Source organism: Hyla sarda, chromosome 1 (genome assembly GCF_029499605.1).
Source record: "Hyla sarda isolate aHylSar1 chromosome 1, aHylSar1.hap1, whole genome shotgun sequence".
In the NCBI taxonomy this organism is placed as follows: Eukaryota; Metazoa; Chordata; class Amphibia; order Anura; family Hylidae; genus Hyla; species Hyla sarda.
The window spans coordinates 292,467,413-292,611,591 of record NC_079189.1 but is presented as its reverse complement, the minus strand read 5'-3'; the positions used below and the strand labels follow the sequence as shown (position 1 = coordinate 292,611,591).

Sequence of the window (144,179 nt, the reverse complement as noted above, 5' to 3'; positions counted from 1 at the left end):
AAACTACAACTCCCAGAATGACAGACCATACATGCTAGGAGTTGTAACTTTGCAACAGCTGGAGACACATGGGTTGAAATCACTGAGCTAGAGTCTGTTTCCTAACTCAGTGGTCCCCCACCAATGTGCCTACAGCTGTTGCAAAACTACAACTCCCAGCATGTACGATCTGTCAGGGCATGCTGGGAGTTGTAGTTTTGCAACAGCTGAAGGTTTCCGCCGCAGCTCAATCTCCCAGCAGAAAACTCATTGTGAACCCCTGCCTGTGTGAATGTACTACACTACACTAACACATTGTTACGCCGAGCGCTCCGGGTCCCCGCTCCTCCCCGGAGCGCTCGCTTCACTCCCTCCGCTGCAGCGCTCCGGTCACGTCCTCTGACCCGGGGCGCTGCGATCCCGCTGCCAGCCGGGATGCGATTCGCGATGCGGGTAGCGCCCGCTCGCGATGCGCACCCCGGCTCCCCTACCTGACTCGCTCCCCGTCTGTTCTGTCCCGGCGCGCGCGGCCCCGCTCCCTAGGGCGCGCGCGCGCCGGGTCTCTGCGATTTAAAGGGCCACTGCGCCGCTGATTGGCGCAGTGGTTCCAATTAGGGTTTTCACCTGTGCACTTCCCTATATTACCTCACTTCCCTTGCACTCCCTTGCCGGATCTTGTTGCCTTAGTGCCAGTGAAAGCGTTCCTTGTGTGTTCCTTGCCTGTGTTTCCAGACCTTCTGCCGTTGCCCCTGACTACGATCCTTGCTGCCTGCCCCGACCTTCTGCTACGTCCGACCTTGCTTCTGCCTACTCCCTTGTACCGCGCCTATCTTCAGCAGCCAGAGAGGTGAGCCGTTGCTAGTGGATACGACCTGGTCACTACCGCCGCAGCAAGACCATCCCGCTTTGCGGCGGGCTCTGGTGAAAACCAGTAGTGGCTTAGAACCGGTCCACTAGCACGGTCCACGCCAATCCCTCTCTGGCACAGAGGGTCCACTACCTGCCAGCCGGCATCGTGACAGTAGATCCGGCCATGGATCCCGCTGAAGTTCCTCTGCCAGTTGTCGCTGACCTCACCACGGTGGTCGCCCAGCAGTCACAACAGATAGCGCAACAAGGCCAACAGCTGTCTCAACTGACCGTTATGCTACAACAGTTGCTACCACAGCTTCAGCAGTCATCTCCTCCGCCAGCTCCTGCACCTCCTCCGCAGCGAGTGGCCGCTCCTGGGATACGCTTATCCTTGCCGGATAAATTTGATGGGGACTCTAAGTTTTGCCGTGGCTTTCTTTCCCAATGTTCCCTGCATCTGGAGATGATGTCGGACCTGTTTCCCACTGAAAGGTCTAAGGTGGCTTTCGTAGTCAGTCTTCTGTCCGGAAAAGCCCTGTCATGGGCCACACCGCTCTGGGACCGCAATGACCCCGTCACTGCCTCTGTACACTCCTTCTTCTCGGAAATCCGAAGTGTCTTTGAGGAACCTGCCCGAGCCTCTTCTGCTGAGACTGCCCTGTTGAACCTGGTCCAGGGTAATTCTTACGTTGGCGAGTATGCCGTACAATTCCGTACACTTGCTTCAGAATTGTCCTGGAATAATGAGGCCCTCTGCGCGACCTTCAAAAAAGGCCTATCCAGCAACATTAAAGATGTTCTGGCCGCACGAGAAATTCCTGCTAATCTACATGAACTTATTCACCTAGCCACTCGCATTGACATGCGTTTTTCTGAAAGGCGTCAGGAACTCCGCCAGGATATGGACTCTGTTCGCACGAGGCGTTTCGTCTCCTCGGCTCCTCTCTCCTCTGGTCCCCTGCAATCTGTTCCTGTGCCTCCCGCCGTGGAGGCTATGCAGGTCGACCGGTCTCGCCTGACACCTCAAGAGAGGACACGACGCCGTATGGAGAACCTCTGCCTGTACTGTGCTAGTACCGAACACTTCCTGAGGGATTGTCCTATCCGTCCTCCCCGCCTGGAAAGACGTACGCTGACTCCGCACAAAGGTGAGACAGTCCTTGATGTCTACTCTGCTTCTCCACGTCTTACTGTGCCTGTGCGGATGTCTGCCTCTGCCTTCTCCTTCTCTACAGTGGCCTTCTTGGACTCTGGATCTGCAGGAAATTTTATTTTGGCCTCTCTCGTCAACAGGTTCAACATCCCGGTGACCAGTCTCGCCAGACCCCTCTACATCAATTGTGTAAATAATGAAAGATTGGACTGTACCATACGTTTCCGCACGGAGCCCCTTCTTATGAGCATCGGATCTCATCATGAGAGGATTGAACTTTTGGTCCTCCCTAATTGCACCTCGGAGATTCTCCTTGGACTTCCCTGGCTTCAACTTCATTCCCCAACCCTGGATTGGTCCACTGGGGAGATCAAGAGTTGGGGGTCCTCTTGTTCCAAGAACTGTCTAAAACCGGTTCCCAGTAACCCTTGCCGTAACTCTGTGGTTCCTCCAGTAACCGGTCTCCCTAAGGCCTATATGGACTTCGCGGATGTTTTCTGCAAAAAACAAGCTGAGACTCTACCTCCTCACAGGCCTTATGATTGCCCTATCGACCTCCTCCCGGGTACTACTCCACCCCGGGGCAGAATTTATCCTCTCTCTGCCCCAGAGACTCTTGCCATGTCCGAATACGTCCAGGAGAATCTAAAAAAGGGCTTTATCCGTAAATCCTCCTCTCCTGCCGGAGCCGGATTTTTCTTTGTGTCCAAAAAAGATGGCTCCCTACGTCCTTGCATTGACTACCGCGGTCTTAATAAAATCACGGTTAAGAACCGCTACCCCTTACCCCTCATCTCTGAACTCTTTGATCGCCTCCAAGGTGCCCACATCTTCACTAAATTGGACTTAAGAGGCGCCTATAACCTCATCCGCATCAGAGAGGGGGACGAGTGGAAAACGGCATTTAACACCAGAGATGGACACTTTGAGTATCTGGTCATGCCCTTTGGACTGTGCAATGCCCCTGCCGTCTTCCAAGACTTTGTCAATGAAATTTTTCGTGATCTGTTATACTCCTGTGTTGTTGTATATCTGGACGATATCCTAATTTTTTCTGCCAATCTAGAAGAACACCGCCAGCATGTCCGTATGGTTCTTCAGAGACTTCGTGACAACCAACTCTATGCCAAAATTGAGAAATGTCTGTTTGAATGCCAATCTCTTCCTTTTCTAGGATATTTGGTCTCTGGCCAGGGACTACAGATGGATCCAGACAAACTCTCTGCCGTCTTAGATTGGCCACGCCCCTCCGGACTCCGTGCTATCCAACGCTTTTTGGGGTTCGCCAATTATTACAGGCAATTTATTCCACATTTTTCTACCATTGTGGCTCCTATCGTGGCTTTAACCAAAAAAAATGCTGATCCCAAGTCCTGGCCTCCTCAAGCAGAAGACTCCTTTAAACGACTCAAGTCTGCCTTTTCTTCGGCTCCCGTGCTCTCCAGACCTGACCCTTCCAAACCCTTCCTATTGGAGGTTGATGCCTCCTCAGTGGGAGCTGGAGCTGTTCTTCTACAAAAAAATTCTTCCGGGCATGCTGTCACTTGTGGTTTTTTCTCTAGGACCTTCTCTCCAGCGGAGAGGAACTACTCCATCGGGGATCGAGAGCTTCTAGCCATTAAATTAGCACTTGAGGAATGGAGGCATCTGCTGGAGGGATCAAGATTTCCTGTTATTATCTACACCGACCACAAGAACCTCTCCTACCTCCAGTCTGCCCAACGGCTGAATCCTCGCCAGGCCCGGTGGTCTCTGTTCTTTGCCCGATTTAATTTTGAGATTCACTTTCGTCCTGCCGATAAGAACATTAGGGCCGATGCTCTCTCTCGTTCCTCGGATGCCTCAGAAGTTGATCTCCCTCCGCAACACATCATTCCACCTGACTGCCTGATCTCCACTTCTCCTGCCTCCATCAGGCAGACTCCTCCAGGAAAGACCTTTGTTTCTCCACGCCAACGCCTCGGAATCCTCAAATGGGGTCACTCCTCCCATCTTGCAGGTCATGCGGGCATCAAGAAATCTGTGCAACTCATCTCCCGCTTCTATTGGTGGCCGACTCTGGAGACGGATGTTGGGGACTTTGTGCGAGCCTGCACTATCTGTGCCCGGGATAAGACTCCTCGCCAGAAGCCCGCTGGTTTTCTTCATCCTCTGCCTGTCCCCGAACAGCCTTGGTCTCTGATTGGTATGGATTTTATTACTGATTTACCCCCTTCCCGTGGCAACACCGTTATTTGGGTGGTCGTTGATCGATTCTCCAAAATGGCACACTTCATCCCTCTTCCTGGTCTTCCTTCTGCGCCTCAGTTGGCTAAACAATTTTTTGTACACATTTTTCGTCTTCACGGGTTGCCTACGCAGATTGTCTCGGATAGAGGGGTCCAATTCGTGTCTAAATTCTGGAGGGCTCTCTGTAAACAACTCAAGATTAAATTAAATTTTTCCTCTGCATATCATCCCCAGTCCAATGGACAAGTAGAAAGAATTAACCAGATCCTGGGTGATTATTTGCGACATTTTGTTTCCTCCCGCCAAGATGACTGGGCAGATCTCCTTCCATGGGCCGAATTCTCGTATAACTTCAGGGTCTCTGAATCTTCCTCCAAATCCCCATTTTTCGTGGTGTACGGCCGTCACCCTCTTCCCCCCCTCCCTACCCCCTTGCCCTCTGGTCTGCCCGCTGTGGATGAAATTTCTCGTGACCTTTCCATTATATGGAGAGAGACCCAAAATTCTCTCTTACAGGCTTCTTCACGCATGAAGAGGTTCGCGGATAAGAAAAGAAGAGCTCCCCCCGTTTTTTCCCCTGGAGACAAGGTATGGCTCTCCGCTAAATATGTCCGCTTCCGTGTCCCTAGCTACAAGTTGGGACCACGCTATCTTGGTCCTTTCAAAATTTTGTGTCAAATTAATCCTGTCTCTTATAAACTTCTTCTTCCTCCTTCTCTTCGTATCCCTAATGCCTTTCACGTCTCTCTTCTCAAACCACTCATCCTCAACCGTTTTTCTCCCAAATCTGTTCCTCCCACTCCTGTTTCCGGCTCCTCGGACGTCTTCTCGGTCAAGGAAATTTTGGCTGCCAAAAAGGTCAGAGGGAAAAATTTTTTTTTAGTAGACTGGGAGGGTTGTGGTCCTGAAGAGAGATCCTGGGAACCTGAGGACAACATCCTTGACAAAAGTCTGCTCCTCAGGTTCTCAGGCTCCAAGAAGAGGGGGAGACCCAAGGGGGGGGGGTACTGTTACGCCGAGCGCTCCGGGTCCCCGCTCCTCCCCGGAGCGCTCGCTTCACTCCCTCCGCTGCAGCGCTCCGGTCACGTCCTCTGACCCGGGGCGCTGCGATCCCGCTGCCAGCCGGGATGCGATTCGCGATGCGGGTAGCGCCCGCTCGCGATGCGCACCCCGGCTCCCCTACCTGACTCGCTCCCCGTCTGTTCTGTCCCGGCGCGCGCGGCCCCGCTCCCTAGGGCGCGCGCGCGCCGGGTCTCTGCGATTTAAAGGGCCACTGCGCCGCTGATTGGCGCAGTGGTTCCAATTAGGGTTTTCACCTGTGCACTTCCCTATATTACCTCACTTCCCTTGCACTCCCTTGCCGGATCTTGTTGCCTTAGTGCCAGTGAAAGCGTTCCTTGTGTGTTCCTTGCCTGTGTTTCCAGACCTTCTGCCGTTGCCCCTGACTACGATCCTTGCTGCCTGCCCCGACCTTCTGCTACGTCCGACCTTGCTTCTGCCTACTCCCTTGTACCGCGCCTATCTTCAGCAGCCAGAGAGGTGAGCCGTTGCTAGTGGATACGACCTGGTCACTACCGCCGCAGCAAGACCATCCCGCTTTGCGGCGGGCTCTGGTGAAAACCAGTAGTGGCTTAGAACCGGTCCACTAGCACGGTCCACGCCAATCCCTCTCTGGCACAGAGGGTCCACTACCTGCCAGCCGGCATCGTGACACACATAATAAAAAGTAAAACACTACATTAACACACCCTTACACGTCCCCCCCCCCAATAAAAATGAAAAACACTACACTATACTAACACATAATAAAAAGTAAAACACTACATACACACACCCTTACACGTCCCCCCCCCCCAATAAAAATGAAAAACACTACACTACACTAACACATAATAAAAAGTAAAACACTACATACACACACCCTTACATGTTTCCACCCCCCCCCCCCCTTAATAAAGATGAAAAATGTCTCATATGGCAGTATTTCCTAAACGGAGCCTCCAGCTGTTGCAGAACAACAACTGCCAGTATTGCCGGACAGCCATTGACTGTCCTGGCAGGCTGGGAGTTTTGCAACAGCTGTAGGCACCCTGTTTGGGATACACTGCCGTAGGGTTTTGGTGGAGACAAGCTCCATCCTTGTATCCGGGTCCGCCTCTATTGCAAATTCCTAATTTAGTCCTCAATTTAGTCCGCATAGCGCTTTCTCACTTCAGAGCCGTGTCGTATTTCAAGGCAACAGTTTAAGGCCACATATGGGGTATTTCCCTACTCAGGAGAAATTGCATAAAAAATTTTGGGGGGGATTTTTCTCCTTTTACCCCTTATGAAAAGGAAAAGTTAGGGGCTACACCAGCATGTTAGTGTAAAAAAAAAAATCAAAAAATTTTACACTAACATGCTGGTGTTGCCCCATAATTTTCATTTTCACAAGAGGTAAAAGGAGAAACGCAATTTCTCCTGAGTACGGAAATACCTGATATGTGGAGGTAAAATGCTTTGCAGATGCACAATAGGGCTCAGGAATGAGAGAGCGTCATGTACATTTGAAGCCTAAATTGGATATTTGCACAGGGGTGGCTGATCGTTACAGCGGTTCTGACACATGTGAAAAAATGTGTTATAAAAAAAAAAACACCCACATGTGACCCCATTTTGGAAACTATACCCCTCAAGGAACGAAAGAAGGGGTATAGAAATTCTGAACACCACACAGGTCTTTGATGAATTTTCATTAAAGTTGGACATGAAAATAAAATAAAAAAAATTTCCCCTGAAATGCTGGTGTTACCCCAAATTTTTCACTTTCACATTTTGTTCTGTTCCTTGAGGGGTGTAATTTCCAAAATAGTGTGCCATGTGTTTCTTTTTTTTACTGTTCTGGTATCATGGGGGCTTCTTCATGCCCCCCAAAAACCATTTCAGCAAAATTCGCTCTCCAAAAGCCCAATGTTGCTCCTTCCCTTCTGAGCCCTCTAGTGCACCCACAGAGCACTTTACATACACATATGAGGAATTTCCTTACATGAGAGAAATGGGGTTACAAATTTTGGGGGGCATTTTCTCCTATTACTCCTTGTGAAAATGAAAAGTTTGGGGTAACACCAGCATTTTAGTGTTAAAAATCTAATTTTTCATTATCACATCCCATTTTAACAAAAGTACGTCAATCACCTGTGGGGTATAAAGACTCAATTTACCCCTTGTTACGTTCCTTGAGGGGTGTAGTTTCCAAAATAGTGTGCCATGTGTTTTTTTTTTTTTTTTTACTGTTCTGGCATCGTGGGGGCTTCCTAAATGCGACATGCCCCCCCAAAAACCATTTCAGCAAAATTCGCTCTCCTAAATTACATAGTCGCTCCTTCCCTTCTGAGCCCTCTAGTGCACCCACAGAGCACTTTCCATCCACTTATGAGGTATTTCCTTACTCGAGAGGAAATTAATTACAAGTTTTGTGGGGCCTTTTTACCTTTTACCCCTTGTAAAAATGAAAATGTGGGGCAACAATAACATGCTAGTGTAAAAACTGGAGATTTTGATTTTTCTCCTCCATTTTGCTGCTATTCCTGTGAAACACCTAAAGGGTTAACAAACTTTTTGAATGTCATTTTGAATACTTTGAGGGGTGCAGTTTTTATAATGGGGTCATTCTAGGGGATTACTAACAAAAAGACCCTCATATTCACTTCATAACTTAAAGGACATATGCAGCATTACAAACACTTATCCCCTATTCTCAAGAAAGGGGATAAGTGTTTGATCGCGGGGGGTCCGAACGCTGGGGCCCCCGGCGATCTCCTGTACGGGGCCGCGGCTCTCCCGTGCAGGGGGCATGCCAGCCGCAGCATGACGTTGCGGCCGGCACGCCTCCTCCATACGTCTCTATGGGAGAGGCGGGGAGGCAGCATATGTGCCTCCCCGCATCCCCAGTAGAACTGTATGGGGACAGGAAGGAGACGCCTTAGCGCTCACCATGAGCGCTTATGGCGGCGCCCCGTAAGGGAGATCGGGGGGGGGGGGGGGGTCCCAGCGGTCGGACCCCCAGCGATCAAACACTTATCCCCTATCCTGTGGATAGGGGATAAGTGTAATGCCGCTGCAGTTGTCCTTTAACTGGTCCCTGAAAAAGTATGATTTTGACAGTTTTGTGGAAAATTGCTGTTATACTTTGAAGCCCTCTGATGTCTTCAAAAAGTAAATACATGTCAACTTTATGATGCCAACATAAAGTTAACATATTGTATATGTGAATCAATATGTAATTTATTTGACATGTCCCTTGTCCTTACAAACAGAGTGCTTTAAAGTTCGAAACATGCAAAAGAAATTATGCAAGTATCGATGAAAATTAATTTGCCACTATTATAAAGTAGAATATGTCACGAAAAAACAATCTCGGAATCAAATTTATAAGTAAAAGCATCCCAGAGTTATTAATGCATATAGTGATAGAGGTCAGATTTGAAAAAAAATGCTCCTGTCCTTAGGGTCATTATAGGCTCCATCCCCAAGGGGTTAAACCACTCAAGTGTTGCTTTAGCAGTGTGTTTGGGGTCATTGAACCTCCGTCCTAGCCTCAAATCATGCACAGAGTGGTACAGTTTTTGCTCAAGAATATCCCTGTTTAGCACTATCCATCCATCTTTCCCTCAACTCTGACCAGTTTCCCAGTCCCGGCTGCTAAGAAAACATCCCCACAGCATGATGCTGCCACCACCATGTTTCACTGTGGGGATGGTGTTCTTTGGGGGATGTGTTGGGTTTGTGCCAGACATAGCGTTTTCTTTGATGGACAAAAAAGTAAAATTTTAGTCTCATTAGACCAGAACACCTTCCTCCATACATTTTGGGAGTCTCCCACATGCCTTTTCGCAAACTCACAACGTGCCTTTTTGTTTTTAGCTTAAAGTAATGGCTTTTTTCTGGCCACTCTGCCATAAAGCCCAACTCTATAGGGCGTACGGCTTATTGTCGTCCTATGTACAGATACTCCAGTCTCTGCTGTGGAACTCTGCAGCTCCTCCAGGGTTACCTTAGGTCCAGGAGCGTAGCTAGAAACCACAGGGCCCTGATGCTAAAAATTGTCCTGGGCCCCCCTACCCCTACCCCCCCCCCCCACAGCCCCCCCCCCCCTCCGACGACCTGCTTTCCCAATCCCTGACGACCCCCTTACTCGGCCTAGGCCGCACAAAGATACCAATTAATATGGAAAAAAAACAATAGGAGGTGCGCCCCTAGTGAAGACCGTTTACCAGTTGTGACAAAGTGAAATCAAAGATGGGTTCTTACTAGGGATCGACCGATTATCGGCACGGCCTATATTATCGGCCGATATTCACGTTTTTTTTCGTTATTGGTATCGGCTTCTAACCTGCCGATAATGCCGATAATGTGCAAAACAAGGCGTGCGCACGAATTGGGGGACTACAGTCCCGGCCCTGAACTTCAGGCCGGGACTGAAGTCCCGCAATTCGTGCGCACACCTTGTTTTGCCGTGCGGTGCAATTGCCTGACAGCTGACAGCATGGTGGAGAGGGAGCTGTCAGCTGTCCCGCTCCTCCACTCCCTCACCTTTCTCACGCTGCTTCATTCTTGCAGTGGGATTGAGAGCCGCGGGGACACCATCCACTGCAGGCCGGCGTGATGACATCACATCATCGCGCCGGCGCCCGGAGATCATGTCCCTGCAGCTCTCACTCACATTACAAGAACATTGCAGCATGAGAAAGGTGAGCACTGCTCGGGCGCTGTATGGATGGACGGGCAAATTATAAGTGAGGGGGGCAAATATAAGTGAGGGGCACATATTAGGGGGGTATTATATGTGAGGAACTCAGGACAGGGGGGGATTATATGTGGGGGCACATGACAGCCCCCCCTGTCATGTGCCCATATAATGCCCCCTGACTTATAATACCCTCTGTCCTGTGCCCCTCACATATAATGCCCCATGTCCTGTGCCCCTCACATATAATGTCCCCTGAGGGGGCAGGACATGGGGCATTATATGTGAGGGGCACTGGACAGGGGGCAATATATGTGAGGGGCACAGGACAGGGGGTATTATAAGTCAGGGGGCATTATATGGGCGCATGACAGGGGTGGGCTGTCATGTGCCCCCACATATAATCCCCCGTCATGTGCCCCTCATACATAATACCCCCTGTCCTGTGACCCCCACATATAATGCCCCATGTCCTGTGTTCCTCACATACAATGCCCCCATCATGTGCCCCCACATATAATGCCCCCTGACATGTGCCCCTCACATATAATGCCCCATGTCCTGTGCCCCTCACATATAATGCCCCCTGTTCTGCACCCTCAGGGGGCATTATATGTGAGGTGCACAGGACATGGGGCATTATATATGAGGGGCACAGGACAGGGGGTATTATAAGTCAGGGGGGCATTATACAGGCAGGGGGAGAGAAGCAAGTGGCGGCGGCGGTCTCTGGCACCGCAAAAGCCGTTACAGTTCATTGATTTAAAGCGCCCGCTTTAAATCAATGATCTGCAGCAGATTCAGAGGGGGGAGGAGGAGAGAAATAGACGATAATTTATACTGGAATATCGGTATAAATTATCGGCTATCGGCCTTAACCTCCACAGATTATCGGTATCGCCCCTAAAAAATCGATATCGGTCGATCCCTAGTTCTGACCCCTAGGTGTTGCGCTCAGGGCACAACACCTACAGTAGCATCTGGAGAGAAACAGGCAGACCGCTGCCACGAGGAACTTCCCGGTGTGACGTCAGTCGAACCGGTGGAAGGGAAGTTGCAGGATATTGGGAAATGGATTCCTCTCAAAGAAGTTGCTGTTCCCCAAATATTGTAACAGATGTTTGCAACGCGTTTCGATCCCGGACAGGGATCTTCGTCATCTCTGCCTGACGAAGATCCCTGTCCAGGATCAAAACGTGTTGCAAACAAATAAACATCTGTTACAATATTTGGGGACCAGTCAGGAGAAAACACAATGATATCAGTGACCTGAGTGACGTCTTCTCTGTTGTCTTTCCTTTGCTTCCTCATCTGGTCCAGACGCCAGGACTTCTTCCCGCTCCATCTTCTTTGCAGAGTCTGGTTCCTAAATTTGTCAGCAGATCCTTATCCTCTGTATGAAGACAATAATCATTAGATTTCTGCCAAATACTGTACCCACTGAATATAATACTGCCAAATACTGTACCCCCTTGTTACGCCTAGCGCTCCGGGTCCCCGCTCCTCCCCGGAGCGCTCACGGCGTCTTTCTCCCTGCAGCGCCCCGGTCAGTCCCGCTGACCGGGAGCGCTGCACTGTCTTGGCCGTTGGGGATGCGATTCGCACAGCGGGACGCGCCCGCTCGCGAGTCGCATCCCAGGTCACTTACCCGTCCCGGTCCCCTGCTGTCATGTGCTGGCGCGCGCGGCTCCGCTCTCTAGGGCGCGCGCGCGCCAGCTCTCTGAGACTTAAAGGGCCAGTGCACCAATGATTGGTGCCTGGCCCAATTAGCTTAATTGGCTCCCACCTGCTCCCTGCCTTTATCTGACCTCCTCCCATGCACTCCCTGGCCGGATCTTGTTGCCTTGTGCCAGTGAAAGCGTTTAGTGTGTCCAAAGCCTGTGTACCTGAACTTCTGCTACCCATCCTGACTACGAACCTTGCCGCCTGCCCCCGACCTTCTGCTACGTCTGACCTTGCCTCTGCCTAGTCCTTCTGTCCCACGCCTTCTCAGCAGTCAGCGAGGTAGAGCCGTTGCTAGTGGATACGACCTGGTTGCTACTGCCGCAGCAAGACCATCCCGCTTTGCGGCGGGCTCTGGTAAAAACCAGTAGCCTCTTAGAACCGGTCCACTAGCACGGTCCACGCCAATCCCTCGCTGACACAGAGGATCCACTACCTGGAAGCCGAATCGTGACAGTAGATCCGGCCATGGATCCCGCTGAGGTGCCGCTGCCAAGTCTCGCTGATCTTCCCACGGTGGTCGCTCAGCAATCGCAGCAGATTGCCCAACAAGGACAGCAGCTGTCGCAGTTGACCGCCATGTTACAGCAACTTCTGCCTCTGCTACAGCAGCAACCATCTCCTCCGCCAGCTCCTGCACCTCCTCCGCAGCGAGTGGCCGCTCCTAACCTCCGCTTGTCCCTGCCGGACAAATTTGATGGGGACTCTAAACTCTGCCGTGGATTTTTGTCTCAGTGTTCCCTGCATATGGAGATGTTGTCGGACTTGTTTCCTTCAGAACGGTCTAAGGTGGCGTTCGTAGTAAGCCTTCTTTCAGGAAAGGCCTTGTCTTGGGCCACACCGCTCTGGGACCGCAATGATCCTGCCACAGCCACAGTCCAGGCCTTCTTCGCTGAACTCCGGAGTGTCTTCGAGGAGCCAGCCCGAGCTTCTTCTGCCGAGACTGCCCTGTTGAACCTGGTCCAGGGTAATTCTTCAGTGGGCGAGTACGCCATCCAATTTCGTACTCTTGCCTCCGAGTTATCATGGAATAACGAGGCTCTCTGCGCGACCTTTAAAAAAGGCCTATCCAGTCGCATCAAGGATGTGCTGGCCGCACGAGAGATTCCTGCCAATCTGCAAGAACTCATCCATCTAGCTACCCGCATTGACATGCGTTTTTCTGAGCGACACCAAGAGCTCCGCCAGGAAAAAGACTTAGATCTCTGGGCACCTCTCCCACAGTATCCGTTGCAATCTACGCCTGGGCCTCCCGCCGAGGAGGCCATGCAAGTGGATAAGTCTCGCCTGACCCAGGAAGAGAGGAATCGCCGTAGGGAAGAAAATCTCTGTCTTTACTGTGCCAGTACCGAGCATTTCTTGGTGGATTGCCCTATCCGTCCTCCACGCCTGGGAAACGCACGCACGCACCCAGCTCACGTGGGTGTGGCGTCTCTTGGTTCCAAGTCTGCTCCTCCACGTCTCACGGTGCCCGTGCGGATTTCTTCTTCAGCCAACTCCTCCCTCTCAGCCGTGGCCTGCTTGGACTCCGGTGCCTCTGGAAATTTTATTTTGGAGTCGTTTGTTAATAAATTCAGCATCCCGGTGACCCGTCTCGTCAAGCCGCTCTTCATTTCCGCGGTCAACGGAGCCAGATTGGACTGCACCGTGCGTTACCACACAGAGCCCCTCCTCATGTCTATTGGACCCCACCTTGAGAGGATTGAGTTCTTCATTCTCCCCAACTGTACCTCTGAGGTCCTCCTCGGTCTGCCTTGGCTCCGGCTTCATTCCCCCACCATTGATTGGACCACCGGGGAGATCAGGAACTGGGACTCTGCCTGCCACAGGAAGTGCCTCTCCCCCCCTCCCAGTCCCGTCAGGCAAGCCTCTGTGCCTCCCCATGGCCCCCGTCCTGGTGTCACACTGCCCCGTGCCAGGCCTCGCCCTCTGCCCTCCCTCCCCATTCCCACTCCTGCTGTACTGCCTGCCGTTGAGGAAACCCTCCATTCTTTCCCGGTGTCCTCATCCCAGGGGAGGCAGTTACCGGACAAAGAGAAGGGGAGACCTAAGGGGGGGGTACTGTTACGCCTAGCGCTCCGGGTCCCCGCTCCTCCCCGGAGCGCTCACGGCGTCTTTCTCCCTGCAGCGCCCCGGTCAGTCCCGCTGACCGGGAGCGCTGCACTGTCTTGGCCGTTGGGGATGCGATTCGCACAGCGGGACGCGCCCGCTCGCGAGTCGCATCCCAGGTCACTTACCCGTCCCGGTCCCCTGCTGTCATGTGCTGGCGCGCGCGGCTCCGCTCTCTAGGGCGCGCGCGCGCCAGCTCTCTGAGACTTAAAGGGCCAGTGCACCAATGATTGGTGCCTGGCCCAATTAGCTTAATTGGCTCCCACCTGCTCCCTGCCTTTATCTGACCTCCTCCCATGCACTCCCTGGCCGGATCTTGTTGCCTTGTGCCAGTGAAAGCGTTTAGTGTGTCCAAAGCCTGTGTACCTGAACTTCTGCTACCCATCCTGACTACGAACCTTGCCGCCTGCCCCCGACCTTCTGCTACGTCTGACCTTGCCTCTGCCTAGTCCTTCTGTCCCACGCCTTCTCAGCAGTCAGCGAGGTAGAGCCGTTGCTAGTGGATACGACCTGGTTGCTACTGCCGCAGCAAGACCATCCCGCTTTGCGGCGGGCTCTGGTAAAAACCAGTAGCCTCTTAGAACCGGTCCACTAGCACGGTCCACGCCAATCCCTCGCTGACACAGAGGATCCACTACCTGGAAGCCGAATCGTGACACCCCTGAATATAATACTGCACCCTCTGAATATACTACAAACCACTACCTCCTGAATATAACCCTGCCATGCACTGCACCCTCTAAATATATTATTGTCACACACCGTACCACCTGAATATAATACTGCCACACACTGTACCCCCTGAATATAATACTGCCACACACTGTACCCCATGAATATAATACTGCCAACCACTGTACCCCCTGAATATAATACTGCCACATACTGTACCCTGAATATAATACTGACACACACTGTACCCCCTGAATAAAGTCCTGCCAACCACTGTACCTCTAAATATAATACTGCCATATACTGTATCCCTGAATATAATACTGCCACACACTGTACCCTCTAAATATATTATTGCCACACACTGTACCCCCTGAATACAGGTACACATTTTACCACCTGAGTAAAATACTGCCACACACTGTAGCCTCTAAATATAACCCTGCTATATGCTGTACATTGAATATAATATAAATCTTCCTCCCGATTCCTTTGTTTCCCCCTCTTTCCCCCTAGACTTCTAAGTCCTCTTCATGCTCCCCTGAACTCCCCCCTACATTCCTAAGTCCTTTCCCATGTAAATAACATGACTCCCCTACCACCAACATACAGTCCCATGTAAATAACATGACTCCCCTATCGCCACCATACAGTCCCGTGTAAATAACATCACTATTATATCCCCAACATGCAGTCCCATGTAAATAACATCACTATTATACCCCCAACATGCAGTCCCATGTAAACAGCATCACTCCCCTACCACCAACATACAGTCCTATTGTTACGCCGAGCGCTCCGGGTCCCCGTTCCTCCCCGGAGCGCTCGCCTCATCTTCGTTGTTGCAGCGCCCCGGTCAGATCCACTGACCGGGTGCGCTGCGGTCCCGCCTTCAGCCGGGATGCGATTCGCGATGCGGATAGCGCCCGCTCGCGATGCGCACCCCGGCCCCCGTACCTGACTCGCTCTCCCTCGGTCCTGTCCCGGCGCGCGCGGCCCCGCTCCCTAGGGCGCGCGCGCGCCGGGTCTCTGCGATTTAAAGGGCCAGTGCACCAATGATGGTGCCTGGCCCAATCTTCCCAATTAGCTAATTGGCTCCCACCTGTGCACTTCCCTATATCTAGTCTCCTCCCTTGCACTCCCTTGCCGGATCTTGTTGCACTTGTGCCTAGTGAAAGCGTTCCCTTGTCTGTTCCTAGTCCGTGTTCCTGACCTCCTGCCGTTGCCCCTGACTACGATCCTTGCCGCCTGCCCTCGACCTTCTGCTACGTCCGACCTTGCTTCTGCCTACTCCCTTGTACCGCGCCTATCTTCAGCATCTTCAGCAGCCAGAGAGGTGAGCCGTTGCTAGTGGATACGACCTGGTCACTACCGCCGCAGCAAGACCATCCCGCTTTGCGGCGGGCTCTGGTGAAAACCTGTAGTGGCTTAGAACCGGTCCACTAGCGCGGTCCTCGCCATCCCTCTCTGGCACAGAGGATCCACTACCTGCCAGCCGGCATCGTGACAGTAGATCCGGCCATGGATCCCGCTGAAGTTCCTCTGCCAGTTGTCGCTGACCTCACCACGGTGGCCGCCCAGCAAGCCCGACAGATCGCCCTTCTAACCCGTCAGCTGTCGGAAATGTCCACCATTTCGCACCAACTTCAGTCGCAACTTCTCCAGCAATCTTCTCCTCCGCCAGCTCCTGCACCTCCTCCGCAGCGAGTGGCCACTCCTAGCCTCCGCCTGTCCTTGCCGGACAAATTTAATGGGGACTCTAAGTATTGCCGTGGCTTTCTTTCGCAATGTTCCCAGCACTTGGAGATGATGTCGGACCAGTTTCCTACTGAAAGGTCTAAGGTGGCTTTCGTGTTCTGCCTTCTGTCTGGAAAAGCCCTGTCATGGGCCGCACCGCTCTGGGACCGCAATGACCCCGTCACTGCCTCTGTACACTCCTTCTTCTCGGAAATTCGAAGTGTCTTTGAGGAACCTGCCCGAGCTTCTTCAGCCGAGATTGCCCTGCTGAACCTGGCCCAGGGTGTTTCTTCCGTTGGCGAGTACGCCATTCAGTTCCGTGCTCTTGCTTGCGAGTTGTCCTGGAATAGTGAGATTCTCTGCGCGACCTTTAAAAAAGGCCTATCCAGCAACATTAAAGATGTTCTGGCCGCACGAGAGACTCCTGCTGACCTACATGAACTCATTCATCTAGCCACTCGCATTGACATGCGTTCTTCCGGATGGCGTCTGGAGCTCCGCCTGGATATGGACTTTGTTCGCACGAAGCGTTTTTTCTCTCCGGCTCCTCTCTCCTCTGGTCCTCTGCAATCTGTTCCTGTGCTTCCCGCCGCGGAGGCTATGCAAGTTGACCGGTCTTGCTTGACACCTCAAGAGAGGACACGACGCCGCATGGAGAATCTTTGCCTGCACTATGCCGGTACCGAACACTTCCTGAAGGATTGTCCTATCCGTCCTCCCCGCCTGGAAAGACGTACGCTGACTCCGCACGAAGGTGACACAGTTCTTGATGTCAACTCTGCTTCTCCACGCCTTACTGTGCCTGTGCGGATATCTGCCTCTACCTTCTCCTTCTCTACTATGCTCTTCTTGGATTCCGGATCTGCAGGAAAATTTTTTTTGGCCTCTCTCATCAACAGGTTCTACGTTCCTGTGACCAGTCTCGCCAGACCCCTCTACATCTATTGTTTTTACAATAAAAGATTGGACTGTCTCGTACGTTTCCACACAGAACCCCTCCTAATTTGCATCGGACCTCATCACGGAAAAATTGAGTCTTTTTTCCTCAGGTTCTTTGGCCCCAAGAAGAGGGGGAGACCCAAGGGGGGGGGTACTGTTACGCCGAGCGCTCCGGGTCCCCGTTCCTCCCCGGAGCGCTCGCCTCATCTTCGTTGTTGCAGCGCCCCGGTCAGATCCACTGACCGGGTGCGCTGCGGTCCCGCCTTCAGCCGGGATGCGATTCGCGATGCGGATAGCGCCCGCTCGCGATGCGCACCCCGGCCCCCGTACCTGACTCGCTCTCCCTCGGTCCTGTCCCGGCGCGCGCGGCCCCGCTCCCTAGGGCGCGCGCGCGCCGGGTCTCTGCGATTTAAAGGGCCAGTGCACCAATGATGGTGCCTGGCCCAATCTTCCCAATTAGCTAATTGGCTCCCACCTGTGCACTTCCCTATATCTAGTCTCCTCCCTTGCACTCCCTTGCCGGATCTTGTTGCACTTGTGCCTAGTGAAAGCGTTCCCTTGTCTGTTCCTAGTCCGTGTTCCTGACCTCCTGCCGTTGCCCCTGACTACGATCCTTGCCGCCTGCCCTCGACCTTCTGCTACGTCCGACCTTGCTTCTGCCTACTCCCTTGTACCGCGCCTATCTTCAGCATCTTCAGCAGCCAGAGAGGTGAGCCGTTGCTAGTGGATACGACCTGGTCACTACCGCCGCAGCAAGACCATCCCGCTTTGCGGCGGGCTCTGGTGAAAACCTGTAGTGGCTTAGAACCGGTCCACTAGCGCGGTCCTCGCCATCCCTCTCTGGCACAGAGGATCCACTACCTGCCAGCCGGCATCGTGACACCTATGTAAATAACATCACTATTATACCCCCAACATACAGTCCCATGTAAATAACATCACTCCCCTACCACCAACATACAGTCCCATGTAAATAACATCACTCCCCTACCACCAACATACAGTCCCATGTAAATTACATCACTCCTATACCACCAATATACAGTTCCATGTAAATAAAATCACTCCCCTATACCACCAATATACAGTCCCATGTAAATAACATCACTCTTATACCACCAATATACAGTTCCATGTAAATAACATCACTCCTATACCACCAATATACAGTCCCATGTAAATGACATCACTCCTATACCACCAATATACAGTCCCATGTAAATAACATCACTCCCCTACACCAATATAAAGTCCCATGTAAATAACATCACACCAATGCTTGTCTCCATTCCTGTTGCTTTTTCATGGCAAGAATAATGGAGGAGATGTATCCAACCTTGTGCAGAGGAACAATAGAGCAGTCGCCCATAGCAACCAATCACATTTCAGCTTTCATTTTTCAGAGGCCTTTTTTTTTTTTTTAAATGAAAGTTGGAATCTGATTAGTTGCTATGGGCGACTGCTCCAGTGTTCCTCCAGCATGTCTGGACAGCCCTTCAGCTGTTGCAAACTACAACTCTCAGCATGCCCAAGCAGCCATTGGCTGTCTGGGCTTGCTGGGAGTTGTAGTTTTACAACATCTGGATATCTGGTGTACTAGTTTGCCTCAGTATTAGAGGAAGGCATTTTGTATAGTAAAAGCCCCCCACACACTCCATCCTCAGTCTCCTCATTATCACCGGTCCCCATACCCCCCCCCCCCCCCCTCATCGTTACACACACACACACCCTATCCTCGGTCTCCTACTCCTAATCAACATTACTCCACATCTCAACCCCCCACCCCGTCCTTCTCATCAACATTACACCCCCCCTCACCAATCCCGGCTCGGCTCTACTGCTTCTCCTGTCACTGCCGGCTGCCTGGGATAGATCTCGCGGGGTCAGAGGCTGTGACAGGTCACGTGCATGCCTGCGCTGCTCTCCCACCAGCCCTCTGCCTGTCTGTTGACCCTGCTGCAGCAACAGGGCCCGGGCAGTTTAAAAAAAAAAGTCCTGGCAGCGGCAGACCCGGGACCTGTTGCTGCAATATATAGTTTAGTAAAGTGGCAGCCTGCGGGCCCCCCAGGCTATTGGGCCCGGTCGTGATTGCGACCCTTGTGACCTCTATAGCTCCGCCACTGCTTAGGTCTCTGTGCTGCCTCTCTGATCAATGCTCTCCTTGCCCGGTCCGTGAGTTTTGGTGGGCGGCCGTATCTTGGCAGGTTTGCTGTTGTGCCATGTTCTTTCCATTTGGTTGAGATAGATTTGATGGTGCTCCTAGGGATCATCAAATATTTAGATATTTTTTTATAACCTAACCCTGTACTTTTCAACAACATTGTCACTTACTTGTTTGGAGAGTTCCTTGGTCTTCATGGCAGTGTTTGGTTACTGATGACTTAGGTGTTGCAGCCTTTGGGGCCTTTCAAAAAAGGTTTGTATATGTAATGACTAATCATGTGTCCCTTAGATTGCACACAGGTGGCCATCATTTCACTAATTACGTGACTTCTGAAGGTAATTGGTTGCACCAGAGCTTTTTATGGGCTTCCTAACAAACGGGGTGGATACAATCGCACATGCTAATTTTATATTTTCTATTTTTAAACAATAGTTTTATTTATATATTTTTCTTATTTCACTTCACCAACTTGTACTATTGTCTTCTGATCCATCACATAAAATTCAGATTAACAAAACATTGAACTTAAGGCTGTAGTGTACCAAAAGACGAAAAAAGTTACTTTTGCAAGGCGAAGTAGCATGAATGGGGTTAAAAAGTGAAACTAAGATAAAACTCATATGTTAAAGACTTCCACAAATCAGAAAATATCTGATTCAGACACACCTTTTACATACAATATCTCACTTCCGTAAACCTCTGGGTTTCCCCAAATTTTCCAACAGTTAAATTCCTCATTTTAATAGTAGCATATATCTTTGTGAAATCAGTTAGAGAATCTAAACCCTTGTGCCCCTTACTAAACATAAGGGGTGCACCTAGCCTTTCTGCTGCATGAAGTAAAAAGGGAAATGGCAGCCCCCCTCCCCATACCATGGGCAAAACCAATATACTGTAGGATAAACTTTAGGATAACTACAGAACTAAGAGCAAATACTGACGTAGAACAGACTGCCTAAACAAATAGATACCATTATAACAATAGACCTCAGACAAGACCCTAGAATAAATGCAGACCAAAAATAATGCACCTGGACAGAAATGTCAAGTAGTTGCAAAACTAGAGATGTAAAATTTCCAGAAATATTGAAGCCATGGTAAAACAAACTTGTTTACAGGTTTTTTTTACAGAATTTTTTTTTGCATTTTCCAAAAGATTAAGTTGAATAGTTTTACAAACTGAAAATTATTTAAACGCTGGATGTTAGTCTCACTATTTTACTAAGAAAGCAAAAAGTAAAACCAATTTACTAGTAAGCCAGACTCAGAAAAATAGGAAAACGTTATTTGTAATATAGGAGACCATTAAAGGGGTATTCCAGGATTTTTTTTTATTTGACTATGCTACACGGGCTGTAAAGCTAGTGTAGTCCATAATATAGTGTCTGTACCTGTGTATGACGGTTTTCTCACAATTCTTCTGTGATTTTCACCCCACTATTGATTTTTAACAGCATACAAAATGACTGTCTTCTCAGATTTTTCCCAGTTTGCAATGCAGCCGAGACCTGACTCACTAGTCAGCTGATGACAGGGAGCCTGTCTGCTTCAATGGGTGGAGGGATCAATCTGCAACTAATGCAACAGCTGTAGGCACCCTGATTGAAAACCACAGGTCTTTTGATGGATGCAGCTCATTTATGTTTCAATGGGTGGTGTGGCTGATGTGTGGGAGGGAGCAAAATGGAATCATGGGATTTGTAGGCAAAAAAGAAAACTCAAACAGGAAATACCAGTTCACAAAAAGCTAGCCACAGTGTTATGGTAATCTCACAACATTTATCCCCATGACAAGTGAAGATCCTTCCTAAGCAGGCCCATTACTGTCTGCCAGGTACGTACTAAAATCACCTTATGGTGGATAGCCCCTTTAATAGGAATTAGATAGATAAATGTCTATTAACCCCTTAAGGATGCAGGAATTTTTCATTTTTGCCCTTTTGTTCTTTACTCCTTGCCTTCTAATAGCCATACACTTAAAATTTTCCCCTTACAGACCAATATGAGGGCTTTTTTTGGGCCACCAAAATGCATTATTGTACTGAGAGAAGCAGGACAGTTGTTTTGACAAATTGTCCACCATCTAGGCCATTCTGACCGAGCTGATGTTTGTGGGAGCAATGTTTATGTGGGGGCACACAGACATGGCAAACAGGCTTCGGACAGCCCAGACAGACCACTGTAGAAAGGATCATTTAATCTGTCAAAAAGCATTAGCAGCTCCCACAGTTTCTTTGTCCACCATCCAGGCACAGATGGCAACTTCTTTGCACACCCCAGTCTCCATCTGCACCATTTCCAGGTGCTTAGCAAAATTACATTTGTTGTCCCGGCACCCATTATGTCTCCTGCCATTGACAGCCAGTTACTGTCTCCTTTGTTTAGAGTGATGTCATAAACATGAAGCCCAGACTGCTACAGAGTAGAATTGTATCACCTTTAGCGACAAATCCGGGTTCTGTTTGGGATTGGACTACGATCAAGGTCTTGTGGTGAGCACTTCAATCCTACCTTTGCTGTGAATCAACTCCCTGCCCCAATTGCTGGTGTTATGATCACATATGACAGTTGGCAACCCCTTATTGTGATATGAGGGGCACTAACAACTCATCCACATGAGCAGGACATTCTGCATCCACATGTGTTGTCTTTCACAGCAGGGCTTCCTACTGGCATTTTTTAGCAAAATAATGGTTGCCCAAACTCAGAAAGTGTTTCCTGGGAATGTCTCCATCAGATTGCAACATTTCATTGGAGTGCCTGTTCGCTAGATTTATCTCTAATCCAGCATTTATGGGACCAGATGGATGCCAAGTGTGCAGGATCCACAGGTCCAGCTGCAATATCTGTTGACATATGTGCCGCATGATGCCATATGAAATCTTGTAGGAAAATTTTCAATGGGGTCTTCTTGAACATATTTCACTGTAACTTCATATGCAATGTGTTCAGAGAGTCTTCAGACCCTTTCACATTTTTTAAACTTATTGTTATGTTGTGCTTAAATGAAAAAACTCAACTTTTCTCCCATCAATTTGCACTTAATACCCCATAAGGACAAAGTGGAACAGATTGTTAGAAATCTTTGGTAATTTATTAAAAAGGAAAAACTAAAATATTGCATTGACACTGACATTGTGTTCAGACCTTTACTCAGTTCTTAGTTTAAGCACCTTTAGCAGTGATTACAGCCTCCAGTCTTCTTGGGCATGACACTACAAGGTTCACACAGCTGTGTTTGGGGGTTTTCTGCCATTCTTCTCTGCAGATCCTCTTGTGCTCTGTCAATTCAATGGAGGTTGTCAGTGGACAGCAATTTTCAGGTCTCTTCAGATTGGGTTTAAGTGAGAGCTCTGGCTGGGCCAATCAATGACATTCACAGTTACCCCCTAAGCATTCCTTTGTTGTCTTTACTGTGTGCTTAGGGTCATAGTCTTGTTGAAAGGTGAACCCAGTCTGAGGTCCAGAGCAGTCTGAGGTCCAGAGCACTCTGGATCAGATTTTTAAGAATGTCTCTGTATGCTCCATTCATCTTTCCCTCATTCCTGACCTTTCCCTCATTGTGAAACTTTTTATAAATAATGTATTTTAATAATGTGTTGAATGAAGTGTGTGTTTTTCACTTTTTTTTTTTTTTTTTTTTTTTTTTTCTTAGGTACTACTACTACTCCCAGCATGGAACACACTGTTCCATGATGGGAGTAGTAGTACATGTACTAATTGACAGATCGCCTCGGGTGTCACCCGTGTCACACCTTCTGACACCCGTTGCGATCCTCCTGTATAATGTATAGATGTGGGCAGCCGCTCTTCTATGGTCCCATGCACTGCCGTATATACACACACTTATTCATATTTCCCTCCCGCAGAGAGCTGTGATTGGCCAGATGGTTCCAGCCAATCACAACTCTCTGTGGAAAATATGAACAGGTGTATATATACGTCAGTGCAGGGGACCATAGAAGAGCGGCCGGCCATCCGCATCTATGCATTATAGAGGAGGATCGCAGCGGGTGTCAGAAGTGACACCCGCTGTGATCTTTCCTTAACTGCAGGTACTACAGCTCCCAACATGGAGCACACTCTGCTCCATGCTGGGAGCTGTACTATCTGCATTAATAGACAGATCTCAACAGGGGTCAGAAGTGACACCCGGTGCGATCTGTCTATTAATGCAGGTACTACAGCTCCCAGCACTGGAGTACCTGCAGTTAAGGACAGATCAAAGTGGGTGTCACTCCTGACACCCGCTGCGATCATCCTTCATCCCTGAGATGTGGAGCGGCTTTTTCCTGTGCTCCGCAAATCTGCTCTGTACTCCGGATGGCCAGTGATGTGAATATGAATTCACATCACTTATTCATATTTCCCGCTGAGAGCGTGGATGTGCTGCCACCATCTGGCCAAGCACCAATCTGGGCGGAAAATATGAATTCTATTCACATCATTGGCCGGCCCGGAGTTCAGAGCAGAGATGCGAGCGCTGTATAGAGCCGCTCCGCATCTCTGCAATAGATAGGACGATTGCATCGGGTGTCAGGAGTGACTCCCAAGGCACTCTGTCTATTAGTACATGAACTACTACTCCCATCATGGAACAGTGTGTTCCATGCTGGGAGTAGTAGTACTACCTAGAAAATTTAAAAAAGAAAAAAGTTAAAAACACACACACTTTATTAAACACATTAGTCAAATGCATTACTAATAAAAAAAAATTACAAAATGAATTATTAAAAAAACATATTATTTTTACATTTAAATGGCCCCTTTCTACATTTTTATTATTGTCACTACATTTTTACGGTCCCTCTGTCGGGTCAGTGGCGGATCCAGGGCCCCCCCCCCCCCCGAGATTGCTGCCCCCCCGCCCCCTAGCATGCGGAGCCGAAGCTGTAAGCTCCAGCTCCACCATTCACTAACCTTTCACACACGCTGTGAGTAGTACACAGCGTGTGAGCTGCGGGGACGAGATCCACGTCACATCATCGCGCCGGCGCCTGGAGGGCCCGTCCCCGCGGCCTGCATACTGTGAGTAAGGGTATGCTCAGGGTCCGGGGATTAGGGAAACAGGACATGCACCACTGTTAGGAGGAGGGGGGTCAGAGAAAAGGGAATATTTAATGAGGGTCTGCAGGGCAAAGCACTGTCCGGTGCCCTTCACATATAATGTCCCCTGTGCTGTGCCCCTCACATAATGCCCCCTTTTCTGTGCCACACATATAAATTATATGTGTTGGGCACAGCACAGGGGGCATTATATGTGTGGGGCACAGCACAGGGGGCATTATATGTGTGGGGCACAGAACAGGGGGCATTATATGATATAATGCCCCCTGTCCTGTGCCCCTCACATAATGCCCCCTGTGCTGTGCCACACATGTAAATTATATGTGTTGGGCACAGCACAGGGGGCATTATATGTGTGGGGCACAGAACAGGGGGCATTATATCATATAATGCCCCCCTGTCCTGTGCCCCTCACATATAATGCCCCCTGTGCTGTGCCCCTCACATATAATGCCCCCTGTGCTGTGCCACACATATAAATTATATGTGTTGGGCACAGCACAGGGGGCATTATATGTGTGGGGCACAGCACAGGGGGGCATTATATGATATAATGCCCCCTGTGCTGTGTCCCACACATATAATGCCCCCTGTGCTGTGCCCCTCACATATAATTCCCCATCATGCGCCCCTCATATATAATGCCCCCATCATGCGCCCCTCACATATAATGCCGTCTGTGCTGTGCCCCTCACATATAATGCTCCTGTCATGTGCCCCTCACATATAATGCCCCCATCATGCGCCCCTCATATATAATGCCCCCTGTGCTGTGCCCTTCACATATGCCCCCATCATGCGCCCCTCACATATAATGCCCCCTGTGCTGTGCCCCTCACATATAATGTTCCTGTCATGTGCTCCAAACATATAATGCCCCCTGTGCTGTGCCCCTCACATATAATGCCCCCTGAGGGGACAGGACAGGGGGCTTTATATGTGAAGGGCACAGCACAGTGGGCATTATATGTGAGGGGCGCATGATGGGGGCATTATATGTGAGGGGCGCATAATGGGGGCATTATATGTGAGGGGCACAGCACAGGGGGCATTATATGTGCGGGACGCATGATGGGGGCATTATATGTGTGGGACGCATGATGGGGGCTTTATATATGAGGGGCGCATGATGGAGGCATTATATGTTAGGGGCAAAGAATGGGGGCATTATATGTGAAGGGCACAACATAGGGGGCATTACATGTGTGGGGCACATGACAGGAGCATTATATGTGAGGGGCACAGCACAGAGGGTATTATTATGTGGGGGAACAGGACGGGTCATAATTATTATATATATAGGGGCACAAGATGGGGCATTATTACTATATGTGAAGGCACAGAGTGTTTTGCCTTTCAGAAGTATAGTGTATATTATGAGGAATTTCTGGGATGGTACGTTTTTTAGGGGCCACAATACATTACGGTATTTTACTCAGAGGGTGCACTGCACAGCAAGTTATATTCAGAGAATGCACTGTGTGGTAGTATTAGAGTTAGAGGGCACAGTGTGTGGTAGTATTATATTCAGTGGGTACAGTGTGTGATAGTATTATATTCAGTGGGTACAGTGTGTGATAGTATTATATTTAGAGGGTGCAGTGTGTGATAGTATTATATTTAGAGGGTGCAGTGTGTGATAGTAATATATTCAGAGGGTGCAGTGTTTGGTAGTATTAAATTTAGAGGGCACAGTGTGTGATAGTATTATATTCAGAGGGTGCAGTGTGTGGCAGTATTATATTTAGGGGGTACAGTGTGTGGTAGTATATTCAGAGGGTGCAGTGTGTGGTAGTATTATATTCAGAGAGTGCAGTTTGTGGTAGTATTATATTTAGAGGGCACAGTGTGTGATAGTATTATATTCAGAGGGTGCAGTGTGTGATAGTATTATATTCAGAGTGTACAGTGTATGGCGGTATTATATTCAGAGGGTACAGTGTGTTGTATATTCAGGGGGTGTCAGAATTATATTCAGAGGGTGTGTGCCAGTATTATATTCAAGTTTGGAACTGCAAGATTTGCAGAGGAAAAAGTTTTTTCCTCTGCAAATCTTGCAGTTCCAAACGTGATTTCCCCGACCCCTACTGTGTCACACAGAGACGGGCAGGATCCAGGCTGCTTCCCGACTTCTTACCCTATGATTGGGTTACAAGCTTCATTAGATGTTGTGCTCTGAGCATAACGCCCTCAGGTGAGCGGTTATCTTTACTGCTGCTTCCATTTATCTCTGTACCATCGGAGTAACGGCACGTCTTTTGCGCTTTTGTCTGTTTTATATCTTTTTCATATTGTACAAGTATTATATTCAAAGAATACAGTGTTTGGCAGTATTATAATAATTATCGTTTTCATATAGAGGATCAGAATGTGCTGACATAGTGAGGAGACGTCTGGGCATCAAGTTCTGCAGAGAGAAGATTTAGCTGGAACAAATCCTGGCGGTATGTACCAGCTGAGTTAGAAGGAAAGACTATAGAGAAGACGTCACCTGTAATCACTGATATCATTGTGTATTCTCCTCAGTATAGAGAAGACGTCACCTGTAGTCACTGATATCACTGTGTATTCTCCTCACTATAGAGAAGAAATCACCTGTAGTTACTGATATCATTGTGTATTATCCTCACTATAGAGAAGACGTCACCTGTAGTCACTGATATCATTGTGTATTCTCCTCACTATAGAGAAGACGTCACCTGTAATCACTGATATCATTGTGTACTCTCCTCACTATAGAGAAGAAATCACCTGTAGTTACTGATATCGTTGTGTATTATCCTCACTATAGAGAAGACGTCACCTGTAGTCACTGATATTATTGTGTATTCTCCTCACTATAGAGAAGACGTCACCTGTAATCACTGATATCATTGTGTATTCTCCTCACTATAGAGAAGACGTCACCTGTAGTCACTGATATCATTGTGTATTCTCCTCACTATAGAGAAGACGTCACCTGTAGTCACTGATATTATTGTGTATTCTCCTCACTATAGAGAAGACGTCACCTGTAGTCACTGATATCATTGTGTATTCTCCTCACTATAGAGAAGACGTCACCTGTAATCACTGATATCATTCTGTATTCTCCTCACTATAGAGAAGACGTCACCTATACTCACTGATATCATTGTGTATTCTCCTCACTATAGAGAAGAGGTCATCTGTAATCACTGATATCATTCTGTATTCTCCTCACTATGTCCCATCAGAGCTGGAGTTACTTGTAAGTTCTGCAGTTATGATAGGTGAAACAACAACTCCCAGCATCCCCTTACCACTGCTTAGGTCATACTGGGAGCTGTAGTTTTAAATGGTAAAAATTTCTTTAGCACTTTCCCATTCTGTGGCAATTGGTATATTTGATTATTATTCTAACATATGAGCACGTCCTAAGAGTCTTAAACAAGGTTAGGACTGTATGATACATTTAATAATATTGTAAGTTCCGTAATCTTATTTTCTGTCCGCCAACACAAATTACTCTAATAGTGCCCCTCCCGAGACTCGACTCTGGATCCGCCCCGGTGTCGGGTACATCTTTTTCAAGTGGAAACCTAGCCTTACAGATGAGTCTTTTTTTCTGTCATTCAGACAGCCCAGATACTGGAGGTCAGCTCATTAGTGGGGGCATCATTGGCACACATATCAACATTACATTCACACATGTCAAGTTTATAAAGTGTCTTTCAATTCCAACAACTGTGTCCCCTGTGTCACTACCTGTCAGAGGGACAGACTCAACTAACAGACCAGTTTCTCACGTAGCAATGAGCTTATGCTAAGATATTTTTAACAATAGTCATCCATCTGCTTACAATGCCACAGGCACTGCCACATGTAAAACACCTGTGAATCAACACATCAAAGCCAGTTGGCAAATGCTGGATTACTAAAATGTGTGTCAGAGTCACTCCCTATAACTCATGTCCTTACCATATGAAGTTATGTACGGCAGCTATTTCAGGTTTTTTTGGGGGTTTATTTTTTATCTTTAGTTTTGGGTGCTTCACACCTAGTTTCTAGTTATTTCTTTGACAAAGCAATATTGTAATTTGAGGAACAGCTCTATAATGTAGACAACTCATAATTACCACATATACATATACAAATACTACACGATTGGCATCTAGCACCATATTGTGGACAATGCTGGAACTACATTATTGTTGTGAAATAATCAACAATAGTGGCGATTCCTAAACAGGCTTGTGTGTGGTTTTATCAGATTAAACATTTAAAACAAAATGTGTTTCACCTTTTAAAACTTCACTGGCAATAACTGTATTGTAAAACCACTGCAATTCACTGTAAAGATATGTGCAATGCATTTTGCTAGGGATCGACCGATATCGTTTTTTTAGGGCCGATACCGATAATCGGTGCAGGTTAGGGCCGATAGCCGATAACTTATACCGATATTCCGGTATAAATTATCGGCTATTTAACCCCCTGCGACACCGCTGCAGATCATTGATTTAAAGCGGGCACTTTAAATCAATGATCTGCAGTGGCTTTTGCGGGGCCATAGGCCGCCGCCGCCACCCGCTTCTCTCCCCCTACCTGTCAGGGTGGTCCAGGCCATCCATCCATCGTTCCTGTAGGGTCCGGGGGCGTTCCGGGTGGAGGGTGAACCGGTCCGGGCTGTCCTTCTTCTCCGGCGGTCATCTTCTCCACGCCGGGCAGGCTCCGGCCTAGTACGCTGCATAGACGCAGCGACGCACCTGACGTCACGGCGTAGCGACGTCTATGCAGTGTACTAGGCCGGAGCCTGCCCGGAGTGGAGAAGATGACCGCTGGAGAAGAAGGACAGCCCGGACCGGTTCACTCTTCACCCGGAACGCCCCCGGACAATACAGGAAGGAAGGATGGCTTGGACCACCCCCATTACGGGTAAGTTTAATTTTTTTATTGACTCGGAGGGTGGGGGAGGGGCCCGACCGGTATAGCGGTATGGGCAAAAATCCATACCGATATACCGCCCAGCATCACGGTGGGGGGTGCGACGCGGTGCGTTGGGTCGGGGGTGCGTCGGGTTGGGGTGGTGGCTGTCGCGGTGCGGTGGGGGCGGTGCGGGGGGCGGGGCATTATCGGCTTATCGGCAAGATAATTGCCGATACCGATAATGCCCAAAATCGTGATTATCGGCCGATAATATCGGCCATACCGATAATCGGTCGATCCCTACATTTTGCAATGCAATTTGGTCTCTTACTTTCAAACAACAACAAAAATGTCCTGAAAAATGTCCTGAACCTAGCCTTAGCGTGCATGTGGTAATTAGCTGTAGTACCGCTAATTAGCCACAATATGTGAACACGGTCTTTTAGATTGCAATATAAATAGGTCCAAATACTAACAGCTGTATAAAGAAATTCACTTGTACTGACATTCTACAATGCAGCAAACAATCCTAGGTAAGTAACGAAGGCCCCGTCAGTTTATCGATAAACACCAACATTCCAGTCCACAGACTGCAGGGAATAAAAAGAAGGAATTGAGGCCCCTGTATTCTTGGGATTGGCAAGGGTCCCAGAGGTCAGACCTCCACTGATCATAATGCTGTGGCATATCCTAATGATACCCTGATAATATCCATGTAAGACTAGATTTCCACACAGGTTTTTCTCTGGCTTTTTTTTGGAAAATTGACACTGCAGTTTTTGAGCCAAAGCCAGAAGTGTATTAAGAGGGAATGAGAAATATAAAGGAAGGACTTGTACTTCTCATTTCTTCTGGATCCACTTCTGGCTTTGGCTTAAAAACTGCAGTGGCAGTTTTCCACAAAAAAAAAAAAAAAAAAAAGCCAGAGAAAAACCTGTGTTGAAACCTAGTCTAACACACAAATTGTTAAAAGGTAAGTCCCCATTATTTTTTGTAAGTCCCTGGTACTGCTAAAACAGCTCTGATCCTTTAAAGCGTACCTGTAATAGAGCAAAAAAAAAAAATTGAATTATATGTTACTCAGTACCCAATCCTGATCATGTGCATATAATTTTTATGTGTCTCGGACAAACAGTGGGGATCAAAAGTTTGGGCACCCCAGGTAAAAATTTGTATTAATGTGCATAAAGAAGCCAAGGAAAGATGGAAAAATCTCCAAAAGGCATCAAATTAGAGAGTAGACATTCTTATAATATGTCAACAAAAGCTAGATTTTATTTCCATCATTTACACTTTCAAGATAACAGAAAACAAAAAAATGGTGTCTGCAAAAGTTTGGGCACCCTGCAGAGTTAATATCTTGTACTGCCCCCTTTGGCAAGTATCACACCTTATAAACGCTTTTTGTAGCAAGCCAAGAGTCTTTCAATTCTTGTTTGAGGTATCTTTGCCCATTCTTCCTTACAAAAGACTTCCAGTTCTTTGAGATTTCTGGGCTGTCTGTCACGCACTGCTCTTTTAAGGTCTATCCATAGATTTTCAATTATATTGAGGTCAGGAGATTGTGAAGGCCATGGCAAAACCTTCAGTTTTCGAGGTGTATTTAGGATCATTATCCATTTGTAGAAGCCATCCTCTCTTTAACTTCAGCTTTTTCGCAGATGGCATCAAGTTAGCATCCAAAATTTGCTGAAATTTTATTGAATCCATTTTTCCTTCTACTCGTGAGATGTTCCCTGTGCCACTGGCTGCAATACAACCCCAAAGCATGATTGATCCACCCCCATGCTTAACAGTTGGACAGAGGTTCTTTTCATTAAATTCTGTTCCCCTTGTTCTCCAAAAGTACCTTTGCTCATTCCGGCCAAAAAATTCAATTTTAACCTCATCGGTCCACAGAACTTGTTTCCAAAATGCATCAGGCCTGTCTATATGTTAATTTGCTAAGTTCAAACGCTGATTTTTGTGGTGAGGTTTTCTTCTGATGACTCTTCCATGAAGACCATATTTGTACAAGTATCGCTTTATAGTGGAATAGTGTACCTCGACTCCAGTGTCTGCCAGATCTTTCTGGAGGGATTGTGCAGTCAAACATGGGCAGGGCTGGACTTCCAGGATACCGGGAAAATTCCCGGTAGGGCGCCCGCCCCGTGAGCTGGCAGTGGCCGGCCCGTGCTTGGCTGCCCAATTGCAGCAGCAGTGTGGGCCGGCTGCCGCCTCACACTAGCATACAAGGTCCTGACACTTGTATCAGGACCTTGTATGCATAATGCAGCAGCCGCTGAAAGTTTTTTAGGGGGCGGCGGGAGGAGAGGGCATCCCTGTCACAGGCCGCTTTTGTAAACTCAATCTGCAGTGCAGCCTGTGACAGGGACGGTTGGAGGTCTGTGCAGGAAAGAGATATCGCAGGGGACTTACCCTCCTCTTCCCCCTCTGCTGATTGGCAGTTTCCCCTGCTCTGCTTGGGTCATGTGACACCAAAGCATCACATGACCCCAGAAAGCAGGAAGTGCCTGGAGAATACAGGAGCCCAGCAGCGCAGAACAGCTTCTGAGGAAGGTAAACTGGGGGGCACTCTGTGTCCCACAAACTCCCCCCACACCATCCCTGTCCAACCTTTTCCAGCATCATCCCTCCCCCCTACCCAGCACGATCCCTGCTCACCCCCCCCCCCTTTCTCACCAGGGGTGCCTCCAGCTATGGCAAAAATACCACTCTCAGCATGCTGGCAGTTGTAGTTTTGCAACAGCTGGAGGTATCCTGGTTGGGAAACACTAAAATAGGACATAGATCAGTGTTTCCTTAACAGGGTGCCTCCAGCTGTTGCAAAACTACAACTCTCAGCATGCTGGGATATCAGGGGTACTCAACTGGCGGATTGCGGTATAGATAAGGACTGCGTCCGCCAGTCATTCGGACCATCCGCTGGATCTCACCTTATTCATTTGTAGCGGTGTCTTTAAGACGCCAATACAAATGAATAGCCGCGGCCCAGAGCAAAGGAGCGCTGTGTCCCTGCCCTGCGCTTCTCCTATGATGCAAGTGGCACCATTAGCTGCCTGCATCATCTGCTCTGGCCAGGCTTGACTAGAAGAGGCCAGAGCAGCGGAGCAGTGCGGGACCTGGGAGGGTGAGCCTAAGCTCTCAGGTAAAAGTTTGTGTTCCCCCATCTGTGACTCTCCAGTTATTGTAGAACTACAGCTACCATCATGACCTTCTGCCTAAGCATGATGGGAGTTGTAGTTTGCAACAGATGAAGAGTTACAGTGGCAAAATTCATGTAGGGGCACAGTTTAAATGGGGGCACAGTGGCATCATTAATTCCATGGGCACAGTAGCATCATTAATTCTGTGGGCACAGCGGCGTCCTTTATTCTGTTGGTACAGTGGCATCCTTAATTCTGTATGCACAGCGGCGTCCTTAATTCTGTAGGTACAGTGGCATCCTTAATTCTGGGGGCACAGCGGTGTCCTTAATTCTGTAGGTACAGTGGCATCCTTAATTCTGGGGGCACAGCGGCATCCTTAATTCTGTAGGTACAGTGGCATCCTTTATTCTGGGGGCAAGGCAACATCATTCATTTTGTGCGCACAGTAGCATCATTAATTCTGGGGGCACAGCGGCATCCTTAATTCTGTAGGTACAGTGGCATCCTTAATTCTGGGGGCAAGGCAGCATCATTAATTTTGGGGGCACAGTAGCATCATTAATTCTGGGGCACAGTGGCATCCTTATTTCTGTTGGCACAGTGGCATTCTTAATTCTGTGGGCACAGTAGCATCCTTAATTTTGTGGGGCAAAGTGGCATATTTAATTCTGTGGGCAAAGTGGCTTTCTTAATTCTGTAGGTACAGTAGCATCCTTAATTTTGTGGGGCACAGTGGCATCCTTAATTCTGTAGGCACAGTGGCATTCTTAATTCTGCGGGCACAGAAGCATCCTTAATTTTGTGGGGCATAGTGGCATCCTTAATTCTGGGGCACAGTGCCATCATTAATTCTGTGGGTACAGTGGCATCATTAATCCTAGGGGCGAGTAGCATTATTAATCCTGGGGGCACAGTGGCATCATTTATTTTGTGGGCACAGGGTCTTCATTTATTGTGGGGGCACAGTGGCGTCATTCATTGTTTTTAGAGACACAGAGGTACAATTAGTCGGCATTAGGGCATAGCATGTGCCAGTAATATTGCAGGGGAATAGTGTGTGGCAGTATTATATTCAGGGGCCCAGTGTGTGGCAGTATTATATTCAGGGGTACAGTGTGTGGCAGTATTATATTCAGAGAATACAGTGTGTGGCAGTATTATATTTAGGATACAGTGTGTGGCAGTATTATATTCAGGGATACAGTGTGCGGCAGCATTATATTCAGGCGTACAGTGTGTAGCAGTATTATATTCAGGGTGTACAGTGTGGGGCAGTATTATATTCAGTGGGTACAGTGTGTAGCAGTATTATATTCAGGGTGTACAGTGTGTGGCAGTATTATATTCAGGGGTACAGTGTGTGGCAGTTGTTACGCCGAGCGCTCCGGGTCCCTGCTCCTCCCCGGAGCGCTCGCGGCGTTCCCCTGCTTGCAACGCCCCGGTCAGACCCGCCCGCAGGTCGCATCCCAATCCTCTCACCTGTCCCGTTCCCCGGCTGTCACGACCCGGCGCGCGCGGCCCCGTTCTCTAGGTGCCTGGCCCAATCAGTTGTCTACCACCTCCACACTATAAATACCCACTTCCCCTTCCTATCCCTGCCGGATCTTGTTGCCTTGTGCCTAGTGAAAGCGCTTTGTGTGTGCCATTAACAGTGTTTCCAGACCTTCCTTCATTGTCCTTGACTACGAATCCAGGAGCTCCGCCAAGAAAAGGACCTTGATCACTGGGTACCTCTCTTCCAGAATCCTCTGCAATCTACTCCTGTGCCTCCCGCCGAGGAGGCTATGCAAGTGGATCGGTCTCGCCTGACCCAAGAAGAGAGGTCTCGTCGCAGAAATGAAAATTTATGCCTGTACTGTGTCAGTACCGAACATTTCCTGGTGAACTGCCCTATTCATCCTCCGCATCAGGGAAACGCACACACGCACCCTGTTCACGTGGGATTGGCGTCACTTGGTGTAAACTCATCTTCTCCACGTTTGACTACACCAGTACGGATTTCTCTACCCGCAAGTACTAAGACTTCCTTCTCCGCTGTGGCCTTTTTGGACTCTGGTTCAGCAAGAAATTTCATTCAGGCCTCTTTTGTCAATAGGTTCAGTATTCCAGTTACCCGTCTCGTCAAGCCGCTCTTAATCTCTTCAGTAAACGGACTGCACTGTGCGCTACTGCACTGAACCCCTGCCCATGAGCATTGGACTTCACCACGAAAAAATTAAATTTTTCGTTCTGCCTAACTGCACCTCTGAAATTCTTCTGGGCTTGCCTTGGCTCCAACATCACTCGCCTAGTCTCGACTGGGCCACTGGGGACATTAAAAGTTGGGGATCTTCTTGCCACAAGCGTTGTCTTCACTGTTGTCTTCAGTTCCTTCTTGCCAAGTCTCCATTGCCACACCTTTGCCTGGCCTTCCCGCGGTCTGTCTGGACTATTCTGATTTCTTTGAAAAGCAAGCCGAGGTTTTTCCTCAGCACATCTTGCCTCCAGAGTCTCCGATCTCTCCTGCTCCTGTCTCTACCTTCGGTATGCCAGCCACCAGTGTCCCTGCCAAACCGGCTGTTTCTACCCCTTCCTATGGTGAGGCTTTGGGAATCTCGAATGTTGTTCTAATGCCATATGACAAGGAGCTTGTCCGCAGATTCCTGGGCTCCAAAAAGAGGGGGAGACCTAAGAGGGGGAGTCCTAAGGGGGGGGTACTGTTACGCCGAGCGCTCCGGGTCCCTGCTCCTCCCCGGAGCGCTCGCAGCGTTCTCCTGTTTGCAGCACCCCGGTCAGACCCGCTGACCGGGAGCGCTGCACTGCAACTTCCGGCAGGGATGCGATCCGCGTAGCGGGACGCGCCCGCCCGTGGGTCGCATCCCAATCCCCTCACCTGTCCCGTTCCCCGGCTGTCACGACCCGGCTCCCGCGGCGCCATTCTGTACGGCGCGCACGTGCGCCGGATCTCTGAAATTTAAAGGGCCAGTGCACCACTAATTGGTGCCTGGCCCAATCAGTTGTCTACCACCTCCACACTATAAATACCCACTTCCCCTTCCTGTCCCTGCCGGATCTTGTTGCCTTGTGCCTAGTGAAAGCGTTTTGTGTGTGCCATTACCAGTGTTTCCAGACCCTCTGCTGTTGCCCTTGACTACGAACCCTTGCCGCCTGCCCTGACCTTCTGCTACGTCTGACCTCGCCTCTGTCTAGTCCTCCTGTACCACGCCAGTCTCAGCAGTCAGTGAGGTTGAGCCGCTACCGGTGGACACGACCTGGTTGCTACCGCCGCAGCAAGACCATTATATTCAGTGGGTACATTATATTCAGTGGGTACAGTGTGTAGCAGTATTATATTCAGGGGTACAGTGTGTAGCAGTATTATATGCAGGGTACAGTGTGTGGCAATATTGTATTCAGGGATACAGTGTGTGGCAGTATTCTATTCAGGGGTACAGTGTGTGGCAGTATTATATTCAGAGGTACAGTGTGTGGCAGTATTATATTCAGGGGTACAGTGTGTGTGGCAGTATTATATTCAGGCGCCCAGTGTGTGGCAGTAACAGTATGACGGTAATATGTATGCTGGTAATATTGTATACTGGTATTATGGGTAATATTACTCTCAGTATACAGAATTTGGTCAGTATAAGCATGATGGTAATAGGTATGGTGATAGTATTCCTCCTTGTATACTGGTATTATTGATAATATTGGTTTCAGTATACAGGATTTGGTTAGTAACATTATGATAGTGATATATATGGTGATAATATTCCTCCTTGTATACTGGTATTATTGGTAATATTGGGGGAGATTTATCAAAACCTGTGTAGAGGAAAAGTTGCTGAGTTGCCGATAGCAACCAATCAGATCCCTTCTTTCATTTTGCAGAGGCCTTTTCAAAAATGAAAGAAATGTGATTGGTTGCTATGGGCAACTGGTCAGATTTTTCTCTGCACAGGTTTTGATAAATCTCCCCCATTGGTCTCAGAATACAGGATTTTCACATAGCACCTTTCTGTCTTTTGCAATTTTTCACTATAAGAGAGGGTTGTGGCACTTTACTTTTTGAATTTGTGGTGAACTGTGATTAGATCTTGAACACTGACACCATTCATTGTAACATTTGGCAAAGTAGGGGTGTACTCCTCACACACACACACACACACACACACACACATATATATATATATAGATATATATCCAGATATATAAATCCAAGTGATACGCCTGCACTCTGCGGCCGTTTGCTGGCACAATGACACAGTGCTGTGGGGCTGGTATGCAATAATTTCCAGGGCTGGTTTTCATCCCCAGTCTGGCCCTGAACGTGGGTTTTGAATTGTTTTTCTCACAATCCTGCGAGCTGTTCTGCCTGATATTTTTCTTGGTCTTCCAGATCTTGTTTTAACTTCCACTGTTCCTGATGACTGCCATTTCTTAACCCCTTAAGGACCAGGCCATTTTACACCTTAGGACCAGAGCGTTTTTTGCACATCTGACCACTGTCACTTTAAACATTAATAACTCTGGAATGCTTTTAGTTATCAATCTGATTCCGAGATTGTTTTTTCGTGACATATTCTACTTTAACATAGTGGAAAAATTTTGTGGTAACTTGCATCCTTTCTTGGTGAAAAATCCCAAAATTTGATGAAAAATTTGAAAATGTTGCATTTTTCTAACTTTGAAGCTTTCTGCTTGTAAGTAAAATGGATATTCAAAATATTTTTTTTTATTCACATTTCCAATATGTCTAATTTATGTTTGCATCATAAAATTTATGTGTTTTTACTTTTGGAAGACACCAGAGGGTTTCAAAGTTCAGCAGCACTTTTCCAATTTTTCACAAAATTTTGAACCTCGCTTTTTTTCAGAGACCAGTTCAGGTTTGAAGTGGATTTGAAGGGTCTTCCCATTAGAAATACCCCACAAATGACCCCATTATAAAAACTACACCCCCCAAAGTATTCAAAATGACAATCAGTAAGTGTTTTAACCCTTTAGGTGTTTCACAGGAATAGCAGCAAAGTGAAGGAGAAAATTCACAATCTTTATTTTTTACACTCGCATGTTCTTGTAAACCCAATTTTTGAATTTTTACAAGGGGTAAAAGGAGAAAATGTATACTTATATTTGTAGCCCAATTTCTCTCGAGTAAGCACATACCTCATATGTCTATGTAAAGTGTTCGGCGGGCGCAGTAGAGGGCTCAGAAGCGAAGGAGCGACAAGGGGATTTTGGAGAGTACGTTTTTCTGAAATGGTTTTTGGGGGGCATGTTGCATTTAGGAAGCCCCTATGATGCCAGAACAGCAAAAAAAAAAAAACACATGGCATACCATTTTGGAAACTAGACCCCTTGAGGAACGTAACAAGAAATAAAGTGAGCCTTAATACCCCACACTGGTTTCACGACTTTTGCATATGTAAAAAAATATATATTTTTTTCACTAAAATGTGTTTCCCCCCAAATTTCACATTTTTGCAAGGGTTAATAGCAGAAAATACCCCCCAAAATTTGTAACCCCATCTCTTCTGAGTATGGAGGTACCCCATAAGTGGACCTGAAGTGCACTACGGGCGAACTACAATGCTCAGAAGAGGAGGAGCACCATTGAGCTTTTGGAAAGAAAATTAGTTTGGAATGGTAGTCAGGGGCCATGTGCATTTACAAAGCCCCCCGTGGTGCCAGAACAGTGGACTCCCCCCCACATGTGACCCCATTTTGGAAACTACACCCCTCACAGAATTTAATAAGTGGTGCAGTGAGCATTTACACCCCACTGGTGTTTGACAGATCTTTGGAACAGTGGGCTGTGCAAATGGAAAATTAAATTTTTCATTTTGACGGATCACTGTTCCAAAAATCTGTCAGACACCTGTGGGGCATAAATGCTCACTGTACCCCTTATTACATTACTTGAGGGGTGTAGTTTCCAAAATGGGGTCACATATGGGGGGGTCCATTGTTCTGGTACCATGGGGGCTTTGTAAACAATTCAATTCCGGACAAATTTTCTCTTCAAAATCCCAATGGCGCTCCTTCTCTTCTGAGCATTGTAGTGCACCCATAGAGCACTTTACATCCACATATGGGGTATGCTCTTACTCAGAAGAAATTGGGTTACAAATTTTGGGGGGCTTTATTTTCCCTTGTGAAAATGAAAAATTTAGGGTGACACCAGCATTTTAGTGAAATTTTTTTTTTTTTCATTTTCCCATCCAACTTTAATGAAAATTTGTCAAACACCTGTGGGGTGTTCAGGCTCACTATACCCCTTGTTACGTTCCGTGAGGGGTGTCGTTTCCAAAATGGGGTCACATGTGGGTATTTATTTTTTTGGGTTTCTGTCAGAACCGCTGTAAAATCAGCCACCCCTGTGCAAATCACCAATTTAGGCCTCAAATGTACATGGTGCGCTCTCACTCCTGAGCCTTGTTGTGCGTCCGCAGAGCATTTTACGCCCACATATGGGGTATTTCTGTACTCAGGAGAAATTGCGTTACAAATTTTGGGGGTCTTTTTTTCCTTTTACCTCCCGTGAAAATAAAAAGTAAAGGACAACACCAGCATGTTAGTGTAAAAAAAAATTTTTTTTTACACTAACAGGCTGGTGTAGACCCCAACTTTTCTTTTTCATAAGGGGTAAAAGGAAAAAAAGCCCCCAAAATTAGTAGTGCAATTTCTCCCGAGTACGGAGATACCCCATATGTGGCACTAAACTGTTTCCTTGAAATACGACAGGGCTCTGAAGTGAGAGAGCGCCATGCGCATTTGAGGACTAAATTAGGGATTGCACAGGGGTGGACATTGGGAATCACTGGCGTAGAATACCCCTAACAGGGTGCCTCCAGCTGTTGCTAAACTCCCAGCATGCCTGGACAGTTAGTGGCTGTCCGGAAATGCTGGGAGTTGTTGTTTTGCAACAGCTGGAGGCTCTGTTTTGGAAACACTGCCGTACAATACGTTTTTTTATTTTTATTAGGGGGACAGTGTAAGGGGGTGTATATGTAGTGCTTTACCCTTTATTATGTGTTAGTGTAGTGTAGTGTTTTTAGGGTACGTTCACACTGGCGGGTTTACAGTGAATTTACCGCTAGGAGTTTGCGCTGCGGTGAAAAATTTGCCGCAGCTCATACTTGAAGCAGAAAACTTACTGTAAACCCGCCAGTGTGAATGTACCCTGTACGTTCACATGGGGGGCAAACCTCCAGCTGTTTCAAAACTACAACTCCCAGCATGTACTGACAGACCGTGCATGCTGGGAGTTGTACTTTTGCAACAGCTGGAGGCACACTGGTTGGAAAACCTTCAGTTAGGTTCTGTTACCTAACTCAGTATTTTCCAACCAGTGTGCCTCCAGCTGTTGCAAAACTTCAACTCCCAGCATGTACTGATCGCCGAAAGGCATGCTGGGAGATGTAGTTATGCAACAGCTGAAGGGATCGCAACTACAACTCCCAGCATGCAGAGACAGCTGTTTGCTGTTTAGGCATGCTGGGAGTTGCAGTTTTGCAACATCTGAAGAGCTATAGTTTAGAGACCACTGCACAGTGGTCTCCAAACTGTGGACCTCCAGATGTTGCAAAACTGCAACTCCCAGCAAGCCTAAACAGCTCTCTGGGCATGCTGGGAGTTGTAGTTTTGTAACATCTGGAGGGTTACAGTTTAGAGACCACTATAGTGATCTCAGACTGTAGCCCTCCAGATGTTGCTAAGTAACGAACCGGCTTCCGTTGGATCCAGGAAGCTGCGTCGCGGTCCTCTTCTTCCGCCGATCGTCGCCTGCTGCCGCCGCTGATCGTCGCCCGCTGCCGTCGCCGATGGGTAAGTGGATCTTTGGCGCCGGTCCCTGTCGGTTTCCCCGTCCTGCCCCGCCTATTGTGGGTGGGCAGGACGGGGAAACCGAAAGTAAACCCCTCCGCTCCCGATCTGCTATTGGTGGTCGCGTCTAGACCACCAATAGCAGAGATAGGAGGGGTGGCAATCCTGCCACCTCACTCCTATCGCTACAGGGGGATCGTGGGCGATCCCCCTTCTATTCCGGGTCACCATAGACCCATAATGACCCGGAATCGGCGCAAATCGCAAGTGTGAATTCACTTGCGATTTGCGCAGATCGCCGACATGGGGGGGTCTAATGACCCCCCTGGGCATTTGCGCGGGGTGCCCGCTGATAAATATCAGCAGTCACCCCGGCCCGATCCCCGCCCGGCGGGGACCGAAATTCCCACGGCCGTACAGGTACGCCCTTGGTCCTTAAGTACCAGGGAGCAAAGGCGTACCTGTACGCCCTTGGTCCTTAAGGGGTTAATTACATTCCGAACAGAGGATATTGACATCTGAAAACATTTTGCTATCTTCTTATAGCCTTCTCCAGCTTTGTGAGCATCAACTATTTTCAGTTTCAGATTTCTAGACAACTGCTTAGAAGAACCAATGGTGCTGATTGTTGTGGCAAGGTCAGATGAGTCTGGGCATTTAAACCTTTGAGATTGACATCACCTGGTCTTCCCAGATGATGATTGAGAGCAATCCATGACACTGGCAGGTCTCAGCTTTGCAAAGGGGGCAGTACATGCTATAAATTCTGCAGGGTGCCCAAACTTTTGCAGACACCATTCTTTTGTTTTCTGTTATTTTGAAAGTGTAAATGATGGAAATAAAATCTAGCTTTTGTTGACATATTATAAGAATGTCTAATCTGTAATTTGATGCCTTTTGGAGATTTTTCCATCTTTCCTTGGCTTCTTTATGCACATTAATACAAATTTTTACCTGGGGTGCCCAAACATTTGATCCCCACTGTATATATCCAGAGATATAAGCAGGGCCAGATTAAGGCTGCCTGGAAGACAAAGAACTTCATTATGATGCCCCCCCCCCGACAGTTCCCCCACATTAGGTGCAGTATAGTTCCTCCACATTAGGTGCAGTATAGTTCCCCCACATTAGGTGCAGTACAGTTCCCCCACATTAGGTGCAGTATAGCTCCCCACATTAGGAGCAGTATAGTTTCCCCACATTAGGTGCAGTATATCCCCACTGTATATATCCAGAGATATAAGCAGGGCCAGATTAAGGCTGCCTGGAAGACAGAGAACTTCATTATGATGGCCCCCCCGACAGTTCCCTCACATTAGGTGCAGTATAGTTCCCCCACATTAGTTTGGCTGTATAGTTCCCCTGCATTAGGTTGTAGTTCACCCACATTAGGTTGGCAGTATAAGTCCCCGCACATTAGGTTGGCAGTACATGTCCCAGCACATTAGGTTGGCAGTACAGGTCCCAGCACATTAGGTTGGCAGTACAGTTGCCCCACATTAGGTGCTGTATAGTTGCCCCACATTAGGTGCTGTATAGTTGCCCCACATTAGGTGCTGTATAGTTGCCCCACATTAGGTGCTGTATAGTTGCCCCACATTAGGTGCTGTATAGTTGCCCCACATTAGGTGCAGTATAGTTGCCCCACATTAGGTGCAGTATAGTTGCCCCACATTAGGAGCAGTATAGCTCCCCACATTAGGTGCAGTATAGCTCCCCACATTAGGTGCAGTATAGTTCCCCACATTAGGTGCAGTATAGTTCCTCCACATTAGGTGCAGTATAGTTCCTCCACATTAGGTGCAGTATAGTTCCCCCACATTAGGTGCAGTATAGTTCCCCCACATTAGGTGCAGTATAGTTCCCCCACATTAGGTGCAGTATAGTTCCCCCACATTAGGTACAGTATAGTTCCTCCACATTAGGTGCAGTATAGTTCCTCCACATTAGGTGCAGTATAGTTCCTCCACATTAGGTGCAGTATAGTTCCCCCACATTAGGTGCAGTATAGTTCCCCCACATTAGGTGCAGTATAGTTCCCCCACATTAGGTACAGTATAGTCCCCCACAGTAGGTGCAGTATAGTTCCTCCACATTAGGTGCAGTACAGTTTCCCCACAGACATACATCCTTCAGCCATATACAGTGTATGGCTGGAGGCTGTATGCCTGTTTACTGTCCCACTTCAGTATTCCTACCACCACTTCACCGGTCTGGGGTCACAATCAACTGCTATGGCCTATGGGCCATAGCAGTAGGTCCTGGGACCGAAGGATCGGAGGTCGGAACACAGAAGATGATGTGCCGCTGGTCACTTACCATGCGCGTGCGTCCTCCTCGATGCTCCACTCTGCTTTTCTCGTATGGACGCACGCAGGGATGTCAGTGACGTCCATGCGTACGCTTCTTCCCGGCGGCCCCTCCGTTTTTAAAGTTAACACGGGGGCCGCTGCAAAGAGGTAACCGCCGGGACACCCTTGTGTCCTGAAAAGATATTTCGGGACACAGGGATGTCCCGAATGTGACGGGGGCCCCCTGTGGGCCCGGAGCAGGCGCTCCATGAGCGCCAATGATGATCCGGCCCTGGATATAAGCATTTATCTGCTGGTGAGTAACTTTTTCATTGTGCCAGAGTCTCCAACCGGATTTAGTCTGAATGGAGATTCTGCATTGTGAACATGGCCTTACAAGATCTGATGGTCTCACACAGCTTTTCTAGGCTCCTGAATAGCACATATGCTTAGTTCAGCAACCACATGGCGGCCATTCTGGGGATTATTGCATGCTTTCTGAAATTTGCCTGGTCATAAATTAATATAGCTATAAGCAGAAATGCAATTCTGCAGCATAGAAAAGCTAGGTGAGAATCTTTGACATAGCTTTTCCATGCTCCTGAATGGCATACCTGCTTATAGCTATATTACTTTATGCACTGGGAAAAATCAGAAATCATAAGATAATCCGGGCAATGGCGGCCATGCAGTTGCTGGGGGATAGTGTGGAAGGGGTTTTGCAGCCGAAGGTTTTTTTTTATTGGATAAATGTTAGTGGGATTGGGTAGGAATGTACGCACATGTGGTGGTGGGCAGGAGGGAAACACATAGATTGGAGAAGAGGGCAGGAATTGTCAGAAACCTTGGACCCTCCAGCTAGTGCAAAACTACAACTCCTGTAATGCCGAAGATGCAGATGGGAGTTGTAGTTTGGCAGCTGCTGGAGTGCCCAAAGTAGTGGAGACCATGCCTGCAGCCCCTGGAGATGTAACCTGTCATGATTGCTGGCAATCTGTACTGTACAAAGAAGAGCCCGGTGAGGGACTGGTTTTTTAATCCCACTCCCACCAGTTCCCAATGATAACATAGGAATGTACAGACACTAGGGTACAATGCTCTGCACATATTCACCATGTATAACAGTGTGTGTGGTGTATGTGTAGTACACACACTGCTATGCATGGGGGTATGTGCTGAGCATTGTACCCTAGTGTATGTACAGATGTGAATAGCAGTGACTGTGCAGACTCAGAGGCCCTAGGTCACTTACCGATGCAATGCTCTGCACATACCCCCCTTGTGTATAGCAGTTAGAGATGAGCGAACTTACAGTAAATTCGATTCGTCACGAACTTCTCGGCTCGGCAGTTGATGACTTTTCTGGCATAAATTAGTTCAGCTTTCCGGTGCTCCCGTGGGCTGGAAAAGGTGGATACAGTCCTAGGAGACTCTTTCCTAGGACTATATCCACCTTTTTCAGCCCACCGGAGCACCTGAAAGCTGAACTAATTTATGCAGGAAAAGTCAGCAACCGCCGAGCCGAGAAGTTCGTGACGAATTGAATTTACTGTAAGTTCGCTCATCTCTAATAGCAGTGCGTGTGTATATAAACATTCCTATACAGGTACAGGTGGGGGTATGTGCAGAGCATTGCACCCTAGTCTGCACAAACCCCCCTTGTGTATAGCAGTGTGTATTTGCAGTGTGCAGTGTTTTTTTTTTTTTTTTTTTTACATTATTTTATTTAAAAAATTGGAAAGGCGGAGGGGGGGGGGGTTTACATTTTTATTTAGGGAAGGGGTTAATTATTTTTTACACCTTTTACTTTTTATTATAGCTCCCATAGGGTATGTGCAGACTGCAGAACATTGCACCCTATTCTTTAGAATACCCTAGGGTGCAATGCTCTGCAGTCTGCAAATACCTACCATGCAGGGACATCTCACACACAGCTGTACCCCAAGCACGTTACACACACACACACACACAACTTTGCCAGCCCGGCTCCTCCCACCCATGTGACCGGTCACATGATTATGACATCATCAAAGGTCCTTCAGCTCACTAGGATGTTGCATCTACCGTGATGATAGTACAGCTGAGTTCTCCGGGAATAGGTGCTAAGAAGTGACCGTTGTGCCCGCTCAGCCTCTGGGGCATCCTGTGAGCACCTGGTGGTGGCAGTGCCCCGGTCCTGGGGCTGTGGAGACGTTTTGCCAGGGCGTGACTTCCAGTGACAACATTGCTCTAAGCTGTGACACTACTGTAAGGGTCAGGCTTGTGCCAACCCAGCATGGATGAGGAGGAGTCTCAAGACATTGGGTTCTTACCAGACCTGTCGGTGGGTATGGACACGTTCATTCACCGCATTGACTCTACTGAGGTGATCTACCAGCCCCGCCGGAAACGTGCAAAGTTGGTGGGGAAGTACCTGATGGGAGACCTGCTGGGTGAGGGCTCCTATGGGAAGGTGAAGGAGATGCTGGACTCTGACACCCTGTGCCGCCGAGCTGTCAAGATCCTGAAGAAGAAGAAGCTGCGGAGGATCCCGAACGGAGAGGCCAATGTCAAGAAGTGAGTGGTGGAGGTGACCGGCGGGGTGCCGGTGTGTGACCTGGTGACCTCTTGTAAGGAGGACGTCCTTAGGACCATGTCTTACAGCTCATCGGGAGTCCACAAGGCCGAAGCAGTGAAATGTACCATGGGACTGTAGTAGTTGTCCCCAGGTTTACAATGAGACAGAAGACAAGGGCACAGTGAGACGTGGTCCCATAGCAACCTAGCAGAGTTCTGTGTACTATTGAAAGCTGAGCTGTGATTGGTTGTTGTGGACACGTTTTGGTAAATGAGGCCTGATCTCTAAAGGGGTATTCCAGTATGAAAACCACTCATATGTTGCTGGGGACAGAGCCAAAATAAAAAAAAAACAAGTGATACCTACCTACAAGCTTATTGCTTGTTTCCTCCAGGACAAGACCGGCCTGTTCAGCCAATCACTGGCCGCAGTGGTGTCCTATCTCACTCACTGATTGGCTGAGGGAGAAGGTCCTGCTGAGATGACTCACCCTAGAAGTAGCACTGAGCAGCGGAAGATCAGAAGATGCTGGAGCCCTGTCCCCAGCAACATATATATCATTTTTTACATACTCAAATGCCGCTTTTAGGGTACGTTCACTATTACAGGGTCTGCTGCATATTTTGTGTAGCTGATTTTGCTACCCATGGAAGTTAATGGGTAGTGAAATCAGCTGCACAAAATAAGCAGCAGATCCTGTGTGTGAATGAGTACTACAGCCTTATACAACTTATCCTCTATGCGCAGGATAGGGGATAAGTGTCTGATCGCGGGGTCCGAACGCTGGGACTTCCCCAGCAATCTCCTGTACGGGGCCGCGGCTCTCCCCATACAGGAGGTGTGTCGGCCGCAGCATGATGCCCTCTCTATGTATCTCTATGTGAGAGATGGAGATGCTGCGTTTGTGCATCTCTGCCTCCCATTGAACTGAATGGAGGGGGCGTGTCTGACATCTTAGTGAGGAGGATGACACTAACATTAGTTCCAGGGCCTCGTACAGGAGATTGCAGGGGCTCCCAGTGGTAGGACTCCCTGCCATGAAACACTTATCCCCTACCCTGCAGATAGGGGATAAGGTGTCTAAGGCTGCAGTACTTCTTTAAAGTGATTTTGTAAGTTCTTGATAAACTAGGTCTAAAATTGGCGGTAGCATAAAATACACTGCTCAAAAAAAATAAAGGGAACACTAAGATAACACATCATAGATGTGAATGAATGAACCAATCGTATGAAATACTTTCATTTTTACATAGTTGAATGTGCTGAGAAAAAAATCGCACAAAAATTATCAAAATTATGAAAATCAAACTTATCTGGAGGTCTGGATATGGGATCACACACAAAATCAAAGTGGACAACCCCACTACAGGCTGATCCAACTTTATGTAATGTCCTTAAAACAAGCCAAAATGAGTCTCAGTAGTGTGTGTGGCCTCCTCGTGCCCATATGACCTCCCTACAATGCCTGGGCATCTCCTGATGAGGTGGCGGATGGTCTCCTGAGGGATGTCCTCCCAGACCTGCACTAAAGCATCCGCCAACTACTGGACAGTCTGTAGTGCAACATGGCATTGGCGCGAGACATGCACGGTGTTGGGCTGTAAGCACAACCCCCACTTGTGGACGTCGGGCCCTCATACCACCCTCATGGAGTCAGTTTCTGACCGTTTGAGTGGACACATGCACATTTATGGCCTGCTGAAGGTCATTTTGCAGGGCTCTGGCAGTGCTCCACCTGCTCCTTCTTGCACAAAGGTGGAGGTAGCGGTCCTGCTGCTGGTTTGTTTCCCTCCTACGGCCTCCTCCACATCTCCTGATGTACTGGCCTGTCTCCTGGTAGCACCTCCATGCTCTGGACGCTACGCTGAAAGACACAGCTAACCTTCTTGCATTGATGTGCCATCCTGGATGAGCTACACTACCTGAGCCACTTGTGTGGATTGTAGACTCCATCTCATGCTACCACTAGAGTGAAAGCACCGCCAGAAGTGGCCTGTGGTCACCACCTGCAGAACCACTCCTTTATTGGGGGTATCTTGCCTATAATTTCCACCTGTTGTCTGTTCCATTTGCACAACAACATGTGAAATTGATTGTCAGTCAGTGTTGCTTCCAGAGTGGACAGTGTGATTGACCTGGAGTTACATTGTGTTATTTAAGTGTTCCCTTTTTTTTTTTTTTTGAGCAGTTTATAAAGAGAAACATTACCTGCCTGATAAATCCCCACTGTTTCGGCGATACCTACCAGTCTGTTTACTAGGCTGCAGCGATGACGTGCCCCGTGTGACCACTGAACTCTGAATAACCATGAAGGTTGTATTCACATTTACAGTATCCTGCACATATTTGATGTGCTGGATTTGAAGCTGTGTTCAGTCATTTAGTTTACATTAAAATCTGAAGCTTCAAATCCTGCAGGATACTGCATGTGTGAGGACACTTATTTGAGATCTGCAGTGATATAACACTTAAGTGAATGGAGTTCAGCGCTGGTCCTGCTGGGGTACGGGAAAGCCCGGTTTGCCCCTCCCCCAGCCGGCTCCGGCACCCGTAGTGTAAAAGGAGATGTGAATGCAGCCTTATAATGGGGCTGCAGGATGGAAATCGCTGGGAGCCAGTGGCTGAAGTGCTCTACCCCACACTTCTCTTGATCAGTGGGGGTCTCTTAGCACTGAGACTCTGATCTATGACAACGTTTTCCTTGTCCCCATGTCAAAGGGTTTATGAAATAACGGAGTCTTTGAACAGGTTGTACAGGCATACTCTGGCATACATAGAGACAGCAACCAAGCAGCCAGCATGCACTTGCCTCCCTCCACACCTGATGTCAGAGTAAGGTAGAAATAGTGTGTCATTTGTTTGATCAACATACATATGATGGAAACCAGAAACAGTTAGTGATATTCCTAAAACCGAATATTCACCGTAGATCCACCAGTTTAAAACCTCACAATTCAAATGTCAACTCCACAAAGCTAGGGTCCCATGTCCCCGAACAGTGGTGCCAAACTTTGTGAACTTGACATTTCTATGTATTTTTTTTTTATTTTTATTTTTTAACTTTTATATAAGGGAGAAACAAACAGACCCCCCCCCCCTCCCAGATTAATATGAACTTAATATTTTATACACTTCTTTATTTTTAATCAGGACATATCACTTACCAGTTAGCACCTTGCATCCACCAGGATAGCACAAAAAACATGCTGTAGTAGTTAGGGATCGACCGATTATTGGTTTGGACAATATTCACGATTTTGGACATTATCGGTAATCACCATGCCGATAATGTACCCCACCCACCCTTACCGGCCAGAGACCGCCGCTGCCCCATTGCCTCCCCCATCCCCGGTTTTATAATTACCCTGTTCACGGGGCCCGCGGTGCGCGCTACTTCTGTCTCCTGCAACAACCTGCGCAGTGCAATGACGAGTGACGTCCTCAACGCGACGTCTCCGTCAGTGCACACAGTGACGGCTCAGGACACCGCCGGAGCCAGAAGTAGCGCGGGCCCCGGGAACAGGTAATTAAAAACAGGGGATGGGGGAGGCAATGGGGCAGCGGCGGTGGTGGTTGGACTAGGCAGGACCCCAGAACAGGCAGGGGGAGAGAAGCGGGTGGCGGCGGCGTTCTCTGGCCCAGCAAAAGCCGCTGCAGTTCATTGATTTAAAGCGCCCGCTTTAACTCATTGATCTGCAGCGGCTTCTGCGGGGCCGGGTGGGGCGAAATAGCCGATAACTTATACCGATATTCCAGTATAAGTTATCGGCCTGAAAGGTTGCAGATTATCGGTATCGGCCCTAAAAAATCGATATCGGATGATCCCTAGTAGTAGTGCAGTATGGGCCAGTTAATCTCCTTTTACTGAAACCTGAACAGGAAATGGCTTCAGTTGTGGATATGTTAAAGGGGTACTCCGCTGCTCAGCGTTTGGAACAAACTGTCCCGAATGCTGGAGCCGGCACTGGGCGCTCGTGATGTCATAGACCCGCCCCTCATGATGTCACGCCCCGCCCCCTCAATGCAAGTCTATTGGAGGGGGCGTGACAGCGGTCTATGACGTCACGAGCTGCCGGCTCCAACGTTCAGAACAGTTTGTTTGAAACACGGAGCAGCGGAGTACCCCTTTAATGTGACGGACCGGTGAAGATATCTGTGTAGGGCTCAACCATATTATGGCTCTGTGCATGACATCACATACTCTCCTGTACGATGGGAAAAGCCTTTTCCTTTACGTTCCAGTTCTGCCTGGACCTTTCTCATGTCGAATCTGGTATATGGTTATCTGGTTCATAAGGTTGAAAAAAGACCAGAGTCCATCAAGTTCACCCTATATCCCTAATTAGTCCCTACTGAGTTGATCTAGAGGAGCAATGTGGACTGGAATGCTTATTTATAGGGAATGTGTCATCTCCATAGCAGGTACAGAGGTTCAGATAGGTGCTAGTAGGATACAATGTATCGTACCTTTTGGCTTTGCTGATCACTTTTTGTAAAATTACACTCACTGGCCGCTTTATTCGGTACACCTTGGTAGTGGTGGGTTGGACCCCTTTTGCCTTCAGAACTGTGTTAATTCTTTGTGACATGTTTCCAGCACTGGGTAGAAAGTATATCTCAGAGGTTTTGGTCCATATGGACATGATGGCATCATGTACTTGCTGCAGATTTGTGGGCTGCTCATGATACATATCTCTTTCCACCACATCCCAGATGTTCTCTATTACATTGAGATCCGGTGACTGTGGAGTCTATTGTAGTACAGTGAACTCCTTGTCATGTTCAAGAAAGCTGTATAAGATGATGTGAGCTTTGTGACTTGGTGCATTATCCTGCTGGACGTAGCCATCAGAAGATGTGTACACTGTGGTCATAAAAGGATGGACACAGTCAGCAACAATACTCAAGTAGGCTGTCACATTAAAATGTCCCACCATTACACCCCCACCAGCATGAACTGTTGATACAAGGCAGGATGGATCTAGGGCTGGGCGGTATACCGGTTCATACCGAATACCGAAATTTTTGGGCTGCACGATATGATTTTTTCCCAATACAGCAATACCGGTTGGGCCCCTCCCCCTTGGGAATGAATTATCAGCCCAGCGCAGCGCTGTCCCCACATCGGGGAACTAATCACGTTACCCGCCAGCGCTGTTCTGCTCCCCCCCCCCCCAATAAATTATCAGCCCAGCGGGGTACTACTCACATGTGTCACCCGCAAGCACTACCCTCCTCCTCTTTGTTGGGGGCCGCCGGCGATGGAACTCTGTACTGTACGCCAGTGGTCTCCAACCTGCAGACCTCCAGCTGTTGCAAAACATGTAGTGTAGATGTAGTTTTGCAACAGCTGGAGGTCCGCAGGTTGGAGACCACTGCTTTACCCCTATGCCTGGGCTGCAAAAGATAAAGAAAATAAATTTTAACTCCCCTACGTCGGCCTTACGCTGGGGGCGGGAACGTCAGACAGCCATCAGCCTATCACCGGCCGGAGCGATGTCCCGCCCCGGCCAGTGATAGGCTGAGCGCACTATCATGTAAGGAGCTCTGACCGGCTTCTTATATGACAGTGCATTTAACCTATCACTGGCCGGGGCGGGACATTGCTCCGGCCGGTGATAGGCTGTCCGGGCATGCTGGGAGTTGTAGTTTGGCAACAGCTGGAGGTCCGCAGGTTGGAGACAACTGTCGTACAGTGAGTTCCATCGCCAGCGGCCCCCAACAAAGAGGAGGAGGGCAGTGCTTGCGGGTGACATGTGAGTAGTACCTCGCTGGGCTGATAATTAATTGGGGGAGAGCAGAACAGCGCTGGCGGGTCACATGATTTGGGGGGGGGTGTGTGTGTGGGAAAGGAAGTACCGTTATATACCGTGGAACCGCCATAAGTTACAAAAATACCGTGATACACCTATTTGGTCATACCGCCCAGCTCTAGATGGATCCATGCTTTCATGTTATCTATTCCAAAGTCTGAATGTTGCAGGTGGAAGGCTGGGTCAGTCTTTGACATAAACATGAAATCATGGATCCATCTAGTTTTGGTGAAAATTGCATCCTGTTTTCTGTCATCTCAAACCAGTTTGCCCGTTCTCTTCTGACCTCAGCAAGGCATTTTTGTCCACACAACTGCCACTGACTGAATATTTCCTCTTTTTGGGACCATTCTCTGTAAACCCTAGAGATGGTTATGTATGAAAACCCCAGTAGATCAGCAGTTTCTGAAAAACTCAAACAAGCCCGTATGTAAATTAAATCTACTCCCCCCCCCCCCCCCCCCATTTTAATGCTCTGTTTGAACTTCATCAAGTTGTCTTGACCACGTCTACATGCCTAAATGCAGTGACTTGCCCTCATGTGAGGCTGATTAACCATTTTTAAACAGGTGTACCTAATAAAGTGGCCAGTAAATGTAGCACATCTTTTCTTCCTCTCCCGTCTGCTTTAAAGGGGTTTCACCATGATCCGCTTGCCATAGCAAACGTTATATTTTATTAGGTTGAATGAAATTGTGTCTGCCTCTGCAAAATAACAGACGTCCTTATTTCCTTCTCTCTCCCCTTTTATATGAAAATCTTTGAGGTGGGCGGAGCTTGTGACATGGTCTGCTCTGAACTTCATTTCCCAGCAGTCATTAGTGCAGATGTTCATGCCTGTGCTGCATTGAGTATCTAATGTTCATAATAGTAAAGTTAACTTCTCTAGGGGGAGATGTATCAAATCCTGTGCAGAGGAAAATCTGACCAGTTGCCCATAGCAACCAATCTTCTTTTATTAAAAAAAAAAAAGTTTCTGAAAAAATGAAAAACAATCTGTTTGCTATGGGCAACTGCACCACTTCTCCTCTATACAGGTTCTGATAAATGTCCCCCACTAGTGTTACAGACTGTAATATATGCAGCTATAGCGGTACATACCTCTTCCATAAGTGGACTTAAAGGGGTACTCCAATCCTAGACATCTTATCCCATGTCCTAAGAATAGGGGATAAGATGTCTGATCGCGGGAGTCCTGCCACTGCGACCCCCCCCCCGACCTCTCCTGCAGCACCCCCTCCGTTTTTCAGCTGCACCGAGCGAGGATAGCTCTGTGGCTGATGACGGGCGATGCAGGGGACAGCGTATCGTGAGATCACGGCTCCACCCCCTCATGACATCACACCCCGCCCCCCCTCAATGCAAGTCTATGGGAGGGGGCGTGGCGGGCAGAATTAGCTGCCAGAATTAGGGGGGTGGGGGGGGAAACAACAAACTCTACATTTTACTCAGGAAAACCCGAAAAAAGTGGCGTGGTAGTCGGGGGGAAAAGGGGGTGTGACTGCCGACAAGGGGCATGTCCCCAACATTTTCACAAAAACCAACATAGTTACTAAGTTTTCCACAGAAAATGTGGTGGATTTGAGCTGAGGGAAACCCTACAAATCGGAGTATGCGTAAAAAAAAATAAAAAAATTAAATAAAATAAAAAATTTAGGGAATTAAAACCCACATAGAAAACTCCACTCTTAGTAAATCGGAGCCATTCACTTTGTATGACTAAGGCTGCAGATTGCGGCCGAAACATGTCACCTGTGCATCATGATCCTGCAATAAAGAAGCATTCATCCGAGATTGTGATGGACATTTGATTTGATTATTTGCAAATATGTGTCATTTTGAATAATACATCTGTTTAGACTAGGGATCGACCGATATTTGTTATTTTTTTAGGGCCAATACCGATACTCTGTGAAGGTTAGGGCCGATAGCCGATAACTTATACGGGAATTTCGGTATAAGTTATCGGCTACTTATCTCCAATCCTGGCGGGCGCTTTAAATCAATGAACTGCAGCGGCTTTTTCGGTGCCAGAGACCGCCACTGCCACCCGCTTCTCTCCCCTGCCTTTCCTGGGGTCCTCCTGAGTCCTATCACCGCGATCTGCAGCTCCATACCTGGTACGGGGCTGACAGATTCCCTCTAAGATGCCACCATACAGGTTCTTTCTTCTCTGGATGCCATTCCTTTGCTAATTCAAAACAGCATATTGTTGGCTTTTGGTGCAGCAGGCTGGCACTGTATACTATTATTTTAGTTTATTAGCTACAGTTACACCTGAATCCTATTCCATTGTAGACTCCCTTAATAGTAGTTTTTGTGGATTATGAAAAATATGTTGAATTTTTGCCCCTAAGTCTTTGTGTTGCAGACAGCTAACAATCCTTTTTGTGAATGGTGATTTAGTTGCTTTTTATATACCGTATATACTCGAGTATAAGCCGACCCGAATATAAGCCTAGGGTGGGAAATACATCATCCCCCCCCCCCTTCATCATCACCCCCTGTCAATCCCTTCATCAGTGGTCTTCAACCTGCGGACCTCCAGATGTTGCAAAACTACAACTCCCAGCATGCCCGGACAGCCATTGGCTGTCCAGACATGCTGGGTGTTGTAGTTTTGAAACCTCTGGAGGTCCGCAGGTTGAAGACCACTGCGGCCTTCGTCATCATCCATCCCCCCCCCCCCCCTTTTGTTTTGTACTCACCTCCCCTCGGCGGGACGTTAGGGTGAGCTGGTCCGGGCCATCTATGCTGCAGGGACCGTACGGTGGGGATGGTTAGTCGTTGCGGGCTTCTCCGCGCTTTGGCCCGGCCGCGGAGTAGGGACGTTGCGCATGAGCGTACCTGTGCATCGTCAAGGCAACGTCACTATTCCGGGGCCGAAGCGTGGAGAAGAGGGGCCCCCCCCCCCCCCCTGGTGAAGATGGACAACCCGCAACGACTAACCATCCCCACCGGACGGTCCCTGCAGCATAGATGGCCCGGACCAGCTCACCCTAACGTCCCGCCGAGGGGAAGAGAGTACAAAACAAAAAGGGGGGGGGCTGGATGATGACGAAGGCCGCAGTGGTCTTCAACCTGCAGACCTCCAGAGGTTTCAATACTACAACACCCAGCATGCCTGGACAGCTTCACAGTAGAAAGCAGAAATGCACTGTAAAGCAGGGAAGAGTGGCCAGTCAGCTGTCTGAAGACTGGGAATTGATGACTAAGAATTACAGTAGGCTATGGAGCTAAATTTCAGTCATCTTATATCTTGGCAGTGCCCTGTAAAGTCGCCATCTCAAATGACCAGTGATCTGCTTTTCTTTCTCTCCAGCTTAGTACAGAAATGATGCAGAGGCCCTGATGCCAGAACTTGCTTTCCTGTGTGGGCACCTGATGCATCTTGTAGTGATGTTGTTTCTGCACTGCTTTAGATCAGATTTAGACCAGTGCGTAAATAAAACTTGGGCATGTCTGGACAGAAATAATGTATGAGAACAGAGTGTTACAGCAGTTCTGAAAAGAAGAGCTGTAAATAGCTCTGCAAATAACAGAAAAGCATCACCCATAGGTAGGAATAGTGACTTGGGTATACTACTTTCTGGACCATAACTGGACATTACGCTGGAAAATGGATCAGGAGTCATTTTATCACCTGCTTTTGTCCATTTGAACCCTGATCTTTGAGTACAACATCTATATGACTAGCTATGGTGTTCCATAAAGTCTACTGAAAAGTATCTTGAGTCTGTTGCGCCACTACAGCTGTCCTCCGGTCCAGTCTTCTTTAGTTTGCACGGATTGTCACACTGCGCTCTGTCACCAGCCCAGGTGGGACATCGCTGCGGCCGGTGATAGGCTGAGCACAGTGTGACAAATCGTGCACATGGAAGAAGGAAGAAGACTGGACCGTGGACCAAGCAGCTGTAGCAGCGCAACGGGGAAATGGAGGAAGGGAAGTTAAAGTTTCTTTTTCTTTGCAGCTTGGGCACAATGGACTCAAGATGCTTTTCAATAGACTACGCCTTTTAAATGGGCGCTGTCAGATCCAAAATGTAGTTTTGTTACTGATGAAAACTAAAAACCTTTTGTAATATGGTTGTTTTTAATAATTTTTTTTTGAATATTTAACCCCTTAAGGACCGGGGTTTTTTCCGTTTTTGCATTTTCGTTTTTTGCTCCTTGCCTTTAAAAAATCATAACTCTTTCAAATTTACACCTAAAAATCCATATGATGGCTTATTTTTTGCGCCACCAATTCTACTTTGTAATGACGTCATTTATTTTGCCCAAAAATCTATGGTGAAGCGGGAAAAAAAATCATTGTGCGACAAAATTGAAAAAAACCCGCTGTTTTGTAACTTTTGGGGGCTTCCGTTTCTACGTAGTAAATTTTTCGGTAAAAATGACACCTGATATGTATTCTGTAGGTCCATACGATTAAAATGATACCCTACTTATATAGGTTTGATTTTGTCGGACTTCTGGAAAAAATCATAACTACATGCAGGAAAATTAATACGTTTAAAATTGTCATCTTCTGACCCCTATAACTTTTTTATTTTTCCGTGTATGGGGCGGTATGAGGGCTAATTTTTTGCGCCGTGATCTGAAGTTTTTAACGGTACCATTTTTGCATTGATAGGACTTATTGATCATTTGATTCATTTTCAAATGATATAAAAAGTGACCAAAAATGCACTATTTTGGACTTTGGAATTTTTTTGCGCGCACGCCATTGACCGAGCGGTTTAATTAATGATATATTTTTTATAATTCGGACATTTCCGCACGCGGTGATACCACATATGTTTATTTTTATTTTTATTTACACTGTTTTTTTTTTATTGGAAAAGGGGGGTGATTCAAACTTTTAATAGGGGAGGAGTTAAATGATCTTTATTCACTTTTTTTTTCAACTTTTTTTTTTTTTGCAGTGTTATAGGTCCCATAGGGACCTATAACACTGCACACACTGATCTTCTATGTTGATCACTGGTTTCTCATAAGAAACCAGTGATCAACGATTCTGCCGCATGACTGCTCAGGCCTGGATCTCAGGCACTGAGCAGTCATTCGGCGATCGGACAGCGAGGAGGCAGGTAGGGGCCCTCCCGCTGTCCTGTCAGCTGTTCGGGATGCCACGCTGCGCGCTATTAGAGGCGGGTCCTGGCTTCACTATGACGCCGGGCCCGCCGTGATATGATGCGGGGTTACTGTGTAACCCCGCGTTATATCAGGAGAGCAGGACCAAGGGCGTACCTGTACGCCCTTGGTCCTTAAGGGGTTAATAAAGAAAGCGGCTCCTGCAAATCCCACCACTAGGGATCTCCATACCTACTAGGACACTAGCCAGTCCTACAGCAGCATCAGGCTTGTCCATGTGTCATGGACAAGGGAACTCATGGACATGGCTGTATGAGCAGACACACCAGTCACCTCCCACCACAAGGAAGGGACACTCCCCCTTCCCCTGAGAGGATTTCTAACACTGTGAGCTAATAAGAGGTATTTTTATAATAAATATAGGTGATGGAGGCATAAAAATTTGATGTTCGTGGTCAGGATTAGGTACTGAGTAACATAATCATTTTTTATTTTTTCCTTTATTTTGTGGGATGCAACAAAGACGTTTTAAAGCAGTAGTCCAGTCTAAAAAAAAAAAAAAAAAATATCCCCTATCCGCAGGATTAGGCTGCATTCACACCTCGTTTTTACATACAGGTGCTGGATCCGACTGGGGGGGGGGGGGGGGGGCAAACCGGGCGCTCCCGTACCGCAGCCAGACCAGCGCTGAAATCCATTTACGTTAATGAGCCGACCAGAGTCAAACGGTGACTCCGGTCGACTCATTTTTGACCTGCATCCGGTTTTGTGACCGGACCTAAAACCGTAGTATACTACGGTTTTAGGTCCAGTCAGTAAATCGCATACGGGTCAAAAACTGAGCCGACCAGAGTCTCCGTTTGACTCCGGTTGGCTCATTAAAGTAAATGGATTTCAGCGCTGGTCCGGCTGGGGTACGGGAGTGCCCAGTTTGCCCCTCCCCAGCCGGATCCGGCACCCGTAACGTAAAAACGAGGTGTGAATGCAGCCTAAGTCAGATTAGTCAGTCAGATTGTGGAGGCTCCGACCACTTGGGCTCCCAATGAACTCCTGGCAGGCACTCCAGCTCTCTGCATAAATGAATTATGTCGACCATGGCACAAAGCGGTGGTCAACACGCCCCCTCCATGTATCTCCATTAGAGAGCCGGAGATATGTGAACACTGTATCTCCGGCTCTTCCATAGAGACATATGGAGGGGGCAGGTCGGACGCTGCTTGGTGCCATGGTCGACATAATTCATTTGTGCTGATAGCGGATACCTTTTCTTTAGACTGGTGGATAACTCCTTTTTAAGCTCTTCTGCCTGTAGATAAAAACCATAAGTTGTGGAGAGGTTATTTCTTGGAAGAAGTTTGGTTGCTTTTGTGTTTCCAAGTTTAGTCCAGTGAATGTTTGTTACAGATATGGAATTGAGGTTAGATAAGGACGTATGGAAATTTGCACGTGACCCATATTTGGCCCCATTTACATAAAGGGATGTAAACAGTTGGTCATGTGTTTCCGATCTCTTTAGAAAATGTGGCTCCATATCCATAATGGTATCTTTAATGATAATGGCATATTGATACACCTTTAAAATAACAATGTAGCTTCTTCAGGTGTCGTACGGACCTGGTCTGGCTGTGTGTGTGCCTGAGGTTTTGAGAAAAATCCTATAAAACTACTGGCATCTACGTGTTCTTGTAACGCAAATTTACACTTTTTTTTTTTGCATTATTTGTTCTGCAGAATTTGTGGGTAAAATGTGTCAATGGAGCATCATTGGAGTTACGCTTTAAGGAGCAGGGGCAAATGCTGAATTTGTCTTCCCACAGCTTTTCCAATGTTTACTACTACTATATATAGCCTGCATTGCTATAGTATTAGTAGCTGGCATACAAGGTGCTGCAGCATTGCCTATTTATTTGAATAGGTTTACACTTAAGGACACCACACCGCCACTCCCTTTAGTGTAACAATGAGCGCTAGTAAACACTGAACAGGCGGCATTGCTTTTAGGAGAACTTTGGCCACTTTAAATCAACTTTTTAGCAGGGCTGCTGGGACTCAGACTTCTAGTGAGAAGAAAAAAATACAGCAGTGGCCTATCCTGAGGATATACAACCAATTGTATAAGGCTAAATAACCCCTTTAGGGTATGTTCCACCTTACATAGTCCACGGCAGACATTCGTCTTGCATATTTTCTGCAGCAGAAAATCCACAAGCAGATTGTTGCTACCCATTGACCTAAGTGGGTCTGCAGCAAGTCATCAAGCTGTATTATTGTATTTCCGCAGTAGATTATGCAATGGTGAATGCTCCCCCTAATGCAGTAAAATGTTGGGCTTGGAAATCTGGCCTTAATATTAGGCACTGAGGGTCGCTGTGTAACACTGGTCAGAAATGTTTGTTATTGCACACAGATATGATAATGTGATGGCATATCTATTTGTTTACATATAACAGTGCTTCTATTTAAAGGGGTACTCCACTGCTATGACTTTATCAATACGTTTGCCCATTGTGTAAAGTTGTTTAACTCTCTTATGCTTGCTGTGTCAATAATGCATATTATTTCCGTTATACTTACTGTTCCTATGTGCAGGAAGTAGTGTCGTTTTTTTGGTGCTTTGTGACTGCTGACAACATTTGCGGCCATGTTGTTGTCATCCCGCCCTGCAGTGTCGGCGTTGACGTCCGCATTTCCCTCCTCCCGTGTCCGTAGTCAAGGCGGCCCACTTCTTGAATATTCATTCTTGGAAATTGTGTGGGAATAACTTTTTTTCACTTTCTTAGCCGCCCCTTGTGTGAGCGTCCTAGCCTGGTCCAATCGTCCTTTGCGCCAGGCGCATGCGTCATGTATATTTTGAGAGTCGTCTTCGGCGCGTAGTGCGCATGTCTGGTCATTTTGTGAATCGCGTTCTCAGCACTACGCTTACAGCGTAGTGCTAACGTCGGCTATGTCAGTAGCGTAGCCCTGCGCATGCACAGTAGTCCTTACAGATAAGGGCTTACATTAGTAGCGTAGCCCTGAGCTGTAACGACAACTGCGCATGCGCAGGGCTACGCTAGGAACGTAAGCCCTGAACTGGAAGGAGAACTGCGCATGGCTACGCTACTAACGTATGCTAAGTTAGCACTACGTTGGCAGCGTAGGGATGCGCAGGCGCACATTTCTCAACCGAACGATGGAACATAATGGGCGTGGAAAGAAGAAACAAGGGGCGGAAGCTAGGATGCCTATGGGCGGAAATAAAAAATAAAAAAGGGCAGGCACATAGGCGTGAACAAAAAAAGGATGGGCAGAATAACAAGGAAAAATAGGTGGCACCTAAGCGCATAATCAGGCCGCAAAGTATTAGGGGAATGGTAGTTTTCACGGACCGAACAACAGGAAATAAGCAACGTGAGCCAGACAGAACGCCAACTCAGGGAACGACAACGCTAATGGATAAGGCGCATACAGTACAGGGGTGTTATGTGAAGTCATCAAGTAAGAGGTAAAAAGTTAGTGAAATAAGCACTAGGCAGCGGAGTACCCCTTTAATATTGCTTAATATGCCTCCCACCCCTGTTTATAGTCCAACTGCTATTTGGCTAGATATTCATTCTATTGGACACATTGTACATTACTGTTATTGCTTTGTGCTTTCTTCATCCTTCCTTTTCTATATTGCCTTTGGTCATTCTTCCAGTTTATTCTTGTGTTTTCCTTTTGATTAGAGAAATTCAGCTGCTGCGACGCTTAAGGCATCGGAACGTCATCCAGCTGGTGGATGTTCTATACAATGAAGAGAAACAAAAGATATATCCTTTTAAAAAGCCATTGGTAAAGCATTGCTGAACGTTCTGTATAAAAAAATATTATATATATCTATATATGCAGATGAATCCTGTGTAAGTAATCTGGGTGTTCAGATTTTGACAAAAACCATTGTAACTCATTTATTTTAGTTATCCAGATTGCTTTTGATGATGATTTTCTATATTGATCTATATTGGTAATTTGGGATAAGCCAAGATGAGACAGAAGTTTTGCACCACAAATCTCATTACATGCTGTGTTTAAGAGATGAAATCCACAATAGATATTGACATGCAATGGATTGAAAAATCCTGGCCTTCATATCGATTTCAATGCAGAAAAAGTCCCCAGCACATAGAAAAAAAAATAGTTAAAGAAGAAAAAATCCGGGGCAGGTATAATCCATAGAACAACTGTAACCAATTCCCCCCCGCCCCCCCCCCCCCGACTACTTCCAATATAGTGCCAGTACTGCCCGGCCCAGTTACAGCCACATTTGCATGTATAGAAAAACTAAGATTGCGGGCGAACGGCTGGACGGATCCGGGCAAGGTAGGGATCATATGAATCAGCGTCCCCCCCGCAATATCCGTCTGTACCTGCTGTTAGTGCGGGAGTGAACATCGAACAGTTTTCCTTTTAAAATGATTTGTAAATTACTTCTATTGAAAAATCTCAACCCTTTCAGTACTTATTAGCTGCTGTATACTACAGAGAAAATTATGCAGTTCATTCCAGTCTGACCACAGTGCTCTCTGCTGCCACCTCTGTCGATGTCAGTAACTGTCCAGATTAGAAGCAAATCCCCACAGCAAACCTCTCCTGCACGGGACAGTTCCTGACATGGACAGAGGTGTCAGCGGAGAGCACTGCGGTCAGCCTGGAAAGAACTGCACAAATTTCTCTGTAGTATACAGCAGCTAAGTACTGGAAGGGTTAAGATTTTTAAATTGAAGTAATTTACAAATCTGCACAGCAACGGATAGTCGGCTCACCAGGTCACTGCACGGCAAGATAATCCTCCAAGTTTAGAAGAAGAAAAGGGGCGATGCCAGCGAGTAAGAAACTTCACCTTTATATCGTCACATTAAAAGCATTGACATGGAAAAACTTTAAAGGATTTTATCCATGTCTTCAACTGAAGTTTTTCCATGTCAATGCTTTTAATGTGACGATATAAAGGTGACGTTTCTTACTCACTGGCATCACCCCTTTTCTTCTTCTAATTTACAAATCTGTTTAACTTTCTGGCACCGGTTGATTTGAAAATATTTTTGTTCCACTGGAGTACCCCTTTAATTAATTTTCCTTCTAAAGACCCACATGGGGGCTTGTTTTAATCAGGACCAATTGTACATCACTCCTTTTACCACAAAATCTATGGATGAAGCAAAAAATATATTTGTGGGGCACAATTGACAACCCCCCTTGCAAGTTTGCACTTTTTGGGGGTTTGTCTTTTTATTCTGTTGGTCAATACAACTACAACTGTACCCAACTTATAAAGGTTTTAGCTTTTTCACTACTTTCAAACTACTACACTACTTCTTGTTAGAAAATACTGTATGCTTAAAATTGTCCTCTTCTGACCCCGTTTGTTGTTCCAAATACAGGGCAGTTTGAGGGTTAATTTTTTGTGCTGTGATCTGTAGTTTTTATCGGTATCCTTTTTGTTTTGATGGGACTTTGATTGAGGAGGTGATTTAAATGTTATTAAGGAAGGGCTGTTTCATATTTTGTTACACTTTTTTTTTTTTTTCTTGCATGCGCTGAACAATGTTGATCAGTGCTATCAGCGCTCCACTTGTACAGGCTGTCAAGGCCATCTGTCCTTTCTGATGATTGTAGCCCCGTGATTTTGCTGTGTTCATCCCGATCAGCTACTCTGAACAACGGGCAATTGCATTTTACTACATTTAGATGCCGTAATCAACTTTGATCGCGACGTCTGAAGGATTAATGCCAGACGTTCTGTGAGTTCACCGATGCCCAGCATTAGTGGTAGGTAACATGCTCAGCTTGTAAGCGTACTTCATACACCACAACCAGGGTGTGCATGTATGCCCTGTGTCGTTTAAAGACTAGCTATTTTATAATACTTTACTAACAATAGTTTAGAAAAAAATATTCTTTCCCTCTTCCCCTTTCTAAGAGATTAGTTTTCTATTTAGTTTGCATTAGTATTATATATGTCTGGATTAGATGGACTTTGGATCTTCTTTGTATATATCTACAATCCCCCATGTGTTAGCCATAGAGCACCTGCTGAGACGGTCCAGCGTGCGCAATTTACCTGCATATTGTTTTAGTCTCTACTGTGTGTGCAAGCAAGAGGGTTTATATAGAAGCATTTGGGCAATGTGAAGCATCTAGAGGGGGTCATATAGTTTCGGTTTGACCTGCTATTTGGCTAAATGGTATTTCAACTGCCCTATTCTTTTATTCCTTGGGAGATAAGCCGCCGCCAGAGAAGTCTGATGGTAGTTTATTCCCCTCCATTTAGAACCTATGCATGAACCCATGGCAGAGCTGTGGGTTACTCTGTGTGGAGGGATCAGGAGAGATGTCAGCTGAATGAGCATTTAACTGACTGTTATTGAAGGTGTATGGGCAGATGCAATAACTGCAATCTACCAGAAGAATATCAAGGTACAAACCGATGCTTAACAAAAAACAATGCAAAGGCTTCTGTCGTATTTGCAAAAATAAAATAAAAAATTCTACCAATATTTTCACAATATTATTCGAGGACTCATGAGCTTAAAGCTGGGACTTTAGGGAACCTTTTACTTCTGGCATAAAGCTAACAGCGCATTCCACAATGAGAACATCATGCCATCAGTCAAGCCTGGTAGTCCTATATAAACCTGTCCTTTATAATCTGAAGCTCAAGCGCAACTCAAGAGACAAAATTAAGGTTTTTGAGGTGGATTGCATTGAAGTCATGAATCGACCCCTCCCCATTGACATACTGTGGCAATTAAATGGGTATTACAGCAAAAAACGATCATTGTTAAACTGAAAGAAATAATTCTCAAGTCATACTAGCCTACCTCTGCCCCCTGCAGCTCCCGTTTCACTGACTTCTGGTCCCGCACTGTTCACCCTTTCAGCCCTTTAGCCCTTTAGGCTATGTTCACACTGTGGAATGTCCACACAGGCTGCGGAGTGCTGTCAGAATATGCTGGCGCTAGGACCACTTGGAAATGCTGTGTTTCATAGATCGCAGTGCATTTCCTTGCAGAATCCGCAAAAACATTGAAGATGTTGCTGCCGTGGAAATTCTGCCGTGTGAACAGAGCAGTAAAATCTCATTTGAATCAGAGAGACTGCTGCTGCGGAATGTCCATGCAGAATATTCATGTGGAAGGCCTTAAATGAGCAAATCATGTTTGAAAACCCCTTTAATTTAGCCAATTAAAAACAATTCTCCAGAGAATAGACAAAAAGTTACAGATCATTTGCCCCATTTGTCAGCGCGCCAACAAGCCATTGTGCCTGGGTATTTACATATGGGTCAGTTCATACTACATGCAGTTTTGTTTTGTGTTTTATTTATTTGAGGAGAGAGAGATTTAACCTATAATGAAGGTTTTTAGTTTTCAGGCAGTGTTTAGTTCCATATCTTAGTGTTTTTTAGTGGCAACATTTCCAAAATCACTGTAAAAATAACAAGTTTTTACCATTATTTGCACAATTGCAGCAAATGGCACAATTTTTGCTGCGATTTTGGGAAAATCACAGTAAAATCTGAAAAAAATGCAAGGTGTGAACACTGCCTCAGGGGGCTGGTATATAAGAACTACATATACTGATCTCATTTACATAGCAGTAGTATACAAAGAGAGCTCGATGGGGAGGGGTGTGGAAGTTGCCAGGAGAATCTGGTGATGATGTCATCCTTTAGTTCACAAGAAGTCAGCTGACCCAGGACTGACTTCTTCCTCTGACACATTGAACACTGATTTTCTGTGTGTCAGACTTGTGGTATAATAAAACAGAGCTAAAAGACTAATTCTGGTGTTGGACTATACCCCTTTCTTTAAAAGGTGTACGCCTCTTAAGGGTAGGGTCACACACAGCGCTTCCGCATCGTATTTGATGCTGCCGGCAGTCACAAAGTGACGGAAGCGAGCTCCCTGTAGCTCTCTGTGTCTGCTCGTAACGGCAGAATTCCTGTCACCAGTCATGAGTGGACACACAAAAGGGAGTTTGCTCTGCAGTCGCTCTGTGGTGTGTGACCTTACCATAAAGGGGTTTTCTGGGACTATATGAATCATAGCCTATACAAAGGACATCAACTGCTGACGGATTGCCAACACTTCTGTGTAAGCTGAGCTGCAGTTATCCGGCATCACCACTATACAATGCATGGTGCAAGGCTTCCGGCCCCGTTCAGTGTGTAGTATGGGGTGCCAAACAGCTGATCTACAGAGGTGCGAATCATAAAGTCCTGGAAAAAAACCTTTAATAAATTAGGAGTAGATTACTCCACTGCAGATTAGCCAAAATATGCATGTAAAACTCCAGTCTTCAGTAAATATCCCCTTGAAGTAATGTCTTGCCTGGACTCCCAAGTCTAACACTGGACAACTAGTCACCATTTACACTCCGTGTACGGCATTGCTTTGTTTTATCAAGTTATTACTTAGATGAGTTTTTATACATACATTTATAGACACACTATATTAGGCAGCTACTTACAGACATCTATCACGTTGATCTTTTGATATGCTGTAGATACATGTGACAAGATGACATTGGTGTAATAAATACATATGACAAGAGAACATTGGTGAAGTCTGTGATCTCAGACCATCACTGATTTCCAGAAAGAAAGAGCTTTTGGATAGAAAACACACTATGGCCCTCATTTACTATTGCAAACCAGACATGTTTTGTGGGGTTGTGCGCCAGATTCTGTAGCATTGCGCCAGATTGTGCGCCAAAATTTGCGCCAGAATTGAAAGAACCTTGACTAACTCTCCATTTTTATTAGTAAACCCGAAAAGGGGCATGGCTGCCAGGCAAAGGGGGGCGTGGTCTCTGAAAAGGGGTGTGTTCCCGAGATTTTCACAAAAACACAACATATTTACTAAGATTTCCACAGAAAATGTGGTGGAATTCAGCTGAGGAAAACCCTACAGGTGTAAAAAAAAAAAAAAGTGTAGGGAAAGTGGAAAATGTAGGGAAAACTTAGTAAATACCAAGGAAAATAAATTGTAGGGAATTAAAACCCACAAAGAAACCTACACAATACTCTTAGTAAATAAGGGCCAATGTTGTTAGAACCTGTGTGTTCAATGATGATCCAATAGCTGACAATTGGGTTGTGGTGATTCAGCTGTATAGAATAGCAGAGGCTGCATTGAAGGTGTAAGAGAGCCCATGGATACATGCCTCCTATCTACTGGTTCAGTTCTTAACAACTAACATGCAGAAGGACATTTAACATGGATAAGTGAATCTCTCCAGCTAAGCTCCTGGGTCACTGTTTAAGAGCAGGAATTCAGTAAATGGATATGGTCTGAATAAACACAAGCTAACATGAATATATTCTTTCCTTCATGTCCAAAGGGAACTATTCTGACTGAAACACTGTGAATTACTTAAAGTGGTGCTAGATGGCTTGTATGTAATAAGGCATCTAGCGCCACTTTAATTCACAGAAGTTTTGGTCCCCGGAGAGATTCCCCCCCCCCCCCCCCTATGATCTTTAATTTCTATATTTTTTTAAATATCAGTTTGTAAAAGCCTCTCAACCTTACATTTATATAGTATTCCTTAATATAAGAATGTACGTATATGGTTATGGAGTACTGCGTGTGTGGAATGCAGGAGATGCTGGATAGTGTACCTGAGAAACGATTTCCCATCTTTCAGGCCCATGGGTAGGTACCTTTTTTCTTTAACAATTATTTGTGTGTCGGGGCCACTACTCTGATGATGATTTTTTGTTCTCCCTTCAACATCACTTTTTTTTATTTTTTTTTTATTTTTTTTGTGTGTGTTTCATATTTTATGCTACACTTGATTAATTGTTTTCACATTTATGTCTATAAGGTATTTTTGCCAGCTTGTGGATGGTCTGGAGTATCTCCATAGTCAGGGTATTGTGCATAAAGACATCAAACCTGGCAACTTGCTGCTCACAACAGACGGGACGCTCAAAATCTCTGATCTGGGCGTTGCGGAGGTATGTTGTAAGAGTATGGGTGGTTACTTTAGCAAAACAAAAACAAATAAAATTAACACTCCATTAGTTAAGTAGGTTTGTACAGGATATTAACTTCTCTTCTCTCCTTCCCCAAAGGCCTTACACCCATTTGCAGAGGGTGATACTTGCAGGACCAGCCAGGGGTCCCCCGCCTTTCAGCCTCCAGAAATTGCAAATGGCCTCGACACCTTCTCAGGGTTCAAAGTGGACATATGGTCAGCAGGCGTTACCTTGTGAGTTTGTCTTTATAGATTACCCCTAAACATTGCACTTTTGAACTGAACGTTTACCCCTAAACATTGCACACTTTAAAGCGTACCCTTCAGACCCAACAAAAAACATTTTTTTTAAATGTATCACTCAGTACCTATTCCTGACCATGTACATCACATTTTTATGTGTCTAGCACCTTTATTTATTTTTTATTCCACTTTTAATTTAGCTCCCTAGTCTGAATTCCTCTCAAATGGAGGGGGTGTGACCTCACTGTGCAGGTCTCCGCCCCCTCCCTCAGTATACTGTCTGCTCACATCTCCCCTAGCATTAGCAAAACTACAACTCCCAGCATGTCCTCACTGACAGTAGCGGGATACAAGCTGACAGTGGGAGGATTTTTCCTACAGTTGTGAGCCCTGCGCTTACAGCTGTCAATCATGGAAATGTGTCCATGACATAGATGATGACGCATGGACACAGCAGGACTAGTATGTGTCCAAGCAGGCAGGGGGGGCAGTTGTTTGACTGGATTTTTCAGTATGAAATACTGAACATTTTCTAATGAAAGCAATTGTAAAACCTATTGGGTTTTTGTTGCTGACAGTGCCCATTTAAGCTATTAAAGAGGATTTCATAGGCAGACTTTTTTTTTTTTTTGTGAAGAAGCCAAGGTCCTTTAAAAAAAAGGCTTTCTCACCTGCCTGATCCCTGACACTGCCATTCTGACGGTACCTGGTCCCCACCACCTACTGCTTCCTCTGCTTTGCTGTCACTGAATGCAGAGAGCAACAGTGGCCAGGCACCATCTTGATCTCCTTAAAGGGGTTCTCTGGTGGAATACAATTTTATTATTTTTTTTAAATCAACTGCCAGAATGTTAAAAAGATTTGTAAATAACTTTTTTATTTAAAAATCTTAATCCTTCCAGTACTTAGCAGCTGCTGTATGCTACACAGGAAGTTGTATTTTTTTCTGGAATTCTTTGCAGTCTAACCACAGTGCTCTCTGCTGACACCTCTGTCCATGTCAGGAACAGGAGTATAAGCAAATCCCCATAGCAAACCTCTCCTGCTCTGGACAGTTCCTGACATGGAGAGAGGTGTCAGCAGAGACAACTGTGGTCAGACTGAAAAGAACTATAACATTTCCTCTGTAGCATAGCAGCTGATAAGTACTGGAATGATTACATTTTTTTTAAATAGAAGTAGTTTACAAATCTGTTTAACTTTGTGGCTCCAGTTGGCTCCAAAATGTATTTTCCACCGGAATACCTCTTTTAAATAGGTTTTCCGGGCAATTGAACGAATCTGGGGCAGGTAAAGATACAAGTAACAAAAATAACTAAATTATATACACACTTACCCCCTAATACCGCTCTCAGTCCTGTCCTTCCACTGCTCTGAAATTACCCTTGATGACTTCACTGTGCACAGGATGTTTCAGCCAATCACGTGCATGAGCAAGTGCACAGGGACTGGCTGCACCGTCCAGCTTACAGTAATGTCATCTTAGCCAATACACCAAGGACTACAGAGCAGTGGGGATGCTGGACAGAGACTGGGCTTAGTGGTGAGTGTGTACAGTGATCCCTCAACTTACAATGGCCTCCAACATACAATAGTTTCAACATACAATGGTCTTTATGGACCATTGTAACTTTTAACCAGACTCAACATACAATGCTATGGACAGTCCAGATCTTTGAAATGTGTCAATGGCTGGAATATATGACCAATCAGATGTAACTTGAGGGACCACTGTATATGTACATATACACACTCACCAATACGTCCAGTCTCTGTTGAGCACAATTTTTTTTCTTGACCATTTTCTGCCCAGTCTTCTTTTTTATTAGCACAGAAAATCCCTTTAATCCAACTAGTAATACTATAATTGTTAAGGTAGTGTATTCATAGCATGTATGTATGTGTAATTGATCTCTCTTATTGCAGGTATAATATCACTACTGGTCTGTATCCCTTTGAAGGGGATAATATTTACAAATTGTTTGAGAATATTGGAAAGGGAGACTACTCAGTTCCAGAAGAATGTGGGCCACTGCTATCAGATCTGCTGAGGGGTAAGTACAGAAGTTTTTTTTTAAAGGGAAAATTAAATAAGTTAGTGTATCTGTATGATAAAATAATTAAATTCAGCTTTAATTGACTTGTATGTTCTGAATTTTATCTATTTTATAAACTATATTCCTTTATATAGCAGATAATGCCATAATTCACATTTATACATGTTCCTATTTGGGCTCTCAATCTAAATTCCAAATGTACCTTTCTGCATGTTTTTTGAGTGTGGTGGGGGAAACCAGTGGAAATCAATGCAAACTTAGGGAGAACATACAAACTTATTGAAGATCTAAAACCATCAGCAATACATGCCAGACGTTGTATAATAAGAACATGTGTAAAAGAGAATAAATCAGACAATAAAGCTGAGCTTAAAGTAAACTAGTAAAACATCAGGATAGGCCGATAAGAGAGTCAGCAAATGGCGAAAAACAGAAAAAACATTGAAAGGGGTACTACGCCCCTAGACATCTTATAAGATGTCTGATTGCGGGGGTCCGGCTGCTGGGAACTCCCGCAATCTCTCCTGCAGCACCCTGTGTCGCCACGCCTCCTCCCATAGACTTGCATTGAGGGGGCGGGCGGTGATATCACAATACTCCGGCTCCTGTATAGCCCGTCATTAGGCACAGAGCGAAGCTCGCTCTGTGCAGCAGATGGCCCAGGCTGCTGCAGGAGATATCGCGGAGGTTCCCAGCGGCGGGACCCCTGCGATCAGACATCTTATCCCCTATCGTTTGGATAGGGGATAAGATGTTTAGGGGCAGAGTACCCCCTTTAACCCCTTAAGGACCAGGCCATTTTACACCTTAGGACCAAAGCGTTTTATGAACATCTGACCACTGTCACTTTAAACATTAATAACTCTGGAATGCTTTTAGTTATCATTCTGATTCTGAGATTGTTTTTTCGTGACATATTCTACTTTAACATGGTGGTAAATTTTTGTGGTAACTTGCATCCTTTCTTGGTGAAAAATCCCAAAATTTGATGAAAAAATTTTAAATTTAACATTTTTCTAACTCTCTGCTTGTAAGGAAAATGGATATTCCAAAAACATTTTTTTTTATTCACACTTCCAATATGTCTACTTTATGTTTGCATCATAAAATTTACACGTTTTTACTTTTGGAAGACACCAGAGGGCTTCAAAGTTCAGCAGCAATTTTCCAATGTTTCACTAAATTTTCAAACTCACTATTTTTCAGGGACCAGTTCAGGTTTGAATTGGATTTGAAGGGTCTTCATATTAGAAATACCCCATTATAAAAACTGCACCCCCAAAGTATTCAAAATGACATTCAGTCAGCGTTTTAACCCTTTAGGTGTTTCACAGGAATAGCAGCAAAGTGAAGGAGAAAATTCACAATCTTCATTTTTTACACTTTCATGTTCTTTTAGACCCAATTTTTAAATTTTTACAAGGGGTAAAAGGAGAAAATGTATACTTATATTTGTAGCCCAATTTCTGTCGAGTAAGCACATACCTCATATGTCTATGTAAAGTGTTCGGCGGGTGCAGTAGAGGGCTCAGAAGGGAAGGAGCGACAAGGGGATTTTGGAGAGTATGCTTTTCTCAAATGGTTTTTGAGGGGCATGTTGCATTTAGGAAGCCCCTATGGTGCCAGAACAGCAAAAAAAAAAAAAACACATGACATACCATTTTGGAAACTAGACCCCTTGAGGAACGGAACAAGGAATAAAGTGAGCTTTAATACCCCACAGGGGTTTCACGACTTTTGCATATGTAATAAAAAAGAAAAATAATATTTTTCACTAAAATGTGTTTCCCCCCCCCCCCAAATTTCACATTTTTGCAAGGGTTAATAGCAGAAAATACCCCCAAAATTTGTAACCCCATCTCTTCTGAGTATGGAGGTACCCCATAAGTTGACCTGAAGTGCACTACGGGCGAACTACAATGCTTAGAAGAGGAGTCATATTTGGCTTTTTGAGAGCAAATTTTGGTTGGGGGGACATGTCGCATTTAGGAAGCCCCTATGGTGCCAGAACAGCAAAAAAAAAAAAAACACATGGCATACCATTTTGGAAACTAGACCCCTTGAGGAACGTAACAAGGAATAAAGTGAGCCTTAATACCCCACAGGGGTTTCACGACTTTTGCATATGTAATAAAAAAGAAAAATAATAATTTTCACTAAAATGTGTTTCCCCCCCAAATTTCACATTTTTGCAAGGGTTAATAGCAGAAAATACCCCCCAAAATTTGTAACCCCATGTGTGGACGTCAAGTGCACTGTACCCCTTATTACATTACGTTAGGGGTGTAGTTACCAAAATGGGGTCTCATGTGGGGGGGGGGGTCCATTGTTCTGGCACTATGGGAGCTTTGTAAACACACGTGGCCTTCAATTAAAGTAAAGGGCAACACCAGCATGTTAGTGTAAAAAATTATTTTTTTTACACTAACAGGCTTGTGTAGACCCCAACTTTTCCTTTTCATAAGGGGTAAAAGGAGAAAAAGCCCCTAAAAATTTGTAGTGTAATTTATCCCGAATTACACTACGGAGATACCCCATATGTGGCCCTAAACTGTTTCCTTGAAATACGACAGGGCTCCGAAGTGAGAGCGCCATGAGCATTTGAGGACTAAATTAGGGATTGCATAGGGGTATTCTACACCAGTGATTCCCAAACAGGGTGCCTCCAGCTGTTGCTAAACTCCCAGCATGCCTGGACAGTCAGTGGCTGTCCAGAAATGCTGGGAGTTGTTGTTTTGCAACAGCTGGAGGCTCCGTTTTGAAAACACTGCCGTACAATACGTTTAAAATTTTTATTGGGGGGGGGGGGTGGACAGTGTAAGGGGGTGTATATGTAGTGTTTTACCCTTTTATTATGGTGTGGTGTAGTGTAGTGTAGTGTTTTTAGGGTACATTCACACTGGCGGAGGTTTACCGTGAGTTCCCTGCTAGGAGTTTGCGCTGTGGCGAAAAATTTGCCGCAACTCATACTTGAAGCAGAAAACTTACTGTAAGCCTGCCGTGTGAATGTACCCTGTACGTTCACATGGGGGGGGCAAACCTTCAGCTGTTTCAAAACTACAACTCCCAGCATGTACTGACAGACCATGCAGGCTGGGAGTTGTACTTTTGCAACAGTTGGAGGCACACTGGTTGGAAAACCTTCAGTTAGGTTCTGTTATTTAACTCAATATTTTCCAACCAGTGTGCCTCCAGCTGTTGCAAAACTACAACTCCCAGCATGTACTGATCACCGAAGGGCATGCTGGGAGATGTAGTTATGCAACAGCTGGAGTGATCGCAACTACAACTCCCAGCATGCTGGGATTTACAGTTTTGCAACATCTGTAGAGCTACAGTATAGAGACCACTGCAAACTGTGGCCCTCCAGATGTTGCAAAACTACAAATCCCAGCTTGCCCAGACAGCAAACAGTTGTGTGGGCATGCTAGGAGTTTTAGTTTTGCAAGATCTGGAGGGCTATAGTTCAGAGACTACCATATAGTGGTCTCAAACTGTAGCCCTCCAGCTGTTGCAAAACTACAACTCCCAGCATGCCCAGGGGGGCTGATGACCCCCCTGGGCATTTGCGCGGGGTACCTGCTGATATCAGCAGTCACCCCGGTCCGCGCGGGGACCGAAATTCCCACGGACGTATGAGTGCGTGCCTGGTCCTTAAGACCCAGGGCGCAGGGACGTACTCATACGTGCTTGGTCCTTAAGGGGTTAATATATATCATGAACTTATACTGATTACACCAGAAATTTGCGAACAGCTATACTGGAATAGTCCTATTTGTTACTGTTTCCAATACGGTTTCAAATAGCTTCCCTCCATGTCTCTAGCTGTGTACCTACAATCTGTAGGCCTTTACAGGATCTACACTTTCACTGAAAAATTAATCGAGGGTTCCCTATCATTGCATCAGCAGTTCTTTGCTCACCATAACCCCTTTCTTGTTGTGCTGCTGCTGGTTTTTTAAATTTTGTGACATAGCATTTTGCAAAACAGTGCATCAGTGACCCAGTCTCCCTCCACATGCCATCTAGAACTGTAAATCATCAGCCCAGCCTGTTCAGTCCAGTGCACTTTAACCAGCATGTGTGTGTCATGGCTTAGCAGTGTGAGCAGTAGGTGCTGTTCTGTCATTGGGCAGACAACTAAGGGAATGGAAGAACCTGTGTTATTACTGGCAAACAACCTAGCTCTGCTCCCAGAAATAAACAAAATCTATTCTGAAAACCCCTTTCAACTAGACATGTCCAGTGGCTTATTTTACTTAAAGGGGGCTATTCAGGAGAAAAAAAATGTGGGATATACTTACATAGTACCCCTGGCTTGTTTCTGGCGACTTGTTTCTGGCACCATTACTAATCCTGTGGTGCACCATCTTCCTCAGCCCACTGCTCCATTTTTTTCTCTGCTCCTTCCTACTATACACCTTTTTAAAACTTTCCCAGCAGTCTTTACTGCCGAGACCATTAGAAAGGAGAGTGTGACATACTGGTATGATGTCAGAAGGGAGCATGGCTTGATGAGCTATGAAAGAGGGGGCGTGGCTTGCTGGTATGATGACCGAGATGGGCATTGCTTACAAGGCAAGGATGCTTAAAGCCCGTACAAAGTGTCACATGATCTGTCTCTGTTGGGATGGAAAGAGGAGACAGAGCTGACAGAAGATGCCAGGTTTTTCCTTCACTTATGTCTGTCGCAGCATATCAAACAGGGAAAATGGACCAGTATATATGAAATACAGTTGGTCTGGCCGCAATGAGACAAAATATGAATAATTTTTGCTATTCTTAATACCCTTTTAAATATGAAAAAAATTTAAAACACCATAGTACACTACCCCTTTAAATCAACTAGTGACAGAAAGTTATAACCGATTTGGAAAACACTTCAAAATATTACGTTTTCCAGTACTTATCATCTGCTGTATGCCCTGGGAGAAGTTGTGCTTTCTGCTTCCACCTCTCAGGACCTGTCCAGGGCAGGAAAGGTTTGCTACAGGGATTTACTTGTGCTTTGGACAGAGGTGGTGGCAGAGAGCCTCATGTCTGACCGAGGCACAGAGGAGTGCTATCAGACAGGAGAGAGCACAGAGGAGTGCTATCAGACAGGAGAGAGCACAGAGGAGTGCTATCAGACAGGAGAGAGCACAGAGGAGTGCTATCAGACAGGAGAGAGCACAGAGGAGTGCTATCAGACAGGAGAGAGCACAGAGGAGTGCTATCAGACAGGAGAGAGCATACTCTCCTGTCTGGCACTCCTCTGTGCTCTCTCCTGTCTGATAGTACTCCTCTGTGCACTCCCCTGTCTGGCACTCCTCTGTCCTCTATCCTGTCTGATAGTACTCCTCTGTGCTCTCTCCTGTCTGATAGCACTCCTCTGTGCTCTCTTCTGTCCTATCAGATAGGAGAGAGAACAGAGGAATGCTAGCCCACCCGCATTTAGGCTATGTTCACACTATGGAATGTCCACAAACAGAATCTCTGTGCGAACATTCCGCAAACTACGGGTGCTGGCACTAGGACCGCACAGGAATGTCTTCTTTTAGGCTGCTATGCATTCAGTGCGGAGTCAGCAGAAAGAATTAACATGATTATTTTTCCAGCGAACACCTAAGTCTGAATTTTTGTGGCACGGAAATTCTGCCGTTTGCTGCAGTGGAATCTCGGTGCCGAATTCCAATGAGGAACCTGGCCTGCAAATTCCGACGTGTGAACATGGCCTTACTGCACTTTGTTTGTGCCTGTGCTTCATCTTATAAAATCATGACTTTGTCCAAGTCATGATTTTTATAAAAAGGAAATAACATTTTCCCATAAAGTATATTGGAAAGGTCAGTGTTTTGCCTTAGGTTAATGTTTTGACTCCAGGATTGTAGTACCCCATTATCACTGGGTGAGAGGCTTACATTACTCTATTTTAAGGTGAGCGGCCATTGACAGAGCTCGTGGGTCACCAGTCTGACCCTTAACTCCATATGCCGAGGGTAATACACGAGGCGCCAGTGTCGGTCTTCCTTTTCTATTCCTACAGATTCTTCACATAAAGTCCTTTATTATGAGAGGAGCCTCAGCCTTCAGACATTTACCACCTCAGTGACACAAATATGTGACCAGCTGAACTGTACATCCTGTTAGAACTGTATATTATACCCAGTTATTTAGTTTCATTGTCTGGTTGCTTGGCGCATCTTGAAAGGGGTACTCCGGGGGAAAATACATTTTTACAAATAAACTGCTGCCAAAATTTTACACAGATTTGTGAATTACTTCTATTTAAAAATCTTATCCTTCCATTACTTATCAGCTGCTGTATACTACAGAGGAAGTTGTGTAGTTCTTTTCTGTCTGACCACATTGCTCTCTGCTGACACCTCTGTCCATGTCAGGAACTGTCCAGAGAAGGAGCAAATCCCCATAGCAAAGCTCTCCTGCTCTGGAAGACTCATTTTGCAGGATATCCGCTTGTCAAATTAAATGCAAGCAGAAAATATTACGTTGTGTGAACCAAGCCTAAAGGGAACCTGCCAATCATTTCATGATGCCCAAACCACAAGCAGCATCAAACAGGAACAGGATTCCTTATCACAGTGCTGTAAAATTACAGCATTGTCATTCTGTGGCCCGGTCCTGTTCCATGCGGCCTAAACCTTGCTGTTAGGCAAAGTGTTGGATACAAAAATGGTTTTAGAGAAAATGGAGTGTGGTTCAGTGCCTTCTGTATTTACATCCACATCAAGTCATCATGCTTATCATACGGAGTTTCTTCTCTCGTTCTTGAAGTGGATGCATTTCAGGAAAATTTGATATGAAGTGGTACTGGTAATGGAGGAAAGGGTGGTTGTTTTTTCATATGTCTGACATTCTATATGTCAGACTTTAAATAAATAAAGCAAAAAAAAAAAAAAAAAAAAAAACAGTGCAGAGTCATGAAGGGAATATCATAGTTCAGATTATTTTTGATTCAGTACAGATGCATTACCTCTGCTGTACAGAGACAAGTGCAGTGTAGGAGCAAGAACACACAGTGCAGTCATTTAATGCCTACCCTCTCTCTGATCAGAAAATACCTTTTTATTCCAAGGTTGCTGTTCCAGAAGACTCGCTGCACTGGGGGTCGTTCCTTTGGTTAGGGGATCTGGGCACTTTGCCCCCCTAGTATGTTCATAGATTTGTGGAGCTTTAAAGAAGATCCAATCATTACATTTAGGGCTGCAGCGATTCATCGATAATATTCGATAATGGGATACTTTGTCGTCAAATCCAGTTATCAAATAATCGGCCGATTTGTTGAAAAATGGAAGGAGGCGGCCCCACATAGAACGTGCGGGCGGTAATGAGGCTGCTGGGAGTGAGCAGTCAGGCGCTATGCCTGCAGGTCCCACAAATCCTGCACCGCCGCAGCCTCTGCAAGTTAAGAGAGTCCTGGAGTGCTGATCGGATGCTATGTCCCTGCAAGCTCACTCTCTGGCCCGGCCCACGAAGCGAGCGCTGATGCTGCAGCAGTGGCAGATTCCCCCCCCAGATTAGAATTTTTTTTTTTTTTTTTTTGCAGCAGCAGCAGCTGAAGCACAGAAGCAAAAGCCACTGTTAGCATCTCCTGCTGTATACCTCCGGTGAGTGATTGACTCACCCTGTCAATCACTCACAAGAGGCCGGAACTTCCTCTGCGCTCCGGCCTCCTGGGAGTGATCACCCCAGTAAAGACAGTGAGTGCCTTGTGGATCTGTGGCTCCCGGGACCCCTCTGGGCTCTGCCCCTGAATCTGCTTCTCTCTGTGGATGTTGTTACCTGCTGAGCCCATCCTGGATCAGTGACTGAGAATCCTGTTGTCCAGCAGTTTCTTAGCTTTGCAGACTGAAGTCTCACAAGATTGTAAATGAATAAGTTTGCCATACACACCAAAGGCATCTACCTATCTTTCCATAAAACATGGTTACTTGGGTAGACTAAGTATGAATGTTTATTGCCTAGGCGTGTATTGCACAGGGATAAGCTACTACCCAGACACCACTTAGTATTTGCTGTGTAGAGGAACAAATGATTGAGCATTATATAATCCCCAAAGGGGACCAATGAAGAGGAGCTTTATTAGAGGTGTTTGTGTGGGGTGGCAGGGGGAGGGGGATGTTGGAGATAAGATGGGTTAGGTAAAGAAGACACAAGGAAAAAGTGTTTGGATAGAATAACTTGTAGGTGATTATTCTCTACAGCCAATCTCGTTCACACATTACATTCTGATTATATAGTGTATAGTAGGAAGAGTATAAATGCTTGGAGATGCAAATAATTTATAAATAATGTATTGTAAGATGGTTAGAATGAACAGAAGGAAAAAAGCTGGGCATTGGAAGGCATACAATGTTTTAGGGCACAATAGATAGTGCTACACTTTCATAACAAAAAGCATTCCTAAGCAGACAGAAGCTTTAGTTCCATAGTGGACACAGCCCAGCACAATTCTACACAATAGCTGAAAGAGTTCTATTACATGCTAAATACAACTGGAAGCACTGGTTATGGAGGACACTCTATATGTTGTTATGTGCCTGAACAATGGAGAACACTGAAGGAATCATCATAGTTCTAAATCCCATTATTCCTGGTTCAGTACAGTAGCAATGCAGCACACCTCATTGCTATCTAGAGGGAAGTTTCCTGCATTACCACTTCTCCACAGTGAGGGGAGCTGCTTCATCAGAACAGTTTTCACCTGCATGTTTAATATGCGATCAAACCCCCTCCACAGTCTGTCCAGGAGCAGCTCTGACGTCTTTTCATTCATGGCAAACTCCACAGAGGTTATTAATGTAAACCTTCATTCAGTGGTGCAGAGCTGCGTGTCTTTGTGTGGGTGGATTGGATAGGAAGGAGGAGAGCCTAGGATAGCAGTGGCTGGAGTCTGAGAGAGAAGCCCTTACGCTTGTGGAATCTAAATAGGTTTTCTAAATAATCTGATCTGAGCTTTCAATACAAATAATGCCCTGCACCCTTTTGCTGCGTGAAATTGCAATAAATCCTTTGATGTCTTCAATGGGTTTATACATAGGACTTAAATATTCAGTGATGCATTGTTCTATATTATTTACATAGCAGCAGTTAACAAAAGAATAAATAAAAATAATACATCTTATTAGTAAAGCTAAAACACAGTTGTAGATAGATCCTTACAGATTTGATGCCTGTGCTCTTAAGGGACAAAAGAAAAATCTTTACACTCAGGTAGCTACGTGTCTCAATTACAACCAGGTAATCAATAGAATACAGGGGAGACTCACCTGTTTAAAACATTTTACTAATATTTGCATAAAAATAACCCCACAAACTTTGACAAATGGCCAGTGTGGCCTGAATAGCTAGACTAGTAGTCAGGGTATACAACCAGAGATGGCAAATGACACAGAGGAACAAGTGACAATGTGCTGTAAGGGACTCAGGTTCTTACCTATTAGATGTCCTGTGTCATGTCATGTTCGCGAGTTGCCTTACTAGCACGTATACCCTCTCCTGTATATATTTCCTACACCTTTTCATTACATCCCCCTGATGATTGTTGCCTAGCAACTTGAAACACGTAGGGGTACATCACATATAGGGTGTTTTAGGGTGTTTGTTTAAAGGGCAGATTGGGGCAGAGGTCGGCCTTATTAGGGCGGGTGCTCTGCTGGTTCCCTGTGCAAGTAGGTCCTAGTCTGTGTGTCAGGTAAGAACCTGAGTCCCTTACTTTGAGCACTGGTTACTTACAGCACATTGTCATTGGTTCCTGTGTTATCTGCCATCTCTGGTTGTATACCCTGACTACTAGTCTGCCTATTCAGGCCGCACTGGCCATTTGTTGATGTTTGTGGTGTTATTTTCATTGAAATATTAGTAAAAGTAATGTTTTAAACAGGTGTCTCCCCGTATTCTACTGTGCTCTAAAGGGATCACAGAATCCTGGGATTTACACATAATAGATAGTAATGTGTGCAGACACGATGATGGCATTAAAAGGCAAACATGAGTATACAGTCAGACCTAAACATAGAGTTCTACATCTTCTACAGTAAAGAAGCTGTAAAACAGGGGCATGGCTTCCAGGAGAGAATAGCTATGTAGTTCTGTTCTGCACAGAGCCACTATACAGGAGCACACGCAGTGCTAATGGCTTCACAATGTGCAACTGTAGGGACTCTTGACTCATAGAACCTAAGTCAGCAGACCTGTGTTCAGTACCCCCTCTCTCTTAAGAGGAATGAAATAAGATCTTGAAATTGAAAGGCATCTAGTGCCTGTATAATCGTGAGTACCTACTTATCCGTGCTCTTAAGACTGGGGGTGTTGAAGTGTTTAAAATCCAGTTCAGTGCCCTTTTATGTTGTGATTCTGGGGGCTTAGGATTGGAAATTGCTAAACTTTTCTTAAGTAGCTGCGGCAATAGTCTACATTAATCCTGGCTACAAAAATAGTGAATGTTTTATCAGGTCTCCTGTTTAAAGAGTGCCATAGGTCATTTTCCAAATATATAGCAGATGCCTCCATGATTAGTGAGCTTGCAGTTAAAAGCATGTCCTAGATTTGCCCATAGCAACCTATTACAGCACAGCTTTCATTTATGTCAATAGTCATTAATCCAGTCCCCAAGGCTCACCAACATTCTGGATTTTTTCTCTAGTGGAATAAAACATGGAACATTTCTAATTATGGACTGTTGGTAGATGTTGAGGACTGAGGTTGGCACCTCAGGTTTAATTTTGCCAGAGCAATTCTGATTGGTTGCTATGTGCAAATCGGACAGTTTTTTGTCTTTTAAAGAGTTTTTATAAATCTAAGCCCATGATTTCAAATAACTTGGACCTCCTACAGTGAGGCAGACACTTTTTTCAAGTGGAAAAAAAATAAGCACCACTGGTACTCTCTGTAGGAGTGGTCTTCCAACAAAGATCATTGTGTGGACATACCAGAAAAGAAAAACAAAGTCTAAGGTAACTATGAAGAATCTGCAGGTGAAAGGCTAGCATAAGAATAACACTGAAAAATTGTGATGTTTGCGACACAGCTGCAAAGACAACCAATGCTTTTAAAATGTATCCAAGGCCCCATAAACACAGTTTGGGGGCTGCATTGTTGGGGTACATCCCACAATGTATTCTGATGTCTACTGTGGTGTGGCCATAGACCTAAATAGACCGTACATCTGCTAGTGACTGTACCCACCTGGTTTGTTTCCCAAATATTACAAAGTTTAAAACCAGTAAAAGCCATGCCATATTGGCAAAAGAAGAAAAAAAATGTAAGACTAAAGTCAGTGAATCGCAAAAGGTCTGAGGCATGCTGGATAGATGAGATCCAGCAATACTTCTTACTGTTGCTCATTTGTGCAGCTTGACCCAAAATGAACAGAGCATACAATTTTAGCTAGAAAAACTTAGAGACATGAACCAATTCATAGTTGAAGACATTAAACAGACTATCACTGTGCCCCATGTGTTTCCTGTATAGATATGCGAAGATGGTGTCCACACAACATTTATATCGGACTCTTTAAAGCACTTGCTACCTCTCTTGACATCCACTAGGAATGCCCCTTGCTATAATTTGCTTAAGTTTAGGATTGACAGTTTGTCAGCTGCAATGGGTGGAGAGTGGGAGTGGTCCAGTTACATACCAGACACACCTTTCATATCTACTAATGGATGCACAGTGGCTACTGGCAAAGGACAAGTGTCAGAGCAAGTTAATACATGAAATATATATGAAAATAAAGTCAGGACATTGGATTAATGTGTTATTGTCAAACATGCAGACTGATGCCGGTGACAGCTGTATATATAATACACACACACACACACACACACACACACACACACACACACACACACACACTAACCTAAGTAAGACAATTTTCCATGATGAACACGTACCTCTAAATCATATAGTTAACACTGGTCAGAGCTTCAAAACAGGGGTAGAGACATTCCTAGAACAAAATAACATTAATGCATACACAGAACTATAAATTATCCCCCTTCCCCTCACCTCCTTGGTTGAACTTGATAGACATATGTCTTTTTTTTTTTTTTTTTAAACCATACTAACTATGTAACACTGGTATATAAGGAAGAATTATTCTAACCATACATATTACCATCATACTGTTACTAACAAATCTTGTATACTAAGACCAATATTACTATTAATCTTTTCTCCTTGTATATTGGTATTAGGAATATTGGTCACAGTATACAGGATTTGGTCAGTAACAGTATGATGGTGATATGTGTGGGGATAATACCAGTATACAAGGAGCAAAGATTAAATCCATACAGATTACTATCATACTGTTACTGACCAAATCCTGTATATGGAGACTAATATTGCCAATAATACCAGTGTACAAGGAAGAAATATTGTCACCATACATATTACCATCATACTGTTACTGACCAAATCCTGTATATGAAGAAATATTATTAAAAATAACAGTATACAAGGAGGAATATTATCACCATACATATAACTGACCAAATCCTGTATACGGAGACTGATATTGCCAATAATACCAGTATACAGAGAGGAAATATTATCACCATACATATTACCATCATACTGTTACTGACTATATCCTATATATTGAGAGTAATATTTCCAATAATACCAGTATACCAGTAAGAATATTACCATACATTTTGCCATTATACTGTTACTGACTAAATTTTGTGTACTGCGAGTATTAGCTGTACACAGACTCTTCAGACCATACTACATACAAAGTGACTACATACATTAGTTGACGTCTTCTCTGATCGTAGTCGATCACTTTACTTATTATTCTCCATCGGCCCAGACCACCGTGGCGATTTCTTCCAGCTGCAACTCTTTTCCACAGAACCTGCCAGACAAACATTTTAGGCTCTGCACTTTCCCAGCACCTATATACAGTAATATTAACACACTTGGTGTCTCACACAGTAGAGTGGGTAAATAAGTGGGTTGGGGAACAGTAGGTAAGTACACACAATTAGGTAGTTGGGTTACTTTAGTAGGTAGCTTATGGGGTTTTTCCAATTACACAGGTGCCCTGAGTAGGTAGGTGTCACCTGTAGGCAGTAGCAGCCCCCTAGATGTAGGAGTTTCTACCTGTAGGAAAGTTCTCCTGTACATAGTAGGCCCCTATATATAGTTCCAGCCCCCCAAAATATATTAGCATCAGCCCCTCTTTAGGTAGTAGTAGCAACCCCCTTTTAGGTAGTAGCAGCGACAGTCCATTTTAAGTAGTAGTAGCCCCCTTTAGGTATTAGCAGACCCCCTTTACATAGTAATGGCAGCAGCCCCATTAGGTAGTAGTAGTTGTTTCCGCCACCTTTTAGGTAGTAGTGGTAACCCCATTAAGGTAGTAATTAGAGATGAGCGAAGTTAGTGATTCGATTCGTCATGAACTTCTCGGCTCGGCAGTTACTGTCTTTAGCCTGCATAAATCAGTTCAGCTTTCAGAGATCTCCTAGGACTGTATCCATCTTTTCTAGCCCACCGGAGCACCTGAAAGCTGAACTAATTTATGCTGGCTAAAGTCAGCAAACGCTGAGCTGTGAGGTTCGTGACGAATCGAATTACTGTAACTTCGCTCATCTCTAGTAGTAATAGCAGTCCCCCTTTTAGGTATAAGTAGTAATAACCCCCTTTTGGTAATAATAGCAGTCCCCTTTAGTAACCCCCTTTTGATAGTAATATCAGCTCCCTTTAGTAAGCCCTATAGGTAGTAATAGCAGCCCTCTTTTTGCAGTTGCATCAAGATAAAAAACAAGAGACATACTCACCTGGCTCCACTGTGGTCTCTCTGAAAATTGGCCTATTAACACATGTAAAGGTACATAAGTCAATGCCTTTTATATATACATGTGTCAAGGAATAAAATATAACTTTTAATTATAAATCATTTAAAGTGAGATACACTTAAAAACACAATCTCCAATTGCTTCATTAGAATACATTTCTACTTGCATTCACTTCCAAGCAGTGGAAGAGAGAGGTGGTGTCTGTTAACAATATAAGAAAGTATACTAAGCGATTGTCTGAGCTGGTGATTGTGTGTCTGTATACAAGAGTGTGAAGAATACAAGTGAGTGTAAGTATAAAAGGAAGAGGGACTTAAAATTAAGGGACTTAAAATTTGGGGGTGCATATTGTTGTGCAAGATGTGTGCGAGTTGTTTCATTTGAAAGCCCAGATCCTGGATCTAGAGGAGCAGCTGGACACACTGAGGCGCATTGACAACTTGGAGAGGAGTCTCCTGCTCACTGAGCAAGCATTCTCCAGTGGTAGAGATGGGGGAGGATAGTGGGACGGAGGTGTAGGACAGTCAGGCAGTTAGCTGGGTTACAGTTAGAAAACGGGGTAGAGGGAAAAGTGTCAGGGAGGCTAGTCCCAATCTGGCACACACCAACAAGTTTGCCCAGTTGGCAGATGAGGGGGAGGCCATTTCAGAGCTAGCAGTACTGCAGCAGGACTCTGCCTCTGACCGCCAGTGGGGTGTCTGCTCCAGTAAGGAGGGAGGGAGGACTGCAGGGCAGGCCAGACAGGTACTGCTAGTGGGGAACTCAATTATTAGGGGGACAGACAGGGCGATCGGTCACAAAGACTGGGATCGCCGAACAGTGTGGTGTTTTCCTGGTGCTAGAGTTCGGCGGATCAGGTTGACAGGTTGCTGGGTGGGGCTGGAGATCGGCAGTCATGGTACATATTGGCACCAATGACAAAGTAAGAGGTAGGTGGAGTGTCCTTTTAAAAATGATTTTAGGGACTTAGGCCGCAAGCTTAAGGCAAAGACCTCCAAGGTAATGTTTTCTGAAATATTACCTGTACCATCAGCCACACCAGAGAGGCAGTGGGAGATTAGGGAAGTAAACAAGTGGCTCAGAAGCTGGTGTAGGAAGGAGGGGTTTTGGTTCATGGAGAACTGGGCCGACTTCACTGTCGGATACTGGCTCTACTGTAGGGACAGGCTGCACCTCAGTGAGGAGGGTGCAGCTGTGCTTGGGGAGAAAATGGTTAGAAGGGTGGAGGATTGTTTAAACTAGGGTCTGGGGGAGGGAACCTACAATATAGAGGGGGAAGATAGTGTAGATAGAGAGGGGGGACTTATTAATATACCAGGGGGTGAAGCAGAGGGAGGGGTTAATAGGGATAGGCTTCATAGGAAGAAAAAACACACGCCTTTGATTTGCATGTTGACTAATGCCAGTAGTCTGTCCAATAAAACAGAGGAACTGAAGTGGTTGATGTCTGAGGAAAATTATGACATAGTGGGTATAACAGAGACTTGGTTGGACGATAGCTGTGACTGGGTGGTCAACATACAGGGTTATAGTCTATTCAGGAAAGATCGGCCAAAACGGAAAGGGGGAGGCGTTTGTCTTTATGTGAAATCGAGTCTGAAGGCCGCACTGCAGGAGGCTATATGGGAGGCAAATGATAATGTGGAGTCATTATGGGTAGAAACATATGGAGATAAAAATAAAAAATAAAATCTGATAGGGGTTTGCTATAAGCCACCAAAGGCAAAGAAACAAGGCAGTAAATACTGAGGCAAATAAACAAGGCAGTAAATCAGAATGAGGTTATAATAATGGGGGACTTTAACTATCGTGATATGAGTCCTAGGGCCCGTATTCGAACTAACTTGGATGTTTCTGTTCCCTTTTCTCCTGGGTCGTGGGACGAGGCATGGATGCCCGCTATCTCCCTTCCTTTTTGCGTTTGCGATGGAGCCGTTGGCGGCAGCCATACGCGGAGACCCTAATGGTCCTCCCTAATGGCACTTTCGTCTGGAGTTCCCCCCCTTCTCTCCTCTCTTCTGGCAGGGGTGCAATTGGTTTCCCGTTTTAGATATTTAGGGGTGGAGGTGACTGCGTCCCTGACAGACTCTCTCCCTGAACTTGGAGACGCTTTTACGCTCCACTGGGGAGCGGCTGTCTGCCTGGTCCTCACTCCCACTCTCTTTAGCTGGCAGGATCAATATTTTTTAAGTGATTTATCTCCCTAAATTTCTTTTATCTTTTCCATTTAGCTCCCATGATCCCCCCCCCCCCCCCGGAAATATTTTAGTACACTGTGGTGCTCCGGGATCCTTTTACTGGAATGGAAAACCTCCCAGACTTGGTCAGGCTCTCCTCCTAAGAGGGAACGAAGATGTCTGAAAAGAGGACAGTAGTTAGTAGTATAGAGGGAGGAGTAGTGTGAGGTGAACACCAAGATGCCTAATAGCAGAAGGTGACCAGCGAAAAGAATAGGTAGCTCGCAACTGAGCGGAAAGGGAGGGAGGGAGATTCAAAGGAAGGACCTCAGTTTAGGAGAGATTAACTTTGTAGCCAGAAACTTCCCCATAGGAACGCGGAACCCTATAGAGGTTAGGAAGGGAAATCAAAGGTTTTGTGACGGTAAGAAGATCATCATCAGCAAAGAGGCAAATCTTAAACTCTCTATCATGGAGAGCAATTCCAGAGATGTCCACTCCCCCCCGGATCATGGCAGCAAGAGGTTCAATACATAAATCAAAGATCAGGGGAGACAGCGGACATCCCTGCCCAGTGCCATTAAACAGAGGAAAAGGAGAGGAGGAGGCATGGGGAAGCTTGAGAGAAGCAGTAGGGGAAGCGTAGAGAACCTGCAGCGCTGTAAGACAGTTACCTGTAATCCCAAACTTCCATAGGGTGGCAAAAATAAAGGGACAACCCAGCCTATCAAAGGCCTTCTCAGCATCCAAACTAAGGACCACAGCCTGCTCAGATCACCTCACCTCCTTGACGGCAAGGAATGAAGCCCTTCTGATCCTTATGGATGAGGGAGGGGAGGAAACAACTGAGACGGTTCGCCAGAATCTTTGAGAATAACTTTGTCAGTATTGAGCAGGGCTATGGGCCTATAGCTGGAGCAGTCGTGCGGGTCCTTGCCAGGCTTAGGAAGAAGGATAAGGAAAGAATGCAAAAAGGATCCCATTACCCCCAAGAAAGAGTTAAAAAGAGAAACACAATGAGGAAGAAGAGCAGAAAGTCTTGTAATATAAACAGGAGAAACCGTCTGGACCTGCGGAATGTCCCGAAGGTAGAGACTTAAGAATGTCAATCACCTCATCATGTGTGATCGGCGCATTCAAAGAGGCCCGGTCAGACACTGAGAAAGACAGTAAGGGGCACGAAAGAAAAGAATCCAACAGAGCGTCATATTCCCCAGGGTCAGAAGGCAGCTGGGAAGGGAGAGAGTATAGCTTAGAGTAGTAGTCCCGAAAAAGCTGAGAAATGGCATCGGGGTGATGGTGTAGAGGTGCCAGAGGGATCCTTCAAAGCCGAGGGCGTCTGAGCCGCAGCACGGTCTCGTAGGCATCTAGCCAACATAGAGTTGGCTTTATTACCCTTCTCATAGAACCGCTGCTTTGCAAAGAGAAGTTGTTGTTCCACTGCAAGGAGCTCAAGTTCTCTTAATTGGGTCCGTGCCGCAACCAGACGCCTCAGCGCCGAAAGAGGAGGAAAGTAAAGCAGCTTCAAGATTGTGAATTTGAGTGCGCAGCTTCCGTGAACGAGCCAAGGCATTACGCTTTAGTTCGGTGATCCGGTGACATTGTAGTGCTCTGGGAACCTATTTATGGGCCTCCCACAGAACAGCCTGAGAAGAAACAGAGCCTTGATTCAGAGTAAAATATTAAGTAAGACATGCCTGAATCAATTACCAGGAGGTAAAGTCATTAAGCCGCCAGTGGCAATGCCTAGGAGAGGAGGAGAAGGAGGGAGAGACCGGACTGTGATCAGACCAGGAGATGGGACCAGGTAGGAGGTGCAAATCAAACGGCGGAACAAATAAGCGAGACACAATTGGGCAGGGGGGATCGGATTGTTAAGTGGGGAATGACTGCTCTTAGAGGGGGAATATATAAGGTTAAAGTCCCTGCCTAAGAGCCAAGCTGATGGGGGATATTTATGTAACCGAGCAAGGACCCAATGCAAAAACGGGATCTGTGAAGTATTGGGCGCTTATAGATTGCAGAGAAGCAAGGGTTTACCACCAATGGAGCCCTCCACTATCGCATATCGTCCCTGGGGATCAGTAAGGGTAGAGGAAACCTAAAGAGGGCAGGATCGGGAAACCAGAATTGCCACCTTAGCCGCCTTCCTACCTGAAGAGGCTGAGAAAGCAAGTGGGTAGAGGGGAGTCAGATATCTGAAAGAACCAGAATGGTCAAAGTGTGCTTCCTGAAGGAAAACTATATCCGCCTTCTGCGTAACCAACTACCGTTGCAGGAGGCGCCGTTTAAAGGGGTTGTGCGCTGCCCTGCCTTTCGGAGCTCCGCTCGCGCCCGCCCCCTCGTGAAGTCACGCCCGCCCCCTCGTGACGTCACGTCCGACCCTTAGCGAAAGTCTATGGGAAGGGGGCGTGACCGCGTGACGTCACGAGGGGGCGGGCGTGACGTCACGAGGGGTCGGCCGCGAACATGGACGCTGCGAGCGGAGCTCCGAAAGGCAGGGCAGCGCACAACCCCTTTAAGGGGGGAGTTGAGACCTTTAACGTTACAGGAAACACACTTAGCCATGGTCCAGGGAATAGGGGGAAAAGAAAGCATAAAGAGCGGCGCACTCGCCCACAAACGGGGGAAGAACTCCAGCAGCCAGGAACACCTTTGAGGGAGGAAGAGACACAGCCACTTCCGGAAACCTAATAGAGAGACTGGAGGAAGGGGAGGGGGAGGCACAAAAGGAACGGTTGAGACAATACACAACAAAAAACATATACATAACAAGAAAAACTGAGAAACCAACAAATCGAGGAATAAACCAGTGACCACATGGTCAAAGAATAGGCACATACCAGTATCATTAATGAAGTACAAAGGCACCTCCAAACTATCTCTCCAGTTGGAAAGGCCTCGGAGGGGAGATGAGAGAACAGTGTCCAAGAGAGACGGAACTAGTCCAGATAAACTCCGCCCACGAGGTCATGTCAAATGTAGCAAGAACGATGACCGCCAAAAATAACATAAGGTACAGTAGCATCAACAGCACAATAAATGAGGATAATAATATTAGCAATAAAGTAGAAACAAGAAGAAATAAGGTATCTCAGGGAAGAAGCAATAAGTAGCAGAGTCCCAGAGGTAGAAGAAGTTCACCAGCATACAGCTAAGTCCCCTCTCAAGTGGGCACGGGAGGGTGGGCGTCACGTCCCCCCGGTGAGGTAACTTTCTTGTTCCCACCCGACCGCCGATAGCGGACAGGTTGCCACACAGGGGGGAGAGGCACCAGTCAATCACCTGGGGTGCAGGAATATCCAAGACTGAGCTAAATTACGTAATGTCAGAGTGGGAGTGCAGGACAGCAGAGCGTCCATCTTTACAGGCTTGCAAGGCAAAGGGGAAACTCCATCGGTAAGAGATTTTATGGGTGCGGTGAACAGCCAGAAGGGGTTGAAGGAGGCGTCGTTTCCGGAGTGTGATCCAAGAGAGGTCTTGATATAGCTGGATAGGTGCGCCATCAAAATCGAAATTTCGCAGGGAGCGGGCCTTAGCCATAATAGCCTCCTTAAGTTGAAAGTTACACAACAAATGACATCCCTGGGGGGGGAACCATTGAAGGGCTTGGGCCTGAGGGCGCGGTGCGCTCTGTCCAATTTGATTTTATGGGACGGGGGGCTCACCCAAAATGAGGTTAAAGATTGCTTCCAGGATAGCATGGAGATCTTCCTCCCGGGTGGCTTCGGGGAGACCCCGCACTCGGATATTGTTACAGCGAGCCCTATTGTCCAGGTCCTCCACATGGCTATGTAAATCACAGAGGAACTCTGACTGTGAGGCAATAGTTGAATGAAGCTGGGCTACATAGGCCCTGGTAGAATCATGGGTCTGTTCCAGGTTCTTAACTCTATCCGAAACCTGTTGTAAGTCCTGGCGGAGAGAGGAGATTTCAGCCCGACAAGCCTCCTTAACCTCAGAGATCAAAGACCGGAAGTCTTCTTTAGTAGGAATTTGTGAGAGAAGGTTACACAGATCCAAGGAGTAGGTGTAAGAGTGGGGATTTTGGAGCAATCCAGGTCCGCCTCAGACAGGGTATGCCAAGAGGACCCCACCCGCTGGTGCAGGGACCGCAGAGGCCTCTGGAGTCCGTAACTGGTCCCCCAGAGGCCCCAGCAGATGGCCTGATAGTGGACAGATCCCTTGAAGGTGTGGGATCATAGGTCAGAGAGCGTGGGATGCTGGCAGGTGGGAAGTCCAGGACAACTCCAGAGGGGGGGGGGCATGGATATGAGGTAGGGGTAGAGGAGGTGAGGGAAGAGGCCCAGTCCAGCCCAACAGATAGGTGGTCCACAGGTGAGCCCAGAGGATCCTGGGAGGCGGCGAGAGCAGGCAGGCTCGATGCAGTGGGCAGGAGGGAGGGGGAATCTCTCACAATGGCCGCCCAGGAGAGGAGATGCCCACCTGGAGACCTTTTATACGGAGAGAAGCTGCAATTGCCTCCACTGGGCTCACAGCCACCAACTCAGGGGCCTGTGTAGGCAGGGGGTCCCCCCTCCGTTCCTGCAGTGAAGGAGGCGGTTGCATCGGCTCCGAAGTCTTCTGTGTACCCACTGGGCCTCCTGACTGGGCCTCAGCGGATGCAGCGCTGAAGGGCTGGTCACGCTGGGGTCCGGGTCACAGGAGATGTTCCTGCAGGCGGTTCCCCGCATTGCCGGTGAGACAGTAGCGCAACCGCAGGACGTACCAAGCTTGAGGCAGGGATCCCGGAGCGGGTGCGCAGGCCAGAGGCGGGACCGGAGACTGTAAGTAGGCCGGCAGCGTCGGGAGCTGTATGCCGCAGGGCACAGGAGAAGGGTGGTTTGCAACGGGGTCTCTGAGGAGGCTTGCGGGGAGGTCTTCCCCCATATGTTTGCCGGCAGTCAGGGCATTAAATGAGCGGGGAGAGGGCCTTGTTTTACAGGAGCTCAAGCACTATGCCACCATCTTCCACGGCACCTCTCCACGCCCCCAATCCTTCCAGTACTTATTAGCTGCTATATATTCCAGAGGAAGTACTTTTCTTATTGAATTTCCTTTCTGTCTGACCACAGTGCTTTATGCTGACACCTCTGTCCATTTTAGGAACTGTCCGGAGCAGGAGAGGTTTGCTATAGGGATTTGCTCCTACTCTGAACAGTTCCTGACATGGACAGAGGTGTCAGCAGAGAGCACTGTGGTCAGACAGAAAGGAAATTCAAAAAGAAAAGAACTTCCTCACACATACAGTAGCTGATAAGTACTGGAAGGGTTAAGATTTTTAAATAGAAGTAATTTACAAATCTGTTTAACTTTCTGGCACCAGTTGTTTAAAAAAAAAATGTTTTCCAATGGAGTACCCTTTTAATGAGGTGGTTTCTAGTTCGCATAGACTCCTACTGATTTGCTTCCTGCTGTTCTGTGCCCGTAAAGTGGTAGTAATGACCTGGAATCACACTTCCCCCTCCCCTGCTGTCTCATCGGTTGACTTTCGTTAACAAATATGTCCCGATATACCAGGCTCTGTATGTGAGTTGTAAGTGCCCTAAGAAATTTGACAAAGTATGGACCCCCTGGCTTCTGCTGGATGTGTCGGAAGACCCCCCCCCCCCAGCTAGACTATCCCAATAGCTTTTCTAAGTGTGCTGTTGGTCTTATGGGACGGGGCTGGGTTGGGGTTAGCGGGATGTGTGCTTGAAGGTGTGTGTGTGTCTGTCTGTCTGTATGTGTTGGGCTTCCTCTGGTTGGGTCTCAGATGTGCCCTTCTGCTTTACTGGTGCAATTTTAATGCATACTCTTTATTTCTGTTACTGTGCTGGAGCCGATCTCTGAGACCTACAGAGTCTGTTGTATATGTTCTATCCTGTTCCACCGTGGGTGGTGTTTAATTAAATTGCGAAACTTAAATTTTTTTTAAGTATTTAATATTAACCAAAAATGTATATTAACCAACAGACCTGACAGAGTAACTACTTATAATAATATAATACATTATAACTTGTTTTTCAATATGGCAATCTCTCGAGGGGTCACAAAACAATGAACTTTAGGAAGGCAAAGTTTGATCAACTCAGAAAAGCCCTTGGGAGACTGTTTAAAAATATCTTAAATTCTCACTGTAAGAGGTATATACCTTTTTAATGGGAATAAAATGGTCAGAAATAATAGATCAGGGTGCAGCACAGAGATTTCTCCCATGATCTATTTATACCCAGGACTGTATCGATAACAAGGGGCATCCTCTACATTTAGAGCAAAGAAGGTTTCAACACCAGCACAGACGGGGTTCTTTACTGTAAGAGCAGTGAGGCTGTGGAACTCTCTGCCTAAGGAGTTGGTTATGGTGAACTCTGTAAAAGAATTTAAAAGGGGCCTAGATGCATTATTGGAGAATAATAACATTACAGGTTATGGATTCTAGATCTAGAAGAACAGAACGTTGATCCAGGGATTTATTCTGATTGCCATATTTGGAGTCGGGAAGGAATTATTACCTCGAGTATGTTTTTTTTTTTTTTTTTTTTTTTTTTGTTTTTTTGCCTTCCTCTGGATCAACTCAGTAGGGACTCATTAGGGATATAGGTTGAACTTAATGGACTTTGGTCTTTTTTCAACCTTATTAACTATGTTACTATGATGCCACTACAAGGTTAATACAGATTCAATTATTTGTCTACCATTAAAACCATTCAGAAGCATGCTAATGTATGCATACTACGGTGGTGTTGTCGTGGAAATATTTTCTGGTTTGTCACATTGCCTTCATGGTAAGCGTAATGTTGTGCAGTGTGGTTTGTTGTTATTGGCTATTGGTACAGCTGCAGATGTGTTGGTGGTCAGTGACATATAAGCCTCAGTGCACAGTATTGTAGCCTGGATCACCATATTGTAACTTGTCTGTGTCCACTGTGGGAGTGTCTTTGATACAGTGGCTGTAGGTGTGACACCTGATACTGTATATGTGGGAGTGGCTACTGTAACCCCTCCCTCTTTGTTGTCTACATAAATAAACAGAAAGAATACCTGGGGGAGGTCATTGTCCAATGCTGGAGGAGGAATCAGTTGCTGGATCACTGACTGTCTGTCTGTGTTTTTCCAACTATTGCGAATTCGCTATCCTGGCAGACACCACTGAGCCCGAATTATCACAAGTCTGGATTTTCTACAACAGGGTCCACTAGTGTCTAGCAACACTGTGTCAAAACACTCGTGTAATAGACTCACTAGTTACTATTAATAATGTGTATATGCTCTGATAGGAGTTTCACGATAAATAAATAAAAACACGGGTGTACAAATGCCTATCAAAGCATATACACATTACTGTGTGTGCGTGAAACAGCCGCTGTTGCCCACCCAGTGAGATGCTTCTGCCTGTGAGTCTCTGCACCCTGTGAGTTTCTGTATTTGGATGCTATCTAGCTAATTAAAAAAAAATATTTATATCCAGCTGTACCCCTATGGTGAGTGCTCTGGTCATCTCTTACTACTAGTACTTACTGTGTTTTATGGACTTTCACTGTCGTGTAGCACTTCTGGGGTTGTTGTAGTTGTCTCTGCTCCACAATCAGATCAACTGAGAGTTTGGACTGTGCCCGGTTATTTCTACCAGTATCCATTTGTTTAGCTATAAGCAAACCACTCTCTCTTTCTTGAGCATAAAAAGAAAGATGACGTAGCACTCATCACTCACCCCATTCCCTGCCCTCTTTCTTACTTGCATAGTCCTTTCTGAAGAGTGTTACCGCCCAGTCATAGCTCGCATTCAGCCATGTCTCACTTATCACTTATGTTTGTTTGTTTGTTTGTTTGTTTTTTGCGAACAGCTAAAGGTCTGTAAATTGTGTAAATTAACTTTTATTTAGGGTGCTCTTACATCTGGCCCTACTGATCGTGGATACTGTGTGCATTCTTTAATTGAAGGCAGCACCTAGACTTGCTGCCTTAAACAGGTGCATGTACAGGTGCAGCCTGAATCTACCTATGAGTAGCAACTGTTAGTGGCAGCAGATAGTGCTTATGATTCACTAATCATTATGGGTTGCACATTTTGGTTTTTTTATCAGATAGTTTTTATTCAACTTTTTTAGAAGTTTTCTCCTTCACAGCCTAACTTGCCATTGTTTAAATCAACAAGTCCAGGTCCCACTTGCAGCTTACAATCAAATCACTATCACAATGTAGAACCGCACCCTAATAATGGGGATTGAATAATTTTGATTGCATCTGTAGAACACCTGCAAGGATGCTGCTGCTTTTTCTTAACAAGTGTTTCAGATGCCTCAGTATCTCCCGTTATTTGTTCTGTATAGTAGGGAATGTGTGATCCTTAATCTGGGTATTCGCACTGGACAAGACTCCTAAGTCCTTATATGATTGACATATGAACATCACCCCAGGAATGGTGGTGACTACTACAATGAAACAGGAGGTAATAAGGAGGCAGTTTTCCCAAATCAATGTATAAGCCAGCAAGACCAAGACCTCTGCTTGTCCCACACAAGTAGTATCTAGTTATTAGCCAGCACTACCTTAGATTAAAATGACAGATTGCGTTTATGAAGTCACTTGTAGGAGTTGGCAATGTAGACAGCTTCGAAGGTCTCAGACATTTTCTCACACCTGTATACAGTGAATCCTTTTTGACAAAACCTCCATAAATTACACCAAAAAGTAATCTAGAGCATGTGGTCTTATAACAGAATGCATAATAAATGAGGGACTGAAAATCTGGTCTGGGTAAGGGGTGGTGTTCTCAAAGAGGTATTTTGTGAATATAGTAGGGCTTATTGCGCTTGACTTAAAAGTTTCAAATAACTAGTAACCAATTCAAAAAGAGAATTTTGTCAAACATTTAAAGGGGGTTTTCATTATTATTATTATTTTATTTTTTTGTATTCATGCATTGTAAAAGTAAAACAAAAACTGACAGTTAAATAGATATGTCTAATCCCTGGGCTGATTATTTATCAAAATTCTTGCCTGCTTTAGTGGGGAATCATGTGGGATGTGCGGAACGCCTAGGGCCCAAAATTATAAACCAGGTTATTCGCCACTGCAGATCATTCTGCTCAAGGGGACATGACAAAGATGTTCCCCTTTGCCTCTTCTCTTTGCCTTGGCTCGGGAGCCTTTAGTGACCCACCTATTGGAAGGTTCTATCTATGACAAAATTCAAGTGGTCATCGGTTAAGCTTACCTGTTTTGCCAGTGACATGTTATTGTTTATGGGGTGCCTAATCGTCATTTATCTAATGTACTAAATACTTTGTCCTGATTCAGCTACCAAAGATAAAGTAGGTCAACTATGTGTACCTGAATTCTCTCTCCTTACCACATCTGTGCCCTGGTTCAGATGTTTTCCTCTACACTTTTCTATCTTGGCGTGAAGATTGGCAACACAATTGCAGAAATTGGAATATCTCCTGTTATCAATGCTTGGTAGAGCCCAGTTGTTTAAGGCCCCTTTCACACTATATATGTTGCTTTGTATTAAATACCCGTTACAATGTCCCGTTAAGAAAATCCTTAAAAACGTCCGTTACAAAATCCGAGTCAAGTCTGTGATTTGTTTGATTATCCGTTATCACCCGTTATAGCCCGTTTTGAATAACGGACGTTATTTGTGACGGGAGAAAATTAGTGCATGTAAATTTTTTTTCTCCCGTGACAAATAACATCCGTTATTAATAACAGGCTATAACGGGTGATAACGGATAATCAGAAAAACCCATAGATTTGAATGGAATTTTGTAACGGCCATTAAACGGACGTTTTTAAGGGTTTTCTTAACGGGACATTGTAACGGGTCTTTAAAACAGAGTAACATATAGTTTCAAAGGAGCCTAGGTTAATTTTGCCTGTCTTCTTTATTCACTTCAGATTAGATCACTGTTATTGAAGCATGTGGATTATCAGAGACTGCAGTCCTCCTTCGTCACCTTTCAAACGGAAGAGAACAAGGGTGGCCTATAGCGAGTTGGCTCTACCAAAAATGCTGGACGTCCACAATTATCCTTAATACACTCCTGTAATTTATTCTCTTTATTCCAGTACATCAGGGACTGGATACATGGAACAAACTATCTACTTTATCTTTAGGGCTAAATTTAGAAGGCCTCTCTGCTTTGCTGGTCTTTTACATCACAAGCAACTGACTATCCCGCCTCATGATATGCACAGTTTTATGTTGAGAGACACAATTGCTGCTTAGAAAGTTTTACGTAAACTTCACGGGCTGCCATTCCCCCCCTCTCTAACTTTATGCCTATCTGTCTTCTCCACTATTCCTGCATGGTAGACAGAATCCTTTGTTCCATCAGTGGAGGGATGCAGGGATTCATAGACTTAGTGACTTACTATATATTACACAACCTTACAAGCACTTGTAAACACTGAAGAGGCTCAGATGCTTGCACCGCCAATCTAATATTGATCCATGTATGTTGAAACCATTTCTTTTCTTCTAGGAATGCTAGAATATGATCCAACAAAGAGGTTTTCAATACAGCAGATTCGTCAACACAAGTAAGTCAAGATTTTATGAAATTTTTTCCAGTCAAGACATAAGACAAACTATGTATATGGACATTTCCTTTTATTTTTCTAATATAAAAATGTAAATGCCATAAAGGGAAAAACTTCCCACCTCCGCTGTCTGCACCTGTGCATGGGCTGGCTGACATTGTCCTAGTCAACAGGGCCTTCAGAAGAGCTGGACACTGCACAACAGATGTAGTCAAAGTAATGCCAGAGATGACTGGCTGGAGAGATACGTACAATTCTCTGCATAGTAGTCTATGGAGAAAAATGTATAGTTTTGCGGCCGGCCGGGGAGGAGAGTGCCACGATGCCCACTTCTCTGGCTGATAACTCACAATTGCAGCGGGTCTCAGGAAGGAGACCTGGTGCACTCAACAACTTTTGACATGTGTGATCGGAATGTCAAAAGTTGTTTTTAATGACGGGAGTGCTTTAACTAATTTACGTGACTTGACAACATTTCTTCAAAACGGAGAATTTTAAATTCCAAAAAGTGTTTTTTTTTCTAAATTTTCACAATGTTATGAATTTTTTTTTAACCAAAATTTACCACAAACCTGAAATTCAATGGGCCAGATTTATTGGAATGATTTGCCCATAGCAACCAATTAGCTGAGCTTTAATATCTTAACAAGCTCTGGTAAATAAAAACTGAGCTGTGATTGGTTACTAAGTTTTTGGCTCTGGCAGATTGATAAATCTCAGGAAATGTCAGGGAAAAAAATGGTCTCTGAATCACTTTGAAAAGTAAAACCATTACAAATTTCTTCCCACATAATATGACAAAGGTCAGATTTGAAGAATAAGCCTTTGTGCTTTTTAAATGGTGAACTAGAAAAATGTAATGTTTTATATTTTCCACATTTTCATGGTATTTCTGTCCTTGTTTCTTGCTGTTCTTCCTTCCTACACTCTCTTCCTTATTATGTTTTTCTCATACATTCATTTCTGCATTGCTTTACCATCTTCTATCTGCGTCATGGTTAGTCCCATGGGAGTCTCTGCACAACATGAGCGTGCCTAAACAGATCTATTATATAATATACACTGCTCAAAAAAATAAAGGGAACACTTAAACAAGACAATGTAACTCCAAGTCAATCACACTTCTGTGAAATCACACTGTCCACTCAGGAAGCAACACTGATTGACAACCAATTTCACATGCTGTTGTGCAAATGGAACAGACAACAGGTGGGAATTATAGGCAATTAGCAAGACACCCCCAATAAAGGAGTGGTTCTGCAGGTGATGACCACAGACCACTTCTCAGTTCCTATGCTTCCTGGCTGATGATTTGGTCCCTTTTGAATGCTGGCAGTGCTTTCACTCTAGTGGTAGCATGAGACCGAATCTACAACCCACACGAGTGGCTCAGGTAATGCAGCTCATCCAGGATGGAACATCAATACGAGCTGTGGCAAGAAGGTTTGCTGTGTCTGTCAGCGTAGTGTCCAGAGCATGGAGGCGCTACTAGGAGACAGGCCGATGTTATCAGGAGACGTGGAGGAAGCCGTAATGATGTTATATTTATTCTATGGGTTAGAACGATTATGGTGATACCCATTTTATACAGCTTTCTATGTTCTTTTTCTAACAGCCGTAACTTTTTTATTTTTCCTTTCATGCCATTGAGTAAGGGCTTTTTTTTTTTTTTTTGCGGGATGAGCTGTACATATCATTGGTATAATTTTTGCGACCTCATGATATATATATTTTTTTTTTAGCTATTTGTACCAAAATTAGCTAATTTGGGGCTTTTTTTTTTTTGTTTTTTACTTATTTATTTTTTTTGTATGGCGTTCACCGTGCGGAATAATTCACATTATAGTTTTATAGTACACGTCATTACAGATGTGGCAATACCTATTATGTATATGATTTGTGTTTTTGATCTTTTTTGGTGATAAAACAGGGCCTTTATTGGGAAAGGGGCATTTTTTATAAAAAAAAAAAATTTCATACTTTTATTTAAGAACTTTTTTTATTTTATTTTCTACACTTTTTACAGGTTTTCTGAGCTCCTGCTGCCATAGCAACCAACGGCGACCCACGATTGTATTGCGGCGCTGCCGCTGGTGAGCAGGGGGAGCGCACTCCTCCTGTCAACACCATAGATTTGCGATCAGGATTGATCACGGCATCTATGGGGTTAATGCTGCCGGGACCAGCGCGATCGCGGCCCCAGCAGCTGCGGCTGGACTCTGGCTGTGATTGACAGCCGGGCCCGCCGCCGATCTCATGCGCTGCCTGCGGCAGTGCAGGAGATCGCTTTGACGTATGCATACGTCCCAGCGTGCGAACGTGTCGGATACTGGTACGTATGCATACGTCCTATAGCAGGAAGGGGTTAAGGACATTACATAAAGTTGGATCAGCCTGTAGTGTGGTTTTCCATTTTGATTTTGAGTGTGACTCCATATCCAGACCTCCATGGGTTGATAAATTTGATTTCCATTGATAATTTTTGTGTGATTTTGTTGTCAGTACATTCAACTATGTAAAGAGGAAAGTATTTCATACGATTAGTTCATTCATTCAGATCTAGGATGTGTTATCTTAGTGCTCCCTTTATTTTTTTGAGCAGTGTATATATCTGTGTGGTGGGATAACTGTTTTTTCACTTTACTGCACACAAGTTAACATATATAGTACTACCTCCTTTTAGAACACATTTCTACCCTTCACTGTACATGTGTGCCACAGATTGACAGCTTTTCAAGTTAACTGTCATGCATGTACAGTGCATGGATGATGCAGACTCGGGAGCTGTTCCTGCACCATCAGCAACAGGTGCCAGCTCGAACACCATGCTGTATTGGCCAGGATTAGAGGTCACTCCTTCAGGCCATGTATCTGCCTAATTCATGCAGGAAAGTTTAATAAGAAACTGACAGCTAGTTCACCTGCACTAAATCAAATATGATGGGTTATAGTGCAGGTGACTAGCTGTAAAAAGACGGTTACCTATATATTTGGGTAAAGTATTTCCAGAGCTATGCCCATCACTAATTCCGTTTCCTTTACACAATGGAGGCTCGCCCAGCTCCCCTGCCTCATCAATATTCACTCCCCAGCCTTTTTCCTTCCGTGACGGGAGAGCCTGCAGGGGGTTAGGGGGATTGGGCAAGTTTACAAAGGAATAAAATTGTGTCCGACAAATCGCCTCTTTAGTTTTACCAATCAGATTTTAAAGAAGTACTTTGTCATTACTTTACATTTATTTGCAAAATACAGGAAATGTGAGCAGGACAAGCAAGGCTCTTTGCAGGCTTCTTTCTTGTCAATCATCTTGCTGTGTGAGCCAGGGGCATGCCACAGAGCCCTGCTTGTCCCTGGTGCACAGAGCCCTGCTTGTCCCCGGTGCACAGAGCCCTGCTTGTCCCCGGTGCACAGAGCCCTGCTTGTCCCCGGTGCACAGAGCCCTGCTTGTCCCCGGTGCACAGAGCCCTGCTTGTCCCCGGGGCTTGTCCCGCCAACACTTCCTGTATTTTGTCTCTACACAGATACACAAAGGCAACACATAACGGTATTTTTTTACCTGAAAATATACAATTTTTTTTTTAACCAATGTACAGTATATTACAAATATACAAATAATTTCATCTACATTATATAAAAAAATTTAGCAAATGACAGACACACTTTAAGAGCCCCACAATGCTGCTGTTTGTGTTGCTTTATACATCTTATGTAAAATCCATTAAACTTTGTTGAAAATATGATGAGATACTTATTCACACTTAAACTACTACTGTGATGATTAAAAAAAAAAAAAACATTACTATGTGAACCGACTATCCCCCCCCCCCCCCCCCCCTCTTCCTCAACTTTTACAATTTTCCAATATGGATAGCTTGTAGAACTGCACAGTTGCATATACATAGAACATAATGTATGTCGTCTGTAGATTATACGCTCTGTAATTGCGTCTCTTTATCCATGCAGCATGTAACTTAGTGTATTGTCATACATAGCTGGTTGCATTATTTTATATAATTGTGTACTCCACTGGGCATTTCTCGCACCCGCGGCTCTAAATTCTTGTTTCCTCTTACATCTCCATGCCACTAAACAGGGTGGTTAACACATGGCACTTTAGCCTGTTGTGCCTACAATAATATTTATATATATATATATGGCACAAGGAAAGTAGAGCAGGCATCGATGTTCTCGATGAGCTGGAAAGGATAGGATTTTGCTTTCCCATTCTCTGGAATGTTTATCAGAGCCGTCCTAGTATGCTGCTTTCTCAGTCATATAGAGTGGGGCTTTTATGGGATCAGTGATCCTAATATCTGTAGTTCTTCCAAGTTATTTTCCACTTGCTAATACTGAAGTGATCTGTGTTCTCTCATTTCTCTTGCCTATAACTGGACATGGTCTCTGTCCATTCTCTATTCATTCTTTCCATATATTCACCATATGCTGAGATTTCCTCTGCCGTCTCTTTCTCCACATTTCCCAAGCTTCTCTCCATACACCACCTTTTTGTGAAGCCTTCACCCTCCCTCTATCTATGGTTTTCTCCCCCCATGGTGACAGAGAGCTTATAAGACACTGTGTGACTCATCCGCCGAGTGTGGAAAGATGTGCAGAGTAACAGCGCACCCCCCTCATCCTCAGCTGGTTGCCACAGCAACTGGGTCACCTCTCTGTATGTGCTGCACTCCTTCAGAGACGAGATGAGCTGTAACAAGAAATGGGAATTTCTAGATCGGCTTCGGAGCAGGATGTTCCCCACCTGCTGTTTTTGTTAGCATCAGTTTTGTAGTACACCAGATAAATGACCATGTGAATGAGGTCAATGACCACTAGTTTATAATTGTGACCAGGAATAGATATTAAACAATGGGACTGCTTGCTTAAGGCCGATAGTGAGGCATAGAAATACAGTGTTAAAGGGGTACTCCGGTGGAAATCTTTATTTTTTATTTTTTTAAATCAACTGGTGCCAGAAAGTTGAACAGATTTGTAAATTACTTCTATTAAAAAATCGTAATCCTTCCAGTACTTATTAGCTATATAGGAAATTCTTCTTTTCTTTTTAGAACACAGAGCTCTCTGCTTACATCATGACCACAGTGCTCTCTGCTGACATCTCTGTCCATTTTAGGAACTGTCCAAAGCAGCATATGTTTGTTATGGGGATTTTCTCCTACTCTGGACAGTTCTTAAAATGGACAGAGATGTCAGCAGAGAGCACTGTGGTCATGATGTCAGCAGAGAGCTCTGTGTTCCAAAAAGAAAAGCATTTCCTATGTAATATTCAGCAGCTAATAAGTACTTGAAGGATTAAAAAATGTTATTTACAAATCTGTTTAACTTTGTGGCACCAGTTGATTAAAAAAAAAAAATATATATATATTTTTTCCACCAGAGTACCCCTTTTTAAAGTGGAGCACGAGGGCAAGGGTGGACTGACAAGTCATGGGGACCTGAGAGAAAAAAAATCATGGGGCCCCCGTGCACCCACCCATGTGTAAGTCACAGCTTTATAGTTTAACGCATCAGCACCCGTTTATTAGCCGAAAGTCTTTACATTTTCTACCCATAGACCCATATAAGAGCTTGTTTTATGCACCACAAATTGTACTTTGTAATGGCATCACTCGTTTCACCACAAAAGCAAAAAAAATTATTTGTGGGGTGACCTAAAAAAAACACCTGCAATTCTGCTACTTTTGGAAAGTTTTGTTTCTACACAGTGCACTTTTACGGTTAAAATAACGTTATCTTTATTCTGTAGGTCCAGACAATTTGAACAATACCCAATCGATATAGTTTTGTTTTATTTTACTACTTTTACAAAATTATAACTTTTTTAAAGAAACAATCTGCTTAAAATTGTCCTTTTCTGACCCCTATAACACTTTTTTTTTTCTGTATACAGGGCTGTATGAGGGCTTTTTGAGCTGTGATCTGTAATTTTTATCCATACCATTTTTGTTTTGATGGGACTTATTGATTGCTTTTTATTCATTTTTGTTACCACAAATTAGCATCTGGATTTTTTTATTTTTTACATTCACGTTATTGACATTGCGGTTTAATTAACATAATATTTCAATAGTTTAAATATTTACTCATGCGGTGATATCACATATATTTTTATACATTTGTTTACATTTTTGAATTTAAAATATTGGGAAAAGGGGGGTGATTTGCTTATTCACATTTATTTACCGTGATGTGGGGGGAGAGAGAAGCTGCTTTTTCTTCAACAAACCAGGTTAGCCCAGAGCATTTTATTGCTACATGGCATGGGCAGCACTGTTAGCACAGCAGGCCGGGCAGAGCAGAATGCATTTAATACTAGTTGTTGCCTGCAACCAATTGCCGCGAGACTCAGGACCAGAAATGGAGTTGGTTCACAGCAGTGGGGAAAGAGGCAGAGACATGTTTCCTTCTCTCCACTCTGGTGGGTTACGTGACGTAAAAAAAAATATTGGCGTCATTCAACAGGTAGTGCTTCCAACACCAAAATATTTTCACTCCTCCTATGAGGCACACACTTTTTTCTGCTTTGGGGACATTCATTCATGATTCGATCTATATGTGGATATATGGGTAAAAAGATATTTTGTGGAATGGGAAATTAGAGAATAACTTATAATTTTTATTTTAACCTTGCCTATAAAATTCCACTCTTTCTTCAGCTGGTTCCGCAAGAAGCACCCACAGATGGACCCCCTTGTACCCATCCCCCCTAGCTCAGAAACCAAGGACCGCTGGAGAAGCTTGACAGTTGTGCCTTACCTGGAGGATCTACACGGGTATAGTGAGGATGAAGATCTGTGTGACTTGGAGGATGAAATAATCTATACTCAAGACTTTACAGTTCCAGGTAAAGCATCTTTTTATCTTACTTGGTCAATATTATTACCTAATATTCCAGGTAGCTATAAAGTGCTTGTTATGGAATTACCAGAGAGAAAATGCAGTTTTTCTTAGAATAACATGAAGATGGCCCAGATGTCGTGTTGCTATAATTTCCCATGTTTAAATTGTTATGAAGTTATTGGTCATTCCATACTTTATGTTCAGGACCCTCCAAAACTGTCTCACTTGTGCTTGATATAAATTATTCACATATTAGTTAACTGACACACTGCAGTAAGACCTTGTTCACATCTGCAACCAACAAAAATAGCACAACATGCTGTGCGATCTCGTCTGATTAAATGTTGGACACCAAGGAGGAAATTTATCAAAACCAATTTTATCAAAGTTGCTGAGTTGTCCATAGCAACCAATCAGATCGCTTCTTTCATTTTTCAGAGGCCTTTTAAAAATAAAGGAAGTAATCTGACTGGTTGCTATGGGCAACTCAGCAACTTTTCCTCTGGACAGGTTTTGATAAATCTCACCCCAAATCACCATTTTTTTCTAGATGGAGCAGAACAATGGAAAAAATTAAACTGATGTAAACTCTGCCTAAGGCTGCTTTCACACTATAAAATTTGTTAAAAGATCCGTTATAAATGTCCCTTAGAAAAGCTTTAAAAAAGGACGTTAAACGTCTGTTACAAAATCCCATTAAAATGTCTGGGATTTTTTGATTATCCATTATGATCCGTTTTAGTCCGTCATGAATAACGGACGTTAGTTGGGACAGAAGAATTAACGGAACATCCACAAATTTTTCGCCCATCACAAGAAACGGGTAAATTAACGGTCGTTATTTTTAACATTGAAGTCTATGGGAAACGGATGACCCTTTGTCATCCGTTTGCACCCGGTTTATAATATCCGTTATTACTTCTGAGCATGTTTGGAAGAGGTGACATAAGCAGACTCCTGCAGTGCTGAAGGACTACTACTACTCCCATCATGGAACAGACTTGTTTCCATGATGGGAGTAGTAATTCCCCAGCTGCGGGAGTCTGCAGACAGCTGGGGAGGCTACATTAGTGTTTGTACTACAACCCCCACCATGGAACAGAGCCTGTTCCATGATGGGGGTTGTAGTACAAGGGCTGAGGGATTGATCACTTATGAGACCCGATCAGAGCAGAAGTTATTAAGCAGGGGAGTGGGCGGCATGGTCCGCAACCCTGCGATGTATCGTGTGTTTTAACTTTCATTTTTAAATCCCCCGCGGGGAGCTCTGAATGGTCGGTACTGAGGAGCCATTCAGGGCTCTCCGCTGTGTTTTTGAAATGAACATTTTGAGTGGCAGACGGCTGCTGGCACTATGCACTGCTAATAGATATACTTTTTCATTCATAGTGCTGAAGGGGTATATATATATATAGATATAGATAGATAGATAGATAGATATATATCTATGTGTGTGTATATATAATAGAGATAGATATAGATAGATCTCTATCTATATCTCCCTGCTGGTGGGGCAGACATATAGCGTTATTCTGCCCCCCACAGCACTTCTATATATATATATTTATATGCCGTGCTGCGCTGCAGTGACATATGACAAATGCACCGGTGGGGGTATGTGTGTGTGTATGTATATGTGTATATATACACACACACACAGAATTGCGCTGGCGGGGGTCATATGTTTATAAATGCGCTGTGCGGGGCATATTATAAATGTGCTGGGGGGCTAGATATATAGGCTATATGTCTGCCCCCCCCCATCAGCACTATATATCTTGCCCCCACAGCGCTTTTAATATAGATATGGCCCCCGCTGACAGTCACAATGTTCATTTTAAAAACCCCGCTTGGAGCCCTCAATGGCTCCTCAGTACCGGCCATTCAGGGCTCCCCGCAGGGGATTTAAAAATGAAAGTTAAAACACACGATACATTGCAGGGTTGCAGACCATGCTGCCCGCTCCCCTGCTTAATAACTTCTGATCGCATCGGGTCTCAGAAGTGAGACCAAGTGTGATCAATCCCTCAGCCCCTGTACTACAACCCCCATCATGGAACAGTCTCTGTTCCATGATGGGGGTAGTAGTATAAACACTAATGTAGCCTCCCCAGCTGTCTGCAGACTCCCGCAGCCAGGGAATTACTACTCCCATCATGGAAAGAAGTCTGTTCCATGATGGGAGTAGTAGTAGTCCCGGCTGTGGGAGTCTGTAGGCAGAGGTGTACGGCCATACATGAGGGATGTTACAACGGGTCTTAACGGATTAATATTTATTCAGCCGTTGGCACCCGTTATTTCATCCGTTATTATACATCAGCTTTTACACAGAAAACGGACGTTTAATAACGGATAAATGCTCATAGTGTGAAAGCGGCCTAAGGAGTTACCCAGTTACTTAGTGTACCTGTTGCCAACAAAAACTTTTTATACAATGTAGATTATGCCATTATATGTATATTTGTGATATACGTAGGTTTAAAATTGTGTGTATTTTTTGGGTGAAAAAATGCTGTTCCTGCAGCTATTGCCTGTATGTCTCTATGAGGAGTCCAAATACAGGAAGTGAGGGCAGGACAAGCAGGGCTCTGTGCAGGCTCCTGGCTTGTCAATCCTCCTGATGTATGAGCCAGGAGCATGTTATAGAGCCTCAGTGCACACTCTCCTGCTTTTTCTTAGTGCACAGAGCCCTGCTTGTCCTGCTTGCCCTGCTTGTTCACTTCCTGTATTTGGACTCCTCATAGAGACACACAGGCAATAGCGGCAGGGATAAAAATATATAATTTTTTTAACCAATGTAGATTACAAATATACATATAATGGTATTATCTACATTATATGAAAAAAAAATTTGTTGACGACAGGTACACTTTTTAAAATTTGACTGCTTATCCCTAGATCAATGGGGGTCCAGGGCACTTCCGTTAACCAGCTGCTTAAAGGGGTCAGCAAGCACCAAACCCCTCCTTATTCTTACAGTGCTCTGTACAGCACAGCTTTGTAACTTTAATAACTGCTTTGCCTGGTTTTACAGCTCAGCCTTGTTAACTTAAATGGGACAAAGCGGTAGCAATTTGTAATACAAGGCACATACTAAAAGTATGTAAAATCAACATAGGGAATGACGTTTGCAGATGCACTTCGGCCCCCTCAAAGAGCTGATTGTGGGCCTTTCACCAATCTAACGTTCTCATGGCTTGTCATAAGAATAGTAGGGGTGTGAATCGCCAAGAATTTGGCGATATGATTCGAATTGCGATACCAGTGTGGCGATTCGATATATCCCGATATATCGCGATACCGTCTAGATGACGATACATCGCGATATATCCCGCTTCTGTCTAAAAAACAATGTCTTTTACACTTTTATTAAAACTTTATTTATTTATTTTTGTATACACTTTATTAGACTTTTAGGAATCATTAGATTCTTCAGACAGATGAATAGAGTTCTATTGAACTCTATTGATCTGCGATCCATTGATGGCCTGAGCCAGCCAGGCTCTATCAATGACAAAGCCACAGAGAGCAGGGAAGCAGAGGTAAGCCCTCCGGCTACCTCCACAGTGGATCGCCCGCGCGATCGCGCTGCGGGGTGGGGGGAGGGGGGGGGTTGTGCGATCCACCAGGGAGCATTCCTAGATCCCTTTAGACACCGCTGTCAGCTTTGACAGCGGCGATCTAAAGGGTTAATAGCCAGCCGCGGCGATCGCCGCATACTGGCTATTAGCGGCGGCCCCCGGCTACTGAGAACAGCCGGGGGCTGCCGAGTATGGAGCGGGCAGGAGTCCGGAGCCCGCTCCATACACACTACAGAGCACCGCATACTGGATATTAGCGGAGATGATGCAACAGCGGCCCCCGGATACTGAAATCAGCCGGGGGTTGCAGAGTACGGAGCAGGCACAAGTCGGAGCCCGCTCCATACACCCAGAGCGCCGCCGCGTCAGATCCGGCCTGCCCGGCTCCACAAATGTGGAACTTGTATCTCATGATGCCCGGGACATGTTGTTCTGGGTGTCAAGAGATACAAATTCCACATCCCTAAAAGGATCGATTCAAAAATATTTTTTATCGATTCAGTATCGCAAAGTGAAAAATTGCGATAATCGCGCAAATCGATTTTTTTTCTTACATCCCTAAAGAATAGAGCTTTAGAGCTTTTTTTTTTTTTTTTTTTTTTAAAGAACCAGAAAACTTCTTTTGCTCCTTTTTATTACAATTTGGAAAAGTAAAATCAATACTTTACATTGATTCTATAAAGCTTAGGCCATTCAAACTACTGGGATCTGCTTTTATTTTTGTATGTGACTTCTGTTTGTATGTTTGCTTATTTTGTGTTGGATTGATGGTACAATCGGTTATGTGATAAATGGTATGTCTTCTATATAAAGCAGTAAAAGTAGATTAGACCAAAATATGTACGGTAAATCTACACATTTGAAATCTACCGATTTGTCAAAGGCAAAAAAAGACTAATATGATTGAATAAATATGTGAGAAACGGTCATCTTTTTGATAACGGGAGTAAGTAGGTAGTTTGGGATCAAGCACTATTGTGCTTGGTTAGTTAAAAAAAAAATATATACTTATGCATCAGGCAGAAAAAGACATCCATGGAAAATCACTTTGAACAAATGGCCTACATTTATTATAGTGAAATTGATCTAAAAAGAACTTTTGTGGACAGGAGAGACTAATGCAGAATGATCAGGGTGTTCCTGATCTTCTAAACATTGTCTACTGCCTTACTCATCTGTAATTCTTTCAAATCTGCTGTCCCTTAAGCCTGGCTGGAGGATGTCTAATCACTTAAAATCCACTAGGTAAAAAAATTCCTTTATTAGTTATTAAAAGTAACAAATATTAAAAACCTTCCAAGAGTACTATAAATAATTACAGCATTACAAAAATACAAAAGATTGATCAAATGTGAATAAGTATCCTTAGTATTTTAACATAAATCCTAAGCATATGACTTAGATCAAACAGTCCAGGATGGATATGATCCTGAATTCTCCTGACATCTAGAGATACATCTCAAGCAAGAATATCAAGGCTAGATCAGTGCAGTCAGTACCATTACAAGTCATATGTCAAAGCGCCAGAGAAAGGATAGTGTGGGCAGTCTCTACCTCATAAGCAAACATAAATTCTAAGGTAGAAATCCAAATAGTCTGCATCAAATTACTTGTAAAACACCTATCTAGAAGGGTCGTAGGTCCTCCAGTTGCACAGTATGATTTACACCTACACTTTATCTACAAGGGTGCCTTTGTCAATAACAACAACTTGGACTTATCATCAAATGGTGCTATGAGTCAAACGGATAATTGTCCCATAATGCATATCATGTCCCGACGTGTTTCCCTGTAGCCAGAGGATTAGATAACCCAATATGGTTCATCAGGGGACTACAATGACTAGTGCGTAAAAATGTAGAATGGTGAGAAATACATATAGACCACAATGGAGATGGAGACAATATATAATCACTCAAAGTACTTAGAGAACTTGATCATATGCCGTTAAGGGTCGCGGATACATGCCAACATTCCTAGAAATAAAAAGAGGACACGAATATATAGGAGTATTGCTCAATACACTACACTATATCAAGAAACCCAGGTGTGCTCAAACATTCATTTTGACCATCATAATTACAGGATGAAGTGATGAAAGACGGGATGATGTCACATATATTGCTCACATGACTCTGTAGCCGATAACTGACGTCAGGGATTTCTCCTGTATTTACAACCGCTCGCTGAGGACAGTTATTGGTTGCATTGTGACGTGAGCAATGTACTTAACGTCACTGCAGCAAAATAACCAGTAAGATTTTCCCATTTTAGTGCAGATGCCTGCTGCTAGACAGTTTTTTTTTTTTTTTTTTTTAAACCTGGAAAACTGCATTAAGTAGCCTTTTTAGATGTAGGACACAGCTGTTATATCTCATGTCCTTTTTTAAAAGGACCTGAAGAAGAGGAGAAAACTGATCCCATTTATAGGAATCATCAGGAAGGGAAAATCTTTTATGGCGGTACCTTTTAGTACCCCCTTAATCTTCATGTTTTTTTTTTTTCATCCCGAATTAGGGCAGGTGCCTGAAGAGGATATGTTTGCACAGACACGGGGCACTGGACCTACCAAACAGCTATGTATGAATGGCACAGAGAATCAACTAAAGTCAGAAAGGAGAGTGAGCTCGGCATCCCAGCATAAGGCTAGCACATCAGGGGGCAAAGTACGTAAATTGTCAGCCTGCAAACAACAGTGACCGAGGAGTCTGCTCTGCAAGGTATTGTATTTGGGGACTGAATGGATGGCTTAAAATAAGGAGAGGTTGTGAGTTTCTGTACAATATATTCCTGTCTAGAGAAGGGGGTTCTTTCTTACACAATCTACTTTAGTCATGTTTTGGGTTGTTCTGTGTATATCATTGAGAATAGAAACAAAAATTAAAAAAAGTCACATAAATGTGCTGGCTTTCTTACAGACACATTATATATTAGTAATCATTTGCATTCCATCCTGTTAGCACAGATGGTATTGTAATTTGCACTTCTTATTCAAGCCTCTATTTAGTGACCTGTGAGTTAATGTGCACTTATTATGGTATCACTTTACTGTTCCGATAGATTCACTATGTGGGTGGAGGGTTGGATTGTATGCCCCAACATGGAGTCAGTGCGTGGGCGTCAGGAGAATGAGAGGCATCGGCAGAGATGAGGGCTGAATAAAGAGGTGTCTTCATTCATATCCTGCAGTCAATGAGTCATAGGCTTTGCCAATGACAGCAGGTCTTCTCTGACGTTGATTCTTCCCCATCCCTTCTCTCTTTATCTCCCTCATTTTCTGCATCCAATACCATTTCATGTAATGCTTCTTTCCATTCTCCCTAAGCTCTGATGTATATTTTGGTATATCTCAGTATATTGTTCTGAAATCTTTTCAATATTGCCTGCAAACCTTGCCTTTTATTTCTGTTGCATTGACTGTGTGTTCACCTCTATTCTCTTGTTCAATATCATTGTGTCTGCCTGGTTTAGTTTCTATATAGGAGAAAAGTCTGTATATCTAGGCAAGAAATGCCACAATACCTGCTGAATAGCAATTTTTAGCCATCCTTTCAATGTTAAGCTTCATTTTAAAACAAATGACAGTCTTAGAATAGTTCAACATTTACAAATATTCATTAAAGGAAAGCTGAAGCAAAGGGGTACTCTGGCCCTAGACATCTTATCCCCTATCCAAAGGGGTCCCCCACAATCTCTCCTGCAGCACCCCCTGTCATCAGCCTCACAGAGCACAGATCGCTCAGTGTCTGATGACTCGCGATACAGGGGCTGGAGTATCGTGACGTCACAGCTCCACACCCTTGTGATGCCACACCCCGCCCTCTTAATGCAAGTCTATGGACGGGGGCGTGGTGGCTATTCTTCGCTCCCTGAGGCTGATAACACGGGGGGGGGGGGGGGGCGCTGCAGGAGAGATTACGGGGGGGGGGTCTCCAGTAGCGGGAACCCCCTCGATCAGACATTTTATCCCAGATAAGATGTCTAGGGCCGAAGTACCCCTTTAACCTCTTAAAGACCAAGGATGTAAATGTACATCCTGGTGCGGCGATACTTAGGGCACCAATGTCCTGTACATGACCTGTACTTTTACGTCCTGTACATGACCTCGTGCATCAGAGCAATGCTCGGGTCATGCATGGCTGGTCCCAGCTTCTGATTGCAGCCAGGAACCCGCCGGTAATTGCTCACATCCGCGATCGCGCGGATGTCTGCCATTAGCCCCTCCGATGCCGTGATCAATACAGATCACGGCATCTGCGGGAGTGCAGTCAGAGATATGGATGGTCGGATTGCCCGCAGCACTGCCGGGGGGATCCGATCATCCAGAACGGTCCACGCAGGTCCCCTCACCTGCCTCTGCTGCCTTCCATGAGTCTTCTACTCTCTTCTGAGATCAAGCAGACCAGAGCAAAAGATGACCTATAACACTGATCAGTGCTATTCCCTATGCATAGCACTGAACAGTATTAGCAATCGAAGGATTGCTATAAATAGTCCCCTTTAGGGACTATTAAAGTGTAAAAAAAAAAAAAAAGTTAACAAAAATTAGAAAAACCCCTCCCCCAATAAAAATTTTAAATCTCCTTTCTTTTCCATTTTACCCCCAAGTGTAAAAAAAAATAAAAAAATTAATAAACATATTTGGTATCGCCGTGTGCGTAAATGTCCGAGCTATTAAAATATAATATTATTGAATGGTGTGAACGTTAAAAGGGAAAAAAAAAGTACAAAATTGCTGCTTTTTTGCCACATTTTATTTTTCAAAAATTAATAAAAAAAAATTAAGAAAAGTTTTATATACACAAATGTGCTATCAATAAAAAGTAAAGATCACAGCGCAAAAAATAAGCCCTCATACCGCCGCTTATACAGAAATAATTTTAAAAAATCGCAAACCTTTTAACAAAATTAGTATGTTTAAAATCCCTCTATTATGATGACCTATAACTTTTTCAAGTGCAACACTAATAGAAAAGTATGTAATCATGGGTATCATTTTAATCGTATTGACCCACAGAATAAAGAACAGATGTCATGTTTACCGTAAATTGTACTGCGTGAAAATTAAACCTTCGAAAATTTGTTAAATTGTGCTTTTTTTTTTTTTTTAATTTTCCCACACAAATAGTATTTTTTTGGTTGCACCATACATTTTCTGGTAAAATAAGTGATGTAATTATGAAGGACAATTGGTCACGTAAAAAAAAGCCCTCATACTAGTCTGTGGATGAAAATATAACAAAAATGCAAAAATAAAATTGGCCTGGCCCTTAAGGTCAAAATGGGCTTGGTCCTTTAAAGGGTTAAAGAAGTACTTCAGCCATAGAACACTTATCTCACGTGGCTAATAGGTCGTCTAACTCACTTAAGAGGTCAACAGACACGCACCCTCCATTTAGCTCAATGGGATAGGCGGAAATGCACGAATGCTGCATCTCCTCCTCTCCCATAAAGATACAGAGAGGGGGGGCGTGTCGTCCACGGCATCATGCTGTGGCTGACACGCCTCCTGCTTGGGGAGAGCCGTGGCAGAGCCAGGGCACCCTACAGGAGATTGGGGGGGGGGGGGGGGTCCCAGCCGAACTACACCTTTTTAAGAATGTGAGTTTGCATGTGTAAGAGGTGGAGGTATATTAAACCTAGAAGTCATAGAAGAGAATCCTGTACCACAGCATCGGATAGGACTGCTGGAAGACGTGTAGAGATGGGTGTTGCACCTTCAGCTAATAGGTTACACAGATTTGACAAGCAGTGACATAGTCCGGCATCGCCTAGCCAAATCAAGCTCGGTGGAAAAAGCCTTTTGTGTCAAATGAATTACACATTGGGAACTTGCATATGAATATTGCAAGCTGTAATAATTAATATTTTTAGGGTTTATCTGCACAGATACAAAGATTTCAGAGACACAGATGACTGCTAGAGTTTTGTATGTGTTGCCACTGTGATTCTTTGCATTTATCATGAGGGCTGCACCGAAATTTCGGCAGCTGAAAATTATCGCCTGAAAACGCCCCTTTCTGCATTTTCGGCTGATGCGTTTTCATGCCTAAAATTTCGGAGGGTGTGGCCTAAATGACACAGGGGATTTGGCGCACCAGAACGTGCCTGTACGCCCCAAGTCCCACCCCGCCTCTTCCCTCCAAGAAGCCTCCACCCAGTCTACTGTGCTGCCAAAGTCCCAACAGCACATCAGCTATCTACCCAAACATCTCCCCCCCCCCCCCCCCGGCGAAGTGTGCTCACATGCCACATAGCGCTTCCTAAGTAGCAGCAGTGCAACACCGCCCCACCGCCGACCCCCCTCCCACTAAGACGGCTCCCTCACCAGCAGGGTACAGCGCAGCTGCTGCCGGGGTAGTCTGCTAGTCACATGACCCCATCAGCAGGATTACAGTGGAGGACTATGCGCCTGTCTGCCCTTCATGAAGTGAGGAGTCTTCATCAGCAGCAGTTACTGTCTGTCCTGGTAACTGTTTTTCATTTGTTTTCGGTTTCGGCCCAAAATTTCCCTTTCAGTGCATCCCTATTTATCACAAAACATGCCATAGATAACAGAAAAAAGACCTGGCTGTTTGGAAAAACCAAGGGCTGGTTAACTGTTGAGCACGTAGTATTGAAGAAGCTGTATCTACCAATGTTAATGACGGGGGATTTGTGAGATAGGGTAGTTGTCTCTGTTTAGAGAGGAAATTGCTACTCTGTATATATTTAGAGTAAATTTTGATCAAACAAATGTGAGATCCACATTAAAGTCCATTCCACAGAAAAGCAGTAAAACCAACAAACAAAGAATTGCATATTTTGGGATGCTTTTCCTTCTTGTCATTTATTGTCATTAACTTATTTAAACAGTGCAAATAATTGGATATTATAAATATATAACTCAATCTTACTATTTTTCTTTATACAGTGATCCGTTCCTGCAGACTCCTCTAACTTTCACTGAGAGATTGTACCCAACAGACGCTACAGCCGAACTGCTGCAGTAAAGGGAAATGCCCTTTAATTGTTCTCCTATCCCTTTATCCCTTCTGGACCTCTAGGACTTGCACAGTGTCCAGCATCTGCTGCACTTTATGACTTGAACTTACTTCTTGCTCCACTTTGTTTGTCTGGCTGCATACCATATGTATTATACATAAAGGAGGTGGAGATCCCATCATCAGCCCTATCTGAGCCCTCATACACAATAAAATGCAAAGCTGGGGAAGGAAAGGGAGCACCATACTCCTTTAGCAAAACCCAGCATTCGTGTGTGCATTTGGAGAAAAAAAGCCATGTGTGAACTACCACAGGTTGTTTGTTTTCTCCTTAGTGATTAAACGTTTATTTGGTTTCCACTAGTTTCTGCTTCCTGAGCATGGGTCTGAACCATATGATGACTGGGTAGCACACAGGCCAATAGTTCCTTATACAACACTCCTAGATGTTGTTTGCTACATCTATTAAACATGAAAGTTTTATAACAGGATTAGTATGACATATCACAGAATGGGAATTCTATGAACTACAATGGTTTCTTAAATCTTGTTACAGCCCCTAACTTTATGATACACACGGTGTACACTTAGCCATTATCATTAATATGTGCTGTCTCATTTTAATAAAGGGGAAATACACAGTGGTGGTGGGGAGAGCATGAAAACAAAATCTTGCACCCTGTTGTGTGCTACATTGGAATACAAAGGCAAGATTGCACCATCTCCCAGGAACAAAGCAGCTTTAGAAAATAAATAAATAAAATAAATTAATGAATAAATATTAAGATCCACCCACACTTGTCACAGACCCTACATAAACCTCACACCTTGTGCCTGTAGGTTCAGTTTTTGGGTAGGGAGTAATGGATCTGTAGCAACCACACTGAAAGCCACTGAATCCATCCTATGCCCCCATTTCCCTAATGCTGGGTCCCTGAGGGCTTTCAGGAAGAAACTTCATATTGCTTGGAAGATAACTGTACATGTTACTGTGAATAATGTAGTGTGTATGCCCATGCTGTTTGTGTGTTCTACATGTGCTGCCTGTATTTACAGTCATGCTTGTGTTTGTATGGCACATAATGTAGCAGTGGATAAAATGAGCGACTGGGTTGGTATCATTTGGCACTGCACTATACAGGAAGTGTTCTGCTTTTTTAGCTCAGTCACTTAATCCCATTTTAGTGTCCAGTCTCCTTGCTGAAGACAGACATTGTTTGTTCTACACAGGACTGTGATCAGGTGAGATATGTGCCACTGTGCAAAGCCTCTCAGGACTACATGCTGTCCTCTGCACAATTGGGTACAATCGTTCCTCAAGTCCTGCACCTATTTTGTCCAGCAGCTCTGTTGTTTGGGGGCCATAACCATAATCTTGATCAGGGTTTTCAGCAGGAGGCCTAGGTTCCTCAGGAGCAGGCCCATGCTCACAAGGTTCCTCCTCAATAGCCTGAATTTTGTCTTCAGGTGTAAGCGAAGCTGGGCTTAATGGACAGCCATCTGGTCCTTCCTCGTCCGTAGTACTTGCTATTCGTGGTAGCGTACTGTGGTATCTCGTATCGGGAAGGTAGCTAGTGCTGTCTCCTCGACGTAAGGGGGAAGCACGATGTCTGTCCAAAGCAGGAGGGAAACGGATACCTGGATCACTGTACTGTTTTGTCCTCTGCCATTGTTTGCGCAGATGAGCTCTAGAGCGATGCTTGATGCGAAGGGGGGAATCGTCATATTGTGGGTCATGCCGAAGGAACTCATTAAACAGGGCATCAGTTTTTTCATCTATGCTATAATCTCGTCTAGAAAGTGTCTCGTGTGGACTGAGAGATGGAGTGTGGTGTGGAAACAATTTGTCTTCCTCTCCACCAGAAGCACCCTGTTCATATAAGCGACCCTCCAAACTCTCAAATACTGTTCCTTTCCGTCCAGCATGTGTGAAAAACAGTCGCTTTTCTGATGCAGTCTTGTCCCGATGGGGGCTGCATGATTCATCTGGTGGTCGACAAGGAGCTTCAATAGAGGCATAGCCACTGTCCATCTGTAAAAGCTTTCGAGAACCAGTCTCTGGCTCTTGTCCTTTTCCTGACTTAACATCAGGCAGATCTTGAGAAGGAAGGCTAGGGAGTCCACTCAAGGAGCTAACACTTTCTGCATCACTGCGAACAGAATCACGATCATTGTTGCTACTACTTTGATCAGAGGCACAAAGTTCCAGTGATGCACGTAGGCTCCAGATGTCACACTGGGGAGGAAGCTGACCCTGTTCTGTGCTTCCTACATCAGCCAGTGACCCATCTTCCCTGTGGTCTAGCCTGGTAAAACAAAAAGAAGGTAAGGAGCAGAGCACTGAAATAGATATGTTCCTAAACACCTAAGGTGAATATGAAAAGGATTTAATAAAAAAGCTTTATTTATTGGGTTACATTTACAGTAGGATCCCTTGTTGTTTAGTGTAGAGGGTAATAGAAGAATACCTGCCGAGAGAATGTAGTGGAGTGCCATGCTGTTGGATGATAGATTCCTGGTTTAAAGTGAAACCAGTATCTTGTGTGTGGGCAATGTATTGTATGATGTCATCACGTTCTGCACTTTCACTTGCTGCTCTCTGTCGCTGGAACTGATGCCGCTTTGGAGAACCTGTAATGTGAATAAACGATCAGTAATCACACATCTAATTATGAACAGAAAATATTCTTATTTTTTTTTTATTGTATATGCTACCCACTTATTCTCAGTTACACTACTTCAATTTACATGGGTTGCATCAACAGTTGCTTAGCCTCTTTTTTCATTTTACTGTAAATCTTTGCATTTTTGACCCTCAACTGATTTCCCTCCCCCACTTTTGTATTCACTCTACTCTTTGTTATCCAAATTATACCCCTCCCATCACCTTAGGAATCCAGGTTGCCCCCATCCGTGACTCAGGTTACAGGCTGCTTCTATTTCATCTTGTGCATCCAGGCCATTCCTCCCCCTCACCTCTGGTGTCTAAGCTGCTTGCTCTCTGGACACTGCCCAGTTTCCATTTCTTGATTTTTAGATAGGGGCTTGCTCCTTCTAAGCTTGCATGACGCCTTAGACGGCTGAAGAAGTGAAGCACTGCACCTTGACTTTGTGTGGTACTCACATCAGAGCTAGGGCCACCCTGAGGGAGATGACTTCTAAGGTCAAACTGGAAAATGAAAAGAATGTGTAAAAACAGAGTTTTATTGATAACTCTGTTCTTTGTTCACTTTCCTTGCACATTTTTTATGTACTTACCCTGGCATTAGTAGGACTTTGCCTATGGGATGATGGACTATGGGTGAGAGTTTCTATGAAACTTGTATCAGCCACAGAGTTGTACGCATCTCCAGGAAGAGCAGAAGTTAAACTGAGTGAAAGTCTAGTAAGTGGTGCAGGCGGACTTCGAGGAGGCTAGTAAAGAAAAGGGTAAAAGTGAAAAAAGAAAAAACATTTGGGGAGATTTATGAAAATTTGTGCAAAGGAATAGTGGTGCGGTTGCCCATAGCAACAGATAAGATGCTTAATTTTCTCCTTTTAATATTAAAGAAGCGATCTGATTGGTTGCTATGAGCAACTGTTCCACTTTTCCTTGGCATTGGTTATAACTCCCCCCCCCCATTGTAAAGTGAAACAAACTGGCTTAGGTTGACTGAATGAAGCTCAAGGGTTCTCTACAACTAACCTGGTATATTGAAATGTTGGATTTAGTTGGAGAGATGGAATGTGTGTTTGATGCTGCTCCACTGCTACTGCTTTCACCACCTTCACTTTCATGTATTGTTAGAATGCGTAAAGCAGTTGGCGGTAATGGGGGGAGTGTTAATCGGGCATTCTTTAAATAATGGAAGTCTCCTTCTGTCAAAGTGTATCTGAAAGAAATAGGTATACACAGTTCATGGTTATGTTTGTCACTTCACCATCATTTTCTTTTTTATAGCTTTTAACCTAGTTCAGCTATTAATCATAACGATTTTCCCATAGTGTTTGTATGTTTTCTAGTTTAAGCCTGTTTTTACCTCCTTCCTCTTTCGCGCTCTCTCTTTTCTTGCCCACATAATGCTCCCTCATTAAATGAGACCCGTCGACCACAGGACACTGTGCCTAGAAATCTCTCGGACTCTGCATCCCGGGTCCCTGAAGCTGAAAGAGATTCGGCATCCTCTATCCTGATGGTGATATCTTTAGAATTAAAATGAATAATATAAAATGCAAATTATTACAAAAGCAATTTTACCTAATAACTGTTTATGCATCAATGCAGAACTAAGGAAAATGGTATGAGAGAAAACTAGTCCAAGCAGTACACTGTTGAGCTATGTTATAAATCATACAGTCCAATGTGAGTTTTGTAAATTGGTGGAATGACTGTGAAAGCATTTATGATAAGTTTTCCTACCATGTGTGGGTTGGGTTTCATCCACGTAGGAAGTGTTTGTTTTTTCTGCATCATCACTGGGTCTGAAAACAAAGTACATAATCATAAACTTCCAGAACAAAAATGTAAATCAACATACCCTAAAATACTATTTACCTACCTGGATAGTCTCAGACGTGAGTCACAACAGCGCCTGCAAAGGATCAAGACCCCAATAAGGAGGAGGAGTGTTCCTCCAATAAAGATGGACAAGAGAACCAGGAGCAAGATGTACCCATCTTGAGTGGACGACCCTGGTGCAGCCTGCAGAGATATATGTGTCACTCTTGAACATGTTTTTTTTTTTTTTAATCCTTCATACACTTAAGCTCTTTTTACACCCCTGATATATACCTATGACTGATGCCCTTTACCAAAAGTGATATTTTAGTGCACAATACCCTCATGGATAATTCTAGAGCTTCTGAGATGCACTGACAATATAACATTTCACTGCTGTCGTTATTCTCAATTTACCAAATTGACCTTTGGCATCATGTGACATAAAGTTTAGTAATAACAAAGCCGGCCATAAATGGTGTAAAAAATCTTGCCTAAAATAGGCAGCTATTGAGTGTTCCTGATAACTAATGCTTGATATCACCCAAAGAGTTTTTTTCCCCAGTTGTTGCAAAATCTCTGTGATTAGGAAATTCTTGTTTCTTGCCTCTTACGCGGGGGAGGTTGAATAGCATTCAGTTAATGCTTTTATATAATGTACAGTATATATGTGAGACTTGCAACTTCAGGTGATATCACACTTAAAAAAAAAACAAAAAAAAACCATAACCTGCTATTCTATTTTAGCAAAAAACCTACATTTTCTAAAATAGTTTATTTTTATTTTTTTTTATCATTAAGGGGTATCCTAATGCTTAAAAATGAGCCCTGTCCACAGAATTAGTGTCAAATGGGATCACATGGGAAGTTTAACCTCGGGGACCCCTGATCTGCAAAATGGGGCCCCAAATTTTCCAGTTATATGGAGAGTGGGGTCAGGAAGTTCTCTATGAGAGCTCTGGAGCTTGGGCATCTCCGGCGCTCCCATAGACAATGCATGTGCGGAATCTGTCTTACATACAGTGGTGAGATTCAGGGCCACGTTTTGAAGATTGCGGAGGTCCCAGAGCAACTGACTTACCAGTCAGATACATCCCCAATCCTGTGGATATGTTTTTAAACCTATGAATACCACTATCATATACTGTGAGGCTAGGTTCATATCTGCATTAAAGGTTCTGGCAGAAGCCACTTATATAAACACAACCTAAAATATTGGCAAAATAGCACAACATTCAGTGCTATCTTGTCTGTTAATAGGCACCATGATAATAACTCAATATGGGCTGGCTGGCTGGCTCCATTATTGTCGGTCATGCAATGGATCTGGCCATGAGACCCTAGCCTAAAAAAAATAAAAGTGGTGGATCTAAAAGGCAGAAAGGATGGCTAGATTTTATGCAGTGTTAACTGTTATGTAGAATAGAAGTTCCTTTTAAAATGAACTTGTCTCTATGTAACTATATGTTGTAACCATCAAACCCTAAATGTACTCACAAGCAGACTGGTATTATAGCTGTGTAAATACAGGTTACAAACTATAAATGTAATACAAAAGTATAATCCACACATCCCTAATAGAAACATGAAAGAAAACAAGACCTGTGCAATTGATCGAATGCATGGATTCCATGTCACATTTCACATCCCCGGGGCTAGATCAATAGTGTAGCAGTACAGTCTATTTGTATAAATATATAATGTGCAGAGGTTCTTACCGTGGAACTGTCAGTTATATTCTCCCATGCAGGTGACTCATTGCTCATGATCTGACACCTGCAGAAATAAAAAGAACACAGTCTGAGCCTAGGGAAACCTTTAATATTCTCATCCAGTGTTGTATAATAGTGTATGTTATTACACAGGGCAGGACCCAGCAGTGCTTGTGATGGGCACATCTTCCACAATACAGGGGGAGAGGTAGACTCCTCCAGTAAGATGGTTGGTAGCACTACACAGTGTGTACTAGTTTCCAGACAATCAAGTAGCCCATAACAGCATGCCCCAAAAGTCAATGAAACAAGGCTCAACATATCTGTTCATTGCAGGACATCGATTCATTTGACATCACAGCTCAGAATTGGACAGAAATAGCATCAAGCACTTCTCCGAATTACAGGCCAGCATCCAAGTTGGTGTAATGTCTGGATGGCACCTGGGCAGTGCCCATTACATCTCCAAGAAAAATCCCAACAAGAATTCATTGTACAACCACTACCAGGCACAATAATTGCCCCACCTACTTTCTGTACACACATCACCTGACTTGTTGTATGTCTTATACTTCTACCGGGGCTTGACCCCTACCTTTTATGTAAAATAAAACCGGGACAACAGTCACTCTTTTAATGGACGATGGGGGTCAGCCACAGCTTTATTATCAACCTTAAACATTCTCAAAACCTCTATAACTTCCACCTCGAGTGGGTTGCTGCCCCGGCGGCGGATAGCCTACTTCCTCCATTCGGGGGTCATGAACACTCATCCACCACCAACTGTGACTTAAAGAAAGCATAATCAAAAACACATCCAAAGAGGAAAACCAACATCAGAATCAAATGGGATAACAGAAATCCAAAGGAACAAAGCAGTATACAAGAAGTGACCTTATAGGAAAAGGCTTTAAAACTTGTTATAATCTCCAATTTATTTATTTATTTTAAACGGGGTGACAAAACATTAAAAACAAAAAAAATGACACAAGGGTGGGAGGGTGGTGAGCTTTCCCTTCAGACGGCTGCCACTAGTGTGAGGAAGGGGGAGGGAGCACTTCTCCTGCCCTAGCTAATGGCCCACCTCCTCCCAGCCCACCTATCAGTTAACCCCTCAGCTCCCTGCAGCAGGAGGAGGTAATCATGCTGTAAAGCAGATGAAAAAAGGGTATAAAATGCAGAGGTCTGTGCTGCATTCCTCATTAAGGGGCACCAAGTCCTTGACACCTAAGCTTAAGTCACCCAGACTTGTTGTATAGCTTATACTTCTACCAGGGTTTGACCCCTACCTTTTATGTAAAATAAAACCAGGACAACAGACTCTTTTTTTTAATGGATGATGGGGGTCGGCCACAGCTTTATTATCAACCTTAAACATGCTCAAAACCTCTATAACTTCCACCTCGAGTGGGTTGCCACCCCGGTGGCGAGTGGAGCACCCTGCCAGCCGCCTGACTTTTCCCGGAAGGCAAATAGCCTTCTCCCTCCATTCAGGGGTCATGAACACTCCTCCACTGCCACAGGAGGAGCACAAGTATACTGGGCTCTGACCGCACCCAGGACAAGAAGGGCCTGTTCTAAGCTGTCCTGCAACCCAGAAAGGAATAAGTCCAGTCCGATATCTTTAATATGTATCCCATCGGGAGACATGGCGGCGATTGTCGCCTTTGAGCTGCCTATGGCACACCATTACACCCCCTTCAGAATGGACATGGTGGGACATGCAGGAGTTTATAGACCTCCTAGCCCTTTCTAAAGTGGATGAATTCCGGGACCCCTGCCACGTAACCCTCGGGACAATCTCGGACCATACTATAACGACCTGAGAGAAAAGGAGCATGATCCTTTGTAAATCTGTGCGCATAAGAACAAGGAGCTCAGGGACCCTAATGAAACAGATGCCATTACCCCCGACATGGATAACAAGCACCACGGGACATACCAGCAATTGTAATGCAATCGGTCAGCACCCTGGACCACTGAAGGCCAGGACTGCCACGCCACCTCAGCTCCGCCTGATGAAATCCCAGGGAACGACCACCTGGGCGGGTAGCAGCCCTCTGAGCTGCCTGGAGTATGTATGAGTGTCCGAGAATATACACCACTGGGGAAGGACCTGCAAGAAAAAGGCATTATAACAGCACTCAGGACGAACATAGCTAGCATAACAATCAGATTTCCACCTACCAAGTCTTTGAATGTCAGCCCCATCAAACCCTTCCCAGGAGGCCTCAGTAGCTGCCCCAATGCGAAAAGTGTGGGTACCATACTCAGAGGAGGGAAAACCAAGAGCAGACAAACAAAGCTTGAAAACGGAACCAAACTGATAGCGAGTGAGGGGGACACCATCAGAGTGCACCAGAAATTTGTCACCATGAACAGGAGAATGAACAGAAAATCGGAAACAGAAGAGACAGGACAAGCAACCCCTCCCACGCCCCTAAGCGAAAGCCAAGAACCAACAGCCAGCTGATCTGTCTTAGATCGCCGTACTCGAAGTTGCAGTACACCATACGATACCATAACATCGTCCCGCATGATTGAGTCCCCCAGCGGCCCCCTTTGAGGAGAGGACAAGCTCACCCACACGTAGAGCCCCATAGAAAGCTAGATGCAAAGCTGCCCTAAACAACAAACCTTCGTACGGAGAACCACAGACTCGCAAAGCCGCATCAATTAAAAACTGAAGGAAAGCAAAAGACACGGGCCTGCGACACTCCTTATGAATATGAAGACGATCCCAGCCCTTCAAAGCCTGCTGAATGTAAAACAATTTAGTGATATCCAACCAACCCTGCAATTTTAGGTGAAAACCAACTCCACCTTGCCTCCGCCTGGCCACCGTGACCGAAACACCCGCATCATGTAAACCCAAAAGGTAATCAATCGAAAAATGAACCTCATCACCTAACGTGACATCTCTATCACCCGCCACCCCCAGCCAGTCCCTCCACGCCTTACCGTGACCATTCCAGGTGGCGGGCGCCACCGATAAACAAATGAGCGGCATCAAGCGGTTGTCACTAACTCCCAGATGTACCTCTGGCAAGGCAGACCCTCCGGAGCCGCCCCCGGACACAGCATTCTGAACACCTGAAATTGGAAGCGAGAGAGAGCGTCAGCCAACACATTATCCACACCTGGCACATGGTGAGAACGGAACCAAATATTATACTGAAAGCATCTAAGAACTAAATGCCGAAGCAGGGCCAGCACCGGACGGGAAGATGAGGACAAACTGTTAATGCAATGTACTACACTTAAATTATCAGTCCAAAAACAGACCTTACAATCTCTGAGCTCCTGGCCCCAAAGCTCAACAGCCACATTGATAGGAAACAGCTCAAGAAGCGTAACGTTGCAACAGAGTCTCTACTACCGCCAGGAAGGTGGCCAGGCCTCGGCACTCCAATGAGAACCCAAAATTACCCCATAACCCATTGAAGCAGCCGCATCAGTGAACAAGGACAGTTTAACATTACTGGTCTCAGAAGCCTGCAGGCAAGTTCGACCATTGCTAAGAAATTCTCGCAACACCAAAAGATCAGCTTTGAGAGGTGAGGACAATCTAATATGGTGATCAGGTCTGCGGACCCCTTTTGTGGCCAGGGAAAGCCTACGGGAAAAAACCATACGGGAATAATGCTGCAGGCACCCTAAAAAGACAAACAAGTGCTAGGACCCTCTGTCTTCTTGGCTGACAGTGGAACACCAAACCTGCTCATGAGGGAACAGAAAGTAGAAAGAAGCATATGGCAGTGTGGGGAATCACCTGGGGAAACAAATAGAAAATCGTCCAATGATGGATCGAACACCAGTTTCATAACGCACCACCCATTCCAAGAAAGTGCTAAACAACTCAAAATAGTGGCACGAAATGGAACATCTCATAGGCAAATAGGTGTCATAATAAAACGACCCATCAACCTGGCAGCCTAACAGACGGCAACATTCTGGATGAACCAGGAGGAGCCTAAAGACGGACTCGAAATCAAACTTCGCCAAAAGCGGTCCCCCCCTCCCCGGCCAGCATTACGAACCAGCATAACTGCCTTGTCACAGGAGATGTAGGATACCGACGACTCCTCCCTGGGGGTGTGAAAGATGAAGAATCAGCCAGAATTTACCACAATATTTCTTAGGAACAATACCCAGAAGGGAAACCCGGATATTGGAAAAAGGGGGGGGGGGGGGAGAAAAGTACCCTCAAGCCTGCCCAAATTCCCTTCCTTACCTATCTTCTCTCTGAGGGCATCAGGGTGTTTTCTGGCAGAAAGCAAGTTAGAAGACAAAACAGGACAACTGGATGGAACAAATGGAGTAAAGTAACCATACAAAAAACCCAACCTCAGTTGTTCCGCCGCTTGTCTATTGGGGGTAGCGCTCAAGCCAGGGCAACATCGCGGCTACGCTCACTGTGGTCTTTCCCTTCAGCGTTGACTGCTGCTTTCAATTATGGCTTGGCGTGTTTAGGTCAGCGAACTGCTGCATGAGCCCCCACACATGGAACACTCATGCTTGAATTTACAGAGCCCAAAGAACTTACAGTGCACTTCATTGAAGAGCCAACAGGAGCCCAGACAGCGGAAGGCCACTGACCCTTGATGACCGGGCTGAGCGGCAGTGGCCCCACCAGGAAAGGGGGGAAGGTGCTGAGACATCATAAGCCTCAACCACACATCAGTAGACTTGGCCCCCCAGCCCACCTCAGGTTGTAATGCTAAACGACTGCGGAAATCCTCATCGTATTTTCCCCCAGGCGCTGCCCCCAATAAGCCTTATAAGCATTGTAAATGGAGTCAAGGTAGACAAAAGAGCTCTGAGCAGCGTTCAGGGTGTTTCTGGCCCATTATACAGCCCAGGATAGAGAAGGCCTGGAGCCAATTATTGATTGTTTTTAAAACCTGTGGCTGGTGGTCAACGGGTCTATCCGTCACCTGCCTGTGCTCCCTGTCCACCGTGCTCTGATCCATGGAAACCAGGGACCAAATATCTATAAATTACTTATCCCAAATTTTTTGTCTCACATCCTCACTAACATGGACCCCTTGGGGACTGATAGCGCAAAAGAACGCTTCTTTATGTACCCTGACAGGAGAAAGAGCCCACCTAGCCATAGGGGAAGGGGATGGGAGCTGACCACTACCGGAAGGGGATGGATCAAGCTGAGCACAGCAAAGCCTTCAAAACTGGAACTACACTAGGTTGAGCACACCCCGAACCCCAAGCCCCAGCAAAATCAAACTCACTGCAAGTTGTCTGCAATCACCGTGGGCAAAGGATGAAGGACCGATAGAGCGGTCGGAGTATCGGGAACCACTGAAGGCGGAGTCACTACAGGAACTGCGCCAGACTGGACGTCCGGGCGGACCCTCCCCTGGATCTGGATGGACACTCATGGCCCAGCGGACTCCTCAAGCGGCTGCCTGAGGATGAAGGAGATCGCTAGCGAGACTATCTGGATCAGCGGGAACGCCTGAATCTACTTTGGCGCCCGGAGTCCTCACGCCTATGGCTCCTATGGAACATCTGGATCTGCTGGGCCCAGAACTCTTCGAAGAGGAATGGGAAAAAGACTGCCCATGGCGCCTTTGGGATTGTACATGGCGGCACTCCATCTGGCGGGAGCAGGATCTCACCTGTCCTGCTGAATGGGGCTCTAGAAAACAAGAAGGGGCCTCTAAGGCATCTGCATGATTAACATTAGTATCCTCATGTACAGAGACAGGAGGTGGGGGGCAGTGACTAATCCTCAGTATTTGGGGGGAGAGCAGTGTCCACAGCCTCCTCAGCTGCTGAGGAGCTGGAAGCAGCAGCAGTATTATTGCCCATAACTGCAGGGGGATGGATGGATGGATGAGAGTGCCCAGTTGCAGTAACAGTGGAGCCAGCAGTGAGGTGAGGGGAAGCACGTGGTGCGTGCAGAGGGGGCTGAACTGGGACTGTATCTACTGCAACAAGTGTAGAGGGGGGAGGGTTCCCACACGCGCCAACAGTGCGCCCTCCAACAATACGTCCACCCTCCTTAGCACTAGGGCCGGCTGCTGCCCAGCCACACTGTCTACCAGACCTGGGGGGACTGGGGCTGAAGCGCACAGGAGCACGGACATACCGCACAGTGAGCCGGCTACCAGATGCTGCCTACACCTCAGCTGTAACACCCAGCAAAGGGGGGTGCGGGGAGGCTCCCAGCTCGGCAAGCACCCGAGCTATGAAGCCCTAATCCCCACAAGCCCTCTCCCAGAGAAGCGCAACTAACTCCTCAGCCATTTCCTCACAGACAGGGACTGCTACAGAGCTTTCCCTTCTGACAGCTGCCACTAGTGTGAGGAAGGGGGAGGGAGGCTTCTGTCCTAGCTAATGGCCCACCTCCTCTCTAACCCAGCCCACCTATCAGTTAACCCCTTAGCTCCCTGCAGCAGGAGGAGGTAGTCATGCTGTAAAGCAGATAAAAAGGGGGTATAAAATGCAGGGTCTGTGCTGCATTCCTCAGTAAGGGGCACAAGTCCGTGACACCTAAGCTTAAGACAGCTTGGTGTCACCCAGTCACATAGAAATCTCCCTCCCAGTATGGCCTTGGCTCCCTGTAGCACCCAAATAATGTGATGCCCAAATGATGTTCTGTAAGTATCCATAAACCAGGAAAGCTCTACATCACACAGATGCCATGGCTACAGAGTGCATCCTGAAAACATGATAAGCTCCATCAATGCCGGAGCAGTCTACCTGCTGTACCCAAAAGATGCCCAGGGAGTGCCCATGGAATGCCGGAGCAATTAGGCTGCAAATTGATGCTAAATCGTAGATATTGTTCCAGGCGGCCAGTGCCTACCTCTAACCTTCCGGATCCTGGACAGACCCCACAGCTGGCACCAATGCACTGCTCGTTGACTTGGTCTGGCGCCCGATGCCCAATTCTCACCTCCGGCTTCAAGCTGCAGCTCAGTCACCGGCCTCAGGATTTATGAATGAAGCTCGAAGAAGAATCCCCGCCCATATAGGGCACGTGACTCTGACAAGCTGCAGGCTGGGGAGGTGGTGGGGGAGATACCTTACTGTGTATCCTAATGGCAGGAGGGAGGCGGATGCAGAAACTTATCAAACTCATCTCTATGTGGGTCTGAACGGGCTGTCTGTAGGGAGAGATGAGGAGCACACTCCATTGGTACCCTCAGTCACCATGGGGTTTATGCCAGGCTGGTGCACTGGTTACATGGGCACCGCACAGGGAAGAGTGGGGGGAGGCTGACACGGGGGACAGTGTATGAGTCATAGCCGTGTGTGATTATTTATAGGAGGCGGCAAATGAGGAGAACTGAGGAGATCTGGGGGAAATGTGAGTGGGAGAGGAAAGAGAGAGGAGGGTGAGCACAGGAGAAAGCCTCTCCGAGAGAATGGGGGCACAGGTAGGCGGGTACAAAGGGGTAGGGTGCCTTAGGTCAGGTCCCAAGTATGAGCTTTATTCACCACTATAGGCACTTGGCAGGCTTAGTTCCCATGCAAATAATAGGAGACAAGTACTGTCCTAATGGGGAGCTCTCCTGACATGTCTTGTAATACTCATGAAATGACTGTGCTGTCCCTCTGATATTCCTCCTGGAAGTATATGAATAAACAACTGGGCACTATAGCAAATTCTTGCCCCCCCCCCTGTGTTATTCAGATCCATCACTTCTTCCCTTGCCTTGATTCCTTTGTGTTCTGAAACAGCCCCCCCCCCCCCCCCCAGCCAGTCTAGTTTGTTCAGCCAGATGATATAATGTGACATGGAGGAGGACAGAGGGAGACTTTTAAAACTAGATAGTCACAAGTGTTCTTTAATATTTATGTGACTTAGCATTCATTTGCTCCATTATCCTCTTACAGGGACAATAAACATGCCTACATTGTGCTCCAGTTATGCTCTTGAAAGACTAAGTTGTAAAGGGCCAATAGACATTCAGCATTCAGGATCTGGGGGTAATTGTATATTCATCATATCAGTACAGTACATGTTTTTCAGAGGTACAGACAGTGTCCTGTATCTTTTTGTCACTGGAACAGTCATCCAGGGATTAGGTGGTCTATGGAATCCTTGCCTTGAACTCTATACATCATTGACCACTCCCTTCTGTTATACAGTCATGGCCGTAAATGTTGGCACCCCTGAAATTCTTCTAGAAAATGAAGTATTTCTCACAGAAAAGGATTACAGTAACACATGTTTTGCTAAACACATGTTTATTCCCTTTGTGTGTATTGGAACTAAACCAAAAAAGTAGGGAAAAAAAGCAAATTGGACATAATGTCACACCAAACTCCAAAAATGGGCTGGACAAAATTATTGACACCCTTCCACAATTGTGGAAAAATAAGATTGTTTCAAGCATCTTTTAAACTCACCTGGGGCAAGTAACAGGTGTGGGCAATATAAAAATCACATCTGAAAGCAGATAAAAAGGAGAGAAGTTCACTTAGTCTTTGCATTGTGTGTCTGTGCCACACTAAGCATGGACAACAGAAGGAGAAGAGAAATGAGAACCAAAATTGTGGAAGAAATATCAACAATCGCAAGGTTACAAGTCCATCTCCAGAGATCTAGATTTGCCTTTGTCCATAGTGCGCAACATTATCAAGAAGATTGCAACCCATGGCACTGTAACTAATCTCCCTGGGCGTGGACGGAAGAGAAAAATTTATGAAAGGTGTCAATGCAGGATAGTCCGGAGGGTGGATAAGCAGCCCCAAACAAGTTCCAAATATATTCAAGCTGTCCTGCAGGCTCAGGGAGCATCAATGTCAGAGCAAACTATCTGTCGACATTTAAATTAAATGAAACGCTATGGCAGGAGACCCAGAAGGACCCCACTGCTGACACAGAGACATAAAAAAGCAAGACTAAAGTTTGCCAAAATGAACTCGAGTAAGCCAAAATCCTTCTGGGAAAGCATCTTGTGGACAGATGAGAACAAGATTTTTGGTAAAGCACATCATTCTACTGTTTACCAAAAACGGAATGAGACCTACAAGAAAAGAACACAGTACCTACAGTGAAATATGGTGGAGGTTCAATTCTGTTTTGGGGTTGTTTTGCTGCCTCATGCACTGGGTGCCATGAATGTGTGCAAGGCATCATGAAATCCGAGGATTACCAAAGGATTTTGGGTCGCACTGTACAGCACAGTGTCAGAAAGCTGGGTTTGCGTCCAAGATCTTGGGTCTTCCGGCAGGACAATGACCACAAACATACATCAAAAAGCACCCAGAAATGGAGAGATCTTAAAATTGCTGTTGGGAAATGGCGCCTTCCAATAAGAGAGACCTGGAGCAGTTTGCAAAGGAAGAGTGGTCCAACATTCCGGCTGAGAGGTGTAAGAAGCTTATTGATTGTTATAGGAAGCGACTGATTTCAGTTATTTTTTCCCAAAGGGTGTACAACCAAATATTAAGTTAAGGGTGCCAATAATTTTGTCCAGCCCATTTTTGGAGTGACATTATGTCCAATTTGCTTTTTTTCCTACCTTTTTTTTGTTTAGTTCCAATACACACAAAGGGAATAAACATGTGAATAGCAAAACATGTGTTACTGCAATCCTTTTCTGTGAGAAATATTTCATTTTCTAGAAAATTTTCAGGGGTGCCAACATTTAGGGCCATAAATCCTAGCATCCTGGACCTCCTTATACCTTGCCAATTGAACCTCTCCAACTCATATAACCTCCTATCATCACTCTTGCTTTCATCATATTCCTAACTAGCTACCCCAACATATCAGACTCTAGCTTAACATCCACACTTAACATCACAAAAGAGAACAATAATCCTGTATCCATTAAAGAAGTGAATAAGTAACTTCCATCATCACCTAATGTAGAAGTAGATAAAAAGAGAGCCCAAGACCAGCGCCTCATGTAGTACCCTCAGTAAAAAAAAAAAAAAGTATAGGTGCAGGGGATACCTGCGCTCCTAGTTAATAGCAGCTTACCTTGAGGTAATGAAAGAAATGCCTATCACCCCTATAATGGGGTACTGAAGTCCTGGAACTGCTGCTAAGCGGATGGGTCACCATCACCTAATTTCTCTTTCCCTCATAGATTGCAACCTCTGACAGGCAGGACCTGTCTCTGTCTGTGCCAGTGTGTTATGAACACGTAATAAAACAAATATAATAGACTGTAAAAGCATATGTTTTGTATTCTAATCTTTGTTTACTTGATGTATTTAGTCCCATTCAAATTATCCCTAAACTATCTAATAACTAGCTGAGTACCCGGCATTTTTCCTTCCTAATCCTTGTTGGGGAGGAAAATAAACAAAGGAGGAAGCTTTTAACTTCATATCCCGTCCTCATATATTGTTGTCATATCCCAGCCCCATATCCCGTCCTCCTATCCCGTCCTCCTATCCCGACCTCCTATCCCGCCCTCCTATCCTGACCTCCTATCCCGTCCTCCAATTTCGACCTCCTATCCCGACCTCCTTTACCGACCTCCTATCCCATCCTCCTATCTCGACCTCCTATCCCGTCCTTCTATCCCATCCTCCTATCCCGTCCTCATATCCTGTCCTCCTATCCCGTCCTCCTATCCCGACCTCCTATCCCGTCCTCCTATCTCGACCTCTGATCCTGTCCTCCTATCTTGACCTTCTATCCCGACCTGTAATATGTGTACCATGTATTGAAATATCTCCAGCCGTACTGAAGTTATGTGGGAACATACATTTCCCATTGATTTGCATGGGACTTTAAACAAAAACCCTGACCCTCACAAATGGGGGGGGGGGGGGTAGTTAAGGGTTAAATTAACTATCCTATATTTTAAGTGGACATATAAGTAACATGTGACTAAGTATTATCGAAATATCTCCAGCCGTTTGGAAGTTATGCAGTAACATATATTTCCCATAGACTTGTATGGGACTTTAAACAAAAACCCCGCCCCTGGCAAATGGGGGTAAGTAAGGGTTAAATCACCTATTCTATGTTTGTTGTTGACATATAAGTAACATATGTGCCAAGTTTCATGTTAATATCTTCATACACACATACATACATACACATATTGGCCCTCATTTACCATTGCAAACCCGACATGTTTTGTCGGGTTGTGTGCCAAATTCTGTCGCATTGCGCCAGAAATTCTGTCTGTGCCAGAATTTGCGTCAGAATTGAAAAAACCCCAACTAACTCTCCATTTTGCTAAGAAAACCTGAAAAAGGGGTGTGGCTGCCGTGAAAAGAAGGTGTGGTCTCCAAAAAGGGGCGTGTTCCCAACATTTTCACAAAAACTCAACATATTTACTAAGGTTTCCACATAAAATGTGGTGGATTGGAGCTGAGGAAAACCCGACAGATCAGAGCATGTGTAAATAAAGCAAAATGTAGGGAAAAGTGCAAAATGTAGGGAAAGCTTAGTAAATACCGTGGAAAATAAAATGTAGGGAATTAAAACCCACAAAGAAACCTATACTCCACTCTTAGTAAATAAGGGCCATTAGTTTTATATATATATATATATATATATATAGATTCTTTATGTAGTAAAGTACTCGCACCATGCCTGTCAGTGATCTAAACTGGTGCTGGACCAAAGGGTCAGTGGTACAGGCCCAGATACAATTTGGTAGGGGCAACATTATGTGGCTATTTATTGGCCAAGTAGCAGTGTAATGTATGGGGGTCTATTGAGTTATAATGTCTGGTGGCACAATGAATTGAGAGTTAAAATGTAAGTGAAGTTAAAAACTGGAAAAAACTGGATCGATTTGTTCTTTACTGTCATTTATTTTGCCTGTAAAAACTGAAATAAAAAGAAATCTCTGTAGCAGAATGACACATATTTAAGTAATCTGTGTGGGCTGCTTAGTACAGAATGCCATACATGTACCTTATTCTCTTCACACGGTGAGCCGAGCTGTAGTGTTACCCTTTTTAACACTTTACTTGCTGAAATCAATAGTGAGCATGGCTTCTTATAGTTTTGGGCTTCTTTTGTCACGCATCAGTGGCCCATTGGTTTGCCCTGACAGCTGGAGGTCTGACAAATGTACTTACAGTATCTCACATACGTTGAGTACACTCCTCACATTTTTGTAAACCTTTTATTATATCTTTTCATGTAAAAACACTGAAGAAATGACCCTCTGCATTAATGTAAAGTAGTGAGTGCACAGTCTGTATAACAGTGTGTAGTGATGTGTCCCCTCAAAATAACTCAACACACAGCCAATAATGTCTAAGTCTTGGTAACAAAAGTAAGTTCACTGCAAGTAAGGGGAAATGTCTAAATTGGGCCCTAAGCACTGCTTTAAGCCTCTTGGGATCTCAGTTCACCAGAGCTTTATAGGTTGCCACTGGAGTCCTCTTCCACTCCTCCATGGCAACACACGGAGCTGATGAATGTTAGAGACCTTGCGCCTTCCCCCTTCCTTACACAAATGCTCAGTAGGGGTTAGTTCTGGAGACATGCAATTGAGAAAGTCAGTAATGCCGAAACGTGTCTTGCATGAACCTATGTGTGTATAAACACTAGTGCTTTGGAAACAGAACCATGCGAGGGCCGGGATTCCTTTTCTTTACTTTAGTTTTGAAGAAATGCTTGGCTAGTCAATCACACTTACCGTTAGGCTGGGTTCACACCACGTTTTGTTAAATACGGTTCCCGTATACGGCTGGGAGGAGGGGGCGGGGCTTAATCGTGGCGCCCGCACTCAGTCGTATTCGGGAACCGTATTTAATGTATGTCTATGAGCCGACCGGAGTGAACCGCAGCCTGCGGTCGGCTTTGTTTTCGGCCGTATGCGGTTTCCCGACCGCAGGCAAAAACGTGGTCGACCGCGTTTTTGCCTACGGTCGGGAAACCGCATACGACCAAAAACGAAGCCGACCGGAGGCTGCGGTTCACTCCGGTCGGCTCATAGACATACATTAAATACGGTTCCCGAATACGGCTGAGTGCGGGCGGCGCAATTAAGCCCCGCCCCCACTCCTCCCAGCCGTATACGGGAACCGTATTTAACAAAACGTGGTGTGAACCCAGCCTTAGCTTCTTTAGTAAGGCAATGGTTGTCTTGGAGGTGTGTTTGGGGTCATTATCGTGTGTGAATACTGCTCTACAGCCCAGTCTCCAAAGATCATTCTCTACTCCAGTATGTCAATTACATGCAGGGGTGTGGAAATAAAAAACAACATAAAAAAAAAAAAAACACTACTTGTCCAAGGGACTAAAACTGGAGCAAAATCTACTTGTCCCTCATGACAATCCACTTGTCCTGGCCAATTTTCGTTTTTGCACTCTCGTTTTTTCCTCCTTGCCCTATATTAATCATAACTCTTATTTTTCCATCTACAGACCCATATGAGGGCTTGGTTTTTTGCGGGACCCATTGTACTTTGTAATGACACCTTTTATTTTTCCATAACATATGCTCCAAAACAAAAAAATATATATTGGTGAGGTGAAATGAAAAAAAAAAGATAAATTAGCAAATTTGGTGGTTTTCTTTTTTTACGCCATTTACCTTGTGGTCATGCTAACATGTTATTTTGATACTTTAGGTCAGCCTGATTACATCAATACCAAATTTGTATAGTTTCCATCTCGTTTAACTAAAAAACATTTTGTAAATATTTTTTATTAAAGATTTTCAATATAAGACAGAAAATACAACAAGTTTGCTGTAGAGAGGTTAATATAACATTGGCGTGTCAGCCGATATTATTATACGCATCCATGTGGTGACATAGACAGCGACCACAAATAGAGAACTAAAAGAAAAAGAAAGGAAAATATCTAACCAACTAAACATCCTGTAAAAGAGAGAAAAGAGAGACCGGAGGGAGGCGCCTCGTGTGATACCGTATGGGTAAGCAACATGAAAAAATTGGGGGTCGGTTAAGACACACCCCTAGGTAGTGGCTGCTCACCTGAGAGCAAGCAGAAACTTGCGTGTCAACCCACAATGGGGTTACCAGAAGTGGCAAAGATGGTAGGACTGCTGCCAAGCCGGAGGTCACAGGGAAGGAAAGACAACCAATCCTGATGAAACTTTAGGCAGGTAGAACAAAAAGACCCCAATAGGCGCTGCAGATTCCCACGAAGTAAACCAAACCAGAGATGAAGTGGTAATAGTACAAAACACTGGAAGGTTTATTGTAGTAAAAACAATAAAATACAGATTACGCGTTTCGGGGGAGCCACCCCCTTCTTCAGATCAGAGTAACTCTGATCTGAAGAAGGGGGTGGCTCCCCCGAAAGGCGTAATCTGTATTTTATTGTTTTTACTACAATAAACCTTCCAGTGTTTTGTACTATTACCACTTCATCTCTGGTTTGGTTTACTTCGTGGGAATCTGCAGCGCCTATTGGGGTATTTTTGTTCTACCTGCCTAACCAACTAAACATTGCATTTGATAGGTAGCTATATAAGCTAATATAAAAGTCTCATAATTGACAATATACTGATGAAGGAGGATTAATGGGCACACTCTGCAGTGGCAAAAAAAGGAAATATAAAAAAAACAATCAATAAATCAGCCGTAAAAGGGTAAATGGACTGAAAGGAGGTTGTGGGATGTAGGGTGAGGACACGCTAGACTAGATTTAAGCAATTGGGAGTCAGCGATTGATATTTGTTAAAAAATGAGGGAAATCAGATATTTTTAGGAGGATGTAGACCAGCGACCCCATCTCTAAGCAAAAGACGAGTACTTACCAGATCCCACCGCGAAGTCCTGTTTAATTTATTGAGTAAAAGATCTAAGGGTGGAACATTCGTGACCAATCACGACCCTGCTGGGTGGTGATCGGGACAGTGATCGGAGCAGAGATCAGCGCCGGGGGGGGGGGTCTCCTATTTTGCCCTGGTCCGGCAGGGGTCCCCTCTGGTGTGGTGGCGGCGACAGCAGCAGCAGGATCGGTGGAAGCAGCGGCGGTGGTTCCGGCGGCAGGATACAGCAGGAGGTGAGGCCTGTTCACCTCCTGCTGTTGCTTAGCAACAACTCGCAGCATGCACAGCCAAAGGGCATGCTGGGAGTTGTAGTTTTGCAACAGCTGGAGTTCCAACTACAACTCCCAGGATGTCCTTTGGTAGTCTGTGCATGCTGGGGATTGTAGTTATGCAACAGCTGGAGGCACATTTTTTCTATGAAAAAGTGTGCATCCAGCTGTTGCATAACTACAACTTACAGCATGCACTGACTACCAAAGGGCATGCTGGGAGTTATAGCAGTGTGCCTCCAGGTGTTGCAAAACTACAACTCTCAGCATGCCTTTTGACTGTCAGTGCCTGCTGATTGTTGCAGTTTTGCAACAGCTGGGGACACATTGGTTGTGAAACCAAGTTTGTTACCTAACTCAGTGTTTTGCAACCAGTGTGCCTCCAGCTGCTGCAAAACTACAACTCCCAGCATGCACTGAGAGACTGTATATGCTGGGAGTTCTAGTTTTGCAACAGCTGGAGGCACACTGGTTGCGAAACTAAGTAACAAACTCAGTGTTTCGCAACCAATGTGCCTTCAGCTGTTGCATAACTACAACTCCAAGCATGTATGGTCTGTTAGTATGTGGTAGCTTGGGGGGTGTTGGGTGAACAGGGGTGATACTGAGTATTGTTGCCAGGGTCTAGCATTAACCCTTGATTGTCGTGATGCCAGGGTGCGGGTTCCTCTGTATATATATATCCTACCGCCACCCGTCCCAGGAACAATAGGGAGGAATAAAACATTGTCACAACCGGAATTGTAATAAACTTGAAATAACTTTACTGCAGATTTTATGCAGGATGCAATTAACAACAGTCTTTACAAGAGGACCGGGATTTAGGTTCCTCACAGATTGGCTAGGACTTTGTAGGAAATAAGCTGTGATTCCTTTTTATATGATGTTCTACTGGATTTAGGGGTATGTTTAGGTCCAGCAGTCACGTAGGATTAGCTGGATGGAGTTGGATTAAACTCACGGTTTAGGAAGGTGCAGAATTGGTAGGCTTCAGGCCTAGATTGTCTTGCAGAATTGTACGGAGCTGTTACTTTTTCAGCGCAGGAACAAGAGAACAAGAGAGCGATTATTGGCTAACAGCACCCTTATATCTCAAGGGGCAGGATCAAAGCTTATTGGTTCCCCAAATCTATCAGTCCTAGTACAAAAGATTCTGGTTACATCACATGACCTCATCACATGACCCAAAAGGTCCTTAACCTTAGCATAACGGAATTATTAAATATCACATGACCTAAGGTCCTGTACATTACTTATACCATTAGAAAATATATTAATTATATACATTTTTAAAGACATTATGAGGTGACTAGGGGTTAACCCACCAAGAGAGCCCTATCAGCACTGAGGAACTCTGACTATGGGGACCTACGACTAAGGTACAGGACCAGGTCCAGTACCGGGACACCACAAGTACATGCTGGGACTTGTAGTTTTGCAACAGCTGGAGGTTTGTCCCCCCCCCCCCATGTGAATGTACAGGGTACATTCCCACAGGCGGGTTTACATCAAGTTTTCTGCTGCAAGTTTGAGATGCGGCAAATTTTCCGCCGCAACTCAAACTCCCAGCTAGAAACTTATTGTAAACCCGCTTGTGTGAATGTACCCTAAAAACACTACACTTCACCTACACCAAATAAAAAGTAAAACACTACATATACTCATACCCCTACACATTCCCCCCCATGAAAAAAAAAAACAACGTCTTGTATGGCACTGTTTCCAAAACCGAGCCTCCAGCTGTTGAAAAACAACAACTCCCAGTATTGCCGGACAGCCACTGACTGTCCAGGCATGCTTGGAGTTTTGCAACAGCTGGAGACACCCTGTTTGACTTTTTGTGGTGGATTCAAATCCCCAATTTAGGCCTCAAATGCGCATGACGCTCTCTCACTTCAGAGCCCTTTCGTATTTCAAGGAAACAGTTTAGGGCCACATATGGGGTATCTCAGAAGAAATTGCATTACAAATTTTAGGGTGCTTTTTCTCCTTTTACCCCTTATGAAGAGGTAAAGTTGGGGTCTAAACCAGCATGTTAGTGTAAAAAAAAAAAAAATTTACACTAACATGCTGGTGTTGCCCCATACTTTTAATTTTCAGAAGCGGTAAAAGGAAACAAAAGACCCCCAAAATTTGTAACTCAATTTCTCCTGAGTACAAGAACTATCCCATATGTGGGCGTAAAGTGCTCTGTGGGCGCACACCATTTGAGGTAATTTGAGGTCTAAATTGGTGATTTGCACAGGGGTGGCTGATTTTTCAGCAGTTCTGACCAGGTCCAGATTAATGTAGGGGCTGATGGAGCTGCAGCTCCAGGCCCCTACAGTAAAATAGGCCCAGCCAGCCGCCAAAAAGGCTACCGAGGAGCGGAGCCGCCCGCGCTGCAAGACCGCGAGAGAACAGAGTTTAAATCCTCTTTACTCTCGCAACTCTGTACTCTCGCGGGCCGTGGCAGCCGGCAGTCAGAACAGCTGATGCGGTAAGTTCTTCATCGCCGCTCACCTGCCGGATATGACCTCTACGCCAGCGGCGGATCCAGGGGGGGGCGGCAATGGGGCAATTGCCCCCCCCTCCCGAGATTGTGCTATAGCATGGTGGAGCGTGAGCCGTCAGCTGTCCCGCTCCACCACTCCCTCACCTTTCTCACACCCTGTGGCTGCTCCGTTCTTGCAGTATGAATGAGAGCCGCAAGGACGCCATCCACGGGAGGCCGGCGCGATGACATCACATCATCACGCCGGCACCCGGAGCTCACGTCCCCGTGGCTCTCACTCGCACTGCAAGAACGGATCAGCCGCAGTGTGTGAGAAAGGTGACGGGGGGGAGCAAATTATAAATGAGGGGCACATGTCAGGGGGGCATTATATGTGAGGGGCACAGGGCATGGGGCATTATATGTGAGGGGCACAGGACAGGGGGGCATTATATGTGAGGGACACATGTCAGGGGGGCATTATATGTGGGGGCACATGACAGGGGGGCATTATATGTGAGGGACACATGTCAGTGGGGCATTATATGTGGGGGCACATGACAGGGGGGCATTATATGTGAGGGGCACATGTCAGGGGGCTGTCACGTACCGGCAGGACTGGTAGTGGATCCTCTGGACCTGAGAGGCGATGACGCGGGTTGTACCAGAGGACCGGTTCTAAGTAGTTACTGGTTTTCACCAGAGCCCACCGCAAGGCGGGATGGTCTTGCTGCGGCGGTAACCACCAGGTCGTATCCTCCAGTATCAACTCAATCTCTCAGGCAGCTGATATGGCGTGGTACACAGGGAGCAGGCAGGAGCGTAGTCGGACGTAGCAGAGGTCAGGGCAGGTGGCAAGGGTTCACAGGCGAGTAGGTGGTAGCAACGGGTTCGGCAAACAGGCAAGGCAATACACACTATAGGAACGCTTTCTCAGAGGCACTAGGGCACAAAGATCCGGCAAGGGCAGGAAGGGGCAGGAGACTTTTATTAGGGAAGGCAGGGGGAGTGAGGAACCAGTGCACCAATTAGTAATTGGTGCGCTGGCCCTTTAAATTTACTGAAGGCGGCACGCGCGCGCGCCCAAGAGAGCGGGGCCGCGCGCGCTGAGAGGCAGGGAAGGACGGCGCAGGGAGCGGGGAGTCAGGTGAGTGGAGCTGGGACGCGGCACGTGAACGGGGGCCAGCCGTCACGGCAGCCGCGTCCCAGACACAAGGGAACCCGGGCTCCCGGTCAGTGTGACTGACCGGGAGACGCCGGGATCCCGGGGCAAAGGATCGAGGAGGCGGCCGCTCCGGTCCGGGGACGGGGACCGGAGCGCACGCCTTAACAGTGGCATTATATGTGAGGGGAAGATGTCAGGGGGCATTATATGTGGGGGCACATGACAGGTGCCCCCCTGTCATGTGCCCATATAATGCACATATAATGCCCCCCTGACATTTGCCGCTTGCTTATAATACCCCCTGTCATGTGCCCATCACTTATAATACCCGCTGTCTTGTGCCCCTCACATATAATGCCCCCCTGTCATGTGCCCCTCACATATAATGCCCCCCTGTCATGTGCCCCTCACATATAATGCCCCCCTGTCATGTGCTCCTCATATATAATGCCCCATGTCCTGTGCCTCTCACATATCATGCCCCCTGTCCTGCCCCCTCAGGGGGCATTATATGTGAGGGGCACAGGACAGGGGGCATTATAAGTCAGGGACATATGTCAGGGGGACATTATATGTGCATTATATGGGCACATGACAGGGGGGGCTGTCCTTTGCCCCCACATATAATGCCCAATGTCCTGTATCCCCTCACATATAATGCCCCCTAAGGGGGCAGAACAGGGGGCATTGTATGTGAGGGGAACATGATAGGAGCATTATATGTGAGGGGCACAGGACAGGGTGCATTATATGCGAGGGGCACAGGACAGAGGGCATTATTATTATGTGGGGGGAACAGGACGGGTTATAATTATTAAATGTGGGGGCACAGGATGGGGCATTATTACTATATATGAGGGGCACAGAGTGTTTTGTATTTCAGAGGTATAGCGCGGCATTTATCATTGTAGGTGTTAGTGAAAAAATTTTCTACACCTTTTTTGTGTGCTGGTGATATGTAGGACCACCACATTTATTAAAAGGTAGCAGAGAATTTGATAAATTTTGTGCAGGTCACATTTTCTAAAAGTTCACTCTTCACATACACCAAAAAGCTAAGTCTGGGATGGTGTAGTTTTAGAGACTTTTCAGTGGCTTTGCGCCTTTTCACAAAAAGGTGCAGTTCATAAAACCCGTCCATATCATGTGTATTGCCAAAATCAGTGGATTGCAACTCAAGCGCAAAAAACTCACAAATAAACCCTGCTTGCGCATTTTTTGCACCATTTGCGTTTTCAGTTTATATATTATGTAAATATTTTCATAAAAAGGCCCAGAAAAATTCTCAGCACCAGGCCCATGATGCTCTTAATCCGGCCCTGGTTCTGACATAAATGCAAAACAATAAATACTCAGATGTGACCCCATTTTGGAAACTGCACCCCTCAAGGAATGTAACAAGGGGTATAGTGAGCCTTAACACCGCACAGGTGTTTGAAAATTTTTCGTTAAAGTTGGATGTGAAAATGAAAAAAAGATATTTTCACTAAAATGCTGGTGTTACCCTACATTTTTCATTTTCACATAGGAGAATAGGAAAAAAGCCCCTCAAAATTTTTAGCCCCATTTCTTCTGAGTAAGAACATACCCCATATGTGGATGTAAAGTGCTCTGCGGGTGAAATACAATGCTCATATAAGAAGGAGCGCCATTGGGATTTTGGAGAGAGAATTTGTCCAGAATTGAAGGCCACGTGTGTTTACAAAGCCCCCATAGTGCCAGAACAGTGAACCCCCTCACATGTGACCCCATTTTGGAAACTACACCCCTCACGTAATGTAATAAGGGGTGCAGTGAGCATTTACACCCAATTGGTGTTTGACAAATTTTCGTTAAAGTTGGATGTAAAAAAAAAAAAAAAAATGTTTTTCACTAAAATGCCTGGTGTTACCCTACATTTTTCATTTTCACAAGGGAGAATAGGAAAAAAGCCCCTCAAAATTTGTAGCCCCATTTCTTCTGATTAAGAACATACCCCATACGTGGATGTAAAGTGCTCTGCGGACGAACTACAATGCTCATAAGAGAAGGAGCACCATTGGGCTTTTGGCAAGAGAATGTGTCTGAAATTGAAGGCCATGTGTCTTAACAAAGCCCCCAAAGTGCCAAAACAGTGGTCCCCCCCACATGTGACCCCATTTTGGAAACTACACCCCTCATGTAATGTAATAAGGGTGCAGTGAGCATTTACGCCCCACAGGTGCCTGACAGATTTTTGGAACAGTGGTCTGTGAAAATGAAACATTTTATTTTTCAATTCAACAACCCACTGTTCCAAAGATCTGTCAAACGCCAGTGGGGTGTAAATATTCATTGCACCCCTTATTAAATTCTGTGAGGGCTGTAGTTTCCAAAATGGGGTCACATGTGGGGGGATCCATTGTTCTGGCACCACGGGGGGCTTTGTAAACGCACATGGCCTCCCTCTTCTATTTCAACCAAATTCTCTCACCAAAAGCTCAATGGAGCTCCTTCTCTTCTGAGCATTTTAGTTTGCCGGCAGAGCACTTTACATCCACATATGGGGTATTTCTTTACTCAGAAGAAATGGGGTTACACATTTTGGGAGGCTTTTCCCCCAATTACCCCTTGTGAAAATGAAAAATTTGGGGTAACACCAGCATTTTAGCAAAAACAATCAAATTTTTCATTTTCACGTCCAAATTTAGCAGAAATTTGTCAAGCACCTGTGGGGTGTTAAGGCTCACTGTACCCATTGTTACGTTCTTTGAGGGGTTTCCAAAATAGTATGCCATGTGTTTTTTTTTTGCTGTTCTGGCACCATAGGGGCTTCCTTAATGCGACATGCCCCCCAAAAACCAGTTCAGCAAAATTTGCTTTCCAAAAGCCAAAAGTGACTCCTCCTCTTCTAGGCATTGTAGTTCGCCCGCAGTGCACTTGACGTCCACACATGGGGTATTTCCATACTCAGAAGAGATGGGGTTACAAATTTTGGGGGGCATTTTTTCCTATAACCCCTTGTAAAAAAGAAAAATTTGGGGGGAAACCAGCATTTTTGTGAAAAAAAAATTCATCTACACATCCGACTTTAACAAAAAGTCGTCAAACACCTGTGGGGTGTTAAGGCTCAGCGGACCACTTGTTATGTTCCTTGAGGGGTGTAGTTTCCAAAATAGTATGCCATGTTGTTTTTTTTTTTGCAGCTCTGGCACCATAGGGGCTTCCTAAATGTGACATGCCCCCCAAAAGCCATTTCAGAAAAACTCACTCTCCAAAATCCCATTGTCGCTCCTTCCCTTCTGAGCCTTGTAGGGCACCTACAGAGCACTTGACATCCACATATGAGGTATTTCCTTACTCGAGAGAAAGTGGGTTACAAATTTTGGGGTGCATTTTCTTCTTTTACCCCTTGTAAAATTTCAAAAACTGTGTCTACAAGAACATGCGAGTGTAATTTTGAATTTTCTCCTTCTGAATGTCATTTTTAATACTTTGGGGGTGCAGTTTTTATAATGGGGTCATTTATGGGGTATTTCTAATATGAAGACCCCTCAAATCCACTTCAAAACTGAACTGGTCCCTGAAAAATTCTGATTTTGAAAATTTTGTGAAAAATTGGAAAATCGCTGCAGAACTTTGAAGCCCTCTGATGTCTTCCAAAAGTAAAAACATGTCAACTCTATAACGCCAACATAAAGTAGACATATTGTATGTGTGAATCAATATATCATTTATTTTGGAATATCCATTTTCCTTACAGGCAGAGAGTTTCAAAGTTAGAAAAATGCTAAATTTTAAAATTTTTCACCAAGAGAGGATGCAAGTAACGACAAAAATTTACCACTATATTAAAGTAGAATATGTCACGAAAAAACTCGGAAATCTCGGAATCAGAATAATCAGTAAAAGCATTCCAGAGTTATAAATGCATAAAGTCACAGTGGTCAGAATTGCAAAAAAAAAGGGCTCAGTCCGTAAGGTGAAAAAGGGCCGAGTCCTTAAGGAGTTAAAAATGAGAGTAGCAACCTCTATATAGGCTTCCATAAATCTCCCCCATAGTGAAAACTTTTTTGTTTAAAGTGCAACTGTCACATAAAAATAGGTCAATAACCTGTCAGCACAGCACAAGCTGATCACTGGTATACTGCAGCCATACATTTGTTTTGGCACTTTGTGTCTTCTATGCTGTAAAAATCACTTTTATCTATAGTTGCCAAAAGTCAGAGAGGCGTAGTCAGGGTTCTGCAATCTTTTTTCCGACATCACAGCACCGCTCACTGACTGAGGAAAAAACAGAGATGCGCGCCAGTGAGAATGGGGTAGTGCTGTGATGCTAGAGAAGAGGGGCTTGGCAGCCCTGGGGCATTGTAGATTCCTGGCCACTCCTCTCTGACTTTTGGCAACTGTGGGTAAAAGTAATTTTTAAAGCATAGAAGACACAAAATGCCAAAACAGAGAGATGGCTGCAGTATACCAGTGATCAGCTCGTAGGCTGCAGTATACCAGTGATCAGCTCGTAGGCCGCAGTATACCAGTGATCAGCTCGTAGGCCGCAGTATACCAGTGATCAGCTCGTAGGCTGCAGTATACCAGTGATCAGCTCGTTGGCCACAGTATACCAGTGATCGGCTCGTAGGCCGCAGTATACCAGTGATCAGCTCGTAGGCTGCAGTATACCAGTGATCAGCTCGTAGGCTGCAGTATACCAGTGATCAGCTCGTTGGCCACAGTATACCAGTGATCGGCTCGTAGTCTGCAGTATACCAGTGATCAGCTCGTAGGCTGCAGTATACCAGTGATCAGCTCGTAGGCCGCAGTATACCAGTGATCAGCTCGTAGGCTGCAGTATACCAGTGATCAGCTCGTTGGCCACAGTATACCAGTGATCGGCTCGTAGTCTGCAGTATACCAGTGATCAGCTCGTAGGCTGCAGTATACCAGTGATCAGCTCGTAGGCTGCAGTATACCAGTGATCAGCTCGTTGGCCACAGTATACCAGTGATCAGCTCGTAGGCCGCAGTATACCAGTGATCAGCTCGTAGGCTGCAGTATACCAGTGATCAGCTCGTAGGCCACAGTATACCAGTGATCAGCTCGTAGGCTGCAGTATACCAGTGATCAGCTCGTTGGCCACAGTATACCAGTGATCGGCTCGTAGGCTGCAGTATACCAGTGATTAGCTCGTAGGCTGCAGTATACCAGTGATCAGCTCGTTGGCCACAGTATACCAGTGATCGGCTCGTAGGCTGCAGTATACCAGTGATCAGCTCATAGACTACAGAATACCAGTGATCAGCTCGTAGACTGCAGTATACCAGTGATCAGCTCGTAGACTGCAGTATACCAGTGATCAGCTTTTAGACTGCAGTATACCAGTGATCAGCTCGTATGCCCCAGTATACCAGTGATCAGCTCGTAGGCTACAGTATACCAGTGATCAGCTCGTAGGCTGCAGTATACCAGTGATCAGCTCGTAGGCTGCAGTATACCAGTGATCAGCTCGTAGGCTGCAGTATACCAGTGATCAGCTCGTAGGCCACAGTATACCAGTGATCAGCTCATAGGCTGCAGTATACCAGTGATCAGCTCGTAGGCTGTGCTGATGGTTATTGACTTATTTTTGCACTTTAACCATTAAAATAAATCAGACCCTAAAACATTCCTGTATTGTGGCCATGTTAGAGAAGCAGCCATATTGATCAGAAGCAGTCACAACATACAGGAGTATTAAATCCAGTGACCACAGGGGGCATCTTCTCTGATTGTATATGTTCTCTTCTCCATCCAGCCCAGGCAAATATGATGATATGTCTCTTGATGACTGAAGACTATACCAAGACATCTGTGGCCCCTTCTGCAGTCTACCTAAAACTCTATAGTAACACAACCCCCATCCTTCACACTGCCATCCTGCTTCGCTAATGCTGTGCTTGCTGCTTCTCCATTACCATGTCTACAGCATACCTAGGGGACAGTGTAAACATCTAATCGGTAGGATCCGACCACTGGAACCCCTGGGTGATTGGAGCAACAGCACATGACCCATGTCACTCCATTCATTCTCTATGGGGTCTCCATACATGTGAGTCCAGCGATCAGCAATGTTTATAAGTCCCATAGAGAACAAATGGAGCTGCAGGTGATCATGTGCTGCTGCTCCTTTCATTTGGGGGACAAGGGACCTCTCTTCTCATGATCAGTGGTAGTCCCAGGGGTCAGGTCTCACCGATCAGATATTCTGTGTATTGGTGATGACCTTTGGTGTACAGACCCCAGACTGGACCAAAAGACCCTCCCCCCTCCACACATTGCTCCCCATGGCCCTCTCTCATATATACTTTTCTGTATGACCCCACATCTCACACATACTGTTCTGTATGACCCAGTATTTCACATACATACTGCTCCCTAAGATCTCCTATCACATCTATATACGGCTCCCTATGACCTCCTATCACATATATACTGCTCCCTATGACTTCCTATCACATATATATATATATATACGGCTCCCTATGACCTCCTATCACATATATACTGCTCCCTATGACTTCCTATCACATATATACGGCTCCCTATGACCCCCTATCACATATATACGGCTCCCTATGACCTCCTATCACATATATACTGCTCCCTATGACCTCCTATCACATATATATATATACTGCTCCCTATGACCTCCTATCACATATATACTGCTCCCTATGACCTCCTATCACATATATACTGCTCCCTATGACCTCCTATCACATATATACTGCTCCCTATGACCTCCTATCACATATATACTGCTCCCTATGACCTCCTATCACATATATACGGCTCCCTATGACCTCCTATCACATATATACGGCTCCCTATGACCCCCTATCACATATATACTGCTCCCTATGACCTCCTATCACATATATACTGCTCCCTATGACCTCCTATCACATATATACTGCTCCCTATGACCTCCTATCACATATATACTGCTCCCTATGACTTCCTATCACATATATATATATATACGGCTCCCTATGACCTCCTATCACATCTATATACGGCTCCCTATGACCTCCTATCACATATATACTGCTCCCTATGACTTCCTATCACATATATATATATATATACGGCTCCCTATGACCTCCTATCACATCTATATACGGCTCCCTATGACCTCCTATCACATATATACTGCTCCCTATGACTTCCTATCACATATATACGGCTCCCTATGACCCC

General features: G+C 45.4%; 2 protein-coding genes across 10 annotated transcripts; one reads left to right on the top strand and one right to left on the bottom strand.

Annotated features, from left to right (window-relative positions):
• The first annotated feature begins 44,512 nt into the window (after positions 1 to 44,512).
• Positions 44,513 to 113,379, top strand: STK11 (serine/threonine kinase 11). Its single transcript, XM_056517498.1, has 10 exons — positions 44,513 to 45,037; positions 59,653 to 59,736; positions 65,536 to 65,625; positions 65,798 to 65,930; positions 66,048 to 66,184; positions 68,120 to 68,247; positions 94,702 to 94,759; positions 101,434 to 101,621; positions 107,716 to 107,918; positions 112,112 to 113,379. Exons 1-9 carry the CDS (start codon positions 44,757 to 44,759, stop codon positions 107,895 to 107,897), a joined length of 1,281 nt encoding a protein of 426 aa, XP_056373473.1. The 5' UTR covers positions 44,513 to 44,756; the 3' UTR covers positions 107,898 to 107,918; positions 112,112 to 113,379.
• Positions 112,776 to 125,397, bottom strand: CBARP (CACN subunit beta associated regulatory protein). 9 transcript variants are annotated; one of them, XM_056517424.1, is made up of 11 exons: positions 125,203 to 125,397; positions 120,313 to 121,463; positions 118,377 to 118,434; positions 116,720 to 116,862; positions 116,581 to 116,642; positions 116,201 to 116,363; positions 115,867 to 116,053; positions 115,440 to 115,595; positions 115,158 to 115,350; positions 114,650 to 114,812; positions 112,776 to 114,487 (listed from the first exon to the last, which is right to left on the bottom strand). In XM_056517424.1, exons 2-11 carry the CDS (start codon positions 120,969 to 120,971, stop codon positions 113,404 to 113,406), a joined length of 2,868 nt encoding a protein of 955 aa, XP_056373399.1. In that variant the 5' UTR covers positions 120,972 to 121,463; positions 125,203 to 125,397; the 3' UTR covers positions 112,776 to 113,403. The 9 variants fall into 9 exon arrangements, with proteins under 9 accessions (XP_056373399.1, XP_056373426.1, XP_056373415.1 ...); XM_056517451.1 differs by having other exon boundaries at positions 118,377 to 119,159; positions 120,313 to 120,486; positions 125,203 to 125,394; XM_056517440.1 differs by lacking the exon at positions 125,203 to 125,397 and having other exon boundaries at positions 118,377 to 119,159; positions 120,313 to 120,486; positions 121,332 to 125,191.
• Positions 125,398 to 144,179: the final 18,782 nt, after the last annotated feature.

What these genes read in the sequence shown, in the direction of transcription:
- STK11 (XM_056517498.1), top strand. Translation starts at nt 44,757, where the DNA reads ATGGATGAGGAGGAGTCTCAAGACATTGGGTTCTTACCAGACCTGTCG. An exon ending in TGGTCAGCAGGCGTTACCTT is followed by an intron (nt 66,185 to 68,119) that starts GTGAGTTTGTCT and finishes CTCTTATTGCAG; the next exon opens with GTATAATATCACTACTGGTC. An exon ending in TCAAGACTTTACAGTTCCAG is followed by an intron (nt 101,622 to 107,715) that starts GTAAAGCATCTT and finishes ATCCCGAATTAG; the next exon opens with GGCAGGTGCCTGAAGAGGAT.
- CBARP (XM_056517424.1), bottom strand. Translation starts at nt 120,971, where the DNA reads ATGGGGCTCTACGTGTGGGTGAGCTTGTCCTCTCCTCAAAGGGGGCCG. An exon ending in CCAACATTTCAATATACCAG is followed by an intron (nt 115,596 to 115,866) that starts GTTAGTTGTAGA and finishes TTTCTTTACTAG; the next exon opens with CCTCCTCGAAGTCCGCCTGC. An exon ending in CCACTACATTCTCTCGGCAG is followed by an intron (nt 114,488 to 114,649) that starts GTATTCTTCTAT and finishes TTGTTTTACCAG; the next exon opens with GCTAGACCACAGGGAAGATG.